The sequence below is a fragment of the Hevea brasiliensis genome, chromosome 12 (genome assembly GCF_030052815.1).
Source record: "Hevea brasiliensis isolate MT/VB/25A 57/8 chromosome 12, ASM3005281v1, whole genome shotgun sequence".
NCBI classification, from domain to species: Eukaryota; Viridiplantae; Streptophyta; class Magnoliopsida; order Malpighiales; family Euphorbiaceae; genus Hevea; species Hevea brasiliensis.
Window position 1 is genome coordinate 6,234,666 of NC_079504.1, and position 144,179 is coordinate 6,378,844.

At 31.9% G+C, this 144,179-nt stretch overlaps 8 protein-coding genes and 2 non-coding genes across 19 annotated transcripts; 4 read left to right on the forward strand and 6 right to left on the reverse strand.

Annotated features, from left to right (window-relative positions):
• Positions 1-10,343: 10,343 nt before the first annotated feature.
• LOC131171562 (small nucleolar RNA R71) lies at positions 10,344-10,450 on the reverse strand. The gene has a single exon (XR_009142222.1). It is a non-coding gene; the product is annotated as a small nucleolar RNA R71 (small nucleolar RNA).
• Positions 10,451-19,837: 9,387 nt separating this feature from the next.
• Positions 19,838-19,944, forward strand: LOC131171678 (small nucleolar RNA R71). The gene has a single exon (XR_009142336.1). It is a non-coding gene; the product is annotated as a small nucleolar RNA R71 (small nucleolar RNA).
• An 8,743-nt stretch (positions 19,945-28,687) lies between these two features.
• LOC110669775 (1-aminocyclopropane-1-carboxylate synthase 3-like) lies at positions 28,688-31,194 on the forward strand. Its single transcript, XM_021789188.2, has 4 exons — positions 28,688-28,962; positions 29,473-29,604; positions 29,697-29,857; positions 29,964-31,194. The coding sequence occupies exons 1-4, from the start codon at positions 28,822-28,824 to the stop codon at positions 30,931-30,933; spliced, it is 1,404 nt and encodes a 467-aa protein (XP_021644880.2). The 5' UTR covers positions 28,688-28,821; the 3' UTR covers positions 30,934-31,194.
• Positions 31,195-33,941: 2,747 nt separating this feature from the next.
• On the forward strand, positions 33,942-42,391 carry LOC110669833 (CSC1-like protein RXW8). Of its 2 annotated transcripts, none has more exons than XM_021831657.2 (12): positions 33,942-34,476; positions 35,041-35,336; positions 35,980-36,126; positions 36,599-36,662; positions 36,793-37,002; positions 37,438-37,614; positions 38,322-38,620; positions 39,492-39,768; positions 40,255-40,533; positions 41,427-41,660; positions 41,761-41,929; positions 42,022-42,391. In XM_021831657.2, the coding sequence occupies exons 2-12, from the start codon at positions 35,056-35,058 to the stop codon at positions 42,096-42,098; spliced, it is 2,214 nt and encodes a 737-aa protein (XP_021687349.1). In that variant the 5' UTR covers positions 33,942-34,476; positions 35,041-35,055; the 3' UTR covers positions 42,099-42,391. The 2 variants fall into 2 exon arrangements, with proteins under 2 accessions (XP_021687349.1, XP_021687350.1); XM_021831658.2 differs by having other exon boundaries at positions 33,943-34,476; positions 35,099-35,336.
• A 1,095-nt stretch (positions 42,392-43,486) lies between these two features.
• Positions 43,487-45,183, reverse strand: LOC110669773 (uncharacterized). The gene is made up of 3 exons (XM_021831541.2): positions 45,056-45,183; positions 43,946-44,362; positions 43,487-43,831 (listed from the first exon to the last, which is right to left on the reverse strand). Exons 1-3 carry the CDS (start codon positions 45,092-45,094, stop codon positions 43,595-43,597), a joined length of 693 nt encoding a protein of 230 aa, XP_021687233.2. The 5' UTR covers positions 45,095-45,183; the 3' UTR covers positions 43,487-43,594.
• A 4,684-nt stretch (positions 45,184-49,867) lies between these two features.
• Positions 49,868-51,887, reverse strand: LOC110669778 (transcription factor RAX3). The gene is made up of 3 exons (XM_021831550.2): positions 51,417-51,887; positions 51,132-51,261; positions 49,868-50,918 (listed from the first exon to the last, which is right to left on the reverse strand). The coding sequence occupies exons 1-3, from the start codon at positions 51,550-51,552 to the stop codon at positions 50,144-50,146; spliced, it is 1,041 nt and encodes a 346-aa protein (XP_021687242.2). The 5' UTR covers positions 51,553-51,887; the 3' UTR covers positions 49,868-50,143.
• Positions 51,888-58,104: 6,217 nt separating this feature from the next.
• Positions 58,105-61,104, reverse strand: LOC110669764 (branched-chain-amino-acid aminotransferase 2, chloroplastic). Of its 3 annotated transcripts, none has more exons than XM_058130925.1 (10): positions 60,780-61,095; positions 60,352-60,416; positions 60,038-60,218; positions 59,713-59,889; positions 59,471-59,602; positions 59,284-59,382; positions 58,938-59,054; positions 58,760-58,855; positions 58,525-58,637; positions 58,105-58,437 (listed from the first exon to the last, which is right to left on the reverse strand). In XM_058130925.1, exons 1-10 carry the CDS (start codon positions 60,843-60,845, stop codon positions 58,326-58,328), a joined length of 1,158 nt encoding a protein of 385 aa, XP_057986908.1. In that variant the 5' UTR covers positions 60,846-61,095; the 3' UTR covers positions 58,105-58,325. The 3 variants fall into 3 exon arrangements, 2 of the variants coding, with proteins under 2 accessions (XP_057986908.1, XP_057986909.1); XM_058130926.1 differs by having other exon boundaries at positions 60,352-60,529; positions 60,780-61,093; XR_009141940.1 differs by having other exon boundaries at positions 58,393-58,437; positions 58,525-58,676; positions 60,780-61,104.
• Positions 61,105-65,148: 4,044 nt separating this feature from the next.
• Positions 65,149-70,412, reverse strand: LOC110669806 (branched-chain amino acid aminotransferase 2, chloroplastic). Of its 3 annotated transcripts, XM_021831591.2 has the most exons (10): positions 70,097-70,410; positions 69,885-69,985; positions 69,515-69,692; positions 69,246-69,422; positions 69,009-69,140; positions 68,680-68,778; positions 68,271-68,387; positions 66,654-66,749; positions 65,752-65,864; positions 65,149-65,383 (listed from the first exon to the last, which is right to left on the reverse strand). In XM_021831591.2, exons 1-10 carry the CDS (start codon positions 70,187-70,189, stop codon positions 65,254-65,256), a joined length of 1,236 nt encoding a protein of 411 aa, XP_021687283.2. In that variant the 5' UTR covers positions 70,190-70,410; the 3' UTR covers positions 65,149-65,253. The 3 variants fall into 3 exon arrangements, with proteins under 3 accessions (XP_021687283.2, XP_021687282.2, XP_021687285.2); XM_021831590.2 differs by having other exon boundaries at positions 69,009-69,422; positions 70,097-70,412; XM_021831593.2 differs by lacking the exon at positions 69,009-69,140 and having other exon boundaries at positions 70,097-70,411.
• Positions 70,413-78,380: 7,968 nt separating this feature from the next.
• On the forward strand, positions 78,381-79,924 carry LOC110669845 (homeobox-leucine zipper protein HAT22). The gene is made up of 3 exons (XM_021831676.2): positions 78,381-79,012; positions 79,140-79,219; positions 79,384-79,924. Exons 1-3 carry the CDS (start codon positions 78,578-78,580, stop codon positions 79,661-79,663), a joined length of 795 nt encoding a protein of 264 aa, XP_021687368.1. The 5' UTR covers positions 78,381-78,577; the 3' UTR covers positions 79,664-79,924.
• Positions 79,925-89,623: 9,699 nt separating this feature from the next.
• On the reverse strand, positions 89,624-96,612 carry LOC110669798 (homeobox protein knotted-1-like 2). Of its 5 annotated transcripts, none has more exons than XM_021831575.2 (7): positions 96,477-96,612; positions 96,187-96,325; positions 95,666-96,052; positions 95,434-95,556; positions 95,160-95,295; positions 90,873-91,126; positions 89,624-90,281 (listed from the first exon to the last, which is right to left on the reverse strand). In XM_021831575.2, the coding sequence occupies exons 2-7, from the start codon at positions 96,199-96,201 to the stop codon at positions 90,078-90,080; spliced, it is 1,119 nt and encodes a 372-aa protein (XP_021687267.2). In that variant the 5' UTR covers positions 96,202-96,325; positions 96,477-96,612; the 3' UTR covers positions 89,624-90,077. The 5 variants fall into 5 exon arrangements, with proteins under 5 accessions (XP_021687267.2, XP_021687269.2, XP_021687266.2 ...); XM_021831577.2 differs by having other exon boundaries at positions 96,220-96,325; positions 96,477-96,611; XM_021831574.2 differs by having other exon boundaries at positions 96,187-96,584.
• Between the last annotated feature and the right edge of the window lie 47,567 nt (positions 96,613-144,179).

Genomic DNA, 144,179 nt, shown 5'->3' on the forward strand with positions numbered 1-144,179 from the left:
TTAACAAAATTAGGATTGAAGAAAAAGATAAAGTGCAAAAAGAAATAAAATCTAACAGTTAAATCTAAAATTAAACCAAAAAGCATTCATAGAGTAACTATGTCCATAGCAGAAAATAAAATAAAATAAAATAAAGTGAACTAAAGGAAAGAAGTGCAAGTATAATCACAAAAACTAATTACCAAAGTATTACAACTATTACTAAGGTTTGAAAATTAAAATAATCAGATTACAAAATAAACCTAAAACAGAAATTAAAACTGTTTCTACTGATCAAGCTCTGCTGTCAAGGCTTTGCTGCTGCACCAGGGTCTGCTTCGGGTTCTGCAGTAGGTTCATTGTCATCCGAAGCTTCAGAAGCAGTTTCCAAATTTTCTGTGAGGTCTTTCATTTCTTGAAACATGTCTTGGCCCCAATGATATAAATTGTTATAAGATTGGGCCAGTTTGTTGTAAAGTTCCAACATTTGGAGTTGATCTTTATACATTTCTTTTTAAGAGATAAAAATCTCTTTTTAAGTTTCTTTTCTAGCTTCTTCTTTTGGTTAACCTGCTGCTGACCCATGGTGTCAATTTTGACTTCTAAGCTTTTCAAGGTGGCAAGGATTTCTGTGGTGTCAGGTGAGGGAACAGATGGCTGGACAGTTAAACTTGCTATTTTGGATTCCAAGGATCTTAAGAGGGACAAAATGTCTGCTGAAAATTGTGGTGTAGTGGTTGGTTGGGGTTCTACTGGTGCAAAGGTAGTGGGGTCTGCTGTACCAGTGGCTTCAGGATGCTGCTGTAACAGAGTATAAGTATGGCCTACTTTCTCACAAACATCCATGTGCAGCAACATTGTGCTGTCTATATATGATTCACCAGAAACTGGCAGCAGCTTATATAGACTAGCATCAAAGCTAAATGAGTTTGCTATAGTAGTTATATACCCCCCAAAAACTATACTCCCTTTAGTATGCTTCGTGACAATTTGGTGCCAATGAGTAGCTATGAAATGGGCTGTGCTTACTTGTTTTCTCTCTTTCATGTACCACAAGAAAAATAAGTCTCCAGCACCCACAATACTGTTACTGTGTCCCCTTCCTAAAACAGTGTAAGAAATGAACCTATGGAGGTATTTCAACACATGATCGACTATCCTAGAGGCTTTTGCAGTCCTCTGTATATAATAACCCCCAAAAGGTGCAATATCTTTCCAGAATTAAACAGGGTCATAAACAGTTTGCTGCCACTCAATATTTTTATACCCCGAATCCTGAAAACCAAAAATTGCATTCATAGCATCCATGTCTAACTCCCTACCAATTCCAGCACATCGAAAATATATTACATCTTTATGCACAGGCACTGTTGGTTTGAAATTCAGCCTTAAGGAACTCAAAAATTCTAGGGTCAAATCCTTGTACATTGGTTCCCTAATCTTAGCAAAATTAGTCCAGCTGATAGCATCTAAATAGGCAAAAACAGAGTCATAAATGCCTAATTCTTTCAAAATCTACTCATCCATATACTTGTTTGCCAAAATAGGTTTAGAAACTAATTTCTCATAGGCATTTTTCATATCCATATCCTTAAAAGCCCAAGGTAATGGAGAAATTACCTCCTCTAGGTCATTAGCAGATGACGCAGGTGCTGCTGGAGAGTGAAAGGGTGACTGAGATATAGGTGTTTGGACCGCTGGTGCTGGAGTTTGCGAGGAGGACCTAGTCCTTTTGCTGACTGGTTCAGAGGAAGGTTGGGGTGGAGAATTTAGGTCGAAAGGAACAGAGGGTACTCGTTTCCGTTTTCCGACAGGGGTTTTCTTGGGTCTACCTGCAGCTTTTTGATTTTTGCCTTTGGTTTTCGTTTGAGTAGGTGCAGGCTCAGGCATTGTTTCTGGGGAATGAGTGTCGAGAATTGGTGTTTCAGTTTGCGGTGAGAGGGGAGTTAGCGGAATGAGGGTTGGTGTTTGGTCTAGGGGTAGTGGTGGTGACTGAGGTGGTGGCGATTGAGGCAATGGCGGCGTTTGCGGTGGGGCGACTGAGGTAACGGCGGACTTGGACTGGGGTTAGGGTTTATGGGTATGGAGGATGGGGTACCCATTTTCGATTGGACAGAGTATCGAGATTTATGGGGTTTGGGTTTGTGGGTAGACCACATTTTAGTTCTCACCATTTATTGAAAAGAAAGAAACCTTTCAGCTTCCTGTAAGAATTTGCCGGAAAAAATGGTGTGGGAAGGGAGTCGACAAGGTTTATCGGGAGTTTGAGCGAGGCTTTTGTAAAAATGGCGAAAATTTTTGGGTTTTTTAAAATGTGGAGTAGACATGTGGTAATATGGGTCATGCTTGGGGTTAAGCATGAGGTTCAGCAGAATTTGCTTAAGACTCTGATTGACAAGCAACATCATCAGCAAGTTTCGGCAGGTTTTGGGAAAAATTTTAGTTTTACTTACCAAAAGCAGTCCAAATGCTATGGAATGCTGTCATGACCCTCAGCAATTACCATATACACACAAACACCATAGAATTTAGGGATTTAAGCTCATCATCTCGTAGAACTCATCAAACACTATATATTTTCATTTAGCTCATGCAAACATTTTTCAATTTAGGCACCAATTGTGACTACCCTTTTGCACACTTAATGAAATGATCTCCTTTCTGAACTTATACCAAAAGTACATTTTCAGCAGCATTTGAGAACAAGTTTCAAACATTCAAGAATTGCAGAAAGGACATAGAAATTTACCTTTTTAGCAGCATGAACAGTAGCAAAAATCTGCAGACTGTAAAAAACTAACAGCAATTCAAACAAAAACATGTAAATTCCTATCAGACTACAAAATTATATATACACTAAAAGGTAAAACTTAACAAACACTATTTTTGCACTTCAATAAAGCTCACATCAATCCTAAATATCAAATTTGATTCTCATTCAAGTTGCATTTTCACATAATTTACACAAGACACAAAATTAAACATGTGCTATCAAGTAGATTGCAATATCAGTAATTTAGCACAAGTTTAAAGGTGTTACTGTTCACAGGTACTGCATAAAGTGCAGTATTTTGCTTTATACTTGCTCTCTTTCAATTCTTTGTTTTTGCTACAAGTGTCAATTTGCCCAATCTTCATGAATGACCTACAAAAGAATAATAAATGTCACTTTTGAGTTTAATGAGGGTAAAAACTGAAAATGAAATGAAATGGAAAATTAACAAACTATAAAAGGATACGCTTGGGTTGCCTCCCAAGAAGCACTTGTTTAAGGTCTTAAGCTTGACCTTCCACTCCAAATCACCTAAGTATCCCTGATTGGAGAACCAAGCCATGAAACCTCTACAACCTTTTGTGTGGGTTCTCCAACAATATAATGCTTTAATCTCTGCCCATTAACTTTGAAAGTCCCTGAGGTTTCATTTCCTATCTCAACAGCTCCATAGGGATATACCCTTATAACAGTGTAGGGCCCTGACCATCTTGACTTTAATTTTCCGGGAAATAACCTTAACCTAGAGTTGTATAGAAGAACAACATCCCCTTCTTGAAATTCTTTCCTCCTAATATGCTTATCATGCCATCTCTTAGTTCTTTCCTTGTAAAGCTTGGCATTTTCATAAGCATCCAATCTAAGTTCCTCAAGTTCATTTAGTTGCAGCATTCTTTTTTCTCCTGTAGTTTTTAAGTCAAAATTCAGTGTCCTTATGGCCCAATATGCTCTATGCTCTAACTCCAAAGGTAAATGACAAGCTTTTCCATAAACCAATCTAAATGGGGTAGTGCCAATAGGAGTTTTAAAAGCTGTTCTATAGGCCCAAAGAGCATCATCTAACTTTAGTGACCAATCTTTCCTTGAACTATTCACTGTTTTCTCAAGAATTCTTTTCAACTCTCTGTTTGAGATCTCCACTTGACCACTAGTTTGTGGATGGTAGGGTGTCGCAACCTTATGCTTCACTCCATATTTTTGTAATAATCTTTCAAATTGATGGTTGCAAAAATGAGAACCTCCATCACTTATAATGGCACGGGGAGTTCCAAATCTTGTGAAAATGAACTTTTTAAGGAATTTAATCACAACTCTAACATCATTAGTTGGAGATGGTATAGCTTCAACCCATTTGCTCACATAATCTACTCCAACTAAAATGTACTTGTGTCCAAAGGATGATGGAAAAGGTCCCATGAAATCAATGCCCCACACATCAAATAGCTCCACTTCCAATATATTTTGGAGCGGCATTTCATCTCTCTTCGAGATATTACCCATCCTTTGACACCTATCACATGCATTTACAAACTTCCTCACATCCTTAAACATGTGTGGCCAGAAGAACCCTGCTTAAAGAACTTTTTCTGCAGTATTTGTCACACTCATATGACCCCCATAAAGTGAAGAATGGCAATCTTTAATAACATTCCCTATCTCCTCATCAGCTAAACATCTTCTAATCAGCCCATCTCCACATCTCTTGAATAAAAATGGCTCTTCCCAATCATAATCCTTCACATCAAAAAGAAATTTCTTCTTTTGCTGCCATGTTAGGTCAGGTGGAAGGATTCCACACACTAGATAGTTCACGAAATCTGCATACCAAGGGATTTTTGTATTCATGATTACTAACAGTTGTTCATCAGGGAAATAATCATCTATTGGGGGTTCTTTTCCCAAATTTTCTCCTTGTTCTTGCCTCAATCTAGATAGATGATCTGCTACCACATTTTCTACCCCTTTCTTTTCTTTAATTTCCAAGTCAAACTCTTGAAGAAGTAGCACCCACCTTATCAATCTAGGTTTAGCCTCTTTTTTCTGAAGGAGATACTTGATAGCTGCATGGTCTGTGTACACTATTACCTTTGACCCCACAAGATAGGACCTGAATTTGTCTACTGCAAATACCACTGCCAAAAACTCTTTCTCTGTAGTAGAGTAATTTATTTGAGCATCATCTAAGGTCCTACTTGCATAGTATATTGCATACACCTTCTTATCTTTCCTTTGTCCCAAAACAGCCCCAATAGCATAATCATTAGCATCGCACATTAACTCAAAAGGTAGTGACCAATCGGGTGGCTGCATAATAGGAGCAGATATCAAAGCTTCCTTTATCCTGCAAAAAGCATTCATACAATTAGTATCAAAATGGAATTCCACATCTTTACTCAATAAATTGGTAAGAGGTTTAGAAATCTTAGAGAAATCCTTGATGAATCTCCTGTAAAATCCGGCATGCCCCAAGAAACTCCTTACTCCCTTCACAGATGTTGGGGGTGACATTTTCTCAATAATTTCTACCTTTTCTTTATCCACCTCAATACCCCTGTTTGACACAAGATGTCCCAAAACAATTCCTTCTTGTACCATAAAATGGCACTTTTCCCAATTCAAAACTAAATTGAACTCTTCACATCTCTACAAAACCTTAGACAAGTTAGATAAGCATTCATCAAAAGATTTACCATATACAGAAAAATCATCCATGAACACTTCCATAATATCCTCAATCATGTCAGAAAATATGGACATCATACATCTTTGAAATGTAGCAGGGGCATTACATAGTCCAAATGGCATCCTTCGATATGCAAAGGTACCATAAGGACATGTGAAGGTAGTTTTATCCTGATCATCTGGGTGAATAGGGATCTGAAAGAACCCTGAATAGCCATCCAAATAGTAAAAATAAGAATGATGAGCTAGTCTCTCAAGCATTTGGTCTATAAATGGTAATGGAGAATGGTCCTTTCTAGTTGCATTATTCAATTTCCTATAGTCTATACACATTCTCCATCCAGTTACAGTCATTGTAGGTATTAGTTCATCATTTTCATTTTTCACTACTATGATGCCCCCTTTCTTAGGTACAACATGAACTGGACTTACCCAATTGCTGTCAGAAACAAGGTAAATGATACCTGCATCAAGCAATTTCAAGATCTCCTTTTTCACAACCTCTTTCATATTCGGATTCAATCTCCTTTGTGATTCTCGAGAGGCTTTATGATTATTTTCCAACAAAATTCTATGCATGCACACAGAAGGATGTATTCCTCTAATATCATCAATGGTATAACCAATTATCCTTCTATGCTTTCTAAGAACTCTTAATAATTTTTCAACCTCACAATCATTCAATTTAGCACTAAAAATTACAGGATATGTAGAATTTTGACCTAGAAAAGCATACCTGAGATTTGTAATTCTACCTTAGGTGCTTCACTTTTTTCAAGCTTTGATGATGAAGTTGTATCTTGCTTCAAGTCCCCAATCTTTTCAATATCAGCCATAGGCAATGGTGGATTTCCTTCCAAAATTGTAGCATATTCTGCAGCTTCTTCAATCTCGTCCCCTTTTTTGATGTTATGAACCAAACAAGCTTCTAAGGGATCTTTAGGATGTTGCTTTTTAAGCACTTCTCTAACCTCTTCATCTATCACATCAATTCTCAAGCATGAATTTGAATCATCTTTCTTTTTCATTGCTTAAAACAAATTAAATTCAACTTTCTCTTCCCCAACTTCTAATGTAAGCCTCCCATTTTTTACATCAATCACAGCTCCAGCAGTAGCAAGGAAAGGTCTACCAAGAATAATAGGAATGTGTACATCCTCCTCCATCTCCAATACCACAAAATCCACTGGTATGAAAAATTTTCCAACTTTCAGAGGAACATTCTCAATTACCCCAATTGGAAATTTAATAGACCTATCTGCTAACTGTAGTGATATGGTAGTAAGCTTCATTTCTCCAATCTTCACTTTCTCATAGATAGACAATGGCATCAGACTAACACTGGCTCCAAGATGACATAAAGCCTTATCTATACTGATATCCCCAATGTGACATGGTATGGCGAAACTTCCAGGATCTTTCAGTTTGGGTGGAAGCTTATTTTGCAAGATAGCACTACTTTCTTCCGTGAGAGCTACAGTCTCAAATTCCTCCAATTTCTTCTTGTTAGATAAAATCTCCTTCAAAAATTTAGCATATGAAGGCATTTGTGCTAAAGCATCAGTGAAAGGAATAGTCACATGCAAATACTTCAATACCTCCAAGAACTTCCCAAATTGTTTATCCAATTTCGCTTTCTGGAACCTTTGTGGGAATTGTAAAGGTGGCATGTAGGCTTTAGGTGCAACATATTTTGGTTCTTCTTCTTTGCTCTCCTTCTCCTTACTTCCTTTTTCTTCCACTAAATTTTCTTTCTCAGCTCCAATTCTAACTTCAACTTCAGTTTGTTTATCTCCTTCTCTGTTTTTCTCCTCTTCAATTTTCTCTTCAATCTTTTTATCTCCATTCTCCAATATTTTTCCACTCCTCAATGTAATAGCCTTGCAATGCTCCATTGAATTTTCTGGCTGGCTAGGGAGCTTCCAAATGCTTTGTTACTCGAAGAGCTAGCTTGTTGAGCTATTTGATTCTCTAGCATCTTATTGTGTGTTGCCATTTGATCCACTTTAGATGCTAATTGAGAAATCATTTCTTGTTGACTTTGATGGCTCACAAGTAGAGTTTCAATCATAGCTTCCAACCTAGTTGTCTTGTCTGGTTGTGCTTGTTGTGGTAGAGGTGGAGCATGTGCATTTTGAGGTTTAGAAATTCCAGGAGGAGGACCTCTATTCTGCTGAAAATTCTGATGTTGTTGATATCCAGAAGGTTGCTGAAAATTCTGATTTTGCCCTTGTCTACCTCCCCAAGAGAAATTGGGGTGGTTTCTCCATGCTGGATCATAAGTTGCAGAAAATGAGTTACCACCTGGTCTTTGATTGTAGTTCCCCACATAATCCACTTGCTCACTTGAAAAATCTTGATTGAGTGCAGAAAATTATGCTGCACAATTGACATTTGCAGCCCCAACTTCTACTGAATTACTAGGTGATGCATGCATTTAATATCATCATTTAGGAGTAATTTTTGCACATAATTTACCCTTGTTCATAGCTATTATTATAGATATTAGTATATATTTAGTCAATTTTACAAATTTCACACTTCTTAGTTTAATTTTTGGAATTTATTTGTTTTGTAGGTTAAATTTGGAGAAATTTGATGTATTTTGATCAGAGTAGCCATTTGGAGGAGATTAAAGTCGAATTGCAAAAATTTTGAAGTTGAGTAAAAAAAATGGCCGAGAGCGACACAACCTGCAGCACAACCGAATTAGCTTATGTCGCAGGTTGTGTCGATCGTCAGATATTCACGCTGAGAGCTACACAACCCGCGACACAACCAATGACACAACTGACTCGGCTTATGTCATTTTTACTGGAAATGGTTGACGTGGCATTTCCGTTACTCCAGCTTTTTACCTCACTTTCTCTGGAACCTTCCCCCTTTTACCCATTCTAGGGCAGTCCCCTCACCTATATAAAGTCTCATTTTATCATTTTCTTTCCATAGAGAGCAAGGGAGGCATTTTTGGCAAGATTAGAAAGAGAGAAAGAGGGAGCACGTTCTGCATTTTCCAAAGCAAGGATCACGTTTACGCACTTTTAGGCAGATCCTTCTGCAATTTTCTGGGTTTTTCTACCCTTTAGCTTACATTTCCATTTTTTCTTCATTTATACATTTGGGTTTGTCTTAAAACTATGAATAGTGAGTAGTTGATTGAGATTCTACAGATGGGTTTGTAAATATTAATTTGTATTGTGGTTTTGAACTGATTTAGCCATTTAAATGGGATTTGTTACATTTTGATTTATTGCTTGTGAGCTTGTTGCCTTGCTTGATGAATGGGCCCTCATTAAATTAAGTTTTAATCCTTAATAGATGGACTGAAAAGTGAATATTAGGGATAGATAATCTTGCAATAAACTTGATTTTCTTGGTGTTAGAGATAAGCTAAGAGAATTAAGGGGACTTTCCAAAATCAATTAGAGCATTAATTGGGTTTTTGTTAGGTTTGAAATACCGTGAAAACAGGGTTTGATTTAATGAAAACCAACTTTGAGATGCTTGAAAAAGGTTTCAAAAATTTAAGAATTGATTTCCCTCAAAATTGCAATTCTCATGTGTTTGGCTAAATTAGGGATAAACCACATGCAAACAATATTGAAAAATCCAATCTCTAGAATCACTTTAATTTTTATTGAATTTAGATTTAATTCCTCTCAATTTCATAAATAGAAATTTCAAATTAATTTTTGGTAATCTAGTTTAATTAATTTTAGTTAATTGTTTGATTTAGTTTTAATTCCTCAAACACCAATTTTAATTCCAAATTTCATTTTACATCTTTAATTTTTGTCATTCTAATTAGCTTATACTTTTATTTCTAATTTAAGCACAATTCCCTGTGGGATCGATATCATTTTTTTAAAACTATACTACTGTGACCCGTGCACTTGCGGACACACCGTATCAAGTTTTTGGCGCCGTTGCCGGGGAATTGTTTGTTTTTAAGTTGGATTTTAATTGTTTTAAGCTAATTAGAATTTTTATTTTCTTTTATTTTCACTATTGTTCCTTGTGTTTTTCAGGTACTTTTCTTGATTATGAGACGATCGAAAAGCACAAGTGACACTGAATTGTTGTTCAACCCAGAAATTGAAAAATTCTGCCGAGCTAACAAAAAGGAATACAAGAGAAGAAAGGAAGCAGAAAAAGAAGAACAACAAAGATTTGGGCAAGAGGAGACAATTAAAAATATGGAGAATCAAAATAGAGCTATTGGTGGAAACAATGGAGGAAATGAGCAAAACGGGCAAAATGAAGTGACACTATTGTTCCTTGTGTTTTTCAGGTACTTTTCTTGTTTATGAGACGATTGAAAAGCACAAGTGACACTGAATTGTTGTTCAACCCAGAAATTGAAAAATTCTGCCGAGCTAACAAAAAGGAATACAAGAGAAGAAAGGAAGCAGAAAAAGAAGAACAACAAAGATTTGGGCAAGATGAGACAATTAAAAATATGGAGAATTAAAATAGAGCTATTGGTGGAAACAATGGAGGAAATGAGCAAAACGGGCAAAATGAAGTGGTTAATCAAAATGATCCTCAAAGAATATCCATGTTGGATTATGCTTTTCCTAGATGTGCAGATGTGAGAGATAACAGACCTATTATTGGAGCTAATCAATTTGAGTTAAAGACTGGTCTCATTCAAATGGTTCAGAATTCACAATTTGGAGGTAGTCCACTTGAAAATCCTCATTCTCATTTGAAGAAATTTTTGATGATATGTGGTACACAAAGGCAGCCTGGAGTTTCAGATGAAGTGATTCGGCTTACCTTATTTCCATTCTCTCTTCGGGATTCAGCATTGGAGTGGTATGACTCACTTTCACAAGCTATTATAGCTACTTGGGAGCAGCTATCTCAAGCTTTTCTATCTCAGTTTTTCCCACCTGGGAAGACCACTCATTTGAGGAATTTGATGGTAGCTTTTAAACCAAGGGATGATGAAACTTTGTATGAATCTTGGATGAGATTTAAGGAGCTTGAAAGGCAATGTCCTCATCATGAAATACCAAAATGGATGATTGTTCAGAATTTCTACAGCAGAGTTACTCCAGCCATAAGAAACACAATTGATTCACAAGCAGGAGGAGACTTCATGAGAATGACAAGTGAAGAATGCTATGATCTATTAGAGAAGATTGCTCATAATACCCATTTGTGGGGAAATCCTAGAGCACTTGAGCCAAAGAAGGCCGGGATTTATGAACTTGACTCAGTTAGCTACATGAATGCAAGATTTGATCAATTGACTCAGCTTCTTAGTGATTTTTGCACAAAGGCAACAACCTCAACTCCTACAACTATGCAACAAGTTGCCTTCACAGATGGAACTCAAAGTTGTGGAGTTGATTACTCTTCTTATGGTGATGATTATTTGCAAGAACAAGCTGCTTATGCAGGAGGTTATCAACAGAAACCTATGGGAAATTCATACTCTAATGTGAACAACTCAACATGGAGGCCACAAGCAACTTTTGCTCAACAAAGTCAAAGCTCAAATTATCCTCATAACCAGCAGTATGTGCAGCAGAATAGGCCTCAATTTCAGCCTCAATTTCAGCCCACAAGGCAGCCACAACCTGGATATCAAGCAAGAGCACAACAATCCCTTCCACCTCATGAACCGAAGCCAACCTTGGAAAGCATGATGGAGAAATTTTTTGCTGAACAAAGTAAGATGAATAGCAAATTGGAGAAAGAAATGCAACACATGAGACAAACCATGGATCAATTACAAGTCCACAACCGCATGTTGGAGACTCAATTGGCTCAACAAGCAACCTCATCGGGAAGCAATTCCTATGGCAAACTACCTAGCCAAACACAAAACCCTCATGAACAATGTAAGGTTGTGACCTTGAGAAGTGGTAAGAAAGTTGGTCAAGAGAGTGAAAATAAGAGAGAAGAAAAAGAGAGCACAAAAGAAGAAAATTCAATTGAGAGCAAGAAAAATGAAAAAGAAGAAGAAAGTAAAAGTGAGCAAGATGAGGGAGAGAAACCATACATCCCACCTGAACCTTATAAGCCCACCCTTCCCTACCCTCAAAGATTCATCAAGCATAAGCTAGACAAACAATTTGGCAAATTCCTTGAAGTGCTAAAGAAGTTGTATATCAATGTGCCATTCACTGAGGCACTATCTCAAATGCCAAGTTATGCCAAGTTTTTGAAGGAGATTCTTTCCAACAAGAGAAGATTAGAAGATTATGACACCATCAACTTGGGAGAGCAATGCAGTGCTATAATTCAGAAGAAGTTACCTCCCAAAGTCAAAGATCCGGGTGTGTTTTCCATTCCTTGTCATATAGGTGATAATTGTGTGGCAAATGCCTTATGTAACCTTGGAGCTAGTGTCAGCCTAATGCCTCTTTCAATATATGAGAAGTTGAATATGGGAGATTTGAAGCCCACAAACATGTATCTTTCATTGGCTGACCGTTCAATTAAGTATCCAGAAGGCATTCTTGAAAATGTGCCTATCAAGGTTGGGAAATTCTACATTCCGGTGGACTTTGTCATTTTAGATATGGAAGAAGACACAAAAGTTCCTATCTTATTGGGAAGACCCTTTTTGGCAACAGCTGGTGCATTAATTGATGTGAAGGGTGAGAAATTGACACTTAGAGTGGGAGATGATCAAATGATATTCAACATCAATCCTGCCATGAAAAGGAAACATGAAGAAGTTGAGTCTTGTTTGCAGGTAGACATTATCGATGAGATTGTTCAAGAGCATTTCAGAAAAAGCTATCCACAAGACCCTCTTGAAAATTGCTTAGTCCATGGTGGGAGCATTGATGATGACAATCACAACATAGCTGCTTTTGCACAACACTTGGAGAGTTCTCTACCACATCCTGAAGCCATGATTTTTCAGCTTGAAGAAGTGCAAAATTTGAAGATTAAACCACCATCATTAAAGGTAGAGGATGCCCCAAAGGTAGATCTTAAACCTCTTCCTTCCAACCTCAGGTATGCTTTTCTTGGATCCAATGGAACATATCCTGTTATAATTAATGCATCTTTGACTGATATTGAGAAAGAAAAATTGTTGAGAGTTTTGAGAGAATATAGGAGAGTTTTGGGTTATGCAATTGATGATATAAAGGGAATTAGTCCAACAGTTTGTATGCATAGGATTTTCCTTGAGCCAAATAGTAAACCTTCCATTGAACACCAAAGAAGATTGAATCCTACAATGAAGGATGTTGTGAAAAAGGAAATCCTAAAATTACTAGCTGCTGGAATTATTTACCCTATTTCTGACAGTGAGTGGGTGAGTCCTGTGCATGTTGTACCAAAAAAAGGTGGGGTGACAGTTGTTAAAAATGAGAATAATGAATTGATACCCACTAGAACTGTTACAGGTTGGAGAATGTGCATAGACTATAGGAAGTTGAACAATGCTACAAGAAAAGACCATTTTCCCCTTCCTTTTATGGATCAAATGTTAGAAAGATTAGCCAAGCATTCATTCTTTTGTTACTTAGATGGATATTCTGGTTTCTTTCAAATTCCAATCCATCCTGATGACCAAGAAAAAACTACCTTTACCTGTCCCTATGGCACCTTTGCCTATCGAAGGATGCCATTCGGATTGTGTAATGCACCTGGCACATTTCAAAGGTGCATGATGGCCATTTTTTCTAATTTTATTGAAGAAATTATGGAGGTTTTCATGGATGACTTTTCAGTATATGGCACTAATTTTGATTCATGCTTGACTAATTTGTCTAAAATCTTGCAGAGATGTGCTGATAATGATCTGGTGTTGAATTGGGAGAAATGCCACTTTATGGTCCAAGAGGGGATCGTTTTAGGGCATTTGATCTCAAATAGGGGAATTGAAGTGGATAGAGCTAAAATAGAAATTATTGAAAAAATGCCCCCTCCAACCACTGTCAAAGGAGTGCGGAGTTTTCTTGGACATGCCGGGTTTTACCGGCGATTTATTCAGGATTTTTCTAAACTTGCTAAACCCTTAACAAATCTTTTGAATCATGATGTTAAATTTGATTTTAATCAAGATTGTAAGGTTGATTTTGCGAGTTAAAGACGGCATTAACAACGGCTCTATCATGCAACCCGGATTGGACTTTGCCATTCGAAATTATGTGTGATGCAAGCGAGTTTCTTTGTTGGGTATCCTTGGCAGGAAAAGATAGAAAACCTTATGCCATTTACTATGCAAGCCGAACCCTTGATGAAGCTCAAGTTAATTATGCCACAACTGAAAAGGAGTTCCTTGCGGTGGTATTTGCACTCAATAAATTTCGTTCTTATTTGGTCAACTCAAAGGTAATAGTTTTCACTGATCATGCAGCAATAAGGTATTTAATGAGCAAGAAAGAAGCTAAATCTAGGTTGATTAGATGGATTTTGTTACTTCAAGAATTTGATTTGGAAATAAGAGATAAAAAGGGTGTTGAGAATGTGGTGGCTGATCACCTTTCTAGGATAAAAACTGAAAATAAAGATGATGAAATTGTGCCAATTGATGAGTTTTTCATGAATGAGTAGTTGTATGTGTTGAATTCTGCACTTCCATGGTTTGCTGATATTGTGAATTTCTTGTCTTGTGGTGTCTTGCCACCTGATTTATCTTGGCAGCAAAAGAAAAGATTCTTGCATGATGTTAAATTTTATTCTTGGGAAGAACCTCTTTTGTTTAGGAGATGTAATGATGGAATAATTAAGAGATGTATACCAGAGGAAGAAATACATGATGTTATTTACCATTGTCATTCCTCTGAATATGGTGGTCATTTTAGTGTCTCAAAAACTGTTGAAAAGGTCTTGACATCAGGTTTCTATTGGCCTAAAATGTTTAAACATGTGAGAGATTTTGTAAGCAAGTGTGATAGGTGCCAAAGGGTAGGCAACATTTCCAAAAGAAATGAGATGCCCCAACAATCCATATTAGAAGTTGAATTATTTGATGTGTGGGGAATTGATTTCATGGGGCCATTTCCATCTTCTTATGGGAATAAATATATCTTGGTAGGGGTGGACTATGTATCTAAATGGGTAGAAGCTATTGCTACACCTACCAATGATGCAAAAGTTGTGGTGAAATTTTTGAAAAAATTTGTTTTGACCAGGTTTGGTGCCCCACGTGCCATAATCAGTGATGGTGGTAGCCATTTTTGCAACCACCAATTTGAAAAATTGATGAGAAAATATGGGGTAAAACATAGGATTGCCACACCATATCACCCTCAAACAAATGGCCAAGTAGAAATCACAAATAGAGAAATCAAGCAAATCTTGGAGAAAACTGTCAATAAGTCCAGAAAATATTGGTCCCTTAAATTAGATGACACTCTTTGGGCATATAGAACAGCCTTTAAAACCCCCATAGGAACTACACCTTATAGGTTAGTTTTTGGGAAATCATGCCATTTGCCCGTAGAGTTAGAACATAAAGCTTATTGGGCCATTAGAGCAATCAATTTTGATTTACAAGCTGCTGGACATAAAAGACTTTTGCAACTTGATGAATTAGAAGAATTGAGACTTGATGCTTATGAAAATGCTAGGATCTATAAAGAGAGAACTAAAAAATGGCATGATAAGCATATCAAGAAAAAGGACTTTAAAGAAGGAGATTTGGTTCTCTTATTCAATTCAAGGTTAAAATTTTTTCCAGGAAAATTAAAATCAAGGTGGTCAGGTCCATTCAAAATTGTGAAAGTTTTACCTCATGGTGCTGTGGAAATTTTTGGTGAAAAATCTGGTAATTTCAAGGTAAATGGACAAAGATTGAGGCACTATTCAGTTGGTGAGCCAATTGAGAAGATAGCAACTTGCTATCTCTCTCATTCTCCATAAAATCTTGAGTGAGTATGGTCAAACTAAAGACCTAAACTTAGCATTTTTGGACATAACCCACAATTTTTCATTAATTCTTTATTTCCTTCATATATTTATTTGTTTTAAGTTTTTCTATACTCCTTATTCAGAGTTTAACATTGTTCTAATTTCCTTGTGCAGATGGGATGCAATGCATTGCAAGCAAATGAGCATAAAAATTTTATTTTAGTGTTAGCTTTAAATTTTTAGCTTTAAATTTTAGTTTCAAATTTGTTTACTTATAATTTTTATCTTTCTTTTGTTGAGTATTTGCTGGTGCATATTACTGGATTCATTGCCCTTTTTCTTAATTTTAAGAGAAAATTTTTCCAAACCTTGACATCTTGGTTTAAAAGGAAAATTATTTGAATGTGGATGTGTGAATTGGTGCTTTGAAAAATTATTTTGTGTGAGTATTTGATGAACATAACAAGTTGAACAATTAGAATTCATGTTATAAAGGTTTAATCATTTGAAATCTAATTTGTTTTAATTTTTTTGGGTGCTATGAAATTTGGTCAAATTGGGCAGCAGATTGCACAACCTGCGACATAACCGGGTTTGCTTGTGTCGTCGCTTGTGTCCGCTGGACACACTTTTGGGCAGATTGTTGCACAACTTCTGACACAACCCCCCTATCCTTATGTTCTAACTTGTGTCGCCTGTTTGTTTTGCAGGATAAGAACTCACTTCACCAGAATGGGCCAGCAGCTACCCCAACCAAAGCCCAAAAAAAAAAAAAAAACATTTCATGTCTTTATTTTAGTTGCTTAATTCATTAGTGTTTTTAACTTGTTTAGTTAATATTCTGCTTGTATTGTTTTTCCTTTACTTGAACCATTTACTTATTCAGTTTTTTTTAGTTCCTCATAAAATACATTTTTCTTTTATATCTTTAGTACATTGCTCACTTGCTTTTATGTGCTACTTCAGATTTACACTTGATGGTTATATTTTTGAGCTTAACTTCCCTATTTCAACTTTTTGAGATTAATTGATTTAATGGATTCCATTGCACTATTTCTTTTGCAATGAGTGCAGCAGCTGTCCAACTTTTACTTAATTAAATTGGCTGCACTTCAATGAGGTAACACTTCTTATCTCAGCTTGTGTCACTTTCAACACAAGTTGTGCTATCGCTTATGCAACAGGGTAATAATTCTTTATGCACATATAGCCAAATTATCCCATTTCTTGCACTCTTTTAACATTGAGGACAATGTTCATTCTGAGTATGGGGGAGAGGGTAAATTTTTTGCAAAAATTATTTTTTCCTTTTTCATTTGCATATAGTGACATACTCATTCATTACTTGATACTTGTATATATTCACATACATACACTTGCATATAGCCTCATATACTTAGTTACGCATACTTAGTTGCATATAGGTTGACTTGACATTTACACTCATGCATTTCATTCATTCATTTAAAATTTTTGGATTTTTAAACCAGTCTCTGAATTCCATAAGCCACTTATTCAAGCAATCCAACTTACCTTTAGATGGTTAGTGGAATGAAAGTTCCAGCTGGGTACAAAGTCTTAAGCATTATTCTTTCTCTTACTTAATAGCTGAAAATTAATACATTCATCTAGGTATGCAAATTCTGATTAGTTATTTTGAGTTTTGAGTGTCTGGATAAGCCTTTAAGGAAGAAAATGGTCATTGTCGTCTCACCATTCCTAGAACAAGCATCTTAGATCTTTCAAAGCGAAATTTTTAACTTGCATTTGATAAGAATATGATTTAGGCATTCCTTCATATTTTAAACCTCACATTTAGCCTTAACCTACCTTAATCTCATTTCAACCCTTGCAAACCCCCTTGAACCTTAATTCCCTAATTTCTTTGGAACCCAAATCATTTACCTAGCCATAAAACCTAAACACTACCACCTATTATGAGAATAATATTTTAGCAATTAAGTGCATAAAAAAAATAAAATAAAATAAATAATGATATAAAAATTAAAAAAAAAAACTTGGAGGATTGAAACATCTTGAATAGTGCTAGAGTAATTGTGAAAAGTTGATAAAAAAAAAGTCACAAAAATATCCCAAAGGTAATTTTGGTGTGACGTGAAATAGGGACACATACAAAATAAAAAATATATTATAAAAGTAGTCCCTTTATTGTGTTAGCACTTAAGATTCATTGTGAATTTATTTCCTCTTGATAAAAAAAAAATTACTATTATAAAAAAAAAAGAAAAAAAAAGAAAAAAATGGATGCACTTTGAGTTTCATGATTAATATTATTCTCATATTTTGTTTACCTTATTCCCTTTCTTTGTTAACCACAATTTTACCCTATTATACCCCATTACAACCCTTAAAAAGACCTAATGATTCTTTGAAAACTGCTTGTTACATTAGTAGAGTTAGATCTTTTATGCTTGCATATGGGTTTGGCAATATAATCTTCCATACATTACTCACCATCTATTTGAGACACATTGGCTATCTATTTCATTTAGGTTTGTTTTGGCACAATTGACTCTTGTAGCTGGTTGGTATTTGTTGCTTGGGTTGACTGGTTAATTCTTAGCTATTCTGTAATTGTTGAGAGTACTTGCTTCATTCTTTGTGCTTTTGCTGGTGGAAACTTGGAATGTTGGTGGCTAGAGGTAAGTTGGTGGTTTGGATTAGTGATTTTTGTGTTTTCAAAGACTGATTCTATTCCCTTCCAAATGAGTTTTAATGAAATTTTGCTTGAGGACAAGCAAGAGTTTGAGTATGGGGGAATTTGATGCATGCATTTAATATCATCATTTAGGAGTAATTTTTGCACATAATTTACCCTTGTTCATAGCTATTATTATAGATATTAGTATATATTTAGTCAATTTTACAAATTTCACACTTCTTAGTTTAATTTTTAGAATTTATTTGTTTTGTAGGTTAAATTTGGAGAAATTTGATGTATTTTGATCAGAGTAGCCATTTGGAGGAGATTAAAGTCGAATTGCAAAAATTTTGAAGTTGAGTAAAAAAATGGCCGAGAGCGACACAACCTGCAGCACAACCGAATTAGCTTATGTCGCAGGTTGTGTCGATCGTCAGATATTCACGCCGAGAGCTACACAACCTGCGACACAACCAACGACACAACTGACTCGGCTTATGTCATTTTTACTGGAAATGGTTGACATGGTATTTCCGTTACTCCAGCTTTTTACCTCACTTTCTCTGGAACCTTCCCCCTTTTACCCATTCTAGGGCAGTCCCCTCACCTATATAAAGTCTCATTTTATCATTTTCTTTCCATAGAGAGCAAGGGAAGCATTTTTGGCAAGATTAGAAAGAGAGAAGGAGGGAGCACGTTCTGCATTTTTCCAGCAGCAGCAAGGATCATGTTTCTGCACTTTTCTGCAGCAGATCCTTCTGCAATTTTCTGGGTTTTTCTACCCTTTAGCTTACATTTCCATTATTTCTTCATTTATACATTTGGGTTTGTCTTAAAACTATGAATAGTGAGTAGTTGATTGAGATTCTAGAGATGGGTTTGTAAATATTGATTTGTATTGTGGTTTTGAACTGATTTAGCCATTTAAATGGGATTTGTTATATTTTGATTTATTGCTTGTGAGCTTGTTGCCTTGCTTGATGAATGGGCCCTCATTAAGTTAAGTTTTAATCCTTAATAGATGGACTAAAAAGTGAATATTAGGGATAGATAATCTTGCAATAAACTTGGTTTTCTTGGTATTAGAGATAAGCTAAGAGAATTAAGGGGACTTTCCAAAATCAATTAGAGCATTAACTGGGTTTTTGTTAGGTTTGAAATACCGTGAAAAACAGGGTTTGATTTAATGAAAACCAACTTTGAGATGCTTGAAAAAGGTTTCAAAAATTTAAGAATTGATTTCCCTCAAAATTGCAATTCTCATGTGTTTGGCTAAATTAGGGATAAACCACATGCAAACAATATTGAAAAATCCAATCTCTAGAATCACTTTAATTTTTATTGAATTTAGATTTAATTCCTCTCAATTTCATAAATAGAAATTTCAAATTAATTTTTGGTAATCTAGTTTAATTAATTTTAGTTAATTGTTTGATTTAGTTTTAATTCCTCAAACACCAATTTTAATTCCAAATTTCATTTTACATCTTTAATTTTTGTCATTCTAATTAGCTTATACTTTTATTTCCAATTTAAGCACAATTCCCTGTGGGATCGATATCATTTTTTTAAAACTATACTACTGTGACCCGTGCACTTGCGGACACACCGTATCACTAGGACCTCCGGCTGAAGAATCTACTTTCATGCTTAGTTTGTCCATCTTCCTTGTCAAAGCATCAAACTTAGCATTAATCATATTCATGGCATTAAGCTCAAACATACCAGCTGGTTTCTTGATTTCATTCCTCTCACAACTCCATTGGTAGTTGTTATAAGCAATTTTATCAAGAGCAGAAAAAGCTTCATCTTCAGATTTCTCCATAAGATCACCTCCAGAAGATGCATCAATTGTACTTCTAACAGCTGGTGAAACTCCATTGTAAAAGTGTTGAACAAGCATCCACTTAGGAATCCCATGATGTGGACATCTCCTTTGCAAATCCTTGTACCTCTCCCATGCTTCATACAAGCTCTTGTCATCTCTAGGTTTGAAAGAAGTTAGCTCATTTCTTAGCTTAGCTGTCTTGCTTGGTGGAAAATATTGAGCTAAAAATGCTTGAGAAAGTTCATCCCATGTTGTGATAGAACCCGGTGGCAAAGAATGTAACCACTCTCTAGCTCGATCCTTCAGAGAAAAAGGAAATAATCTGAGTCGAATTGCATCATCAGAAACTCCATTTATCTTCAACATATCACTGATCTCAAGAAAGTGTGCTAGATGCACATGTGGACTTTCACTTGGATTTCCTCCAAATTGTGATTGTTGTACCATTTGACAGAGTGCAGGCTTCAGTTCAAAATTATTAGCTTCTACTCTTGGTCTTGTGATACTTAGCATGAAATCTCCAATGTTAGGATAGGCATGATCCTTCACAGAGTGGTTGTTATTGTTGTTATTGTTGTCGGCCATTTCTTCTTGTAATTCCTCTTGCTCTTGTGCTCTTTCTTGTTGTTGTTGAGCTTTAATTTCAGCTTTTCTCCTCTTAGATTCTGCTCTTAAAGCTTTTGCTGTCTTTTCTATTTCTGGGTCAAAGAATAGATTGATTTCTTCACTTTTTGTCCTTCTCATAAAATAAAGTACCTGAAAAACAAAATAAACAAATTCTCAAAGTAAAATGGTAAAAAGAAAATAAAATAAAATGCCCAAATTAACCAAACAAACAATTGTTCAATATCAAACAAAAATCAAATCCCCGGCAACGGCGCCAAAAACTTGATGTGACTAATCCGCAAGTATGCGGGTCGTCTCAAGTAATAAAGTGATGAATCAAGTATCGTTCCCACAAGGATTTGTTGTTTGATTACCAAACTATGAATGAAGCGATTATTTGAGCTAATGATTAATGAATAAATGGTAAATGTAAATGAGCAAGGTAAATTGCTTAATCTAATTGAAATGGGTAAGGAGCAAACAAATAAATTCTAATTCTAGTTCACAATTAAACTAAATTAACAATGGGTAATTTAAATGAAAGTCTAATTATGGTAAAAGTGATTCCAAAGTTGGGGTTTATGCATAAATTAATTGGGATTTGCTTTGGGCATTCCAATTTAAGGGAAAAATAGAGTTTGAAGGAAATTGATTCTAAATTCCTTTGATATCTTTTTCAAGCAAACCAAAGTGTGTTCTAAAATAACCAAACCTACTTTCGTATGTTATTTGATTACTTTAAAACCCATCAAGTTTTGTAACCAATAATTAATTCCTCTTAAAATCCTAATTTATTTCTAAATCTAGGTTATTTTAAGTTCCAATCCTTGATTATCTATCAATGACTTTCACCTTTTGGTCCTTCAATCAAAGATTAATATAATACCCAATGGGTACCAACATTAGGCAAGTAAATCAAGCACACAAGGAAGGAATCAAAACTCATATTTATGTAAAATAAGGAAATACCCAGTACAAATCCACAAATCAATCTAAAACATATTTCCCAACTCTGAAATCTAAAGAGATTACTCACTCATACTGGTATTTACAAGAAATATTGATGGAAGAGTAAAGAAAAACATGATAAAAGGACTAAAATAGAAAAACCCAGGTAGAAGAACCAAAATCTCTGGTTTCTGGAGCTCCAAAACTGGTGCAGCAGCTCCTCCCCAAGAGAGAATGGCGTCTCCTCTCTCTCTCTATTAAATTTTCTTTCCTTTTTTGTCTTTCCTCCCTTCCCTCTTTTTTTTTTGTGGCAAAAATAAGGAAATGATCAATTTATATCGTCCCAAAAAGTTGCCCTAAAAGTAAATAAGGGCCAAGGAGTGGATAGGAAATGAGGTGTAAAATTATCCAAGTCAGCAGCATCTTTCACGTTCTGGGCAGTCTGCTTAGGGTTCGGCTTAACCCTAAGCAGCTTCTTAGCAAATTTCAGCCTCTAGTTGCACTGTCTGCTTAAGGTTAAGCAGACCTTCAGCAAATCTAGGCAGACTTAGAGTAAAATGGACTTTTCTGCTCCTGCTTGACTTGTGCTGCACCTTAAGCACTGCCGCTTTACTCTAAGCATGATCTTAAGCAAAGCCTCAAGGAAATTTCGGCTGGTTTGCTCTTTCAAGGCTTGATTTCTTTAACTTTCCTCCATGCTTAAAGAACTCCAAATCTCTTCAAATCACTTTCTATTGCACTCATTGATCTTCGATTTGCCACAAAATCCTATCAAAAACAACAAAAATTACAAAAATCAAATATAAAGTATCTAAAGTTAACGAATAAGATAAAATAAAGCTAAAAACATAAAATACACTAAAATATGAGGACAAAATGGATGCAAAACTACCCTAAAATGCCTATATCAAATGAGTGTAACAATAACAATCCCCCACTTAGCTTATATTGTTAGATCTCATTGTTTTATGCATAATGAAAAGTATCTTTCGATTTAAACTTTTCTTTAGTGCAAGTATTTCAAAGTTCTAAAGAAATCATGGTGGCCTTAGCTTAAACCTAGATTGCTATTAAATAGAACCGGAAATTCTACACACACGAATCAATTAGTTCGACTTAAAAAGTTCACCAAAATTTTAGCACGAATATGGCCTTGTGCTACCTCCTGTTTTCATGAACATTTACAAAAGTTATTCTCACTTTTGTTGAAGCGGCACCACTTCCTATGTTCATATAGGTGAAGTTTCTTTTGTATTAATATTAAACTTCATTAAGAGTATAAATATTCATCCTCATTCCATTAATTTAGTACACTAAGTACTTAATTACAACATTTACTAATGACTTGTTGTTACCCTTTAAACTTTATTTAGTAATAATACTATAAAGTAGGGTTCCCATCAGTAATAAATTTAATGGAATATTCTAAATCCTAATCAACACATGTACTTATGATCATAATTCTCGAGAGCCCTTTTATTAAAGGATTCACTAGATTATTATAGGATTTAACATAAACATGGTAATAACACCATTAGAGACTAATTGTCTTACATTTTCATATCTTAAGCTTATATGTATATACGATTGATTTGACTATCACAATATAAAAAAATAGATGGCACAGGTAGTGGCCACAACTTAATATCTAATAACAAGTTTCTCAGTCATTCTGCTTCTTTAGCAACATTCGCCAAAGTTATAAATTCAGATTTCACCGTAGAATGAGTTATATAAGTTTGTTTCTTTGATGCCCAAGAAATAGAACCTTCACCTAAAGTGGACAACCAACTAAATGTTGACTTATTATCCTTAGTACTACTTATCCAATTGGCATTTGTATAACTTTAGGATCTCCACCGTATTTATTTCACTAGTCAACTATATAATCACATGTTTATAATATTAACTATATGAATAATTCACAATCTAGATATGTACTTTGTTTGCAGAAATAAATTACTCTATAACTTGTTTAAAATGAGAGTATCCAAAAATAGAAAACCAAGCTAAACTTGCACACACACACAAATGCATACTCATTTGTCCTTTTGTCATTTCTTACAAATAACTTTGTACGGCTCTTATTTTTACTACTCATAAAGTACCAACCTTTTGGCCAATAAATTCATCTCTTCATGCATGTAATTATTAAGAAAAATAACATTTTTTTAATTTGGTTACATTTTGGGCCAAGGAACACAATTCTTTGCGTGGATACAACTTTTTATATGGTTTTAACAAAATTGAAAATTTATTGCAGAATAATCTATAGTTTATAGTTCCTTTTTTAAATATCCAAAAACCCTTGAAAATATTGAAAAGAAATTTCATCTTAACAATTTACATATTGCAAAAATAATATCAGGAGTAGTGCAATGCATAGCATACATTAAGCTATCAATAGCACTAGCAAACTCAATTTGAGTAATTATTCTATCAAATTTCCAGTCAATTTGTAATAAATATCATATGGAGTATTTACTTTCCTCAATATAATGAAATTGATAAAGAGTAAAACCCCCACTATGTTACAGCTAGATAGTTTTAGGCAGATCCCTCAAGGATAATAATTAAAATATAAATCTAGACAGCAATTTTAAAATTATCTCAATAATAAATTAAAGAATAATAATGTTAATTGTAGGTAAAAATAAAGAGAAGAGACAAAAAAGAAAAGTTAATAGATTTTTGTTCCAAACTGCTATTTATAAAGTATTTGCATCTCTTCAAACATATACAATAATTCATTTTGTATATATTAGAATAATTATATCTGTTTACTTACACCTTTTAGAATAAATGCAATCGTTCACTTTGTATCTCTTAGAACAATTACTTCTGTTCACTTATATTTGTATCTCTTAGAACAATTACATCTGTTCACTTATACCTCTTAGAACATATACAACCGTTCACTTATACCTCTTAGAACAGATACAACCATTTACTTATACCTCTTAGAACATATATAACCATTCACTTTGTATATCTTAGAACAATTATATTTGTTCACTTATACCTTTTACAACAGATACAACCGTTCACTTTGTATCTCTTAGAAAAATTACATCTGTTCACTTATACATCTTAAACATATACAATCGTTCACTTATACCTCTTAGAACATATATAAACATTCACTTTGTATCTCTTAGAACAATTATATTTGTTCATTTACACCTTTTAAAATAGATATAACTACTGGTAATAAATAGTTCATTTTGATGCCTATTAATGAACAGACATAACTTTTTCAAAATTAAACAAATTTTATTATCTCTAATATTTTTAACAATATCCCCACCTAGTTAGTGATAGACACAATCAATATGAATTAGGATTTATGCATATAAAAGTGTTTTTCGACTTATGCACATAAATCTTATTACCTTCTTTAACACATTCATCATGAGCTTTAGCATCATAATATAAGCTTATATTTCTTATAATTATAAGCATGTCATCAACATAAAGACAAATTATCACATAAAAAACTTTTACTGTGTAAGTGTTTCTGAATCTGTTTAAGAGAAAAGTCATATGTGGCATACAGTAATTTCTTCCTATAATCATTCAAACTAGAAGTATGATGTGTTATTATTCCTCCTAATTGTAGTGATTTAGGAACTACCACTTTCAAATCCTTAAACTTTGAAACAAAGATATGCAACTCATGGACTTATCCATAACAGGCATATTATCAAGTATTTAGAATTCAAAATATTTCATAATGAAAAATTTATCTATATCTTTTTTTCTGTATTATATTCGAATTCTAATGAATTCCATATTTCCTTTGGAGACTTGACAGAGGTAAATAAATCTTCTAGCCTATCTGATGAGTTATTGAGAATATGACCTCTGCATGACAATTCATCTTCTTTTCCTAATCTGCTTTCACCTTCTCAGTGAACATAATTTGTTCCTTAAAATGATCAAGTTTTAAGAACTCTTGATTCATCACAGAAACAGCCTTAGACTCTATTGCGATTAATACCTTAAAATTGTTGAGGCAGTGAGTGTAGAATAGGCTTTGAGGCGTGATGAATCACTATCTTTAAGGTATTAATTGCCCTCACTAGATTGCTGCATGGTTATGGCAATATACCTCTAGGATACAACAAAACTTGAAATCTACAGACAGCAATTCCTGAAGATTTTCCTTAAGAACTCTTTATACGAACCGAATTTAGAGAGATTAGAAAAAAAGAAAAAGAAGTAGAAGTAGTATATTACTGGATTGAAAACCTTATCCATATTTATAAAGAATTAAAAATTATGGCACATTTTTTAGATAGACACATCTATCTATCTCCAATTGATACAACTGTTTATGTAAAAGACATATTTGTTTATTAACAGATACCTATACAAATAGTTGTGACTGTTTATATAGAATAGATATATCTATTTATTAACAGACAATTATACAAACAGTTGTGACTGTTTGTATAGAATTGACATATCTGTTTATTAATAGATATATCTACTTATTAATAAACACATATGTTCGTAATTTATTTACGAAAATTACAATAAGATAATTATTTTATTTCATACATATACGTACCAAATGTCATAATAAAATAATATTTATTTATTTATATATATATATATATATAATTCTATACATATTTCACTTTTGTCATTTCTTCACTTTTTTATATTTTAACAATATAAAATTTTTTTCTCTTTATACTATTTAACATACAAGCTATTTATAAGAGATAATGTGCATCACAGGCCTTAAGGGGACTCTTTGCTCGATTTTGGATGCTTAAGCAATGTGAAATAGAAAGGTTGGAGTCGATAGAAAACATGAACACAATTGCAGCACGTGGCAGTAACAACATCAGTAGTTATCCTAAGGTGGAATTACAGCACGTGGATTTCAACCGAGTACTTTTCTTGTGTTTTTGCATTGTAACATTTATGTTGAAGTTTTCTGTGCTAGTGCTTGAAAGGCGAAGAGGGATCATGGCTGTGTTGGAAAATTGAGATATCTGAATCTCATTTGGTTGTCTCAAAAGTGCATGTAATGTGAATAATCTATCAGGTACTGTTCGACAAAATGCTTCACCACTAACAATTTTGAACTTTGTTCAAGTTAAAACAATGGTTGCATTCCCTTTTCTCTTCTCCCTCTTCTGCTCAAACGTCTGCCTCAATCATCCAAAGTATCTCTCAAAGAATTAAACAATTCATTGAAAAGTAATTTTACATAATATGACGCATAAGCTATCGTTAATTTCAATTTTAAATTTGGATAAAATTTATCTTTTAAATAATTAGTTCAAAATTATAAAAATTAAATTAAAACGTTTGGATGTTTTTTTTTTTTTTAGCCATTAGACATTTTTAAAAAATGTGGAGGTCTAGATGAGTAGGGACAGGAAGGATGGCCGACAATTGAAGACAAAGAAACAAGCGGGACCCGGCAGGCAAGCCTGTGACCAAGTCACAGGCTTCTGGGTCCGAAATTGTGCCTTCTTCATTCTGAGGGCTGGGGGTTCTCATGGAACATGCTGAAATGGACCACCGAGTTTCAATGTTGATATCAAGACATGTTCGAAACAGCCGGCATACAGCCTGATTCTTACTATAAGGTAGTAGCTCCATGGATCCCCTGAAGTTAAAGTTTAATTGCTAGAATATCTGTCATGCCTTTGATCAATCTCTCAGCTCAGGGTTTCATTTTTACATGTATAAAAGAAAAAAAAAAAAATCGTACTGTCTTTCCAACAAGGTTTTAGTCCTTGCTTTCATGATTTTGCATAAGAACCATTTCCCATGGAGGCAAGCTCTTTTGATCTCTCTCTCTTTATATATATATTATGTTTTGGTATGCGCTGAAATTTGCGATTTATTAGACCAAATTTAGCTTAATTAGTTAGAATAGACTATATTAATTTTTTTTAATCATTCAATTTTAATTAATTAAATACGTAAAGATTAAAAAAAAAAAAAGAAAAAGAAATTGATATTGTCTGCAATAAAATTAATTAGGTTTCGAAGTCAATCGAGTGAAGGAATTGTCGTGTGCGTTTGGCACGAGGATGTGTTATTTTCCAACAAGAAATCATGGCTGTATTGTGTTGTGTGTGTCGGTAACTCTATCCACTGCAAAATTGGAAAATTAGAAAGGATTAGTGCCTATTGATTCGTGAATGATTTTGGTAGCTTTTTTTTTTTAATTAAAAAAATAATTTAAGAAAATACAAAAAAAAAAAAAAAACAGAGTTTGGTATTTATATTATTATCAATTTTTTAAATAAATAACAATTTATTTTTTAATTTTTGAAAATTTAACTATAATTTAAAAATAGCTTTTATTTTTTTATTATTTTATATATAATAAAAATTATATTTTCTAGAAAAAATGAATTTTTTATAATTAAAATTATTATAAATTTTTCATAACTAAAGTTAAATAATTACTTAGAAAATATTAACCACCAGGGATTTTAGATAAATGAAATTACCAAGGTATAGAAGAACAATGCGGCCTCATCATTAGCTTTCACGTGTTCAATTTTTTTTATTTTTTTTTAATTTTCTTATGCCATGTCGATAAATTCTGCCACTTAATTAACCAGAGAATCATGAAAAAAAAAAAAAAAGAATGATGAAGTGTTATAATTGATATATATTACAAAATTTATTTAAATAATTGGAAAATTAAAAGAATATGTTATATTTTAAAGTTGACTCAATTTTAATTTTTTTTAAATAATTATACCATTATAATACAAGATCATCATTAATTTGCATAAAATTATTAGATGCACTTGTTTAATTACTGTGTTGACTATGCATATTTCAATTATATGTTTATTAACAAGATAAATGATACTAATATAATTTAGTGAATAATCCGTCTATGCGTTAAATTAATAACTGATTCTAATTAATTGCTCATCACTTTTTTTATTAATTGAGCTAATTATAACTCTTCAACTAATTATATTTTCAATGGCATGTATAAATTATATATATATATTTTTTTTTTGACAATAATCTCAATCACAACCATGGAAGGGTGACAAAATTCAATGAAGAAATAATTAACCAGCAGTGCGAATTTACTGAACAAAGCTCAAGTCAAGTAATAGACATCACATTATCATCATGTTAAGCTATGAGGACATTTTTCCATGGGGATATAGAAAGAATTGTGTAAAATTTTAATTCTGTGCAGAGAAAGACTTTGAATACAAAGCAGAGACAATATTTTTCAAAGGGTTCAACAAACAACAGTCTATCTCTGTCAGCACAATCAATATTCACTGATGCGTATTGTCGGGGAACTGTGACCCCTCTGGGCCATTATCTTTCTCCCTCCTTTATAAATATCACTTCACTTCCTCCAAACCCTTGCATCCTATCTCCTATGAGCTTTCTGATCTCTATTACCCTTTCTCTTTCTCTTTAACTATTCTATAAGATTGTTCATCTAAATATCTTTAGGGCTTATATACGTAAGTATATATTTTGTGAGTAGTTGACGTGAAAATGTTGTCTTATAAAGCTAGTTCTGATTCGCATGGGCAAGACTCTTCCTACTTCCTAGGGTGGCAAGAGTACGAGAAGAATCCATACCATCAGCTTCACAATCCAAATGGGATTATTCAGATGGGACTTGCAGAGAATCAGGTGAGCTACAAAAATATGTATGATTTAGGAACCAAAAGCATTGACCGTGTTCTGAACGTTCTCAATCAGTTGCTAAAATTGACTAGAGTTAAAAAAAAAAAAAGGAATTTTCATTTACTGTTTTCTCATTTTAGTTAAGAAATGAAATAATTATTTTATGTTATATTATTTTATGATGAGCCAAACTGCCGAAGGAAGCCAACCACGTATTCACATGTAAGATTAGACTGGATGTACAAAAGATGTGTTGCTAGAAATAGAAAAAGGAAAATGGATGTTATATGGCAGCATTTGCAAACCCAATATGTACTGTCTCCTTTGTTTCAAGATATATATAATATTAGAAAATTTTTGTCCTACACGTATTTATATATTAAATCTATAATAAATAAGGTTTAAATAAATTTTTTCTATGTAAATGATGTGTTACGTAAAGTCAAAAAGGCATCTCTCTTTGTTTTTGTTCATTCATGATATAATAACTCCAGCAGTGACTCTCATCTTTTGCAGCTTTCCTTGGACCTTCTTGAATCTTGGCTAGAAAATAACCCAGACTCCGTGGGTTTTAAGAGAAATGGAGAATCTGTCTTTAGAGAACTAGCTCTCTTCCAAGACTATCATGGCTTGCCTGCTTTCAAGAATGTAAATAATTTCTACTATATATATATTGAGCGGATGCTTAATTTGATGCTCATTTACATATTTATTCTTGACCTGAACTTATAATTTTTTAGGCACTAGCGGAGTACATGGCTGAAATAAGAAGAAACAAAGTAAAATTTGATCCAAACAAGCTTGTGCTTACCGCCGGTTCAACATCTGCTAATGAAACTCTAATGTTTTGCCTTGCTGAACGCGGTGATGCCTTCCTTCTTCCCACGCCATACTACCCTGGGTAAGTTCTCTCTCTCTAATTAGTAAGGGCTAATGAAAATTAAGAGCTTTTTTTTTTGTTTAATTTTATCAACTAAGTTTTGTGGTTATTTTTTAAAATATGGCAGGTTTGACAGAGATCTTAAATGGCGAACCGAGGTTGAAATTGTTCCAATACATTGCTCAAGTTCAAACGGCTTTAGAATTACCATTCCTGCATTAGAAAAAGCCTACCAGAAAGCTATAGAACTCGACTTGAAAGTGAAGGGAATATTGATCGTAAATCCTTCAAACCCTTTAGGCACATCCATGACTCGCTATGAGCTTAACCTACTTATTAGCTTTGCTATGGCCAAACGAGTTCATATAGTAAGCGATGAGATCTTTTCAGGAACTGTTTTTGACTGCCCTCACTTCATAAGCTTAGCAGAAGCCCTAATGGACAGACAGCTAGAGAATACCGATATGTGGAGCCGCATTCACATTGTCTATAGTCTCTCAAAAGATCTAGGGCTACCAGGTTTTCGCGTTGGCATGATCTACTCCAACAATGAAACAGTAGTTTCTGCTGCGACCAAAATGTCAAGTTTTGGCTTAGTTTCATCCCAAACTCAGTACCTACTCTCAAACATGCTCTCTGACAAAAAATTTACTGGAAAATACTTGAAGGAAAATCAGAAGAGATTAAAAAAGAGGAAACAAATGCTCGTTTCCGGGCTTCACAATGCAGGAATCAGATGCTTGAAAAGCAATGCCGGCTTGTTTTGCTGGGTGGACATGAGGCATCTTTTAAGCACGCAAACGTTTGAATCAGAGAAGGAGCTGTGGAAGAAAATTTTAGGTGAAGTTGGATTGAATATTTCTCCTGGATCTTCTTGTCATTGCTCTGAGCCAGGCTGGTTTAGAATTTGCTTTGCAAATATGTCAGAAGAAACACTAGGTGTTGCAATGGAACGCATCAAGGATTTTGCAGAATCTGTCACTTCCAACAGGAACAGAAACATCTCTACATACCACCAAATGATCTGTGATAAAAGATTGCTTTTCAACAAGTGGGTTTTCAAATTGTCAACAAATGATAGCGAATCAGATCGTTAACATCTGTGCGGAGATTCGAATCTGCTAGATAGGGAAAAACGAGACATTTTTACGTATAATTCAGTTGATTAGCTACTATGTCCACAAATAAATTCCAATAGCAATTTTCTTGCTTTCCGCTTAGTGTTGTTTTTGGTCTATTCTTCTTTATATTAAGCGTCTGAAAAAACAAAAGAAGATAAAGAATTGTTGTCAATTTATTCTTCTTTTATTTGTAATAATTATACAATATGATACAAAGATGACGTAGCACTTTCTTCATTCGATTCTTTTATATTTTTTTTTCTTCTTCGAGTTCTAGGTTTTTTTTTTTTTTTTTTTTTAAATGCTACACATATGGAGATACCATTAACGGGAAAAAGCACATATGGCGAAAGCCCATAATAAAAGAAAAGATATAATAGAGCTAATAGACACTTGAGGCCTAGAACCTAATGGAGCCCAACTCATAAAACATCCAACCCATGACTTGAAATAAGGCTCTTCAACTCAGCATACATGCCAAGCCCAATGCAGTCATCGGAGAGTCTCACAGTTATAAACAAAAGGGTCAATCGCAAACCCACAATGTCTCTCCGGAAAGCAGAGGCTAAAATCAAGAGAAGAGACAACTACTAACAACCACCAGACCATGGGGGCGCCGAAGACAATTCTAGGAGGGAGCAAGGCAGAACTCCACGTCAGAGCCACTTCATAGGTGGATAGAGACTTTGGAGGTATGATTCACAGAAGCGGACCTCCCAGAACCCTGCAGTGCTAAAACTTCCCATCAAATACATAAAAACTGGCGTTACAGAGGCAACGCTGTGAGATCTCCAACACAGCAAAAAATGCAGGCGGCGCGATCCCTCTCAGATCAGCCCTCTCCTGCATACAAAGCAAAATCCAACAAAACCTAGCCTGGTTATGGGAGGGATAGACCAGTTCTCCGGGTAAAGAAGGAAGGCATCCCCCAACTTGAACAGGGCAAGGGACGGCCTATTGCTTCGGCAGGGACAAAGGAGTAGCCTCAAAAGAAAAAACAAACAGAAAACTAAAGAAAGAGGGAGAGAGGGAGTCATGGAATCAAGGTTCATGTTGGACAAGGGAAATAAATCTCACTTCATCATTAAATGAGAAATACAAGGCAAATATAAAGTAAATGCCTGAATTATGCACTTTTATCGTAAGAAAGGGAAACAGAAAGGAAGAGGGAGAGAATTTTCTCTTACGATCGGTCTATTTTGCCATTCAATTTTGTAGGTTAAAGTTATTTTTTTAAACAAAAGTATATTTTAAATATAATTAAAAAATTATTTTATTATTTTAATATTTTTAAAATTAAAATTAATTAAATTTAATTTTTAATTATTTTTTAATATTTTATATTTAATATATTTAAAAAATTAATTTTTTTAACAATAATTTCAACATCAATATCAAATGATTTTTATATAATTCATTAAATTAAAAAAAAAAAAGAGGAAAAATGAGCAAGTCATTTTGACGGATATGAACCTGAATTCAAGAACACATATTAAATTTTTTATTAGATAAATTCAATATAAGCCTTATAAACTAAATATATAAGCAATTATACCTACTACAAAATATATATATATATATATATAATTATTTTAACTAAAAAATGCTTTCGAGCCATGAGAAACACAGGCCATTCATGATAATTTTTAGTTATTATTTGACTTTATTATTTTTTTATTAATCTAATCTAATAATCACTAAAAAAATATCATCCGTTTTTTTTAGAAAAAATATGATCCGTTCACATAAAGAAAATTTATAATCCATGTTAATTTATCAACAATAAAAAAAGTATAAATTTAAAAAAATTGAGACCATAAATTTACTCAAAGGTAAATTATACATTAATACATCTGGATATTTTCTTATTCATATAGATATGAGACTCACCTTTTATGATTTATGAAATGAATCATATTTATGTAAATATAATTATTAAAATTTAATAGTCTCAGAATATTTTAATAAATTTTCTTAATTAAAAAGCATAAAATTTAATAAAAAAAAAAAGGGATGAAAGATTATTATTAGCCAGATCTCATTGGTGGAAGTAGGGAGAGGAGAATTTAAAAAATAATAATAATAAAGTTGGAAGATAAGGATTTTTGGAAAGAATTAAGATCCTCGTACAAAGGGTATGAGCAAAGTTTTCAAGGCATTGAATTCAACCATTTAGGCGAGCCGAAGTTCAAATTTAGGCACCTTATATAGTTAATCCGCACAAACACTAAGTCTAATTAGCAAAATTTCCAATTCCATCCGTTAATTTACAAGATTTGAATTGGGTCAAATCAATATTGAAATTTAGGTTGTCGGCACAACTGTATGTCCACATTAATTAATGCTTAATTATACATATGTTAATTATTGTTTCAAGTTGAATTCGTAACTCGAGTAGCTGTTGATTTCAAAATTTCATTTTCCACATTCCAAAAAAGCTATGCAACCCTTCTAAATTGCAAAAATAATTATCTTCCAATTTTTGATTTGTGCAAATATAAATATAAAGAATTTTTTGGTTTATTATTATTTTTATTTAATAGAAATTTAATAGATTGAGCAATAATTAATGTGGTCATAATTAGTAATCTCTATTTAATAACTCACTATGAATATAATAAATTTCAAAATAATAAAAAAGAAACTAATAAAATATAAATTTCTATTTTATGAGAAAAAAAATGCCATATCTAGTAACTTTTAACTTTAATTTTTATCTTATATTTTATGATGCTAATTAAAAAATCGATAATTCTTAATATTTTTTATATTATTTTTTTTAAATAAATTATTTATAAAAAAATAATTCTTCTCATAAATATATATATATATATCAAATAATTCTTTGAATTTACTAGTGCCAGCCCAGGCCCATCTTTTATTAATACATACAGGCCCAGCTAACTAACAACCTACTCGCTCATTATTTGTACACGTGGTTTTCTCCGGATCGAACGCAATGCGGCGTAACATGCACTACCGCTTAAACCGCCATTGCACTGACACTGTCAGTTTCACGACAACACTGTTTGTTGCTTCAGCATACCTGTCCGCCACGTGGCACTGCCATCGCTTTCTCCCCCGAATCTTCAAAACATGGGCCACGTGGCATTCCTCAATCTTCCTCCTCCCTTATTGCTTTACCAAAAATATTCTGCAAACTGTATCCATAATTTTAATTTTGCGTGCAGTAACCAACTTTACCATTTTCCCTTTCCAATTAATTCAAGTTTTCCCCCGATTTATTTTATTTTATTTCATTTTAATTTTAGGGTTTTTGATTTTCTGTCTCGTCCTTTTCTCTTCGACAATTGATGATTTTTTTTTTTTCTTTTTCTCTTTCCCTTTCCGGTTGTTCATGTAAAGGTGAAGCAAACGCGTGTCAGTGGCAGATAAGCTATTGACACGATTTCAATCATTATTTTTGTTTCGCCTTTTAATCCCTCATTTCATTTTGATTGCTTTTGATTTCTTTCTGGTTCCGTGAATTCTTCTTTGCACTGGAAGAGTTTTTAATAGGTAACGTTTCTTAATCTTTTTCATCCCTTCCTTCTGCTATTTTTATTGTTATTTTCATTCCGGGTTTTGTATATGCTGATTGGTTCTTCTTTGCAAATGCATACTTTTTCAAATGTAGAGTGGGGGAGAAGTGAAGAAAGTTATCATTATTTGTTATATAGTTGGTGGTGTTTGCAGAAGAATAAATTTGACTGAAGGCAAATGTGATGTCAGAATTGATGATGGCCGTTTTGAGTATGATTAAGCTTTGTTAGAATTAGGAACAGCTTGGTGTCATTTTAGAATTAGACACGGACTAATGTGGAAATTTTGGGAGTCAATTTTGGAGTTTTATTGGTTCTGCGCTTCTTGGTTTGCATTTAATTTATAAAAGCATTTGCTTCAAAAGTAGAAATCTTTGTTGGGCATCTATTTTGTTCGAGTATATACTTTGACAAGTGTCGGGTTTTCTTTTTTGAGTATACTGCATCAAATAGGTGATTAAATTTTTGTACGTTTATTACCATCAATATAATCTTCTGTGTCTATTATCCGCTTTGTGCATTGAAATTTATATGATTGCAGATACAGTTGAGGCAGATGGACATTGCTGCTTTTTTAACTTCAGCTGGGATTAATATAGGTTTATGCGTGGTACTTTTTTCCTTGTATTCAATACTGAGAAAACAACCGAGCAACAGGGTTGTGTATTTTGGCCGGAGGCTTGCTTCAGTACGCATAAGGAATGATGATTTCTTTTCCATTGAGAGATTTGTGCCCTCTCCAAGTTGGATAGTGAAGGCTTGGGAAACAACTGAAGAAGAAATATTGTCCATTGGCGGCCTTGATGCATTAGCTTTTCAAAGGATGCTCATCTTCAGGTGATTAGTTTCTGTCTTCTTCGTGTCTGGAGTGTAAGTTGTATTTACGACAGCTCTTTTTGATTATTAATCAGAAGATATACAACAATAAATTATTTCTATTGCTTATTTTACCAATACACTTGTTTTTTTTATCTCCCTTATTTTCATGGTGAATACATTTAGAAGCACTGTACATGTGGTGAATACACATGTACATATTGTCTACACTCATAGAAGCATCCCAAGGAGGGGATTATAGAGACTTTTATTTCGGAAAATATCAGACTAAAAAGCTGATTTGGCTAGTGTAATAAACGGCCTTGGAAGCTTCTATGAAGTTGATAAGATAAATTATTCAAATCTTTTGCGTGGATTATTGGGTAATTAGTGGTGGGAAAGTCATAGTATTTTTCTTTCCTTCGAGGAAAGATCATTAGTCATACACTTTCTAATTTCTATAAGTCCGTGAGTTTATAAATTTAAGACATATACTGAAGGTGGTTGAATTTTGGAAATCTTATTCTATCACTTGAAATTTTTGACATTGTTGTGGCTTATGTAGCATGCTCAGATTCACAATTAATGTTATCTACATTGTTAGAATCACTTTTCATGCTAGCATGTCTCTAATTTTGGATGGTTGTGTCTTCTTCCTTTGCAGTATCCGTATCTTTTCCATTGCTGCGATCATTTGCGTTCTTCTAGTGCTTCCAATGAATTATTATGGCAAAGAAATGCAACACAAGCGAATCCCAGCGGAGTCACTGGATGTATTTACAATAGGGAATGTCAAAGAAGGTTCTAGATGGTATGTGCTTTATTTTTCCATTATTTGTCAAACCAACTTGATAATAATTGAATATGAGAAGTTCGACCTGTTTCATCCTCTTATAGGCTTGTACTGTAAGTCTGCCTGATAGTGTACTGGAGCATTTATTTAGCCTCTGCTTATGTAGTTGATGATGACTCAATGAAGATTATTTATTTTCCCTAGTTTTTGTTTGTATGTTTCTTTGTCTTTTTAAATTTTATTTTTTTAAGGTTGTTAGAAGAGGTTCCATTTTAACTTCTAGAAAAATGAACTAGATTTTTTCTAAAGACTTGAAAAGTTTATATTCTGGCTCTAGAGAAATTTGATTTCTACCTTGCTATTTTGTTAACTGTTGTTTCTTTTGATTAATATTTGTGATGTCGATTTAATAAATTTATGTAACTTATGTTTTGCACAATAAAATTTGATTACTCATTCTTTGCTGTGTTTTATTTTCATCATTCTCCAGGCTTTGGGCTCATTGTCTTGCTTTATACGTCATTTCTTTCGGGGCCTGTGTTCTCCTTTACTTTGTAAGGATGTGAAACCATATTTAGCCTCTCCTCTTCTTTTTCCCATTCATGGTAGATACATTTGTTTCTGTCCTTAATGCATGCATTTGTGAATATGTTATGATTGTTTAACCTTTGCCACTTTTTGTAGGAGTATAAAAGCATTACTGAAATGAGACTAGCACATGTAATCAAATCTCCGCTGAATCCAAGTCATTTTACCATTCTGGTCCGTTCAATACCGTGGTCTCCAGGAGAATCATATAGTGATTCAGTGAAGAAATTCTTCACAAATTATTACCCATCAAGCTACTTGTCACACCAAATGGTGTATCAACGTGGCATTATTCAGAAATTAATGGTGCGCTGCTAACACTTTAGTATCTATATCTACATAATTTAGTTGCATTTTAATCTTTTAGATATATTTAGCCATTATTAAATCACTTTTGGTTGAAGTGTTCACAAGCTTCTTAGTTATATTTGGGTTAATGAAAATTGGTTTCGTAGTTGCTTCAAAACAAAAATTGATATTATCAATTTTTTTCCATCAAATTATTTAACATAATCTGAATCAAACACTGTCTAGATGATTGGTTAATTCTGCTAATAGAGATTTATTAGTATCCATTATTATAATATAATTATTCACAATAGTTGTTGTAGATTGAATTTTGAACTTCTTCACCTCTCACCTTGTGCATTTTCTCCACTTGCTCAATTAGTTCTCATCCTTTTTTGGCTTTCTATATTACTTTCTATTTATGACTTTTGGCAATTTTTTTTTAATTTACAGGTGGATGCGGAGAAAATGTGCAAAATGATTATTCCTGTTCATATTGATGGAAGAAGTTTAAGACCGTGTTGTCTTTGTGCAAGAAATACAACTTCTTTTAAGATGCTCTCTAGTGAACCAGAAAGTGTCAAGGATAGCGTCAGCTACGCTGATCTGGATATAGCTACAAGAGAAAATGTGAGAATCCTTAGCAATCAAATTAATAATTCTGACGTGGGGATACCTGTGATCTCTGCATGCATTTAACTGATCCTTATGTGTGGTTTTTTTTTTCCAACCGTCAAGTTTCTGACAGATGTTGCTCTGCATGTTTTTAAGTGGTATTCCCTCCATTTCTGCGGATATATTGTTTGCTGTAAATTCTTTTGTTTAATCTAATCTAGCTCTTACTGGCTTTAAATAAAAAGGTAAATAATTATGTCATTATGAGAGCATCCTGGTAACATGGTGCCTTTTTTCACCAAGTCCATTATGGGTTATTCATTCTCCCCATGCAGTGATGACAAGTAGCCTTAAGGCCTTAATCCATCTTATTTTCTAGGTTAGATTTTTCCTATTATCTTTGAAAAGTATGTTGAATAAATGGATTAAATTGATGCTGAAGTTGAATCAGTGTGACACTTAATATGAAAGATTTGGCATGGAGAAGACATTAAATAATGGTGGGATTTGCAAAAATAAATTTTGCAGAGAATTTACAGTAGGTAAAAGAATAATCAATTTTTCGGCAGGCGGCATTTGATTGTACATTTTTTTTTTTTTGGTTGTTGCATTGTGTCATTTTTGTGAGTATAGAAGTTTGACAGCCAGTACTGTTTCTTAATTTTGCTAATTTGTATGAAAATGGTTGCATAGTAGATAAAGCTTCATTTTGTTTAATACAGGAGTGTTCTGCTGCTTTTGTATTTTTCAAGACTCGCTATGCTGCTGTGGTTGCCACACAGATGCTTCAATCATCAAATCCCATGTTGTGGGTCACAGAATTGGCCCCAGAACCACATGATGTTTTCTGGTCAAACCTCTCTATACCGTATAGACAGCTTTGGCTGCGCAAGATAGCAATACTATTAGCTGCTATAGTCTTCATGTTTTTGTTTCTTATTCCTGTGACATTTGTGCAAGGCTTGACTCAACTAGATAAGCTATCAAAAACATTCCCATTTCTAAGAGGACTTTTAAAAAAGTAAGTTTATATTTTTATGATGAATGATTGTCTGTGCTTGTCAATTTTAACTATGCTACAGTTTACTTTTGATGTGACTTATCTGTTGATTCATTTCATGGTTAATGATAAGTGATCATATTGTGTGTTTAAGAAGTTGGATATGTGAAATTTTAAGCAATAATATATTTTTTAAGTGGCTTATGTTCACATTATTAACTAATTAGAGTATTCAATATCTCTAGATAACGCCATTACATGAACATGCTACTATATGATGACAATGACAGTATGGCACATTGGCTGCAGGTAGTTCGTTTGCTAATTCTAATGGCTGCATTATTTTATTATTATTTGAGTTTATTAGCAATAGAATCTATGCATTGGAAATAACAGATTTGCAAATTTTACATTTTGATACTCCTTGTCCAGTTTATCAGTCCATGTATATTTTGTATAGTCATGAATGAGATTCTGTGTTGTGTTACCAGGTCAAATTTCATTTGCATGGATGAGATGTTAGGAAAAAAAATTCATTTTCTTATATCACTACTAATTCCCAGTTTGCAACTAATTATTTCTTTCTTCCACTTTTTCTAAGTTGTTTGTGTTATTATATGGATTGACATCTTCAGAATGGTGTTTGGTTTTTTAAAATTAAATAATAAATGGAAACATGCGATCAGCAGCTCAAGTTAATGGAATTTTCAAATTTTGGTCAGTTTCAATTCCTAAGACTATCGTTTCTTCTTCTTCTGACATGTCATATTCTTGAAGTTTTCACTTTGTGTAGAAGTGTTAAAGAACAGGAAAAGAAATATGGAAAACTGTATTTAGTTGACAAAGTCTAAAATATAACAATTTTTTGAAAAATGTTTATGTTTTTGTACAGGGACTTCATGAGCCATGTGGTAACAGGTTACTTACCAAGTGTCATCTTAATGTTGTTTCTGTATACTGTTCCACCGATGATGATGTTATTCTCATCAGTGGAGGGGCATGTTTCTCGTAGTGGAAGGAAAAGGAGTGCAGGCTTGAAAATTTTGTACTTCACAATTTGGAATGTTTTTTTTGTTAATGTTCTCTCAGGCTCCATTATTAGTCAATTAAATGTGTTCTCTAGTGTAAGGGACATACCCATGGAACTTGCCAAAGCGATACCTATTCAGGTGACATTTTTGTGATTCTGAACATATTATTTTAATACATTCTTTCCTATCATATGCAACTCTATTGAGATGCAAGATTTGTTACTATTAGTTTTTGTATCTTTTTTGCAATATATTATTATTTTGGTTTTGGCTTGAATGTTTCTGTTCTTATAAGTTTTGGGATTGTAAATCTTTTTACTGTTTGAATTAGGATTCACCATATAATCTAGAATTGTTAACTTCTAATATAATGAAGGTAGGACATGTTAAGACATTCATTATACAAAAATGACAATTTTGATTGAATGTGGGTAATGCAATTATGTTTTCCCTTTTCAACAAAATAGTAATTGGATTCTATAAATGTAAAGCTATTAAAGTATTATAAAATATTTATGCCTTCATAAAGCTTAGGATTAGCTATTAAAGTAACTATAAAATATTCATGCCTCCATAAATCTTAAGATTAATACCTATTATAATTTATTGTTTTCATATTTACAGGCTAGCTTCTTCATGACTTACGTTTTAACATCAGGTTGGGCAAGTTTGGCCTGTGAAGTAATGCAACTGTTTCCTCTTAGCATCAACATGTTCAAAAAGTTCATTCTAAGAAACCAAGAAGATTCGTCTGATGACCTCATATCCTTTCCATACCATACAGAAGTTCCTAGGGTCCTATTGTTTGGTCTAATTGGCTTCACCTGTTCGATCATGGCACCCTTAATATTGCCCTTTCTGCTAATTCACTTTTTCATGGCTTACCTTGTATACCGTAACCAGGTAATTTTCTCTTTTATTTGCTTTCTGTTCTCAGTTATGTTGTGTGCATGGCTTGAATTGAATAAATTTCACACATTGTTCCCCTGTGTAAGCAAGCAATCAAAGACTGTCAAGTTTAATTATGGCTGAGGGGCCAAATTAATGGTCAGGGGGAAAGATTTTTTTTATTGAAATTTTTATTTTTGCCATTAAAGTCCAGCATTTTGAATGTATCATAGCTACCACTATATATTGCTCTTCATTGATATTGCATTAGGAGTTCTCTTTTGTTTTTAGGATTGAAGACACTGTTTGTAGTAGCGTGGAATTTCCTGAAGAAAGGAAATTTTTGTGGTTCATAGTGTAGGATTAAATGCGAGAAATTTCTAATTATTTCATGTGTTCCTTCCATTTAGAGTATATAATCTAGAAGATATCATCTGAAATTTCAACTTTAGTAGATTCCGCTTGTTTTTTATGTTGATTAGTTCAGAGTTATTATTTTAGGGTTGTCTTTCCTTTTTCTTTCTTTTTTTTTTTTCATTTTAATTTAAGTTCTCCAAATTCTTTTCCATTATTTACCTGTGTCATAAATCAAGCTCCTTTGTTACCTTTAGGACTTTCTTTTTATTGATGCTATGCTTCCGTGGTTGACACCCGTTTGAGGATGAAATAGTTTTCTGTTAAGAGGCAATATATTTCATTTCTTTTTCTTCTTTGGGTTTGGGGAAAAGGAGACAAGGATTTGATAATCTGTAATTTATTTAGGTTTTCAATAGCAGGTAGATAGAATTGCAAGTGTGAGAAGAAAGTAGACACCTAAAATGGAAATATTCATTCTGTTATCCTATCTATTAATTCTGGTTTTCCATTTACGAGTTCCTTCAATGTGTGATTCCATTTCTATCTTGTAGATTCTCAATGTATACATACCAAAATACGAAGGTGGAGGGCACTTTTGGCCTATTTTTCACAACACAACAATTTTTTCATTGGTGTTGACGCAAATCATAGCGATTGGAGTCTTTGGAATTAAAGAATCACCAATTGCATCAAGTTTCACCTTTCCACTGGTTATTTGCACTCTTCTATTCAATGAATATTGTAGGCAGCGATTTTCCCCTGTTTTCCAGAAGGACGTTGTAGAGGTAGTCAAGCAAATAGTTTTTTCTTTTTGAGCTCTCTCTCTCTCTCTCTCTCTCTCTCTCTCTCTCTCTCTCTGTTTCCTAAGTTTGTTGAGTTGATTAGGTTCTTATGGACATGGATAGACGTGATGAACAGTCTGGGAGAATGAGTGAGATCTATCAACAATTACATTCGGCATATTGTCAGATCCCGATAACTTCTCATGAATTCTGTGAATCTGCACAGGAGCGACATCGTAATAAGATCCAGGATCCACAGGGCATCAACCCAGGTTTGATTTGAGTATTCATTTAACCCATAGAGGATTTCCTCTTTCTGGAATCATAGAAATAACTGGTTTTCCATGCCTTTTCCCTTTTTTAGGAACGGAACTCAGCGAAGCAAGTGAGACGTGGGCTGTTGTCAATTTTGGAAAAGAATCACCTACTACGAAAAATTAATTAATTCATTTTGTATATAAGCTACACCAAATTCAGTTCATGCAGTAAAACGATCATCTTTTAAATGGGGCTTTGAAGAGCAGTTCTGATAAGGCATGTACATGTTCATGTTTCATACAAAAGATAGTATTGGGACGTATGGCCCTTTATAGGAAAATTCAGTGTTAGATGAATAGGAATAGGATTGAGATTGCCATGTTTATTTAGAGTTTTATTTTCTTTTCTTCAGAGGATGCGGATGCTTGTATTGCATGTTATGTACTTGGAGGAGGAAAAAGTAATTTTGATTTGTATTTTCCGCCTAACAGTTTAACTTGCATGTTCTCGTTACGAGCATCACCACTGATGTGCAAAGGGTTAAATCTTTAATTTTTTTATTGTTCAGGTGGGTAGGTTTTAGTTCCATGTGGATAACCGGATATGTTACTAGATTTTAGCTTGGAACTGACATTTCGATTTATGCCTTGGGGAACTTAAATCGGACCAAAGGGGGCTGGTTCTCTATAATTTCAATTACCGATGTTTTAAGATTTTGTTTAAGGTTTATTTAACGGTGATTTCTGTTTCAATTTTGGTCCGATTCAAGCTGAAGCAATTCAATAAATAAAATAATATTTTTAATTTTTTTATAAAGAATAACGATTTGGATTAGAACGAAATATTGAATAAAATTGCTAAGTTGGGTTCAATTCAAGTTCAATCATGAGAGAGTTGATCCCTTTCACGGTTCTGGAGCAATTTGAGCTCTTGAAGAATTGATCCTTTTCGGCTTTGATTGTGGGCCGGGTTCGTACCAATGTTGTTCCAAACCCAAACATATCAATCACTTGAACTAGAAGGCACCCAGTCCATATAAAAGCCGATACGTGGCTGAATTGAAAAATTATAATAGGCTGCTTCTTTGGTTTCAAATTTCAATTCCCTCACTTTCAATCTTTTTTGTTTTCCTCAGTAAATAGATAACTTGGATGTTAGACACACATCTTCACCTCTCGCAAACAAAAGCAAAAAAGGATGGATCTCCATGGAAAAAGGCCAACAACCTAGAAAAATTAACCCTTGGAAGGGTCGAATTAGGGCTGAAAACAAACAAGAAAAAGACAAAAAAAATCACCCAAGAAGATGGGTTGCTACAGCCAGTGGAAGCCACCAGCGGCAGCCTAGGTGGGGAGAAAAAGGCGAATGTTCTACGAGTTTTGAGAGAAGGAAACGAAACCGATAAAAAGAATAGTTATACCTGTTTTACTTTCGACAAGGCCGTTCAAATATGATGTGGGAAACATTTGTACTACTAAATTGTATAGTTAAAATGGGTTAGAAGATGCTATGCAGATGTTCAACGTACATAAGTTCTCACCAGGTCAGGCCTAAAATGGTATCCTCCTGTATGCAATCCTCTGAATAATTTGGTAAATCTCATTCCATGAACATATGGTTCAACACCGGATACAATTACAGAGATGTTCAATATACAGAAGTAAAGAATAGTATTGGCTTTATTCCTTAGCACCAGCTGCTAATGAGGAATCTTGGTCACCTGTGAAGAAATTCTCTTTGTTTCTATCATCATTTTCTTTCAATAGCTGTCTCCACAACCATAAAACTTGCAGCAACCCGCCATTTGCAACATGCAAAAGAAACACTTGTGTGCGTGCTGCAAAATATGCAGAGATGACCTTAACAAGAACAAAGAAGCAACTGATACTCACAAGGAGTATGTTCAATCCCTTATCCTGTTTAACAACCAAAACAAATTACATCACACAGCAGCACAATTTTTTATATATTATTGTGAAAGAACTACTAAACATATGGCAAGAACATATAAGTAGAACTAGACAACTTGCCTCACTGGCCTGTAACATTTCCTGCAGTATTTCTTTCAAATAATCAGTTATCAAACAGCCAATAAGAAGACCAACAGGAATCATCAACTCCTGGTTTCTAGAGATGGAAAATATGACATCTGATACAGAGCTAAAAATGAAGATTGTTATGAGGGACCATTTCAGTGCTGCCTGTCCAATAAACAGTAATCGCTTTAGCAGCACATCCCCTGCCTTTCTCCAAGGAAACTCTTTTACAGGGTCAGGGGTAGCCACCCACAACCTCTCCTTGGCAATACTAAATTGCAAATTGACCTTGTTGGTTTTGCCAAACTGGGAATTTGTTATTTTCATGAAGGGTGTGGGAGAGCGGTGGGAATGTGCACGTAAAAATTGCCATCTATGGAGTTGACCAGGTTGGTTTTTGAACAGGATAATCTGTATAAAAGGCAAAACATAATTCCATAAACATAATTCTTCTGGAGATTGTGCCATTGGATTCAAGTAATGAATAAGCAATTCAATTCAAGTAACCTCTAGATAATCATTTCAATTTATATTGGACAGATTTTGAGAAAGAAAATTAAGAGGACATATGATTAGCTTTTAGTGTTTGATGCATGAAATTAAGGTGGCAAGTGTTATCTGTGTATCTAATTGATGGGTAAACAAAAAATTAAAGGGCATTGCAGGAATATCTTATGAAATTTCAACAAAACCTACAATTACAAATTATCACCATTTTCATCCAAAAGTTAAAATTCAACAAAAAAAAAAAAAGAGTACAAGAACAACAAAACAACAAAAACCACCTGTAAAACATAACCTAATAGCTCAAAAAGTGATTATACAACCATTAAAAACTAATTCACAATGCCTTGGAGGACTAGCATTCTAAATTATAGAATAATGTATGAACCTACTTCTCCGCTAACCACCAATCAACCATTTTATGTTACAATTTTTACTATGCAGTTTAGAATCTAACCATAAAGCCATGACCTTAATTGATTTCTATACGCCAATACCCCAAGCAGCAAGGTGACTACGGATTAGCTGAGCTAACAAGAAGTGACAACGCGAATTAGTTGAAACCGACAAAGAATCCACCATAAGAGAGGCGAAGCACACCTGAAATTTTGGAGACGAAGTAAATAGAGAAGACGCCATTGAAGGAAACGTTTGATTTTCTGTTATCCACTTGCACTTTCTCCAGGTCGTCTTCTCTTTTTCCTTCTCTTTCCCTCTACCCTCTAGGGTTTAGCCTGCCTGTGGGTATTTTAGTCATTTTCATGAACTATGGATTTGTTTGTGGGCCAGAACTTTGCTGAGAAACCCAACTAGTTTGGGCTTAGTATTGGGCTGGACTGTACTGATAACCCACCATGTTTTTACCCAATATGGTTTTCTTTTTTTCCTTGAAATTATATCGCATTAACAACAAAATATATTTTTAAAGTGAAATAATAATATATAATTTTATTTTCTAATAAAATTGCTAATGGTTATATATATATATATATATATATATATATGTATAATGATCTTATATGTAGATAAAATTATTTAAAGATTATTGTATTATAAATTTGCTAGATTTAATCCTGCTCAAGTTGAAAGATTCATTATGAGGGTAAAAAGCTCCCAACATAAATTTTTTCCATTCACAATAATCAAGTACTCGACTTTACTTAAAAAATATAGAATCTTTTACTACTCATATCAACCTTTATCGGATATTTTGATGATAATCATTGTATTTTTTTTTAAGTTCATTTTGATTGAAATTTAAATTTCAAAATTTTATAAAAATAACTCCAATATTAATTATTGAATTAAATTTCATTAATAATAAAGACTGGGAATACATGTATATTCTGCATAAAGAAAATGGATAATTATAGCACCTATGATAATCTCCTTATCCCACTTTTGAGAATGAAATGAGAATTCCACCGACGGTGGCTATCTTCTTCTGCTTGGAAAAAGCATAAACATTCTTTAATTATTAATTACCTCATACAAATTATTATTATTATTATTATTAAAGGTAATGCAATTTATAATAAGAACAAGACGAACAGGTCTAACAGTAGGACAAATCTACCAGAATTTACCATGTTAGTGAGTGTCATTATCATATCTATAAACAAACATAATGCCCTATTTAATATTGGCAGGTTCAATAAAATTAAAGACAGGTGACGACACTTTCCACTGTCGTTTGGCTGTTGTCACAGCTATCTAGGGTTGCTTCTGGCCATTACCCTTAATCAGAGGATACTTTTGGCGTTAATTATCGTCACTAAATCAAATTTGAAAAATCTTGGTGTTTTGTTGAGGGCTTTTTCTGCTGTGTATCTTCTTGGCGAGGGATATTCCTTTTAACTTTACAGGGAGAAAATTCACAGACTTTTTCTGTGACACAGTTTACATTGAGCTGTACAAAAATGATCTGCCATTAAATATATACTAGCTAGCAAGCTGCAGGACAATGTAAGGGCATGCTGGGATTAATTAAATGCAAAAACACAGACTCGGCAGCTATCATGGAAACAAAGTTATGTGGCAGTATGTGTAAATAGGCATTGGTATTTGGTACTGTGATGGCTGAACAAACTGGTTGCTTATGGCTGCAAATCAGTGACCCATATGGATTCTGGTCTGGGATTCTTGTGTGAAGCACCTACAGCTTCTCTTTATATAAAAGAACAGAAAAAAGCCAAATTGCTGACTTTAAGAGACACTGTATTTTAAGACATTGAATTAAAGTTTCATAGCTCCCTAACCTATGCATTGAAATGCCCATTCTTGCAAGAATAATAATACACCATAACCTAAGGTCTAAAACTCAAAAACCTCATTTCAACAGACTTTTCATCTAGTTGAAAAGTATACAAATATACCTGATACGTGGGTCTCTTCCATTCCATAATTATGAAATTAAGTATATGATTAGACGTAAGTGAACAAATTAAAAGTCATATGATATGCAAGTCAACTTAATGATATTGCTGTATGCTCTTCTCCCATAAGTTTAATAGCTCTAATTAAGAATCGATTGCTGCTAACGGAGTAGTGGTGGGGGGGGGCAGCGTTTTGAATAGCTTGACAAAAACAGCTACTTAGCTATCCAGTTTCAAATTTTGTCAACTAATTCTAACAAATCATGACCATATGTCTTACCAAACAACATGATTTGTCAACAATGCTTTGTTAATTTTGATATAAGAAAGTGAAAAGTCTCACAACTGTAAACAACTATATGCTACTTGTAGTCGGCCAAGAGATCATATAAAAAAACTTCTTCGACCTTCCCAAAACCACACGCTAATACTAATAAAGAACGTATATAATGGTGCACTCCTAGGTTTAATTACAATATAGTAAATACAATTTTTAATTTAAGTTCATGTTTCTTACCATTTGAGGTACGTAATAGCCCAGTGATAAAAATGTGTCATTTCACCTACTTGATTTAGGTTTAGTTCTCTTCATTCAATTCTTATTACCGTTGATTTCGAAATAATGACATCATTTTTGGAGTCAGATTTCGTAAATTGAGATCAAGAATTGATAATCATTGGCTGTATGGCCTTTGCAGTGGCGGTTCTTTTTAGTTTATGTTTATATGTCCTTTGCTCTGTTCTTGGTTTCCTTGTAAGGGAGTTTTGCCTCTACTTTCTAGCCTTTTGCTTATAAAAAAAAAAAAAAAAAAAAAAAAAAGAAAGAAGAAGAAGAAGGTGGTGTTCACGTCGCCTAATAGTACTTAGTAGGTAATGTACCTTATGAAAATAGCTTAAATTGGATATGACATGCATGGTGCGGCGTGATCCAAAATCAACAGTTCTTGGGAGTATATCATGTGAAACCTACAAAATTTAGAAATGCGTTGCCGTCAAATTCTAATGTTCACAACTTGGATTCATGTCTTATCTTTCCCTTCCACCTGGGAATAACAGTAATATTATATATTCTAGAGCTTAGGAATGTCAATAGGATAAGTCAAGAGCCAAGATCACTCCATATTGAGTAATTTTTCTCTACATCCAAGTGAATACATTCGTTCAATAATCCATAATTATTTTAATTAAAATCATGAAAGTCTCTTATAAAAATATATATATATAATTTTTTATTGGTGGAGGATTTGTACAACTTAGCGTAAATAAGAAATTTCCTTATTCTCATCCCATAGAAAATTAGAATCAAATTAGGAATTTTTCCAGCGAAGTAAGTCTTCCTAAGATTTTTTTTTTTTAATATTATATAATATAAATTTATTTATTAAAAAATAATTTTTAAATATAATTGTAATATATATATTTCTTATTATAATTATAATAATTAAATACATAAAAATAAATTTTTTTTAATAAAATAATAAAATATTATTTAAAATCAAAGTAAAATAAAAAAAAATTGATAAGATGTGTAATGGATGAAATCAAATTGACATGAATTTAATTCACAGTTTTTTTTTAATTATTAATCAATTTTCTCGTTTGGTGTATATATATATATATATAGAGGAGATCAAATTTTTGCATATATAATTATAGGAAAAATAAAAACAGCCAAGAGAATGGATGAAACACGCGAATGGGAGCATCCATATCGGGAAGCACGAAACACGTAAATGAAAAGTAGAGTTAAAGTCAAAGAATTACCTTGACGTAAATTAATTTCTGATATCGATTGAAACCAAATATGACTAAGATTTATCTACCATGGCTTGCAAGCACAAGCGACTAGCTAGCACCTTCACCCATGACATTCAAAACAACCTCTCTAATTAATTAATTTATTTATTTATCACTACATAATAATGAGAAATTTAAACCCCACTTTTGCATATAGATTCCAAATTTAATCATAATGTTTCCTCATCACTATCAAAGTTAACTATGAAAATTTATGTTCTTCATTGCTTTGTCAACAAATCAGCAGCTGGACTTTGAAAATTCATTTGAGTCCATTATGAATTGTGATCATTTATGTCCTACAAAGGAACTCACAAAAAAAAAAGTGAAAAAAATTTAAATTATATAGGAGACGTGAATCATGGATGAAAACTTTATTCTACACGTGGATCATTGATGAAAACTTTATTCTACAGTGATGAGTATATAAAGAAGCAGGCGCATGGACAGTTGGGTTGATTAAGTTACAGATAATTAATTTGTTTTCAAGGTTAAGATCGCTAGCCGCCATATACTTTTGAGCAGCTGACTATAATTGAATTAATTAATTAAGATTTACGGACTCTCGTCTATGATATTGATCGAATATTATTACAGCAGGGAGAACAATGACTTCCTATATAGACTGAATAATATCTTCATCCAAGTTAATGTAACAATGAAATATAGTATTTGAACGATTAGAAATGATCTTGGCTTAGAAAAGTTGATAGTAATGCAGTAAAATGCTCATATAGATGTGTATAAGACATCTAATATTATTCATGTGCACATCCTCCTAATCATTTTCACCTAATACTATACCTTTATTTATTTAAGGACAAGAATTGAAATAAGAATCCTTTTTTCTAGATTTTTTTTTACTTAGCATGTCATGTCTTTGGTTTGCCAATATTGAAAACATTTATTGACCTGGATTTAGAATGAACATATACAGGTTAAGTTTTTCCTAATTATTTCAATAAAATAATTTTACTTATAAAAAAAATGAAATAAGAACTACGTGTATTCTACTGTTTGAGACAATCTATACACTAGAAAACTATTAGTCCTATAATCAAAATATTCAAGCTTAATTAATTAAAACAATCATAGACAATGATGAAACCTATCATCCTATTGGGATTTTCAAGGCATGGCAAGACGCTTGCAAAAATACACACGCTTGTAAGAAATATAAACATAAACATACCTCATATCAGTGAAATTTTCAAGAAATGCTGATCATCACCAAAGCAAATCAGGGAAATTACACATTCAAATTAACATTTCCTCAGTCTAGAAGCTCCGAATTGATTGATGAAATTTGCGCCTAAAATAACTCAAGTCTGAAATACATTAAAAGAGAGCTCATGACACCCAACAATAAACTTATATATTATACTTTCTGTCAATAGGGATAGCAAACATATCACACGATGAGCTTATTAATTAGGGTTTCCTCTGAGATTCCAACATCAGCTTCCCTATGGCTACGAATCTATGTATATTATATATACCATCAACATACAACACATTATAGAGGTCCAGGGTACCTCAACTCCTCAAGAGGACATTCTTGCAGCAACCCTTGCTGTATGCCTTCACAGTGTGGAGCCATAGGAGGACACATCAGAGAGCTTATCTCACCCAAGGAGCCAACTATGCTTTCACCAGAAGTAGTCCCAGTTCTACCATTTAACATATCTTCGCTGAGCAGAAACTCTAGCCCATCCAATCTTTGTTGATTGTTGCATGCCATTTCCTCAATCCCCACAGGGAAATTTCTTTCTCCTTGAATCATCTGCAGTCCAGTCCCATCCATGTTGTACTGTGCTTGAGCAAATTGAACAGCAGTGTCATTTGAGATATATACTGAAGCAGAAGAGGATACATTATTGATAGGCTGATCATAAAGTTGCTGAGTGTAGGATATGTCATTTGGGAATTGATTATTAGGACTCGTTGCATTGCGGATGAGTTGATCATCTTCAGAAAATCTTCCTCCAAGCTTGATAAGCAGTTTCCTAATAGAAGCATGGTCATTAAAGCGTGGTTCTTGGTTGGAGAAGGGTGTGGGAGCCAGTAAAGGCAGCCCAGGCCAGTAAGTGTTTTGATTATTGTTATAATCATCTGAAACAATAGGATTAGCATTTCCTCTCTTCAGCGCTTGCTTTAGGCCGCCACTACCCCTCCGAGCCTGTTGCTCTTTTCTTTGCTTACCAAGAAGCTTCTTTTTCAGTCTGGTGTTCCAGTAGTTCTTTATGTCATTATCTGTTCTCCCTGGCAATTGTGCTGCAATTATAGACCACCTGCCCATGCAAACAAAGTGATTATATGAACCTAGGTCAAACAAAGCCATTATAGACCATCTGCTCATGGAAATGAAGTGATATTGTGGAAGAAAGAGCTTAGCTAGAAGATAATAATCTTAATCTCAGGTCAAAATTGAGCATATATTTGTTAAATGGATAAAGATAGCTATGATGGATAAAATTATTCATTTGAAGAGAAACATTACATACCTGCTCCCAATACTAATATAGAGGCTGCAAATTATGTCATCTTCTTCCTCAGAGAAGCCTCCATGCTTAATATTTGGGCGAAGATAGTTTAACCATCTAAGACGGCAGCTCTTGCCACATCTTTTAAGGCCTGATTCAGAAACAAACCCTCATGTATTGTATGAGATCAAAGAATATAATTATAAACCCACTTCAAAAGACTTCAGTTCTCGATTATATCTTATAATTAAACCATGAGGAATGAAGCAAAGGCTATAATTAATTAAAAAGTTCGAAAAAACATACCAATTTTCTGAGGTAAAGCAATCCAGTTACCACCAGTGCCATGTTTCTCTATGTACGCCTTGAGCTTTGCATCTTCTTCAGGTGACCATGGGCCTTTCTTCACGTTGGCTTTGTCGCAGCAAGGAGCCCTCCCCATACCTTCTCTTCCCTTCCCTTTTCCTTAATGTTTCTTAATTTTGAGCTTAGAAGTTTGATGTGTAGCTTCTCTTTCTATGTCAAAAAGATAGCAATTATGAGAGATAAGAGGATAGTCTATTATAAAAGGTGGACAAGGATAAACAGGGTTCCAAGAAGAGCCATAAGACTTTTAAAGTAGGGCATGGAATAAAGGCGGTGTTGTTGGAATATAAAAATGGAGAAATTAAAGAAGAAAATGGTTTATGTTCTTGTCTTTCTTTGTCCAGAATCAGTATAATCTATGCAGGCCGTTGATTTTCTTGGGACTCCTATTTCTAATAATCCTCGAAATTCAGTGGGACTTGTATTTGAAAATTTTACCCGTGATTGGAATTACAATTTATAGTCTGTAGATATATTCATAATTATTTTTTAATAATCATATAAAACTTCTAGAAAACATATATACAGATATTACTTTCATCTCGTAATTATATACCCTTTTTTTATTTAATTCGTGTGAAAAGCCTATGAAATCAAAAACAAAAACAAACACATACACAGAAAATGAAGATTTCTAATTTGAAATCGAGCTTGTGCTGCAAACGTAATAAAGATAGGTGGAAATGAAAAGGAAACATGTAAGAAAAGGTCAAGGTGCATCGCACTTGAGGCAAAGTGTCACATCCTAAGGTCTATTTACTTGACCTCTCCATGTTTACCTACCTTCCCTCCCGTTAGTGCAAAACAGTCCTCTCTGTTTTCCATGTTGCAGGCTATAGCCAAAATAGAGCAAAGCACAATTAGCGCTGTGTATATATTAGTGATACTTGATTGATTGAGCCTTATATTTGAATTATCAAATTATTTAATTATCGATAAAATAAAATAACCATAAAATGTAGACTATTCATATTAAAATTAAGAAATCAATCAAAGAGCAATGATGAAGAATGCAAACCCAGAATTTAGTGAGTTGGGTTTGAAAACGCTCGACTTTGTTGATGGAGCAGTCCCAGAATTGTAAATATATTTGAGTTTGGTGAAGATATAAATATATATATATATATATATACGTATCATGTGTTAATTATTTAAAGGGTACTATCAATGAAATGAATTGCTGAAAAGGTATGGATATTTGTGGGACCGAAATTAGCTAGTGCATTCTTAGCATCGATCATATATACACAAGGCAGGTTCTAATAATTATTTGTGATGAAAATGCAAGTGCAAAAAGAAGGTACTTAGGGACACAGGATTATTTGATACTTGATAATTAGTATGGATTAGACCTCTTGAAAGATTGGGTTCCCTTTTATCTTATTCATCATGTCGCGCGTGTATATATAACTCTTGTTTTGTTCTAGACTTCTAGTCTTTTTTTTTTCTTTTTTTTACACAATTTCAGTTTGTAACAAGAAAAATATAACTTAATGTTCAATTTTACTTATGTACTTATTGGAATGTTTAATTTAATTTATTTTAATTTTTTATTTAAATTAGTCCAGTCATTTTAATTTCATCTCAATTTACAAAAAAAAAAAAAAAAGAACTTCTTGATTTTAAGTTAAATAGACAAAAAATAAAAATGACTAAATTGAACATCTTAACAAATACATAGGTACCTGAGAAAATATTATCAATTTTACTGAAAGAAAAGGTATACAAAACCTTTCTTTCTTTTTTATTTCTATTTTTTATTATGTCTAAGTAAATTATGATCTTTAGAGGTGAGCGAACGAATGAACGAATGAATGGCTGGTGCTGAATTGAAGCGAACAATTGACAAGAAAATCACAGGCACAAGAATTTGCGGGTCACAACCATCATTTAACCCTCTTTGTCTATATAAAATGTGGATTTCTTGTTGTTCACCATCTCATATTATTCATTTTATGATTTTGCTTATAAAAAAAAATCTTGGCTGATGGACCTACAAGTTTGAAAATGGTTCTCTTTATATATATTTATATATATATCCAGGACAGTTCGAATCAATTTTCATCCAGTTTCTATTATCTTTCAATTCTTTTTTGATGATGTGAAAGAAATCAAATTTTTATTATTTTTATTGCATGTATAATTTTATAAACAAGATGTATAATAGAAACTTAAAAATGTATAATATTCCTGTAAAATTACACTCCATAGTTACACCTTATGAGGTTAATAGTTAGTTCAGATGTCTGTCTTACATCAATGGAGATTAGAAATTTAATTTCTCATAATTATATATATTTGAAGTGATTTAAACCATGTGTGACAGCCATGCCAAGTGACCTACCAATTTTTGGTGAAAGTTGGTGCAGTGAAGGGACTGCTTGGCCAGATTTTGTACAGCTGAAAATGGCACAATCAGTGGGTTTTTTTACTAAAAAGGTGTAATCAAGAATAAAATTATACAAAAAAATGTGAATTTAAAATTAATTACTAAAAAGAGGTGAATTATATTGAGTTGGACGAACTGAGTGTAGGAAGTTTTTAAAATTTGTACGCTATTTATAATAGCGTCCGCATTAAAAATTTTAAAGAAAAGTTGGACGCTATTCAAAATATTGTTCAGCTTTCTCTTAAATAATAAAAAATTAATTAAAAAAATTTTAAAGATTAAACGCTACTTATAGTAGGTTTAACTTTTTTTTTTAATTTTTAATTATTTTATATTTTAAATAAAATATAAATATTATTTTAATAAATAAAATTATAATATTTAATATTATAATATTTTTATTATAAATATTATTTTTAATTTAAAATTAAATTAAAATTTAATAAAATAAAAAATTAAAATTAAAAAAATAAATAATTAAAAAATTTTAAGAAAAGTTGGACAACGTCCAACTTTTCTTTAAATTTTAAAGGATTTTATTTTATATTTTAAATAAATTAAAAATATTATTTTAATAAATAAAATTATAATATTTAATATTATATATTTTAAATTTTTATTATAAATATTATTTTTAATTTAAAATTAAATTAAAATTTAATAAAATAAAAAAATTAAAATTAAAAAAATAATTAATTAAAAAAATTTAAAAAAAGTTTAACGCTACTTAGCGTTTAACTTTTTTTTAAATTTTTAATTATTTTATTTTATATTTTAAATAAATTAAAAATATTATTTTAATAAATAAAATTATAATATTTAGTATTATATATTATAATATTTTTATAATAATTTTATACTTTTTTAATTATTTATTTTTTTTAATTTTAATTTTTTATTTTATTAAATTTTAATTTAATTTTAAATTAAAAAATAATATTTATAATAAAAATATTATAATATTAAATATTATAATTTTATTTATTAAAATAATATTTATATTTTATTTAAAATATAAAATAATTAAAAATTAAAAATTTTTAAAAAAATTAGATGCTATTTAAATTTTTTTTAATTAATTTTTTATTATTTAAAAGAAAGTTAAATGCTATTTTGAATAGCGTTCAACTTTCCTTTAAAATTTTTTGATGCGAATATATAGCGTCCAAACTAACGTCTCGGCGTTCAAATTAGCGTCCCATACTCAACTCGTTCAATTTAATATAATTCATTTATTTTTAATAATTAATTTTAAACTCATTTTTTTTTAATATAATTTTATTTTTTATTACAACTTTTTGATAAAAAACCCCAAGCAGTAGGGAGTTTGGCAACGATCGACATGGATTAAGAAGGGTCTGGAGGGTAAAGCACAGTAAAAAAAATAGAAAATATACCTGAAAAATCACACCAATTCGTGGCTAACAATCCATGAAAGAAAGAAAAATTATTGCCCCTGAAAAAAATCTAGACAAGGCAAGACCCATAAATGGCTTTGACGTACGTGTCGACATTCAACAATCAATCAAGAAAGAAACAAAAAATAATGAGTAGGGTTACGTGCAATGAAGAATAAAAATTTGGTTGTTAAACTAGTTCTTCCCCCTTGAAATTTTTGTAGCCATTTGGGGTCAACACTCACCATTCATACATAGCTGTAGGCCTGTAATGGCTGATTTTGTGACCATTTTCTTTTGCCAACTCAGTTTATATTTAATGTATGGTTAGAGAGTGTATATATATATATATATGAAATAACGGTCTAGTAAAATGACTAATGAAAATGGTATTTTATTATACAAATCCCACCGTACAATTTGAGTACCCATGTTTTTCAATATGGTTGGTGCATGGTTGTTTGATAGAGAAAATTGGGAAACCCTGAGTCCTCGCCAATTGATATGGACAGGATGAGAATCCAATGGAGTTGCAAGACTCCAACTTCTTCCAAGAAATATTACTCCCCAATCCCAAGTGATATAAGTTAATTATTCCTTACATTCATGATTACATATAATTTATTCATGGTATGACAAATAATCAAAATTTAATTCTCATATTCCTTTTCTAACAAATCTCACCAAATACAATATGCTGATCCTAGAAACTAAAAATATTTCATAATCCTCATGACCTGCTTCCACGCCAATGCCAGGCTGATAATAAGATCACTCCTATAAGGTTTACACCATCAAACAAATTTTAACTCAACAACGACAATTTAGCAGAAAAAGTTTAAGATTAGAAGAAATATTTCCATTTCAAGATTAGGAGAATATAAATCACCACTGAAAATTTATAATAGGGCTTACGTATCAATCACCTATTAAGAATTCTAATAATAGTCAATGAAATTTGAATTCAATATAAGTACATTAAAAATTGAATCCTTAAAGGTATACATCAGGAAACGAGTTTTAACTCAATAATAATGATAATTATTTTTGATAAAAAAAAAAACTAGAAGTAGGAGGAATATCCCCATTCCAGGGTTAGAAAGAGCCTACAAACCACTGAAGATTTATAGTAGAGCTTAATTGTCACTCACGAGAAACACGAACAATAGTTAATGGAATTTAAACTTAATCCTTAACAACTGAATTCATTATTTTGAGCATAATGAAATTGTTTTAAAAAATATGAAATTTTAAAATTAAATTATAAATTAAACTAAGTAAATTAAAATATACGTTTGTATTGGTTGATGCTATTTCTCTGTCTTCTTTACTTTTTAATAATATTAAAGAAATTTTAGATTTAATTTTTTTTTTAGAGTGATTGAGAGAGTGAGAAGTAAAATCTAAATGTTGCAATGAGTGATATGCTTTTAACTATTAAATTAAGTTAGGTTAAGTTTTAAAAGTTAGTAATTCATTAGACCAATAACAGGATAATTTGAGCTCATGTTTTCCTCTTGCGTCCTTAAAAAGAAAATTAATCCTGTTAGGGTCTGAAATTATAAAATATCAAATGAAAAATATAATTGAAGATTTGACAAAACTTTATTATTATAAATAATAATTTGAGGAATGATAATTGAGGTTTGTTTATCCATTATAGTGGTTTATTCTCTAACTCACTGCGTACTGCCATGGACTTCCCAGACAACAATATCTTGCTGATACTTGATTACGGGATCTGCTCAACTCTATTCCTCATTACCATTATATAGCCAACTATGTGCTACTTCCAAAGTCAATGACTCCAAAACCTTCCCAATTTAATTATAGATTGTGTTATATACTACTTAATTTCAAAAATTTTCTTGTTTAATCAACTTAGCTTATCATATGGTCTCTGACTAGCAAATTTAGATTGATGAGAAGATAATATTTTCCCCAAGGTCTGAAAAAACTCACCAAGTTTAATTAGATTTTTCTCATTGGATAGCCCATGTATATCAACCCATTGAGGAAGTCAACACTTGAAGCCCAACCCACTTTTGAGTTATTTTTTTTTTAAAGTAAATTCATTGATGATCAAGATTTCATACAACGCCCAAGCTCTGAATACAAGATGGATCCTCCCCAACCAAATCCAAGCCCCCAAGCCCAAACCAAAAATGGAAAACAATCAGAACTTCAGAAGTGGGTAAGACCTCCATATGGGCCATGGTGATATATTGGATACTGTAGTGTCCATTCTGAATTAGCATATTCTTACCAACTCACCCTGAAACATACGGAAAGGGGAGGGTTTCTTTACATGCACAAAATACTACAAGAAGGTTGGGAGCCTTCCCACAATAACAATTCCGTTCTGCTAAACAATTCCCACATAGTGCTGGTCCTAGCAACATGAACAGATCAAGTTCTGCTAAAGCAATTGGACTGCTCAGTAGGCTCGAGCACAACTTAGGACTGATCTTTTATCACCACCTCCAAGAAACTGACAATGACGATGATGTTAGTCATAGCAATCTCTCAAGGTCAATGTGGAAGCACCTACACAATATATTTCGCTACAAATGTAGGGTTTGTGAGAAACAAGCCATTGGGAAATTGAGAAACAGTAAGAATGACGTTGGACAATTTCAGGCACTTGTGCGAGGGATGATGAGGCATGTTAAGCATTCAAAGAAATCAAAGCTGTTTGGGAGTTGAAGCATATATAAATGCAGCAAGAAGATAAAATAAAATATTTTAATTCTTAGAGGATTACGTTTAAACGAATATGATGAAAATACGTATATTATATATTTAAGTCTAATTTGAAAGGTTTTGAGATATTGGAGTTAAATAAGGCCATATAGTCACATTGGCAAATTATTTGGCATTTGGAATTGGTTACATTTCCATCATTATAGAAGGAAGCTATGAACACTGTTCCAAAATCCATTTTTTTTTTTTAATCATTGCCTTTTTTGATGAAATATACAGCTATGAACAATGTTCTAAAAGTTCATATGGCTCTTGTTCTTTGTATTCGCTCAATGCATTTGAGGATGGAAAGAGGCCCTATTAGATCTCAATGATCCAGCCTTTCTTATCTTCAATAAGACCCGTTTTAATTCCTTCAAGAGTTGAGTACAGCTCCTGAGTCAAGGATTCAGCTCTGATTTTGTATTCAACTCTGCATTACTAACTCAAGTTAGCGATTGACATTTGACAATTCTACCTTTAATGAAATTACAATGACAAAGCAGCACAATCAATTCACCTTCTATTCTGATATGTGATACTGCCTACTGGAGCAACACCAACTGCAGTTCCAGTGCAAAAGACTTCATCAGCATCCACCAATTCGTCTACTGCAATTGCACGTTCCTCAACCTGATTCAGTTTCGTGGCATGAATCCAAGGTCAACGAGTCTTCAATCATGTACAGAACAAAGGACAAACAGAAATTATTGGGTCGACTTATTTTGGCTTTCAAAGAAACAAAAACTAATTACCTGATAACCATGATCACGAGCAATTTCAATCACGCTTCTTCTAGTGACACCTTGTAGGATAGTCCCATTAGCAGCTGGAGTGGAAATTACATTGCCCTGGAAAGATTGAAGGAACATCCAATAGTAAAGTTCCAGAAATCCAAATGAATATTTCACATCAGACAATTTATCAGAATACCTTCACAAGGAAAATGTTGCAAGAAGAGACTTCTTCCAGATAATTTTTATTCACTGAGTCCAGGTACAGAACATCAGAAAATCCTCTGCTTTTAGCTCTGGCTATTGCTTTCAGAACCTGCGTATAAGGGGAAAAATTATGAGCTACTGCAATAGTAGTCAACGAAAACTTGGGTCCGTAAAAGTTGCATTTGCTACCAATAAGCTTTAGCTCCATAATCGTCTCTAGAGCTATAAGCTCTTGTTAGCTTCAGTAGAGCCAAATGAACCAAAAATTGCATTTCTGACCATTAACCAACGCATAGTTTAGCTAGTCTACAACCAGTTGTGTTAGAAACATTCCTTACAGGTGCATAATTCGTGATGGACTTAACACCACCAGCTCCACCGCGAGAGGCACGATGAAATTCCTCTTCAATATATACGCTCAAGGGTGCCAAGCCCTCCTGTATCCAGCACGAGGAAAATGTTAACCATTCCACTGAAAAATCAAATAGCCAGGAATCAAGGTTCAATAGCAAAGGAAAGCCCGACCTTGAAATAGTTGCCCACAGGAGAAGCATATACGAGGAACGTGTATTCAGGTGCAGGTGCCAAACCCAAGACAGGACCACTACCCATTAGCAAAGGTCTAATATACAAAGTTCCTTTCCCTGGAGGAGGAACCTTTACATACATAAATTTTACATAAACTTGTCAAAAAAAAAAAATGAACAATGAGACTAATAAACTATGCTGGAAAACAAGTATCACAAGAAGGCAGAAACTTTTTTTACCCAACGCTTGTTGGCTAGAGCAACTCCTTTCACTGCATCAACGAATTGATCAATGGAGGGACAAGGCATGCACAGTCTATCAGCACCCATCCTCATGCGGATGGCATTTTGATCTGGACGAAAAAGAAGTAAACGACCATCTTCTTTTCTATATGCTTTCGTGCCTTCATACAATCCCTGAGGACATTTTTTGCATAATCCAGTTTTTAAATTAGTTGAAGGGTGAAACAACAAATCTATCATGTTTAATAAAAATTACTTTCAAGATCATCAATAGTTTCAATTTTGAAATGGAATCAAATGCACTCGCAGGGTTGCTGCTTGCCTGCCCGTAATTCAGGACTCCTGCAGATGGGCTTAATTCAACATTTCCATAGCGACTAAGTCGTCCTTGTTCAAAACTTCCATCTTTAGAACATTTCGTTGTGTACATGTAATCCGCTGGCATGATACCAAATCCAAGATTATCCCAATCCAAATTAGCGTACTCATTCTCACCATCAGCACTACCACACCCAAAAACAAAAGCAGAAACCAAAAAACATAAGAAAACAGCACAGGGGAAAAAAAAGGAATATTGCACAAGACCGAAACAAGAACATGTGAACCACAATGGAATGATGCAAGTAAGTAAGTTACCAGGCTTTGCTCACTTGTTGTAGAGAAGATGCAGCTTGTGACGAGTAGCAAATATAAGATCCAAGCTGTAACCATGCAGGGAAAAACTAGATGAGATGATAGCCTAAGGCCCTAAACAGAGCTACATTCTTTAAGTCGCTGCAGGATGAAATGGATTGCTCCTTCCCCTCCATTACAACTAACAGGTACTTAAGATATTAATACATAATCTGAACAACTGAAACACAATGACATAAACATGTATCACCTGCAAATTTTACAACCGCAAACTACAAAGCGCCTAACCCATCAAAATAACACGGAGGGTTACCGGGCAAAGAAGTATATATGGTCAATTTGAGTCTAATAGCACCAGAAACAATCCCTTTTTCCATAACTACATAAAAAAAAAAAAAAAAAGAACGTGTATAAAGATTCAGAAAACCAACCTGAGATAAAGAACCAAGACGTAAAGATTGAACCAAATTGTGTAAGCATGAAACCCTCTGAATCATGGTTTCAGCTATTAATATATTATATAACAAACAAGAGAAATTTAATGCGCTCAAAGTGAGAAATAATAAAGAGAAAACGATAAGTAGAAATCTTCTGCAGAAACAGAGGAGCAGAAAACTAGTAAGGAGAATGAACGATTGAGGGAGAGCGACGCTTTTGGACGCGAAAAATAAGAGGAGCAAGCGCCAAAATATAGACAATCTCACACGCAACTATTCATCATTTTTCTTCTTCTGATTTGGACGACGCAGTTTCACCCACCTGAAAGGCAAAGTTTGCAGACAAACTTTTCAAATAAAAAAAAAAAAGACAATTTCGATGAAGAATTTTTGTTGTGATCAACGTTTATTTATTAAATATATAAATTTTGTATATTAAATATATAATAAATTCGATTTAACTAATATTTTTCTAATAGGGAATTTGTGATTCTCGCGTGAATTTGGATTTGTGTTACCTAACCAACAGTCGATCAAATGCCATGTCACGTTGTAGTGAACTAATAAGAGTGTGCCACATGTTAATAATATATAATAAATGATTATATATATGTTGATGGATAAACATTACGCGTGTTGAACAGGTGTATTGACGTAAATAAAATCTTAAATTACACGTGAACGGAAAATTTCATACTGCATTTAATGCAATTTAACTTTTTATAATAAATTGAGTAATTATTAAAATATTTATTTAAAAAAATAATTATTAAATTAAATATTTATATTAAAATCTATATGCATTTTATGATTATAAAATTAAATTTAAAATAACTGTATTTCTCAAAAATTTATCTTAAAAGAATGTAAAGTTAAAATTCATTTTTGGCTAATTAGTAATTAATGCTTCGTTTAAATAAAAAAAAATAGTTGTGAAAAGTTTAATTCTCATGTAATTATATAATTTTTTTAAATTAAAAAAATTAAAAATTAAATTCTTTGTCTCGTAAGTTTTTGGAACATAAAATTTAATAAAAAAAATAATTGAATTAATTTTTTTTTATAAAATTATAATTTTAAACAGGATAAAAGAAATAATAAAGAGAAAGTGGAATATTTAATTTTATTTGAAAGAGAGCGATTCCTTAATCACGCAACTTACAAATGTTGAAGTGCTAAACTTTAGAGGTGAAAATGATATTTTTAGAATCTGAAACCTGAAAGCAACCTTACCCAGTGATGAAGGCCACTGATAAATTGGTTGGAGGAAATCAGGAAAATAAATTGAAAGGAAGTTGCATGGCGAAAGCAACTAACGAACCTGATAAGCATGGGAAAGAATTAAATTCCCGATTAGACCTGTGGGAAACGACACATGCGTTTCACCGCAGATGCCTTGCCAAGCCTATTCCAAGGAAAAAAAAAAAAAATATATATATATATATATATATAGTAATATAATTCTAGGAAATTAATGTATTTATAGTCCTATTTAGCATTAAGTTGAAAAAAATTAAATTATTTTTTTAGATAAAGATATAAATTTAAATATTATTAAAAGAAATAATTTTAAAAATTTATTTTTTTATTTTGATATTTATATAATTAAATATTTTTTAAAATTTTTAATTAATATATTTAAAAAAATTAATTTTGACAATAATAATTTCAATAATAATCAGTAAACAAGTCATGGTGGAGGAATTGGAACTTCCACTACAATATTAAAATTTATATTTTCCAAAATGACTTTGATGTGAACATCCATTATTATCCTGGTCAAATCTTTGCGTCTTTTTTGGCATCTTTTTTGATCTGGTGACTCCCCACAGGATAAGGTAGATGTGTTTGAACTTGTTCTAACGTTCAACTAATTTTTGCTAGAGATTTAATTAATTGACTTGCATTTATACAATAGAAAAATAATAATTAATATTTCTCTTAATTATACCTCATCTACTGCTCCTCTTTTATTTATATATATGTATATATATTCAAGAGTTACTACTTTTTTTTATAAAAATAAATAAATAAATAAATTTAGTAGTATAATTTTTCAAGGGGGATTTTTTGGATGAATTAATATTAAAAAGTTAATTTATATATTCTTAAAATTAATTTTGTAATTAATTTTGTAAATTGATTTGGTTAATATATCTATAGATGTAACGGCCGTTTTTTATCCACTGGATAGTAATGTTTGGTTTGATTCATTGGGTCTTACGACTTTGTTCTTTGAATCCCTTTTTTGAGGTTCAAAAATATGTTATTCAGATTAGAAGGCTTGTATTTATACAGTCCATCACTTTTCCTTCCCTTTCCAGTGTGAGACTAGATTCATTCCTACTCTATCTTCTTTATCGTAACATTCTCTATGTGGCTACTGTCATCTCAAAAAGACGGGTTTACGATAGAAATTTGAAGACCAATGAATAAACTAAATTTTTTATTATTATTATTATTATTGATAAAAACACATGAGACAAACATGATATATATATATATATATAAAACATTTCCGAAAACCAACCTTAGCTAAAGAGTAAAGACCAAAACAAGCTCCTTTGAATGACAATTTCTGCATTTAATTTAATTTCTCAATAAATGATCATAATATATTGGCAGGCACGTTGTCTGAAAGAATTTATAGATAATTCCATATTTTGGATCATCGATCCAGCACCTGATAATGACAAATATATATATATATATATAAGAGTTGAGTACAGCTTCCAGGCTACAAGAGTGAGCGCCTGTTCTGTATTCAATTCTGCATATGTAGTGGAGCATTTTTAATTATTAAACTAAAAAAACTACAACAATAAATTTGCATGGTTTATCTCTCAACATAGGGACTATGTCCATGACATGCCATCTTCAGTCTCTACACTTGTTTGAATCATGGTCGTTTATTTTTCTCTCACACCTTAAATTCCATGTATTGAATATATTACAGCAACAATTTCGGTGGCAAAAAGTGTGTAGATGCCAATAAAGGACAGAGGCTGAACCAGAGTATTAGACGTCAAATGAGTTAATCTTTCATGTTTGAGTGGGTAGAAAAGATTTGCTAGAACTATTTCCCTATCAGCAATAAAGTTTCTTGATGGTTGCATTATCAACAAGAAAGTATTAGTCTTTTGATTCGTGGAAGATTATTCAATTTAATCTATATATATATATATATACTTTTTCTGTCCAATAATTGCAACCTCAACTCCCAGAATGAGCTTCCTGTCCTGTTGAGGCAATAATTAGGGTTAACCTGTGGCATCGAACTAACAGTAACAGGGTTAAAATCCAGTGGCAGGCCACCCAAAACTAGTCCTTCTCACTCTAACATAGATTTTTTATGCATCTTTTTCATGAGTTTCAAATAAAATTCAACTAGGAATGAAGACTGGGGAGACTTCTGAAAGCTTGGAGATAGGGACATCCCAATCCTTGGGAAATTGATACAGGCTTAATCCTGTTAAACATGTAAAGTGAAGCTTTTCCCATATTGTTAATTCTACGAATCAAACAAATTTGACCAATCCATATGAGGTATAGCTCATATAGTGCATGTTCGTTCCCTATAACAACACGCCTGCTTGAACGTTTAAAATTATTTTTTTATACTTCTTAGTTAACATCTTTAAAATAAAATTTTAAAATATCCTTTCTTAATTTAAAGGTTGTTTTCTTTTTTAAGATGATAGTTAATGTATTTATGTAGGAATACATAATAATCTGTGGCATTTCAGCACTATTCTTTTACAATCAATGAATAGTTCTTAACTATAAATTGTCTTTGCTCGTGTTGTCCCAAGGCCTTCTCAGTTCTCATGACAACGATTCTTTGGGATAGTCTATAGAATTTTGGCCGGCAAGTCCCGTTCTTTTCCACAGTTATTTATCAGACTCTTTATTCATTCATTATGCCCTTTTTGATTCACTCAGTCACCTAAAGATAAGCCTAATTACTTGATATTAATCATATTTTATTTGCTTCATTGGATATATAATTACAGAAAATCAAAACTGTCTTTTTTGTTTCAGAAGATTCATTTGAAATAAATTATTTATAAAAAAAAATTAAAAGAATTTTATGTAATCATAAAAAAAATTATATTTCTTTTAAAATAAAAATTTTTTAAATTAATAAAAAAAATCAACTGAATTGACCCCTTATAAAATTTTATATTCCAAACAAGGAGAATTGTTCATAACACCGATCAATATTTTAATAATTGTTAAGTTTTTTATAACAAGTGATAACTAAACGGTAAAGTTGAAGCAGGATTAAAGTGCAACATAACAATACTATTATAAATAAAAATAAAAATAAATACTATCTAGCCAACATAAAAAACGGGTGATATTTATGAAATCAAGTTGAACTGACAATTAAATTTTTTTTTTTTTTTGAAAAAATTGAACTACAATTTTTTTTATTAGTTATGTTTACAGAAATTAAATTCTTTCGTCACTTGTCTTCCAACTTCCAGACCACAGTCCAACCCATTTTATCATCTGCAAGGCCCATCTGTATATTAGCAAGGGCAGAGGAGAGCTGCCTGCACACAGTACCAAGTCCGCCTTCCTTGTAGGACAACCTGAAGCCAAACCCCAAAACAAAAGAAATGGCAGCATTAATATATAAGCAATAATGCATCTCAGAAACTACCAGGTAAAATTCAACACTATATCACATTGAATTGTCACTTGATAGGTGTTCATGCTAGAACACTGATGTTCATGATCCCATCCATAAGAATGTGATGATCTAAATCTGGAACTTCTCTCAAGCTGCTTTTTAAGGTATCAGAATATCTTTCAAATTTTTAGGAACATATCTTAGGTAAGGGTTAAATTTTCAACTCATGGTAAACTTTCTCGATAGATTGGCCTTTTAAGCTTGGTAGCATTTCCGGATAAATAATGCACAGTGTTCAAATGCAGGAAACAAATATAAGAACTTTACCTTTTACCCTGGTAAGTAACGCTACCCACAGGCAATAAACCAACAGCATTTCCCGTACAAAAAACTTCATCAGCACTAAATAATTCCTCAACTGAAACAGGTCTCTCCTCAACCTGTTCATAAGTAAAAATGTCATGTATTATAAACTCTAATTATCTGGACTCCTAAAAACCTGTTCAAATCAGGATCCCAAAGAACACAGACTCTTCAAGTCAGATTAAATGCACACTTTAACAACAGTTTCCAATGCAAAAGAAAAAGGGCCCATTGGATGAATAAGATTGGAAATTGGTGAGAAAAGAGACGGCTATAATATTCTGACCACCTAACCTGCAGCACTCTTGCAGCAAAACATTGTTTTACCCAGAAGTATCGGTGCTATCATTGCCTACGATAGTAAAGCATTTCTCTAAAAAATGTAAACACTTGGAAACTAGATTAAGAGAGTGAAGTCCCAGACATTGGAAGTAACATAACAATTCTGCCTTACCATATAATATGGGACAGCAAGCATAAATACATCAAGACAAATGAACAAGAAAAGTTTGAAGAATGTAAAGGAAAGCCAAAATTTAGCATATGAGATGGACAAATGTATGAGAACATGATTCACGATCTCTCAAATCCCCTCTTTAAAGAACATAGCAATGCAGAGTAAACAACTGGAACATTCAGCTGAGAGTCATAATCCTACTGAGAATGGATTCTAGCTGGGTGATGTGTCAGCTATCCTTTGCACCATAAACACGCGTTGCCCCTCTGAACTACTTTTGTTAAGAGGAAGAACTATTTTGCATATTCACCTTGTTCTGAATAAATGTCAAGATGCCTTATGGCATGAAGATCAGAAAGTTTAGATACCTTCACCTATTTACCACAGATTTTTGGCTCAAAAGACATACCTGAAACCTTTGTCTGCGAGCAATATCAATAACACTTTCTCGTGTAATGCCTGGCAGAATTGTCCCTCTCAATGCTGGAGTACATATTGTTTTATCCTAGGAGTTCACAATCAATGAAACAGACTAAAGTAAAGATTTTTTGACAATGAAAATCACCAAATTTCAGTATACCATTATTTTACACTAGGAAATTTGCCTTGTTCAAGATCCACTGTCAAATGATAGAAAACAAAAACACAAAAAATACAAAAATATGTAGGAAGAGAAAAAGGGGAAAGCCGTGGCCAATAGGAAGATCTATGACAACTGGATTCCAGATTTCAAATCAACATCAGAACACAATGCTGCAAGTTATTCTGCTTGCAAAATGAATAATAGGCAGATTATGAAGTGTTATTTTTGTGATATAGATGCATGAGATGTTATCATATACTTCATCTCCACCTTTTCATTAACATTCACTTGATGCTTGATAAAATATTTCTAAACCAAGCATCCCTTCTGCAGATTCTAATTGGATGTTTATTGACTGAAGGAATGACACTCCAAGAATTTAGCTTTTCACAAAAATTCCAAAACTCCCTATAAAGAAAATTTTATTGCCCAACAAAAAACCCCACTGAGATTCAACCTTCAAAGGTACAAAACAATTGCAAAACAGAGAGCATGACAAGTGATAACAAGGACAGAAAATTCAAAAGCTAACAAACATATGATTTAAAAATACAATTGGACATGTGTTAGCATAGTAGTCAAACAGAACATAAAACTTCATATGAAGCATTGAACAGAGGCAATAGAATCTAAAGTGAATTTGTGAAGATGTGTCAGAACAAGGCGATTGATCTTTATCATGCTTAAGTGAAATTGCTCAGCTAAAACAATTTTTCAGAAAATTCTCAAAGTTGCAAATGCCAACATCATAGAATTCTTAATTTTTTTATTCAAACTCATTAGACTGCAAATATTTCCTTTGCGAACATAAAATGTGACAAGGCATGTTGAATAATATAACGGAGGACATAGATGACAAGGAAAAGTTATTATGGAAATCAGCTTAATGACAAGGCCTTAATAGGCTACTTTTTTCTTTAACTAGGAAAAAAGTTAATAATGTTGAGCTATGGCTTATATTTGTTATAGGGAAATTTACTATTTTCTAAGGACCATGCCAAAAGGGAGGAGATCCATGATAAGGGCTGATGTTTTTTTATTGGGGATGATTATGTAAATCTTATTTGTATTAGGAAATTTTTTTTAAGGATTTTTTTCAATATAAATAGGGACTTAATATTCTCATTCTCACATAGTCAAAAAACAGGTGCCTGTCCGTAGATGCACACACACTTACCAAACCATGTAAAATTCTTATATTTGTTTCTCTCCCCTTTTTCTAGTCAGTATGTGCGTGTGTTCAAGGTTTATTTTCTGCTAAAAATAAGGAGAGAGAATCTTGCTATATGTACCCATGGCAGCTTAAGCCTTCCATGCCAAACAAAGAAAGAAAAGAAAAGACTTGGTGTCTCAATATAATTTTTAATCATGGTACTGCATCTGAAATGAAAGCAATGATCCCACAGCTGTGTTACGTCATGATAAGCCAATATAAAGATATACCTTCACTACAAAAATGTTAGCAGCAGAAATTTCTTCAAGATATTTGTTGTGAACAGCATCAAGATACAAAGCATCATGAAAACCACCTGCTTTAGCTGCAACTTGTCCCTTCATAACCTACAAACAAAAATTTATAACTTCTAACATTTGAGGCCACAACAAAAAGGTACTAAACACTTCTGAATAAAGTTCTTAAGAATGGAGTTCTTGAACCATATGAGATCATGTTATAAAAAGTTAAAAGGCATTTCGATATAAAAAATGTTAGAAATGGGAAATTAAAAAGTGGAAAAGGAAATGATATGAACCTCAGCAAATCAAAAAGGCCTTCCATTAATTAGAGTGAAAAGATGGAAAGACTGATTACCAAGTATTCTGCCACTGAGTGACAAGTGCATAATTAGCTTACCGTGGCATAATTTCCTATAGCATTTATGCTTCCAACTCCACCAGAAACTGCACGATGAATATCATTCTCAATGACCAGATTAATTGGTTCTGCACCATGCTGTCATCATCAAATGAAATTAAGTGAGTAAACTACTAAAAATATTAAAGTTGGAATTACCTGCAAAAGAAAATCCATTACCCATCTATAGGAAAAGAAAGGTAAAGGGTATGGGAAAAAAATTTTAAACAGCAATTTCAGAATACAATGATTATACCCTGCAAGTTACAAATGTTTGAAACCATAGTCTCAATGGTGAGAATACAAAGCAAAGAAATTAGACAACATACCTCAAAATAATTCCTCACTGGAGTAACATAAATCAGAAAGATGAATTCAGGAGAGGGCGTAAGACTAAGAACAGCTCCGCTGCCTATAAGTAGGGGTCGGATGTATAAAAAGCCTTTACTTGGAGGGGGAACCTGCATCATGTCATGGAGCCCTATGGCTATTTGATAGTAACAACATAACACTAAAATGCATATACTGCACATAAACATTTTACATTGCTTAAGAACCATCATTACCCATCGTCTATTTGCTGAAACAGTAGCTTTGACAGCTCGCACAAACTGATCAATGGTTGGCGCAGGCATGCAGATCCTGTCTGCTCCCACTCTCATTCGCAGCCCATTTGCCTCAGGACGAAATAACAAAACCGAGTCATCTTCTTTCTTGAATGCTCTCAAACCTTCAATAATTCCCTATAACAAAAGCACGCACTACAGAGTAGTTAATGGGGTGGTGAGTAGAGACTATATGTAGTGCACGAAGTGCAAGAATTTAAAACTCATACCTGGCCATAGTTCAAGACAGAAGAGAATGGATTCAATTCAATGTTCCCAAAAGGCTGCAACTCACCATCTGAAAACTTGTCGGTTCCAGAACATTTCATTACATACATATAGTCAGTGAGCACAGGATTGAGTCCAAGGTTGTCCCAGTTAATATCATTAGCCAATTCAGATGTTTTGCTATTGTTTTCAAGAAAAGTTTGTCGTCAGTACTTTAGTGGTTGACTAAAAAAACTTTAAAGAAAGAAAACCAAAACAGAAATAACGCATTTGATGCGAGAATCGACATTACTTAAAAGAAACATTAAAAACAATAATAAAAAAAAGGTAACAAAACAAATAATTAAAAATTCGATGGTCAAATAAATTCACCTATCAGTGTCAGATGGAATCGCTTTGAGCCTGGTACAGAAAGTAGTTTTACAAGCGGCCATCCCAGGCCAAGACTGCAAGAAACGGTGCTGATCGTATAGCTGCAAAATGACATTCAATTGAAAAAAAAGGGTCTTACTTAATGATGTGATTTATTTATTTAAAAAGGCAATAGAAGTAACAAATTTAAGTTGGAGAGCAAGAAAAGATGCCTTGAGAGCCGAAGAATAGTGAAGAAGGGTAGGATTTCTGGTAGAGAAGAAATGATTGGGATGAATACTAGGAGAGAATTGAGCGTTGGGCATCTCTGCGTGTTTCAACTTTGAATCGGGGAGAAGAAGAAAGGTAGGTATGGTTTTTAATTTGTTTAGAGGGGGATTCGGACTCTGGCTCCACTTGGACAGTGGCTAACTCTCTGCAGTTGTAGGCAGAGTCGAGTCGGAGACGTGATGTGAAGTGAGACGGTAGCACGATTCTTTCATCTGGATGGTTTTACTCCGCACCGGGTTAGACAAGGGTATTTTTTCTTTTAATCTTATTATGATAATATATTAATATTCATTAATTATATTAACAGATTTTTTTTTTCAAAAAATAACTTACGTAATTTTTTAAAAAAATATTTTTTAAAAAAATATTTTTTATAAAAATATTATTATTATTTAATTATAATATTAAATTAATAATATATATTTATATTATATATAAATATTTTTATATTTTAATAAAATTAGAAAAATTTAAAAAATATAAATTATTTTTCTTAAAAATAATTTATTTTTTTATTAAAAATATTTTTATTAAATTTGTTAAATGTATTAAATATTAAAAAATATAAAAATTATTTTTAATAAAATAAATGAATATCAATTTTTTAAGTTAAAAAATGTTTTAAAAATCAATTTTTTCTATCTAATTGTTTGGAAATTAATTTTAAAATAATAGTAGACGTGTCGTCGTCTTCTTTCTTTTTTTATTATTTTTTTTAACCAAGTAGACCTGTCTTTCACTCGAATAAATTTGTTTCTCTGTAACTACAGAATTAATTAATCTCAATTCTTTATATCTAGATGGTTGAATGATCTAAAATTTGAGGTTAATTTTATAATTAAATCTTATTATTGTTATTTAGCTCTTCGGAACCACATAAAAAAGGAACAGATCCAGAAATTTGCAGAAGTTCAATTCAATTCTCCGAAACCATCATCATCTTGCTTATTACATGGGTACAAAGTAGAAACATGAAAGAGCAATCAAGAAAGAAAAGTCGAAAAGAAGAAAAACAGAAATCAAAGGATAGTACAAGAAGATGAAGAGGACTGAGCAGCATCATTAGGATTATTGGGATCGACGCCAGGCCATCCATTGCAAAGACAGTGTTGGCCCTGAGGGATTCGCTTATAAACAGATCGGACATGCCTCCCACAACCGCCCCAAGTCGTTTTGCCGCAACTCGAGCATGTCACCTCGTAGCACATCTTTCTTTGGGCGTCAGTTGCTTCTTCTTCTCTTCTTCTGAAGTGAAATTTTCAGTTGTAAATTTATAGAGGCCGCAGACGATATAAACTAGGGGAACGCAGCAGTGTACGCGCTCTCGACAACGCCAGTCGCCAGCCAATCTCCAGTGGTTGGTTGATAGCGAAGAAATCAATAAATTCAGATTCTTAGTAGCATTTCCAAGCTCAATTTTATTCGCTGAGTTGTGGGCTAAAACAAAAGGCCCATAAATGAACCTTTGCCTGGTTGTTTAAAAGTTGGCCCGTTGGGCTCCACAATTTTCTTTTGCATGCATAAGCTTAGGGATGAGAGATGACTACACACAACATATTACACTAGAGGTGTGTGCTAAGAATTAAAATGGGAATCAAAATCAAACTTCCATTTCAATTTTAGTTTGGTTTCAAGTAATTTTGGTACAATTCTGTTTCTAATTTTTATTTTATTTTTTTATTTCAACTTTAGTTGTAATTTCATTTCAAATCTTGATTTTTATGCTAAAAATTGTTACATTCTTGTATCAATTCTAAAATAGAAAATATAATTTTAAAATTTTAATATGAAAACAATAATAAAAATAATAATAATACAAACATTAAAATAATAATAATACTAATGTAAAAAATATGTATCTTAATAGGAATTTTAAATTATCTTTTACATATTTATTAATTATATAATAATATATATAATTAATTAAGAATTAAAAAGTATATTATATGACAAATCGTGTGTTTTAGTCATATAATTAAGGATTATAAAATAATTTATTATTAAAATTATTTTAAAAAATTAAAAAAAATAAAAAATATTTTATATATACATTGAAATTATAAAATATATCGAAAAAATTAAAAAAAACATTGCATAAAATTGGTTATTTTATTCAATTTTAGTACGATTTTGATTTAATTCTTGATAAAAAAATTAAAATTAAATCAAAATAATAAGTATAAATTCCTTTTGATATGATTAAATTCTTACAATGACGATTCTTTTTCGATTTCAATATAATTTGATACAGTTCGATTCAGCTCGAAATTTCAACAACCATGCACATTTCTACATTACATACCCTTATAGCTTATGCCTGGTGAGTGCAGCTGGAATGGAATATATAATTTAATGTTTTTACATTTTTATATATATGTGAATTATTTTATAAATAATATGAAGTAAATTTTATATTTTTCAGAAAAGCAAATAAGAGACATTATTCAGTAAAAAATGAGAGACATATTGGAGTTTACTTAATTAGTTATTTTAAATAATATAAATATAAATATTGCTTTATTAAATTTTCTAATTTCAAGGCACATAATCTACCTTTAATAAAATATGACAAAAAAATTAATAATATAAGAAAATTGATTGATTGATTGGTGATATTAATTCATGTTTGGTTGAGTAGTTGGGAGATACTTTTTAATTTTTAAACTTTCAACGATTACTTATAGATACTTGATAAACATAATTTTTGAATTAATTATAAATTTTCATAAATCAATAATTAATGATTCAAAATTGTAATTATATCATTTTTGATCTTATCAATTATTGGTATTATTAAAATGTAAATAATTAATCATTAACACTAAATCATATAAACCTAAATAAAAAAATAGAAATTTTAGAAAATTAGTATATCTCTGGTGCATATACATCATCATTCACATTGATATGAATTTTACTCTTCATAATTCACAGAGAAACTGAATTTATATGAGTATTAATATATTATCTTTTTTTTTTAATACACTGTGTATATCTTGAAATTTGTCAAAACTTTCAAGTGAATGGTGAAAACACATCCTAATTAATCATTTTCATTTTGGTAAATTCAAACGTGTAACAAATCAAATTATGAGATCTCCATATCCTAATGGCTTTATTTTCTTGTTTAAGTTACTTAGGCAACCTAGCCTGATAACGTTCCACCAGTCCACCACACACCAGTCCACCACACACTAGCCAATAGCCGTGTCGTAGTAAGAAAGGATCCATCATCCATCATCCATCCAATAAATCCGAAAAATTCCCATGCAATAAAGAGTATCTCCAAGCAAGCAGCATATTAGACTTGATTAAAAATTGGTCCAGTCTTGTATTGAAAAGCCAAATATACACATTTGCATGTGTCCACACTCTAATAACTTAGGGCATGTTTTGCATCGAACACCCCACATATAATATCCAGTTGCTCTCCCACTGATCTAGAATTCAATCTAACATTTACTGAAATTGGACCCTCAACCATATCTACAACTTTAACCTTGTGACGTGGGTCTTTAAGACTCGGTAGATCGAAGCATGATGCATAGGTAGGGAACCAGCAGTGGGGGTTGTGAGGAGATTGAGATCGATTGGTGGCTCACTCTATTAAAGGGCAAGCATGATGATCCCATTTGAAAGCAAAGTCTAACAGAAAATAGTATTGGGTCGAAGACAATCTAGAGTGGGCTATGCTAAGGGTTTTGCTTTTGGAAAAGTCGGTGCAATGCTGATGCTTTCACCTCTTGGAAATCAAGAACGATTATGTTACTCTGACTAGACTTTTCTTGTCCCGCTTTCAAGCTTATTCTATACCATATCCTCAAAGTCTTCCAACATGACATGTCCTATTATTACACCTTTGGCTAGATGACTCAATTCCATCTATAATAGATATATTCTAAAGCACGACTCATCATAAAGATTATGGGTATATTTGGAGCTGATGAAATATTTTTAAAAATATTAATTAAAGGTTGTTAAAAACTAATTTAAAATATTTTATCATATCTAAAATGAATAAACAGTTCTTAATAACATTTAAATTTATATTTTTCAAAAAAATTACTTTTTCAATTTCACAATCTCAGTCCCAAAACTCCAAACATGGCCTATTTCAGGTTTAAGGAATCGTTAAAATAAAGGGATAGTCAATACCCTTTTGTTTTTCTTGTTTTTTTAAGTAATCAGGATTAGCTGATGGTCCATGTTTTAGAAGTAGACTAATTGGGACATGTTCCGTAACCATATCGCAAGTCCTTTTGATTGCACTACTTTCCAATATCTATCTAATTTTAATTTTGTCAATCTTTTCACTATATCCCATATTTTTTCATATAAATTAAACAACTAATCAGAAATAGCAATGCTCTAATTTACACGTTTAAATTACCAATTAAATGAAATAACATTGTCTTTTTTTTCAAGAAAAAATTTACTTATACTTAATATATAATGAGTTCAAGATATAAATATGTAAATCCTATAAATTTCATTAATGGGTTGTGAAGATAATAATCACTTTTTTCATAACAATATTGATTTTTTTTATATTATTATTTGATTTCGATTTAAATTTCATTCGATCTTAAAGCATTATGGAACAATATGAGTAGGGTTGAAATTGAATTATCTACTTTTTCAATAAATATTTCTTCATGTTATATACATTAAACTTAATTATATCATGTATAGTAATGTGCAAAGTAATCTCTCTCTCTCTCTATAGGTTTATATCCCATTTATAATGTTTGATTAAGGTGGAGTTGGTGATAACGTAGATTAGAATCAAGAAACTAAGTTATAGGAGACAAAAGTGATGGCTTCCTTGAAATGGACGGTTGGCAGGGGAGAGATAAAAATTATAAAATATATAAGGAGAAGATGTAGAGAAAGCCAAACAAAGAGCACAATCCCACACTCCCACTGGTGGCTTAGCCTTAAAGGCCGGAAGGAACACATCTGAAACCTTATCTCCAACACCACCACCCCCCCCTCTATCATTGCCCAACTATGTCTAAAATCCACAATCATCATCGCACATATCCTTTAGAATCGAATGTCCCATCATGCCAAATCATTTGTAGGCTCCACCTGTCTATCCCTTGCTGCCATTACCACTTTTCAATACCATAATTTTAATTTAGTGTATTAAAATCACCTTTAAAATTATAAGATTTGAAGTTTAAATAACAATTGAAATTATTTATTTAACATGTTGAGAATTAGATTGAGAATATATATATATAAAGACAAGAGAACCAGCACTAGTGGTGCGACTAGGCATCCTTGTTTTATAAGCTTTTCCATTTTGCTACGCTTGTCGTTTAGGTTAATGTTTGATTTAATTAGGAGAATATTTGTTTATTGCTAGCGCAATTATTCTTCCTTTTGGACTCAATAAATACTTTATAATATATATATATTCTTTTGAATATATTCTTTTTAACAAAAAATATATATCAACGGTGTGTTTAAATGAAATGAAAAAAATTTTTATAAAATTAAGCAATAAAAGAAAGTCTCCTCAATCTACCAATTTAATGGATTGAAAAAGTGAAAGTTTTAAAGATTTTAAAATATTCAAAAACTTTATTTTATTTAAAAAAAAATCTTTTAAATAAATATAATGTTTTAAAAATCTATCTCTTACATTCAAAAACCATCTCAAGCAAGCTAAAAAGAAATTAAAAAAAAAATAAATTTACTTTTAATATCCGTTGGTTAAATGTCTCATCAATATAATATATATAATTATATTCTTATTAATGAAGACCCCCACACAAGGAAACCATTGAACTTGCAGATTCGTCGGTGGATTACTCGTACCATTTCAGGTATGATTTCCCATCACTTGATTTCACAGGAAAAAGATGCTATATAGCTTTCCGAATTCAAGCTTGAAGTCCAGTGGTGGAGATGGATACCCATAAGAATATATAAAACACCATACAAGATATATATAAGTGACAAAAAATTATTTATTATTAGTATTATTATTAACTGCATTTGTAAGGATGATTAATTAGTTCAAAACTCGACATCAACTAATTAATTACTAATTAAATTTTATTCCATGGATACAATTATAACTGGGTTGAAATTTGAATGATGCTATTAGGGTTATTACAGGCCAGGTCTATAATGATTGGATGTTAAGGTCTTCGGGCAATCTAGAATTCCATATGATGTAGTGCACATCTCTTTCTCTTTATCACCAAAATGGTAGAGGTTAGGTCATATATGATATACCCTGATCCTCTAAGCCAAAGAAATATTCTCACTGCAATTAGCACTTTAAGAACAAACACAATCGATAATGGCTGTTGAATTGTTTCCCATCACATCTTAAATATTGAAGCATATGGAAAATGCCTTAATACTCCTCTTCTTAGCTGTTTCCCTTCAGGAGGGCACCTTCAATTTATCATCAACGAACTAGCCACATTAGTCAATCCACTAACAACTTGGATATGCCCCATTACGCATTACACTCACTATATAGTGCTACAATAATGGCTCACCTACAAAATTTTTTTGCCAGAGTCCAAATTTTACTTCAATATAACTTGTAGTTAGCTTATAAAATATGATTGTTGTTGACTTTATTAATTTTCTATATTACTAATCTTAGCATGTCACTGTGCATGCTTGAGATTTTTTTTTTTATAAGAAATTAAGAAAGTGGGAACTCAAATCTAGTACCTGTTAGGGGAGTGATATATCTTTAACTACATCGGCCAAATCAGGCTGGACATATTTAGAAATTTTTTATACTATTAAAATGGGGTGAAAGGTATGCGTATAAGCTCCACCCTTTTGAATAAGAATAGATTTTTTTTTTTTTTAAGTTATTAATTTGCAACATATGAATTATAGGTTGATTATTTTGTTTAGTTAGTGTAGAAAAAAAAAAAAAAAGAAAATAGATTACTTTAGTCTTTATATATGTTTCACACTCGGAAGTGGGTCAAAAATTATATAATCAAAGCTATTAAACATTTCAAAGTTGGTGTCCTAAGGATGCAGTGGTGTGAATTATGTATATGGGATAAGAAAACAAGCTTACAAGGTTTCATATCTTACGAGTGAAGGCATGTAGTGGGGGGGACATTTGGGTGGTCTGCGATTAGTAGTACACAAAAGCACAGAGTTGATGGGTCTCCATCTAACGCTTGTTAATGTTGTCTCTTTCTATATTCAAGTTCACTCAATACTAAATTTCTATCATAATCAAGAATCGATCACAACTATCTTGTTTATCCCTTTAATCATCACCGTACAAATAGCACCATTATTAATTGATTTGGCCACTTGGCCAACTAGTTTAGCAAGTATATATGTATAGATCCAATTAATTTATAAATATCACATTATATAAAATCATAATGAATACTATCTAAAATTATGATAAGACATATTTAAATTAAATTTATATTAGTTGAATGTACATACATCTGGTACTTTAAATATATCATATGTTAAATTTCATTAAAACTATAATAAATTTAATTATATAATAAATGTGTTAAATGATATATCTTTATCTTTATTTATAAAATTATTTATAAAATATAATTTCAAAGTCTTTAATGTTATAAAAGTAAATTATATAATATATATATTGAGAGTATAGAAAAAATTTACCTAAACTTAATTTATCATAAATTTAAAATATAGATACATAAGTCTCAAATATTTAATATGTAGATTTTATCAAACATAATATCTATAATATATAATAGACCAATCTAAATAGAAATTTTCCTAATAATATATACTTCTTTTTTTAATACAGATACGAGACCACTTTAAATAATTTATAGAAGAATATATATTATATTTATGTGAGTGTGTAAAAAAAAAAGTTACAATTTAGTATTTCGAAAGCACAGAATAATTTTTCAATAAATAGTTATGTTGTTTTGCCACGTATGAAATAATGTAACTCCTTTTTATTTTTATAAACAATTAAAAGAAAATAATTATAAAAGTAAAAGATGAGGAGGAGTGGGAAAAAGAAGGGGTGTGGAATAATTGTCTTTATGTGCTCTATTGTAAACTCTCTCCCCATCATTCCATGTGATTCCACGTATGCTATCTATATGCATACCACATATGCATTGTAGAGAGAGAGAGAGAGAGAGAGAGAGAGAGAGAGGTGCATCTTTCTCGTGGTCAACCTATGAGGGCAAAGAGACATTAGAATTTTTCATATCCCACAAACCAGATTCGTTACAATACTCATTTCCTTTCTTTCATTAATAACGAGTCCCCACCTAACCTATTTCCCACACTTTCCTCAACCTTTACATTTCTTTCAAGAAGGGTCCTCTACCTCTCTACAAGCTCTCCATAGTTTCAAGATAATTTTATGCTCAAGCTACTTCAACAACACTAGGTGGTGGTCTTGCAATTTTGATATTATGAGTTTTGGAATTTCTGATGGAGTTTGTAACACCGGCCTTGGTCTAGGATTAAGCTGCCATGACAAGCAACAAAACTGTTCTCAATCCGATCATCATCTTCAACAAAAGAAGAAGAGACTTTCCTTGAAATATGATCACATGTTCCCCTCTCTTACGTTAGGCCTTCCACAAGAGCCATATCCATCGGCTGCTAAGGTGGAAGCAGATTTGCAGCCACAGGTATCGTCTCCTAGTGCAGTTTCTTCATTTTCTAATAACTCAAGTATAAAGAAAGAGAGAGAGTTTGGCGGAGAAGAAGTAGAAGTGGAGAGAGTTTCTTCCAGGGTTAGTGATGAAGATGAAGAAGGAAGTCCCAGAAAGAAACTCAGACTTACCAAACAACAGTCGGCTACTTTGGAAGACAGCTTCAAAGAACACAGCACTCTCAATCCTGTATATATACCATTTTTTCATCATCTTTATATTCTCTCTAGTATTATTGTATCTATGATTTTATAAGGGACAATATTTTTATATGTTCTTGACTTTGGTATTTCTTTTCTTCAATTATATATATTAGAAGCAAAAGCAAGCCTTGGCAGAACAGCTGAATCTCAGGCCGCGTCAAGTAGAAGTGTGGTTCCAGAACAGAAGAGCCAGGTAAGATATATAGCCAACCAAACTTTCTTAGTGGTTCTTGTGTTGTCCTTGTTTGATAGCTATTAATAAACTTGAGTATTTTCTTTAATTAATAATCTTGAAAAATTTTCTACTAAGTGTTTGATCTATATGCACGAAATATTCTGTCCTCTTTATTTGGGCAGGACTAAGCTGAAGCAAACTGAGGTAGATTGTGAGGTACTAAAGAAATGTTGCGAAACACTAACAGAAGAGAACAAGAGGCTGCAAAAGGAGCTACAAGAGCTTAAATCGTTGAAACTGGCTGCACCACTATATATGCAGCTGCCTGCAGCCACCCTCACTATGTGCCCTTCTTGTGAGAGGATTAACAGTGGCGGGGACGCCTCTTCTACTAGCACTTTAACGGTTGGACCAAAGCCTCATTTCTACAGTCCCTTCACCCACCCATCTGCAGCTTGCTAGGCCAACCTATATATATGAGCCCTGAACACCAGTATTATTTTTATTGATGGCTTCATGTGTCATATAATGATCAAGGACTAGATACTTAAACTAATTTTGTAGAGTCTCCTCCTTCCGTCCCTTTTCTCTCTATCTCTCTAGCTCTTTTATCTGTATACATGCTTGTAAAGTCTTAACAAATTTCTGTTAAGGAATTTATTACTTAGTTATTTGTATGGGAACTTGTTCTTTATCCTCTAAATGAATTACTTAATTATACTATATTCTTGTGTACAAATGGAGAATGCTGCTTTTCTTGACCAGTTTGTACGGAAGGCTGTACTTATAATATAAGATAAAGTAAGTCGCATGATATGAAATGGGTTTATGGAAGAAATTAACAAGAAAGTGTCCACTGTCCACCCACCTAAGTTCAGTTTGCATCAAGCTTTAGCCTTTCGGGCAAGTTGAAAGAAAGAATATTATTCTTGGAAGGTGGTTTTCTTGAGCAAGGATAGCTACTTTTTTCTGTTGACACATTTGATGATGTCAGTCTCTGTCGAAGAAGAACTTCCGGTTCTTATAGCAAATGCAAATTAATTTAGAGAACTAAAAGACTCATTAGTATACTTAGGGGAGTGTAATGATATTTATTGATTTTTTTTAAGAGGTTGTTAGCTAAAATTTAAAAAAAAAATTATATAAAATAAATTTAAAATAAACTTCATATTAAAAGCTTTATATATATATATATATATATATATATATATATATATATATATAGGCGTACTTAATCTGATTTATTTGCATTAATTTCATTATACATTATCTTTTCTTGATTAATCTATAATAAAAATAACGGTGACAAGTGCAACATTGCATTGTTAAGGTTAATTAAAATATACTTATTTATTATTAATTTTGCATCAGTAATTATATTTTATATTTTTTTTATAAGCAAAGGAATTTTATTGATAAAAGTTAAGAAAAACTTAGTTCACACCAACTAACTATATCCAAGTCAACAGACCTTCCCGATATACCCAACTTACAATGTTGCAAGCTTAGTGAAAAAAAATCCGAAGAAGACACGGTACATCACAAAACAAAGCTAAATAAACCAACAACTAGAGAAAAATGCAAGATCAAGCCCTAACCAAAGAAAGATAAACAAAATAGAAAACATAACAGCTAATAGCTACTCCTTCAAAATAAGCCCCGAAACAAGCCAGAAGAATAAGATCTTCTGCATGTTTGAAGAGCTAAGCTGCAAAAGAGGACCACCAACACAAACTTAGCCGAAGCACTGAGCAAATCAAATGGCAGCTCTTCTCTTACAGCCATGCAAAAAACTCATTAGACCTTGATATACGTTGCTTGGCCAACGAATTAGCTACGGAGTTTGCTTATGCAAAATGTGGGAAAAGTTGAGCCGAGGCAAAGAGAGAAGGTAATTAGTAATAAAGTTGATAATATTATTAACTCTCTAAGGAGCATTGTCAGGACAAGATACCCATGATAACGCATTCCTGGAATCTGATTCCACAAAAATAACATCAACACCCAAGCAAATATCAGGAAAGGAGACTAGCAACTCAAGAGCTTTGTAGATGGCTTTTAATTCTGCAATATTAGAATCAAAAATTCCATTAGGGCGTGAGAATAAGCCAATAAAGTCACCATTAGAGTCCCTCAAGATACCTCCAATTCCACATCTACCAGGCTTCCCAATAGACGATCTGTCAACATTCCATTTGAGGCAATGCAAGGGAGGGGGTTGCCATTTTATCTGCAATCGATGAGAAACAGGACTTGTCCAGATTTTAATAGCTTCCACAGAGGATAAGAGATCAAGACCAGAGTAGGGAAAGTCAGCATGTAGAGCTTGGAACCAAATTGAGACTCTAAAAGAATGAGGGAACAGATGGCTAGAATAGAAAACTCAGAGTCTCTAAACACCTTGTTGTTGCGAGCACACCAAATAGACCAAGTTATAGCGTAGAAGAGAGTAAGCCAAAAGACCAGTAAAAGAGTTTGGGATACACAGCTGCAAACCCACCAGTTGAGGAACCAATTCCACACCAACCAAGCACAACGACACTCCAAAAAGATGTGATTAATAGTTTTATCGACATTGTCATAAAAGGGACAGAAGTTGTTAGCAAAAGGGATTAATCCTAAACGATTCAGCCAGTCTCTTGTATTGAGCCTTCCATGACAAATCAATCATACTAGAATCTCCTTTTTTGGCGGAGCTAAACCAAGCCATATGCAGGGAAAATTAACAAAGCCTTGGTGGGAAGCTTCAAGGAGGCCATTGTAAAGTGAGTGAACCAAAAATTCTCCTTTCATAGTGAATTTCCAAACCAGCTTATCACACTTCGAAGGACAAACGGGAACTAAATTAACCACATCCAACAAATCATTCAAGACATCCAACTCCCAAGAAAACAACCTCCTCCTCCTCCAGGGAAAGTCCCAAACCCAAGAATTATTAGACCAGGAGCCCAACTCACAAACAAGAGCATCCAGAAAGGAAGACAGAATATATTCTATACTCCTATCATCCATTTTTATTTGTCATAATATTTATATTTTTCTTTTATCTAATATTATATTTTACTTTTAAAAAACCAATGAATATTAATTTTTTTTTCAATTTTACTCTTATCTTTACTACATACAATAAATATTTATATAAAGAGTAATTAAATGAGACAAAAAATAATTTAGTTAATTTTTAATTTATTTTTATGAAAATTAAATTATCCAATCATTTTCTTAATTATCATGCAAAATTCAAATGCAATAAATAAAAATAGACGGATGGAGTATAATATTATATAAAAAATGGTGCAATATCACATAAAAAAATATAATTTCTTATATTATTGATACAATATTAATAATAAATAAATATATTTAATGAACTTTAATAAGTGCCATGTTGCCTTCATTCGAAAAATCATAAAATTAAAAATTTTGTGCCATTTATGTACTATGCATATTATTAATTCAAGATATGATTAATTGGTGGAGAGGTCAAAGAATTATGTGGTCATTCATGACTCTTAGGTTACGTTAGCTTTAATTAACAATTTTAATTTATTATGTGGTGTCTATATATGAAATTATTTTTTTTTTTTCAGAACGTTTACGTGATTAGGCAAACTACATAAAAAAATTCAAAACTAGATGACAAGAATAAATAAAACAAGTATAATGTAGGCATCAAAGTAGATAAAGTCTACTGGAAAAATTAATTCACTGATAATCAGATCTAGAAAAATAATGATTTGATGAATGAGCGGATGATAACCTGACGTCCTGAAATTGGCCACATATACATGTAGTATTAATCCAGTTCTTGTTCTTTCTTATGATTTCGTTTCTGGGTCTTCTGTTTATCGTTAACCTTAGTACTGCTTTCTAATTTCTAATCAACACCTCATCGATTCTTGCTGGAGCTAAACTACATAATTATAATTAGGGAACATTGATGTTATATTAATACCAACTTCATTGTCATCATCGATGTCAACACTTTGTTTGTAATGATCAATATTTGCACGCGTGTTGAAGCTTGATTATATGATAAATTACTACGCTTTCTAATTCTTGTATGTTTGTGATAAATTTTCTAACTATAACAGTTTTAAATGTGTCTTACTTTCGTTTGAGATAAAAGCAACACATCTATATTTCATTATTTCAATCTTGAAATTATCTTTAATTAGTTTTAATATGATAATTCGAGGGGTAAATATATAAAATGTTTTCTAAAAGTATATGAATATAATATTTACTATTACACACCAAAAAGAAAAAGACACAGGGATATGTATTATGCATATCATTATCATGGCTATAAAGATCCTTTTTTTAAATTAATTTTCTTAAGAAAATGGCTTGAGTGTTGGCTCGTCACGAATAAAATTAATATTGACACTACCTATGCAAGGTAGATAAGAGTTTTAGACTTTAGTAGATGCAATTATAAACAAATGGTCACTGGGTTGTCTCACTGTTAAGGCTGTTATAAGGGGGGACTAATAATGCAGATTGTGACTCCAGCAAAAATGGATTTTTCCAGCACAAGAAAGTGAACAAATCCAGCAACAAGAAGAAAAGAAAGATATCTGTCACCATTTATCTCCTTAATGTTCACATTAGACATGGGGAAGAGGGGCAGAGCATTAATGCTAGTCACTTTTGTGAAATGCAAAGTGGACAGCGATGGTGATCTTGATTGGCGAAAAAAATGCTAAACATCTTAGATATTAATATTACAGTTGAAGCTGCAAGATCATTTCAAGAAAACTCTGATTAAAAACCAGTTCTTGAATCTGTCGAAAAGTTCGAAGAATAAAGAACTAGTACATGTCATCATCTCTATTTTGCTTGGGATGATTAATGATTTGGCACGAAACAAGAAATCCCAGAAGCGCCATGGTTGGGTGTGAACCCAAATCTATATTTTAAAAATATTAGATTCAAAATGATGTATGAAAAAGAACAAAAACTCTCAATAACACCATTATTTGTGACTTCAAGCAAAAAAAAAAAAAAATTCCTGTGCGAAATTATAAAAGAATTGGCCTATTTTTAGACCTTCCACCTTCCAATCATTCTTAATATGACATATAAACAGTAAAAAGTTGATGGATTCTGGATTGCAAAATTATGATTTGCAATGGAGGAAAGTTGAGGATCAGAGAAATTGCGCTGTTTCTTCAGAATACGAATTAAGGTGGTTTTTGTTTTTACATTTTATTTATTTTCTAGTTAAAGTTAGGCTGTGCCTGTTATTGTTGCAAGTAGGGGTGTGCAAACGGTCGGTTCGGTTCGGAACCGAACCGAACCGATAAAATCGAAAATCAAAAATTAAAAATTTTAAAAATCAAACCGAATCGATTGATAAGAGAAAATCGAATCGAATCAAACCGATAAATATTGGTTCGGTTTTAAACCGATCAAACCAAAATTTATAAAATTTTATATTTTTAACATTAAATCTAAATAATAAAAACATAAAAACAAAAAAATTAGAAATTAAAACTCAAAAATCTTAAGGTTCGGTTCAGTTTTATTTGATTTCGATTCGGTTCGATTCGGTTTGATTCAATTTTTTTATTTCCTATATATATTAATAATTTCGGTTCGGTTCGGTTTTTTTAATTTTTTTTATGAAAATAACCGAACCGAAATGATTAACCGAAATTATTAAAATTATAAACCGAATCAAACCGATTAAATTTTAAAACCGAACCAATTGAACTGAATTCAATCGGTTCGGTTCGGTTTTTCGGTTTAAACCGAAAACTGCTCTCCCCTAGTTGCGAGTAGACATGGCTCGGTCTGGATTTAGATCAAAACTGAACTAAAACGGTTAAATTTAGATTTGTTCATAATTATTTTGAATTAGACTAAAATCAAATTCAATTGACTTTTATCAATTTAATTTGATTTTGAGTTTAGATTAGATTTTTATTTTTTAAAAAATAAGAAAAAAAAATTTTTAATTTTGACCATCAAATTTTATTGAATCAATAAACAAAATAAAAATTGAATTAAACTAAATTGAAATCGGTGAATATCTTTCAATGTGATCTCAAAATCTTAACCCTTTGATTAAAAATCACTGATTCAATTCCATTCTAGCTCATAACCAGATGGAATCCATGCCTAGCTACAAAGATATATGATCAATTTAATTTATAGGTGTAAAAACATAAATCAGACTATCCCAATTGGCCTATCATTAACCATTATATATCATATTATTTAATTAATTGTCTTTAATTTTTTACTTTGCATATATAAACATACTTTAATTTTAATCAATTTGGTTTACAATATTAATATGATTATAATGCATTTTGTGCTTTTTTTGGGTAAATTAATAAAATTAATATTTTTAATTATTTATTTTTTGAAATTTATTTAAATACATTTAAAGCCAATGCCAAATTGAACAGTCTTGGAGCAGTGTAATGCAATTGAATTGAGGGAGTTTATTTTCCTCTAATGCCATCTAATTTTCTTCTTACTAGAAATACAATCACATAACTTTTCAACTGATTTTTATTTCTTTTAAATTAATTTTTTTAAAATTATAAAAATTAAATACTTTCAGTTTCTTTGTTTTAAATGTGAAAATTGATAAAGAAAAAATCAATTAAATTAAATTTTTATAAATTTTTAATTTCTGAACAAGAGTATTTTAACTTATAGAATAATTATTATGCACATTTAAAGTCATTTTCACGGTTAAAATATGGTTTGCATCGTTAAATCTTATTTAGCATAATGACTAAACGTCAATCTATAATATAAAATATTAATTAAATTGTTTAATTTTAATATAATATTATTATATTTTTTTATTAACAAATAAAATTATTTCACGAATGTTAGCCAAAATTGGGCCAAACTTAAATAGGTACATTTGCTTGGACTTTAATCCACATGTTGGTTAAATATCGTTAGCCAGAGCCCTGCCCATTCGGCAAAGGTTAAGGCTTTGAACGCCATTGATTAATGGCTTCTTAGGCCTACAGCAACTTTTAATCACCTGCTAAAACCCAAGTCGACATATCTTCAGAATATTTAAATAGTTTTAGAATCAAAACATTCAGGTTACATTTATTTATTTATTTTTAATAATATTTTTAAATTTTCAATATTTATAAATAATACACGAAATAAAAATATTTTTTTTTTATAAATGATTAGCTACCTTCTTAATATTTACAAAACATTAATTATATATTAATAAAATAAAATTCATATCATTTTATAAAATTTATTGTGTTATGGTAAAAAAAAATAGCTAAAAAACATCTAATTTATTAACTCAATGTGAATTTGAATTCTTAAAAATTGAAATGCATGTTGACATTTTTATAATTTTTAATTTAAAAATTATAGTTCCAACATCCTTAAAGAAAAAAAAAAGATAATAATATAGTACATGATATTTTTGAAAACACCAAAACACTTGGGTGGCATCTCATGTGAATCATCTCAAAGATAGCACTTAAAGTAAGAAAGAATTCTTATTAGAATTCAGATGAAAATTGTCATAATCAGAGCATTCAAATTCAATGTTTTCATAAAGACTTTCGTATCATGGCTCACTCTCCACATTAGTAATGATTATTCTTTGTCCTTCAATGGTTGTATTTTCTGTCTCAGTGAGGTCTTGTGAGTCCTACCAAACTAGATGAGTATAGTAAAAAATCTCTTTGGACTTGGTTCTTAAGTCGGGAGAAGTGGACTCATGCATTTGATTCTTTGGCTAAAAATTGAGTTCACATAGAAAAGAGTTCAGGTTTTTTCTTAAACTTTTATCTTTCTTTATACATGATGGACTGAAAATAAGTTTTTTATTCATATGCTATATTCATGGTTCACAACAGGTCTTCTCAACTTTTGGAGAAAGGCGAATAAAAAATGAATAGAGAACACACATCCTTAGCTTTTGGGGCAAGTTTTATCTAAAGATTGTGATTTTCAATAATCTTTCTAATTTCAATAATTTTTCTAAGTTCAGATCTTCATCACGATAATGGAGAATACCATTATAGAAAATGCTATAAAAGATATCTTTGTTTCTTCCATTATTAAAAAAAGTTATAAAGGGTTAAAGTAGAAATTTCAATAACCATATCATAAAGAGTGGTCACGCAAAAAAAAAATCACTTTCTTCGTTAACGAAGTCTTCAAAAGACTGATACAAAATATCATAAGAAATGAAATTTTCTTAGCGGAGTTTGCTTTCAATATCCCTGACATTTATGAGAATATTAATCACATGGAACATCAGTTAAATCTTCTAATCACTCAATTTTTTTCATGTCTAATTGGTCCATATTTATATCTTATTAACTTTGGAGAAATTATATTATGAAACTGTAATTCCATGTAAACATATTATATGAAATTGCAAATCAATAGAAACTAATCATGTAAGTAATTCAATTATTAAATTGTGAAAAAAAAAACTATTTGATAATTATAATTTTACAAGACCTACTTATTTGTATATGTTTATCTTTTATTACTTTGTTATTCTACGTAGGATATCTTCTATAGAATCTCTATAATACTATATAATTGCTCGTTAACTTGTCATAGAATCAACCCAACTAGGCCAATCAGATTTTTATACTCAATTCAACATTTGAAAATTATGCTGAATTGGCAATGAGCAGTAAAAAAAGAAAAATATTGTATTTTCATTAAAAATTTTCAAATTATTCATGAGGCTCGAGATATTCTTAGAAAATATTATGTTTTGCCTAGATTCTTACCATCATCGTTGAAGTATTTGTCTTTAAAATTAATGAGAGTAAAATTTAAGATATCATTTTATCAAAATTTAAATCACTTGTCTCCAAGTGTCAAAATGAGAAAAAAAAAATGGATTCATGTAAATCCTCACACGTGATTTCTTTTGTACATATAATTTTTTTTTTTCATTTTACTATTTACAAAAAAAACTAATTTTCTTAACAATTTTTTTTCTAAAATTTAAATCTAAATTCTTCTTATAATAAGTTTTGCCACAGTATGACTAATAGAGAAAAACAATGTGAAGCCACATGAAATGCATCTCACTTGTATTCTCATCAAATTATGTAAATTTATAAACAATTTGCAGAAGTAAGTCCCGTATGAATATAAGAAAATGCCCTCTCTTTTTTTTTTTTTTTTTTTTTTTTTTTTTTTTTACACAATGTAAGATAGCTCTTTTAGTCTTATAGATCCTCTTTTATTTGTTCAAATATGTTGTTTTTTCTCCTCTCAATTGGGTTGCAGCCATTGCTTTCATGGTAGATATTCGACTCAATATATCTGTTGTTTAAGGAGATCAGTTTCTCATGAATTGATATGTGCCAACCACGACTAAATTTTAGTTTGATTTTGAGTTAAAATAATTAAGACAATCTAGGGATTAAAAATTTTCTTAAATATTTCTTTAAATAAAAAATGATTTGACTACTATGCTGAACCTCATGTTTTGGTTCGATTCAAAGTTTAAGAGGATGAGGGACCGATGCCAACCTTCCCTCAAGACAATTTTAATTAGTTCAAATCAGTGTTTTTTTTTTCATAAGGAGCACGATTTTGTTAATGAAAAGAATCAAGAAAAATTTAGGACTAATACTCAGTCATCAAACCTCCTTAATACACTTAAATTAGAATCGAGTATGTTAAGTGAAAAAGAAAACTGTATAGGTAAAAAAGTGATTAATCATTCCAATGTCAAACTAAATCTGAACCATGGTCTGGTATACTTATGAATGGCTATTTCTTTCATGCAAAAGTAGGCATATAGACAGACACTGCAATTACTTGCCCCAAAACAATTCGTTATGCACATTGGTAGCGTTACATAGGTTAGAATTAGGAGCGTAAACGAGTCAGGTCATTTATTAACTACTCGAATTTAGTTTAAAAAATATTTGAAATCAACTCAATTTAAATCAAAATTTAGGTTAAACCCAAGTAATTCAAGTAACTTGTGAGTTGAGTCCAGGTAACATAATATCCAACTCAAGGTACTCACGAGCCTAACCGAGTTCTCTAAAACACTTACAAAAGAAATATTAATCAATTCCTAATTCAAGCTCAATTTGTTTGAGTTTATATTTGAGATTCTAAACTTTTAATTATAGTTGCCGAGTTGAGTTGAGGCCACGTATTTTTACCATCTCAATAAGCCGGGTTTAAAAAAATCTAAAAGATTAAGCTCGATCAAGTCGGGTCAATTATTGAGTCTTATAATCAAGTCTTGCTCGAATTTGACAGTGTTGACTCCCGTTTGATTACACACCTAGTTAGAGCCATGCTTCAGCTTTTTCTTTCTCTATCATACAACTGAAGCAATTCTTCGGTATTCAAGCAAACTGCATATCATATAATACGTACGAGCAAAATTTTTTTTTCAGTTGCTATATAATAACGCACTCATAATTATATTTAACTTCTTCTCACGTTATATACACTTAGGAGCACGTAATAGTCGTTACATAAACCCAAACACAGTCCACATTCTCAAAAAAAATTACAAACCTCATGCCCTAATTGCATCCTCTTTACACACACTTCTACACAAGACAAGGCTGCATATACAAGAACTTCGATCGATGTCTCCCACGATATGTAACGGGGTAGATGTCCCAAACCAACGCAAAGGTCGCAGTGACGACGACCACCATTCCATCTTCAATAATCACGATAAAATCACATAAAGGCAATGACGCACAAGATTATAGTGATGACATTTCTTGTAAAGAAAAAAGAAAAGAACTGTCGTTTTATGTTATAGAGCATTACCTAAGCTACTCAATGAAAATATAACATTGGCATGAATAATAGTTTTCATGCTAGGCTTGAGAATGAAAACTAACACTACACTCTAGCATGCTCATGGCCCTAGACGATAAGGACCATCACCAATGTAGTGACCCTCCATATAGAGAGCTGCATTCTGTGGATGTAAGCCATCCATCACCATGAATTGCATATCTTCGGATGGCTTCCAATGACGTTTCCTTTGATTTATGAACCAATTATTTATTTGCTTCTGGTCCAAACCCGTTGATTCAGCTAAGGCCACCTTCTCTGTCTCCTGTTAGTCATCACAAAGAAACATATTAATTAATAACACTAAATGTTTATTTGCCAATGCTTAAATAGCGTATAATGTAAAAAGCTGTGCTTATCTTTGGAAGAAATCATTTATCCAGGATATGAAAATTTCTTTTGGGATCTAGTTTTAGGGAGAGCTGTAGGTGGTGTGTTTCAGAGTCTTAGCAAGTTTCTCTAGCTGAATTTGCCTCGTCTGATTTGAAGTTTTGTTGGGTGGCCAGTTCTTGAGTTGGGGTATTTTTCATTCTATGTGGTTTCGTTGGTTTCATAGCGTTTGAGTGCCTTGGTAGTGCTTGTTGCCAAGAGAGGCTTCCTCCTATCTGTTTTCTGTTTTATTTTTGGGTTCTTTGTAATTTTCTTGTTTGGGGGTCTTTTTTCTGTTTGGTTTTTAGTTTGTAGTGGGTGTTTTGCTTTGGATCTTCTTGTTCTGGGCTCTTCTCCTGTATTTTTTCATCTTTTCAATAATAAAACTCATCCTAGCTTGTCAAAAAAAAATAAACAAATGAAGTTATTTTGGAGAGTTTCCAGCTGATTAATTGTGCAGCTCAAGAAGAAAATTGTATGCACTTACTGAAGGATATGGCCATTTGTAGTGTAACTCCCACCAGCTAAGTAGCTTCTGCCTGGCTTCTTTGGGTAGTTTTCCTTTCTTCTTCTTCTTAGAAAGTTCCTGCTTAAGACTGCTTAAATAACCACTATATTTCCTCAATAAGTGGTTCTTTAGTTCTCGGTCCTCAGCCCTGGGATCAATCTCTGGTAGTTCTGTTTCTCCACCACTGTTTTCCTGATCTTCCTCAGACGACCCAACACCCTCAGACTTCTCATCTGTGTATCAGATGAATATAAAAACGAATTGCAACGTAAGCACTTGAGCATAAAATTTAAATGTCTATATCATCAAAAGTTAACAGGTCCAATTATTCCAGTGTTGAAAGTAAAAAAGAAAGAAAATGATTTATGGTTTGGAATTTGGAAAACTTTTGATAGATGCATCAAACTATATTTCAATCTTGCTGTTGCACCTAGTTCATCCTCAAAAGTACACATACATTATCGTATTATATTTGAAATTTTATATTTACATTATATGTGCTTGTGAATTTTTTGTCACAAACAAGCTTACCATTGCTCACCCTCAAATGCACATTAATACAATTTCTTCATCACGAGTACATATGAATCCGATATGAATTCCTTTCCTGATCACTACAGCATGGTATATCTGGTCCTCAGATTTTCTCTACCATACGCCAAAATTCTCTTGCTTTTATTTCAACATATAACTATCATCCCATATATATATTACAAGCCATAGTTCTTTTAATAATAAAAGCCAAGAAAAACTTTACAAAACAAGCCAAAACTAAATCAAGATCAATAGACCTATTTCCAAATACTCAACCTGTGGCCTGCAATGTTAAGTGAAAGAACAACCAACAAACATAAATACCAGAAGATAGGAGATAAAACTGGAAAATTCTTGCACACACCTGGGTGTATATACACCCAACCAATCGAAAATTAGTAAACCATTGTAGATCCTACTATATATTTAGATAAAACCACCATAATGTTATACAATGTGTCATGTTTAAATTGATTGAGTGTATACACCGAGTGCAGGTAAGACTCACTCGATAAAACTCAAATAAGATCAACATTCTGGATTATCATCAAATTTCTACAGCATCCACCAAGACAGTATCTCCCGCGGAATTGTTTCCTTCAATTAATCTCAAAGTTTACTACGTATTCAGAATTGTACCTGATGCAACAAATTTAAACTAGAGGAAAGATGATCGAATGTGAGTAGTCTATAGACTCTGGACTGTGGTGCTTCAAAAACATGACATATATATATATATAATTTTATGTGGAAAATTTCTGTTAGTTCAGTTCAATCAGATATATTGCCTATCTGTGGTAATTAAGCTGTGACAGAGGTGCTCGTCAACTATTCACTTTTCAGCCAAATACTTCATTAACACCTAAACAGCTAGCTAGCAAAAAAGGATCAAAGACTCAAGTTTTGCACTAATCCTATGTCAAATTGTTAACAGACCGAATTTCTGACATGATTTCTTTCCCCCCACAAATTAGCTTCAACATAAAGCCGTGAACAGAATTTACACCAATAATACTACTCTACAATAGATAAATGGAGGGGCAGATTAAAATATATCGGAACAGGAAATAGAGTAGATAAATAAAACGGGCTAAAAACAAATTTGCAATGATCAAAATCAAGACAAATCACCCCTTGAAATTATTAAATTAACCATGATAACATTGTTGAAAATGTTCAGCAATCATGAGGCCAATGCTGGAAGCTACCATTTCGGCTAAAGAATTGCCTTCCAAAATGTGTTCACAAGAAAAGCTAAAGCCCCCTTTTCTCAATTTTCTCTCATCCTTTTCATAGACACTGTGGTTCACTTACTTCAACAGACGTCAATGCACAGATAGTAACCAGGGAATGCATGTTAATGAACACTAATTCATCTCCCACAAAAGAAGTATTTAACTGGAAAACTAAAGGATTTTTTCTATAAGCAGTAAATTTTATTAAATAAAAATAAATGTCAGGAAAAACTTGATAATACCATTATATAATTAAACCCAGCCATTAGACTCCCCAATCCGCTCAACCTAACAGAGGCATGCTAAGTAAAAAAACTGACAAAACAAAAAAAGTCCGAGAGCAGATAGACATTCAAAAACCAACAGATAGAGCACAGAAAAAAGAAGAAAACCATTCTATATAAGAGATACTAAACCTCCAGCTGAAACAAAAGAAAGATAAGCACCGAAGGTGCATCAAAATGCAACAAGTAAAGGATTGGAGCAAAAGAATACACAAAGAAGCTAAAGGGTCACGAGGGAAACAAGTAAGAAAGAGATTAATGAAGCAACAATGCTTTCTTCTATTCAACACTTAGAAGTAAATACTTCTTTCTCTTCTAAGAGAATGTTCAGAGATCATAATTAGAAGAGAGAGCTCTTTCTAGTAACATGAAGTAGTGGGTATCATGATAATTCTGTAATATAGATAATAACTACACAGATGACATCTGATTTCCAGTTTCAACAACAAAGAATCTGTGCTCCTTTCCTTTTATCTTTGTGGCCATTGAATAAGAACTTTGCTCAATTTTTTCCCTTAGTTTATGGCCCTAGACAATTGAACTTCAACACAGCCTTGTTTTTAGAACAGATTCTCCAATAATCCATAATGAACCCAAAAAGAAATTAGAAAATAGCATGCATAAAACAACCGAACACAATCAGAAAACTCGATCGCTTATTAGAAGATTCACGTAGAAAAGGAAGGAGAAGGAAGAATTAATTACAAAAGGGACTTTAATTAGTATTCCACTTTTCATTCCGACACCCAACATTGAAAGGGATCTACTCATTACAGTACCCATAACTTAAGAATTCAATAAGCATCTTCCCCCTCTATCATGATTCATGGTATGCTAGCTGAATATACTTTCATAAACATGAACAAATTTCAAGAGATTCAGTGTTCGAGCAATTAGGAAACAGTACACAAATTTGAAAACCACATGAAACAAATCCATGATTAAGCTTAAAGCCAAATAGGCAGTACGAAGTATAACAATTTGGTTACCTGAAAAACTTGATTGGCTTCAATTCATGTAAAACTAATAAATTATTCAGCATAAATTCCTGCTTAAATTGCAAGTATTCCATCGCTTAAATTAACCCCAAAAAAACACATAAATGAAACAACGTTTCCAGCTTCCAACTAGCGTTTTCTTCCTCGCCAACAGAAATCCTGCTCTAATCATAATTCCCGGGTAAAGTTTTCATCCAGGCCTCCCCTTGTGCTTGTGTTTGTGAATGCGTGCACCGTGCGTTCTTACATGAGGCTAAATCTGACCAGACGTGCTAACACAGTAATGTAAATAGTACTAACAAATAACAAAAACAAAAGCAATTGGCAAATTAATGGCTAAAAATAAAGATTCTTTTAAAAACTAAAATGAAAAGGGAAAAAAATATATAAAGAAAGAAGTATTCTGAATAATTCTGATAACCGTACAGGCTACTGGGGGTAGAGCACTGATTTCAACAGCATCCTAGGTTGTTTACAAACCTAAATCTAAATCTGAATCTGAATCTAAATAAAAAAAAAAAAATCACATAACAGCAATGCAAACAACAGCTTGGAACTTGGACAATAATAATGCCATCCATCTCGAGGTATATTATGTTATAGTATATACCACAAACCTACAGAATCAAGATTTATTCCAAAGTACATAGATTTTAGCAAGCAAAACCCTAATAACAATACTTTTTGTTAGATCAATAATAAAAAACAAACCCATTAGTTTAGTGAACGTGTAATATCATGATTGTTTATGGCATGTAAGTGCGTTTTGTGTTGGTTCCCTCCCATGTAGATTTAGCAAATATATATATATATATATATATATATATATATAACAAAATCCAAATTCTTGTACTATCGACTCGTGATTACTGATTAGGGTTAGCTAATCTACGACTCGTGACTGTTGGGTCAATCTTCGCTCTCTTCTCCCTTCTGCCTCGCACAGTGGCTAATCTCCTTATTATTGGTAGGCGTAATTTCGGTCAAAGATGGATGTAGATTTATGGAGTAATCTCCACTACTTGCTCCTGAACTGTACCAGTCAGGTCAATTTAAACCCATCTCCGCAACAGCCGGAATTTATTGGATTCTTCTGTTCCTTTACATGATAGGCAAAGCTAAGTTAAATCTTAATTCGCTTGTGTCTTTACTGATAAGTTCTTTGGTTGAGAAGATAAATATCTAAGATACGTGAAGACGGAAGGGAGAAAGTACCAGAGTTGAAGATTCGCAAGGGGCCATTGCAGATCATATTTAGTTGAGTCTCGATTCTTCGCATGAAATCCATGGCTTCTTGAATGGGTCTTGTGAGCTCTTCCCGGTACTTCACCAGCATGTCGCAATACGCCTCCTGTTTATCGAATCCAAAAGCCAAATGCACTAAGATCTCGTATGGCCTTTAAAGTCAAATCAAATAAAAAGAGGGGGACAAAACACTTCGATTAGGTAATAATAATAATATAGGTTAATTAAGAGCTTCAACAATCACCATAAACTGATCTAGTTCTGGGTCCTTCAAGGTGTCCCTAGAAGTGACCGAAGATCGTTGCTTTGATTGGAACTCCTGGCGAGCAGCTGCAAGCCGAGCTGCTACTTCAGGTGGAGCTCCCACCTAGACATTCAGGTTGGCAGCGAAAGAAAGCGAGAGTTATTAAAATGAATTATGAAGGAAAGAATTCTTTTGCAATTAATTAACTTTTGTCTTCTTCGCTTATGCCTACCTTTTGGCAATCCATGTAGGCTTCCAAAAGGTTAGAGTACTGAGGGTGGGCTATGATCTTGGCTTTGATAGCTTCCACTTCACCGGAGCTTTCATTCCCTTGATGTTGATTAAGTGTTTGATGGCCTCTCAACAAAGGATAGTGAAATTTTGGAGCATGCTGGGAAGTGCTGGCTTCTGTCTTCACTATAGGATGTCCTTCAGATTGGAAACATTCACTTGATTGAAGATGGAAAGGACTTAAAGGCGTCTGGGTCTGCTGATTGCTCACGTTAGAGCCACTACTTGTTCTCGCATAGGGAGAAGAATTGGGTGCAAGAACTGGTGAAGCATACAAGAAATTCCCCCTTGGAGTTGTGTTCTCATTCATTTGATTATAGTCCTCCATCTATCAACAAATCCAGGTAAGGCAAACAACCAATAAAAAGGCCAGAAAATAATTGAAGAAAATCCCAAAAACCCTAAAGCTAAGAGCTACAAAGACGCAAAAACCCTAGAAAGTCTGGAGTTCAAGTGACCTACAGTCAGAGAAACCATGACTTTGATCTTTTTTACCTTTGGTATCTGATTATATGAGATAAAGAGTCATGACCGATGGGAATTGGGAATGAAAATTCACTTTGGAGTGCTAGGGAGGTCTTGAAGTGAAGTTGCACCAAGACTTAGACATGTTAAGACAAGAGGGCAAGAAAAATACCAAATCAGAAAGGGGAAAAAATAACAGAAAGGAACAATCTTACATGATGGTGAAGAGAAAGGCGAAGTCAAGAAGTGTAGCTTAGCCGGAACAGGCAGAGGGCTGCGTTACTTACTTGGGTGGGTGACAAGACTTTGTTTGTTGATAGAAAAAGAAATATTTGAAAATTATAAAGGCAACGGAGGCCAAGAGATAAGGCAAGTAGGCAACTCGATTTGTAGATTTTTTTTTTCTTCTCTCTCTCTCTCTCCTCTTTATTTATTAATTATTATGGCCCTTTCTTTCACGGACTTTCCAAATTTCCACCCTATTTCAGTTTGCTTTTTTTGGATTTTGCACTTGATATTCTATTCCTTTTACTCGCTTCACTGTTAGCCATAGATGCCTAATTTCATTCTAGCTTATTCACCATCTGATTTGCCACTCACTTAATCCACAGCTTTTTGTAGCATGAAATTTATCGCTATACTCAGCAATCTACTGCCCAAAAATATGCATTAATGAATGCAAAAACTAGGTAATTGCCTGAAATTTTAATCGGAATGTCAAATCCTTAAGCCTTGTCAATGTTATAATAGACATTAACCCATCAGCTTATAATTATTTCAAATTTATGCTTCGCTTCTTTATAATGAAATTGAAGTGCATGTTCTCCTTTTCTTTTTCTCCTTTGTTCTTTCTTTCTTTAGGAGACTCGCTCCTTTCATTACCTTTGTGTGGCTATATCCTACTGCATCCAAGCGGGAGATGGCAATCGTTCTCACTCGAAAGTGGGTTTCCTTCCCTCCAATTTTGGGTAGGGTTATAAATAGTAGGGCCTTTTTTGTTTGAGTTTCTAGTTTTGGTGCTTTTCACTAAAGAGGGAGGCCGATAAAAGACGCTTTTGTAACAACTTAATTTTTTATATATAAAATATTTTTAATTAGATTATTAATTTATTATTATTATATTCATGATATTAAATTAGTATTTTTTATAATAATAATATTTTTTTGAATATTATTTTATATATATTATTATTACTATTACTACTAAAGTTATAATTAATTTAAATATAATAAAAGAATTTTGAACTTTTTAAATATACCTAAAAAATTTAAGGACTGAAAGAATAATTAAAAGTTAAAAAAAATCAGAATTTTCAAAATAGCAAACAGACCCCCCCCCACCCAAATCTCTCTCTTCCTCCCGTATCTCTCCCTCTCTCTCTCCGCGTTTACCATCGGATCGGAGCCAAACCACCAGCGTTCAACTCATTTTCCTTTGGGCTACTAGATCCAACCAACCCCGCTACCTATCATTATCGGAATCCGATGAATCGAGGAAGAGAAATATAAATTTTTGGGGCCAATTTCGCCCAATCCCACTGCCGGATCGGCGTTCCAATACTACTATTGGATTTAGTGCGATAAAAAGTTTTGAGATGGGACCGATCCCGCTCCGATCGGAAACCATTTGGAAAAGGTAATCATTGAATGGTCTATATCACTTGGTGAGATTTTTTAGTTTTTCAATGCCCGTAAATTAAATATATTTATATGATAATTATTAACAATTTATGAGTTTTCTGCCCGGTCTGGCCGTCCGGCAAGCTGTCCCAAAAAAATGTCGTGTTTACAATCATTTCTAGTATTTTCAAATGTTTCGAACGCGTTCCAGGTTATAGAATTTACAAAAGTAGTCCCTAACTCAAGTTATGTGATTTTCACCTAAGATTAAGTTAGCTAATTAATCTGTAAAATATTCATAACTTAGTAAAATTAAGTAAAGTAACTCTAATTAATACAAGAACGATGTAAAGGACCTCTAAGAATATTTTTATAATTTTTTTAAAGTGTTGAAAATAATTATTTTGGACTGTAGATGAGTTAGAGACATGAGCTAGAGTTTAAGGCTCTGTTTGGATGGGGTGAGGGAAAGGTAATTAATGGAATGATAAGGGAGGGGAAGGAAGGGGAAGGGCGAAGAGGATTACAATAAAAAAAAATCTCATGTTTGGAAATAGGTGAATTAATGGAAAGGTAAGAAAAGGTAATGTATATTCTTCATATTTGGAAAGAGGTGAAATAATGATAAATAATTATTAGAAATGCAAAAATACCTTTTTTTATTAGATAATTTATTAAATGGTAAACTCATTATGATAAATCTTAAATTTGCAAATAATAATGATCTACTATAAATAAATCATAAAATTAATAGATCAAAACAATAATGCGCAAATCTAACAAATATTGAATAAAAAATGGATTATTTAGAAAAAAAAAAGATAATTGAAGTATAATAATTGAAGCAAACTATTGAAAGAACAAATAAAAATAATAATAATTGAAGTACAATAATTGCAGCAAACTATTTAAAAACAAATGATTGAAAGCAGATAAACTATGTATGGCCACTTGAGAGAGAAAACATTTATTTGTAGTGGTACGCTAGGTTTATTTTTAATGGGTATAATTGGATTTTTAATAAAAAAATTAAGGATATAGTAGAAAAATAAAAAATAAAGTAATTTTCAGCTCTCACCTCCCTCTGCTTACACCCCAATTTGGGGTGTAAGAAAAATTGGGATTTGAGGGGTAAGGGAGGGTAAGCCTTACCCTTACTTACCCTTATCCTTTACTAACTCACATCTTCCCAAACAGAAGTATAATAGTTATTTACCCATCTTTACCCTTATTTACCCTTTCCTCACCCCCACCCAAACAGAGCATAAATGATTAGACTTAGATTAGATTTTTTGTAGGCTCCGGATGAGCATTATACTTGTTGTGGTGGGCCTGAGGCCCTGTGTGTTGCATTTTCTTGCAAAGGGGCTAGGTTTAGTTATAGGGGAGGCTTTGCCAAAATTTTGACAAGACTTTAGGATTTATTCTTGCTTCTTTAATTAAATTAATTGGTTAATTCTTTCAATAAATTGATAGAGGTCAATGTGTCTGCATAGGTGATTGGTGTCGACAAGCATTTCTTCTCTTTAGTTAAACCATCTGCAATCGGGTCAACTAGCTGTGAGTTGGATATTTGTTATTTTTGTAATTTTAATATTAATTATATATCTGGCATGTTCATGCATTTTATAAATATTAAATTATTTATATAAACAGTTAATATATTAGGGGTATTTTGATTATTGCATATTTAATTATTGTTATTTGCTTGTGATTGCCACCCTAAGAATAATTTGGAGTATGGTATATATGGATATACGGGTAGTCGCAGCTTAAGCTAGTCTTGCTAGAACTCGGTCCTTGTAGATATGAAAAGACGGGGTGAGGCACAGCTTCAAGTTAATCTTGCTGGCCCTCGTACTTGGATTTAATCGAAAGTCCGACTTGAGTTGAGTTCACTAGCAGGATTTGGATTGAGAGAACTATATAGGGAATCAACTCCCAGATTTATGTATTAATGTGGTACATTGAGTGCATGAATAGCTCTAAATTATCTTCTTGTGTGAATACTAGGTTAATTGTTTGTTATGTGCTGTATATGCATTTCATGGTAGAATTGCACTAGTTTTTAGGTAGTTATAGAAATTGTACATATAATCAATATCTAAACTCTCTAGATCCAATGCTCATTCCTGTTTAAATATTTTTTTCAAGTTACAAGAGAAACAAGTTTATTTTTTGGGTCTAACATGCATTTTTCTCTGCAGGCTATGATGCTTCTTAGTTAGTAGTTTTTATTGTCTTTATTTATTTATCTATCTATTTAACTATTAGAACTCCACTGTGACATCAATGTATTTATGTATTATATCAATTAAAAGAGATTAAGTGGTTTGTGTATAATGGGTATCAGAGTTGAGTTAGGCTCCCATAGTTTTGATTTTTCTGATAGTTATAGGGTTGAGTTGATCCAAATAAATTTATAATATTTTATCTTATTTTGTTTGCATATTGAGCTTTAATTTTGGTCCTGGTTAAAGGTTTGGGAATAGTGAGGCTTATTATGGGCTTCGGAGGCTTTATGTCAACTTAGGTCCTAATGTCAGTCTGGCCCGTAAAATCGAGTCATGATAGCTTCTTTATGGGTTGTGACTACATGCAGGGGTCTCTCAGCGAGGATTTAGAGCAACCATGGGTTGTCTATGCCATCTTTGTTGTGATTATGGTAACTCTGCTCTAGGGGTTTATTTTTATGGGTATAGTACCCCTGGGAACATTCCTTGTGCTTACTAAAAGCCTTGGTTTCTGAATGGCCATAGTATGCCAAAGGGCTACGCCATACCACCCCAAATAGATGTTGTTTAGGCCCCTGATTAAAGTACTAAATGTCTGCACTTTTAATGCTAGTTGGGAACACTTTTGGCCTCATTTGAGCTTCGGTCTACTAGAAATCAATTGCTTTGAGGCCTTCATACCTTTGGCTTTCATGGTTACTAGCATTGATTGGTGGTCGTTTCAGTTGGAAGTTGCAGCAAATGCTAGGTTCAATTAGAAGTTACAAAGGCGGCTAGGGTTCTTTCGTGTTTTGAAAGAGATAGTGTCCAGGTTTTAGAATTTGGGTCGAGTCTTGAGTTGAATCCTCCAGCTATTAGGGTTATAATTGGACTTGGGCCTAAGTCTGTAACTATAACTTTTATTTAATTAGAGACTTTTTTAGTAGTTGAATTTGGGCATGAGTTTCTGTGGAAATCCAATATTTTATCTATTTATTTATTTATTTTAATTAGCTAACAATAATTTAATATTTAAAAAAAAAGAAAATATTTTATTAGATGGCCTACTTATATATATATATATATTATTTTTGAAACTAAATATATATCTGTAATCTGAACAATCCAGTTTAATAATAACTTTTATCCCATTCTACACTTAATGGAACTCTTGAAATATATATACCCTAATAATCTTTTTCTGCTAAATTTGCTCTCAAAGTCTGTTTATCACCTCCTTTTACATCAAATACTTTCAATAGGTATTTTCATCATCTTTTATTTATTGTTTTATATATATATAAATTTACGATTTATAATCTGATATGCGCAGAGAATCCCTAATTTTTTACTTCTTTATTTATCACATTCGATTCTATTTTCAAAGTAAAAATTTCCTTTCTTTATTAAATAACGGGTGAATTTGATTTTATTTTCTTTCATTGAATTGTTACAATTACTTTAGAAATTCATTTTTTTCTTTGACCTTTGGCATTGAATTGGGTTAATAATAATTACTGTGGAACAAAAACCTTGAATTTAGATTTTATATATATATATATATATAAAGTAAAAAAAGTAATATAATAATAACTTTTACAATACACACACACACACACACACGCATATATATAAGAACAATGAATGACGAATGGACGATCTAGGAACGTGATGGATGAGACGATGAATCGCCGAAACTTTGTTATTATCATTATTATTATTATTATTATTATTATTATTATTATTATTATTATTATTATTATTATTATTATTATTATTATTAACTTTGATTTTAAAATAAAATTTTTACATTCAATGGGTCTATCATATTAGTTTAATTGATTAAGTTTTTGCTATATTTTGGGTATGCAGAAGATTTGAATATTTAATCTGTCAGTTGAAATTGTCTCTCTTCCATTGAGTATAACTATTATTTTGGAGGTTCCAGGTGAGTGGTAATTATAGTACATGGCACCATTTTAGTCCATTTTAAAATTTCTTAACATTAAAATTGTTATTAAATAAAATTTTAAATCAAAATTTTAACAATTATTTTAGATGTGATTTTCTAGAATTTTATTTTATTATTGAATTTTATTCCGATTTTGATTAAATAATTGATTTTATCAATTATCTCTGCATTAGAGCTATTAGGATTCTGGGAATAAGCCTTTAATGTCTTTTATATTAATTGATATCTAATTGTGGAATTTATAGATGTGTTACGCGGAATTGATTTGAGATTGATTTGATCTTGTTGACTATCTGAAATTATTGAAATAAATTGTTGGAATTACACTTTCAGTTATTGTTCATTATCTGAAATCTTTGGGTTGATTTTGATTGATTTTTGGAAATTGATTTTCTGTTTTGAATTAGTACCTATATCCAGTATCTGTATCTGTTATCTGGCTCCGCCTTGTGAACTATCACAGTATTAGGTTGCATTATTGAGTCATACATCATTGCAATTTATGGTTTGCATTAATATCATATGCATTGATATCTGTGAAGGAGGAGAAATGTATCTAATATATGGTAGCGCGCTTACCATTTGGCCTTTGGTGATGTGGGGTATCATCATCTTGGTGTACTATACCATAAAATTTTATTAAATGAACTTCTTTTATATATATGTTTTATGAAATTATTTTATTAATGATTTTGATAGCATGAGCATGATTTTATTGAATGAAAAATTTATTATGAAATTAATCAAGCGTCTGTTTGTTCCTATTCTTTTGTGTGCTATAATTATCATTCACTGAGCATTAGCTCAAACCACATTTTCTCTGTCTGTTATCCATTTCAGATCAGTAGAATTCTGCAGCTGATTCAAATATTTAGTTCATTTTATGGAGAAGGACAATCTTTAATTTATTCTCATGATATGCCCGAATTCATGTTTCATCGAGCTAATAATTAGTTTAGTTTATTGAACAGTTTATGTTTTCATTTAAAATCTGTAGAGACTCCGCAATTTACTTAGGGGATATTTATGATGTTTATTTAGTATTTTGTTTATTTGGATTTTGTCTTTTTTTTTTATTAGTAAGTGACAATATATTTATTCAAGGTACTCTTATAAAGTTTGCATAATTTAAGAATACTTAAATTATGCGCCGGTCACGGCTCAGAATTCTGGGTCGTGACAAAGTTGGTATCAGAGCCCGGTTGAAGTATAGTAAACTTGCGGAGCATAGGATCCTTAGCGTCTTTTCAGTTTATCATTGCTTTAGATATCTGCATCCTTCATACCTTTTCACATGTCTTAATTTGGCTCACATTTTCATATTTATTGCTTGTTTATTAAAATGAATAGTTGCCTGGATCTATTAGACGTAAGAGAAGAACTAGGGCCAAGGGTCTTAATAGTATAAACCTTGATCTAACAAGGGAGGTACTACCTCAAATTATTAATCAGACATCTGAATAGACGCCTATGGCTAAGACTAGGGTATAACCATTTCAATTAGCTACTGCAGCTCAAGCTCCTAGAGTTGGTCAGGTTACTGTGACATATTTGGTAGCGGGATTGCATGCAGTAAATCGTGTTGTTAATACTATAACTGAGTACCTTTCAACTCAACAACAGCAACCAGTGGTTAGCCCTATTTCAGCACCATCTTAGGATAGGGCTTGATTTCTTGACTCTGTAGACTTTCTCAAGCTAAAACCAAAGGATTTCACTGGAGAGGATGTATTAGCTGATCCCTTAGATTTTCTAGATGACATTGAGAAGTGTTATGACACTATCGGTTATAGTAGTGCTTGGATGGTGTATAGAGGATGTATAATTCACATTGGAGATAGGAAATTAGCTGCAGATCTTGTTTCTTTGAATATGTTTGAGTTTGATGTGATTTTAGGCATGGATTGATTAGCCACTTATCACATTTCATTGGATTGCCATAATAAAGTAGTATTCTTTAAAATTCCTGAGGAGGCAAAATTTGAATTTCAGGAAGATCGCAGTATAGCCTCTAGTAATCTTATCTCAGTAGTGAGTGCTAGCCGATTATTGCGAAAGAGGTGTAAGGGGTATCTAGCTTATGTTAGAGACGTTCAGGTAGAAGGTGCAGGTTTCGAGAATGTTGCAGTGGTTAAAGAGTTTCCTGATATGTTTCCAGAAGATTTTTCAGGTTTACCCCCGAAGCGAGAGGTAGAGTTTGGTATAGACTTAGTTCGTGGAACTGAGCCCATATCTATGCCACCTTATCGTATGGCACCCATAGAACTTAAGGAGTTAAAGGAGCAGCTACAAGACCTACTAGATAAGGGGTTTATTCGCCCTAGTGTTTCTCTATGGGGTGCTCCTGTGTTATTTGTGCGGAAGAATGATGGGTCTTTGAGAATGTGCATTAATTATAGGCAATTAAATAAGGTGATTGTGTGTGATAAGTATCATCTTCCACTCATAGATAACCTGTTTGACCCACTTCAAGGTGCAAAGTATTTTTCCAAGATTGATCTTTGATCTGGGTATCATCAACTGAGGGTCAAGAAAGAAGACATACTTAGGACTAGGTATAGACACTATGAATTTCTTGTAATGTCTTTTGGTCTTACCAATGCTCCAGCTGCTTTTATGGATCTCATGAATAGAGTTTTCAAACCTTTATTAGATCAATTTGTTATAGTGTTCATCGATGACATTCTAGTATACTCAAAGAGTAAAGAGGGACATGAGTAGCATTTGAGAATTATCCTTCAGATCTTACAGGAACACAAGCTATATGCCAAGTTCTCAAAATGTGAGTTTTGGTTAGATAGTGTGGCTTTCCTAAGTCATACAGTGTCTAAGGATGGGGTGTGTGTTGATAAAAAAAAAGTTGAGGCAGTGCTTCATTGGCCTAGACCAACAACTATGTCAGATATTCGTAGTTTCTTGGGTTTAGCAGGGTATTATAGACGGTTTATTCAAGACTTCTCTTGTATTGTAGCACCTTTAACTAAGTTGACATAGAAGAATGTGAAATTTCAATGGTCTGAGGCTTGTGAAAAAAGTTTTCAGGAGCTTAAGACTCGTTTAACTACAACACCAGTGTTAGCCCTTCCGTTTGGATCAGGAGGTTATGCAGTGTATTGTGATGCTTATAGTATTGGTTTAGAATGTGTTTTGATGCAGCATGGATGGGTTATTGCATATGCTTCTCGTTAGTTGAAAAGGCACGAGCAGAATTATCCAACTCATGATTTGGAAATGGCTGCAGTAATTTTTGCTTTGAAAATCTAGAGGCGCTATCTGTATGGTGAGACTTGTGAAAACTTTACTGACTACAAAAGTCTCAAATACATCTTTGACCAGCGTGATCTTAATCTTAGGCAAAGGAGATGGGTAGAATTGCTGAAAGATTATGATTGCACCATACAGTATCACTCTGGAAAAGCTAATGTGGTGGTTAATGCTCTAAGCAGGAAGTTTTCTGATAGTTTAGCCCATATATCTACCAAGAGGAGGCCTCTGATTAGTGAATTACATGAATTGCTAGATTAGGGAGTAGAGTTTGAAATCGTATCTAGATTATTCGTGGCACATTTTCGAGTTAGGCCTATCTTGATTGATCGAATTAAGGCTACTCAGAAGAGAGATTCTCAGTTGCGTGAGATTATAGATAGTATTCATCAAGGCCAAGCTCAAGGGTTCATGTTAAATGATGATGGAGTTCTTCGTTATGGCACTAGACTTTGTGTCCCAATGTTGAAGAGTTGAGAAGAAAAATCATGGAGGAGGTACACCATTTTACTTACACAGTATACCCAGGTTCAACTAAGATGTACTGTGATTTAAGGGAGCATTATTGGTGGGGTGGCATGAAGAGGGATGTTGCAAACTTTGTTGCTGAATGTTTGACTTGTCAACAGGTTAAGACAGAACATCAGAGATCATCTGGGTTACTTCAACCGTTGCCTATTCCCGAGTAGAAGTGGGAGCATATTACTATGGACTTTATTGTGGGTTTACCTAGTACACGAGGTGGTTACAATGCAATCTGGGTGATAATGGACAGATTGACAAAATCTGCTCATTTCTTTCCTGTGAAGAATACATATGACTTTGCTGAACTTGCACAATTTTATACAGACAAGATCGTTAGTCTTCATGGTGTTCCAATTTCCATTATCTCTGATCGTGGTACTCAGTTTACTTCTCGATTTTGGAAGAAATTCCAAGAAGCTTTAGGAACCCGAGTAGAATTTAGTATTACTTTTCACCCTTAGACGAATGGACAGTCAAAAAGGACCATACAGACATTGGAGGACATGCTTCGTGCATGTGTTATGGATTTTGATGGCTATTGGGATCATCATTTGCCTTTAGTGGAGTTTGCTTATAATAACAATTATCAGGTAAGTGTAGAGATGGCTCCATATGAGGCATTATATTATCGAAAGTGTAGGTTACCGATTTGTTGGGATGAAGTTGGAGAAAGAAGGCTTACTAGACCAAAGTCGATACAGTTAACTTCAGAGAAGGTTCGGCTAATTCGTGATAGACTTTTGATTGCTCAGAGTAAATAAATAAGTTATGCTGACCCTAAGCGTAAAGATGTAGAGTTTATGGTTGGTGATCATGTATTTTTTAGAGTTTCACCTGTGAAAGAAATCATGAGGTTTGGGAAGAAAGGGAAGCTCAGTCCTCGTTTTATTGGTCCATTTGAAAATTTGGAGAGAATTGGAGCAGTTGCTTACCGTTTAGCCCTTCCACCTGGTTTTGCACATGTACATCCAGTTTTTCATATTTCTATGCTTAAAAAGTATGTACCAGATCCATTTCATATTTTGCAACCTCAAACCATACAATTTAGAGATGATATGTCATATGAGGAGCAACCAGTAAATATTTTATATCAACAAATTAGGAAACTCCAGTCTAAGGAAGTGGCTTTGGTCAAAGTCTTATGGCATAATCACTCAAGTAGTGAGACCATATGGGAGGTAGAATATAAAATGCGAGCCAAACATCTTCACTTATTTAATTCTTTAGATTAGGATTTTGTCTGTTTAAATTCGGGGATCGAATTTCTTTTAAGGGGGAAAGTATGTGGAAACCCAATATTTTATCTATTTATTTATTTATTTTAATTAGCTAACAATAATCTAATATTTATAAAAAAAAAAGAAATATTTTATTAGATTGTCTGCTTATATATATATATATATATATATATATTAAATATATATCTGTAATCTGAACAACCCAGTTCAATAATAACTCTTATCCCATTATACACCTAATGGAACTCTTGAAATATATATACCATAATAATTTCTTTCTGCTAAACTTTGCTCTCAAAGTCTGTTTATCACCTCCTTTTATATCAAATACTCTCAATAGGTATTTTCATAATCTTTTATTTATTGATATATATATATGCGCAGAGAATCCATAAATTTTTACTTCTCTATTCATTACCTTCGATTATATTTTCAAGGTAAAAATTCTCTTTCTTTATTCAATAATGGGTGAATTTGATTTTATTTTCTTTCCTTAAATTGTTACAACAACTTTAGAAACTCATTTTTTTTCTTTGACTATTGGTATTGAATTGGGTTGATAATGATTACTGTGGAACAAAAACCTTGAATTTAGATTATATATATATATATATATATATATATATATATATATATATATATATATATTAAATTAATATATTTTTATTAATTTCATTATTATTATTATTAACTTTGATTTTAAAATAAAATTTTTACATTCAATGGGTCTATTATATTAGTTTAATTGATTAAGTTTTTGCTATACTTTGGGTATGTAAGAGATTCGAATATTCAATCTGTCAGTTAAAATTGTTTCTCTTCTATTGAGTATAACTATTATTTTGGAGGTTCCAGGTGAGTGGTAATTATAGTATATGACACCCTTTTAGTCCATTTTAAAATTTCTTAATATTAAAATTGTTATTAAATGAAAATTTAAATCAAAATTTTAACAATTATTTTACATGTGTTTTTCTAGAATTTTATTTTATTATTGAATTTTATTTCGATTTTAATTAAATAATTAATTTTGTCAATTATCTCTGCATTAGAGCTATTAGGATTCCGAAAATAGGCCTTTAATGTATTTTATATTGATTGATATTTAATTGTGGAATTTATAGATGTGTTACGCGGAATTGATTTAAGATTGATTTGATTTTGTTGATTCTCTGAAATTGTTGAAATAAACTATTGAAATTACACTGTCAGTTAATGTTCATTATCTGGAATCTTTGGGTTGATTTTGATTGATTTTTAGATATTGATTTTCTGTTTGAATTGGTACCTGCACCCTATATCTGTATCTGTTATCTGGCTCCTCCGTGTGGACTATCACGGTATTAGGTTGTATTATTGAGTCATACATCATTACAATTTATTGTTTGCATTAGTATCATATGCATTGATATCTGTGGAGGAGGAGGAAGGTATCTAATATCCGGCAGCGTGCTTACCATCTGGCATTTGGTGATATGGGGTATCATCACCCTGGTATACTGTACCATAAAATTTTATTAAATGAACTTCTTATATATATATATATATATATATATATATATATATAAGAAGTTCATTTAATAAAATTTTATGGTACAAAGATACTAAGTGATGATACCCCATATCACCAAATGCCAGATGGTAAGCACGCTACCGGATATTAGATAATATATATATATATATATAAGAAGTTCATTTAATAAAATTTTATGGTACAGTATACCAGGGTGATGATACCCCATATCACCAATTGCCAGATATATATATAAGAAGTTCATTTAATAAAATTTTATGGTACAGTATACCAGGGTGATGATACCCCATATCACCAAATGCCAGATGGTAAGTACGCTACCGGATATTAGATAATATATATATATATATATATATATAAGAAGTTCATTTAATAAAATTTTATGGTACAGTATACCAGGGTGATGATACCCCATATCACCAATTGCCAGATGGTAAGCACGCTACCAGATATTAGATACCTTCCTCCTCCTCCACAGATATATATATATATATATATATATATATATTATGAAATTATTTTATTAATGATTTTGATAGCATGAGTATGATTTTATTGAATAGAAAATTTATTGTGAAATTCATCAAGCGTCTGCTTATTCTTATTCCGTTGTGTGCTATAATTATCATTCACTGAGCATTAGCTCAAACCACGTTTTCTCTGTCTGTTATCTGCTTCAGGTTAGTAGAATTATACAGCTGATTCAAATATTCAGTCCATTTTCTGGAGAAGGACAATTTTTGATTTGTTCTAATGATATGCACGAATTCATGTTTTATCAGACTAATAATTAGTTTAGTTTATTGAATAATTTAAGTTTTTATTTGAAATTTGTAGAGACTCCGCAGTCTAGTTATGGGATATTTATGATGTTTATTTAGTATTTTATTTATTTAGATTTGATCTATTTTTTTTTGAATTAGTAAGTGACAATATATTTATTCAAGATATTCTGATAAGGCTTATATGATTTAAGAATACTTAAATTATACACCGATTACGGTTCAAAATTATGGGTCGTGACAGTTTCGTTTGTCTTTCTTCAATTATGACCCCTTTATAATGAATTTTATTGATCAATGAATCTACTACCTAACTTTCGAAGAAAAAAAAAAGTTACCTAAGCTTAGAATCACAATCCTCGAACACATTCAAAGGTAAATTCCTGGCCAAAATTTATTGCATTTTGCAGGAATAACTAATCACTTGATTTGATAATTTAGTCCAAGAAGTGGTAATTAAATGCCTACCTAATTGAGGAAGATTGTTAATGTCCACTTAAATGCTCCAACAATCTTTGAGAATCTTGAAGCTTGCCACCCATATCACGCGCTAATAAATGCATATCTACGAGACAAATGCCATGGGAAAGAAATTAAATCAATGTCTACACCACCCTTAGAAACAACATTTTATGTTTAGAAATTAAATCATTGTTTTATTATGATTTTGTACTCTATTCGATCGCAGTATTTTAATATTTTTTTTTCTTTTGCTCTTAAAATAATTTTAATTAATTTTCAATATTTTAATTTGATATTAAAATTTAAATTCTCAATTTATTATATGTTATGAGACATATATTTAATTATTAAATTACTGATTCAATGACAAAAGAAATATATGAATTGAGATTATTTAATATTTTAATTCTATTATGCAGTTAAATTGGATATTTAAATATATTTTGCTTGAATGTTTTCTATCCCTAATAAAATACATAAGGCTAAAAAACATATGTGCAACCTCCTCATTCCAAGAAAGCATATATATATATGCCAATTGAATTTCAAATTTGACTCTGATAAATCTTAAATTTTTGAATGTCTATATTCACTAATTTAATAATAAAGTCAAATATTTAAATTAAATATTTATATAAAAATTTATACATGATCAATTAAAATATGCACATAAATGAAATAATCATAATGTTAACTCTATATAAAATTTGATGCAATGATTAAATCAGAAGTTTAGAGGGCTCATTTTATATAAATTCAAGTTTATTACGGCTATATTCTAAAAAAATTACAAATTTAAAATTATAATAATTTTTGAAAAAGTTTAAGAATAAGAAAAATTAAAACAAAAAAAGTTTGGATTGCACATATCATTTAGCCAAAAACGTACATAATGTAATAAAACTTTGATAAAAAGTAACAAACACATCTTTTAATACTCAAATCTGCATTCTTTACGACCACTAACAAAAATCATTTATTATTTAAAAGAAAAAGAATGACCTCATGTATGTGTGTACTGGTAGGCAATAGAATAGAGATAATAAAAGAAGGATCCGCATATGAGTTAAAGAGTACGAAATTTCAACGGTAAACAGTGAAATGCGTTCTCTGTCAGACAAATTAATGTACTGTTTGTGGAGACCTGTTGCTGGAAAACCACGTGTGGTGTACACGTAGACACCGGAGAAGAGACTTGAGAGAGACACAAATGAGCTCTGGCGTTGCCTCTGCAAAGTGCAACGAAGTACTGCAGGCTGCAATGTCCTCCATCTCTTCCCCTTATACATCCCCACCTCCACTCCCACGAAACAAATGGGCATAAACCCACCGACCCCCGAGAGTCGCGCGCTATAAAGAGCTGTAGGTGGGGGTCCAAAGGTGTTTCTTTTTTTCTTTTTTATTTTCTTTCTTCTCTTCTCTGCCTAGGATTGGACATTTCCAACTCACAGTCTACAGAGAGTCAGATCACCCTACAGTCACTTGTCACTCAGATTCAGTCAAGCACTGCTCTTCTTCGCCACTTCCCTATGCATTTTAGTATAGTATATTCACTATGTCCATCACTGGCATCATGCTCCAGTTCTTGACTTGATTAAATTCTGCCACTTGCCTGTGTAGGGTTATTAGCTTAAATAATGTTATATTTGATTGCTTGTGTTTGAACCTAGAGATCTGAAATTGAACAGTTATTAAATTTAATTTATATTATAAATTCTTTAACACTAATTTAATAAATATAAAATTCTTTTAACTTATGTCAGTTAGTTTTTCAATTTTAACATGATAAAATGATTTAAATTAAATAATCCTCCTCTCTCCTTTTATCATTATAATATTATAATAAATAAAATATATTAAATTTAATTTTAAGTAATTTTTAAATATTTTTAAATATATTTTAAAAAATATTTTTATCCATAATAATTTAACAATAATATTAAACAACTCCTCTCTCTATATATAGATTCTCAATTTAATTATCTTGATAACAATATATCACAAATAAAAACAATCTAAATTAGTTCAAAATAATACGAATAATTAACAAGGACAAATTCAAATTTATTTTATAGACAATCTGATTCAAATGTATGATCTCTTTTTTTTTATTATTAATAAATATATGATCTCATAACTCATATAATTTTACAATCAAATCTAAGTACAAATTTAAATTTGTTAAAAAAATAGATCAATTTACTCAATCTCAAAAATTCACACTAGAATCAAAGGAATGGGTGAAAATTTGACAATTTGGATATTATAATTCAAAATCCAAAAGAAAATAGCACAGTATGAGAAAATAATAACGCAGATTGAAGATTTTCTTAATCGAAGCAGTGAGAGCAACCTAATGAGCTTGTTAACACTCTTTAGCCCTGAAGCAGGCTTCTGGACTGCATTCTCTTCCAATCACGCTGTCGACCTCATCGTCGTGGGAACCCAACTAAAACCTCAGTTTTGGGACAGTTAGGTCGCGAGTCCACACCAAAGTGACCCTAGCCCCATTGCTGTAGCAATACTGTCGCCATTTGAAGGCCTGAAGTAGCCTCTTACTCATTACGATTCACCAATTCGATGCCAATTATTTTTGAAGTTTTAAAGCTGAATTGAAATGCTAAAAAATAATTATAAAAAATTATGTAATTACCTTAATTGTCATATAAAACATTCTTAGCGTTTGATATTCTCCTCTCTTCATATGTCTATTATTGGTGCCTCCCTTTTTTCCAGTCAAATCATCATCTTCAATCATCACTTGAATGAGCTGTTCCTGTCATGTCACCCCAGAAGCAAGTGAAGAATTTTAAAAAGAGGAGAGATTGATTACCATTTAGAATAACGTGTTTGATGTTTATATAACATTATTAACAGTAAATATTGAAACTCAACTTAATACTCCTGAATTAAAATTAGTTGATATTGAAATGCTAAAATAAACATTACTATTAATCTTCACATGCATAGGTCTGGGAAATCATTGGTCGCTGAAAAGAAAAAATTATTGGCATTAATTTCGCATTTTTCCCAACATTCAGTGCGAGGAAACAGTCTTAGTTAGGTCAAAAATTGGCTTGACATCCTCTGCCTACTTCTATTTTGTAACAAAGTCTATGAAGCCAAACAACAGCAACATGATAGCAAATTACTCTTTTTGATATTATTGATGAAATTGTTATTAAAAATATATATATATTAAAATATTTATCATATTTTAGTTACAATAACCTTTAAAATAATTAAATAATATTTTAAAAATAATTTGCTAATATTTTTTAAAATTATGCTTTCTTGAAGTCTCGATCTAAATGCCACCGCCTATTTTAGTTGATATTTGTAGCTATACAATGTAGGTACTTAATATAATAAGTTATTTTAATAGTTATTAGTGATTAATTATTTATTTATTGATTTAAAATAGAAGTGTTTAGTAAAAATTATTGTTGAATTAACTATTAAATAAAAAATTAATAATATTATTTTTTTAACTCTAATCAAAATATTTTTTCAAACTCTAAATACTATTATAAATACTATGTAATCGAATAATATAAATAAGAGAAATAATATTTTAATTTTTTAAATATTATCTTAAAAGTTTGACAAATTATATAATATATAAAGTGCACTAAATATAAAATAAGCTTACTTATTTTTAATGAATTATACACTCACATAAAAATAATTATTTAAAAATAAAAAAATATACTCACTATTTTATGAGTGAAGATATATATATATCAAAAATACTTAATAATTAGCCTAAAAATTATTGCCAAACAAACCTACCCACTAATAATAAATACAGCATAATCTTCAACATTACAACTTTGGCATGTGGGACTAAGACAAAGTAGATCACAGTTTAGGATTCTAATAATATTTTTAAACACTTAATTAAGAAAACCAATAAAAAGATAACTAAGTATGAACAAAATAAAATCAAAAGATAATTAAGGAGAATCCAAAGGGATAATGATGGCGTACGTGTGACAAAGACATAAACATTAAACAGGGTTTTAGATACGTGTAATCTCATTTTCCAAGAGTCTTGTGAGTTTGCCAAAACCAATAATAACAAGAACAAGAATAAGAAGATGTATAATCTTTAAGTCCTGCATCCAGCTGCTAAGCATTTTTTTAAATAATGTAACATAAAAGCAAAGCTAAAACAACTGTCATTTGCTTTATTAGGTTAAATATTCCTCTTTTATGTAGTAATTGCTAATGAATGGAAAAGAGGTTAAGGTGTCATAAGCATTTCAGTCAATAAAGAGTCTTTTTTAAAAGGAAAAGAGATTAAAGATTGATGGCTTTATTAGTCTCACTTACAAATAGGGGAAAACTATTTCTACCACTAAGTATTTGAATAAAGATTAGCAGAAGATTTGGACTCTAATTGAAGCTTTTTAATAAAGATTTCTTTTTCATCTTATTTTTAGCATTATTCTTTTGCCAGCTACACATAGCAGTAGCTCATAGGACTCAACTAGTTTGATGATTTGATAGAGATAAAAGAAAACTGAATAAATTTGTAGGCGTCGTGTTGCAGCTGCAGTGCCACTAGTGCCATAGTATGGTATGGAATGTCGTGTGCCTCATTCCATTCAAAAAGCTGCCTTTGTAGCTGTAGGAAAATGGGATGCACATTGTTTTTTTCTTTCGTGATTTCGGTGCAGAAACTCACAAAGAGCGGTGTCTTTTTCTACGGGCAATATGAGCCTGTTTAGGTTTTGTTTTATTTTTTTACTCTTTTTTATGTCAAAAGATGAAGAACAAGGGAAAAAAAAATTAAGGGACTGTTTGTTTTAATTGTTGAATATAGCTAATAATTGTTAATTGATAGTTGTTACCGTTACCTGATAGTTGATAGTTGGTAGCTGATGATAGCTAATTTATGTTAAGTGTTTGATAAAATTATGTTTAGCTATTACTGTTGATATCTTAAATGACCAATAAGGGTATGTATTATATAATTTATTTTATTATTTAAATAAATATAAAATTATAAATTTATTATATTATATTATTTATTTTATTATTAAATTAAATATATAATTATCAAATTAATATATTATATCATTTATTATATTATTAAAATAAAAATATAATTATTAATTTATTATATTATATTATTTATTTTATTATTAAAATAAGAAAATAATTAAATTTTTTAAAAAATAATTAAATAATTTAAAAAATATAGATAAAATAATAAATTAATTATTATTATTATTAAAAACTTATAATTAATTTTAAGTTTTTAGATATAAATAAATATTTTATATTTTATATTATTAATAATAAATATGTTAACAAAATTGAAATGTGTTAATTAAAATGTTAAAATTATAAATGAAAAATATAAAAATATTAATAAAATTAATTTTCGAGTTAAATAAAAAAAAATAATATGATCAAAAAAAAAAATATGATCAAAATAAAAAAGAATAATATGATCAAAATAAAAAATAAAATTAAATCAATTATCAGCTGATGTGAAATAACTCTAAAAATAGAGCTGATATAAACTGCAGCTGATAGATATCATATCAGCTACCCATCAGTTATTAATTTTATTTTTTAAAATTTATCAAACACTCAATTTTATTTATTTAAGTGTCTATTAACTATCAACTATATCTAACAAATAAATCAAATACCTCTAAGTCGATAGAATAGCAAAAACAAAGAATACTTGCTTTAACAAATTCCATTGAAAATTGCGTAGACCGAGTAATAACTTCGGATAGTTTTTTTTTTTTTAAATTTTTTTAATTATTTTGATTTTAATATTTTATTGTTATTTTACTTGTACGCCCATATGTCCAAATAATTTAATCAACTGCTTTAATGACAAGTTGTGAGTTTCAATGGATTTGCTCCAATTGTTCCAGCATAGTTATTGACCAAATTAATAGTTTATGTCGTTAAAAATAAAATTATCATAATTTTTTTTATAATTAACTCTAATTAAAATTTAAATTTAATATTTTATATTATTAAAAATAACTCTATTACGATGATAAATTATCACAACAAATTTCAAACTTATCATTTTTTTTGAAATTATATTGTAAAATAGGTATTTTCTTTTTCTTTTTATTTTAGTCTCAACATAAAAATATAAATGGTTAAGGTATCCTTATTTCCATTTACAGTTAACAGAAAATTAATCTTTTCAGATTTAGAATGCAAAATGAAGCCCTCTCTAAATTGTTGATTTCATGGGAACATTAAATAAATTTATGTGATGTGGTGCATGTTCACCTTTTTTTTTTTATCTATATAATATATAAATGTGTGAAGGGAGAAAGGAATATTGACTTTACCCAAATTACCTTTCATTGTTTATGATATTTATAATTATATTTTTTATTATTTAATTTAATTTTACAATTTATATAAATTTAAAATTTTTATAACTTAATTATATATATAATTTTAGAGTTTATATTAATTTAAAATTCTTAATGCTACTTATATTTAAATTCTACTTAATTAAATTTTTATTATAATATAATTTAAAATAAAATTTTATAAAAATATCTTCATAATTTATATTATTTACAAAAATAAGAAGGTATTTTATTTATACAAATCACTTTTTTAAAAAATTTTAATATATTTTTATCTCTATCTTATAAACATTTATGTAAAAATATTTTATTACAATTATATTTAAATTTACGTAAATAAATAAGAAAATAAATTAATTTTTGCTAGCTAAATATATGAATTCTTTTATTAATGTTTTTAAGTTTTCTTTTAATTTAATTTTTTATTAGTTGATTTCAAAAATATTTCATATAAAATAAAATTATATTTTTTAATTACAAATATATTTCTAAAATTCTTAATAATTGCATTAATATAAGTTAGTTCTAATTAAAATTGAATTTATAAATCCTATACTACATTTATTGATAAGCTTTAAATATATATAAAACAAAAAGAAAATAGTATAAAAAATTATGTAATATATAATAAAATTATATGAATATAAAATTTTTAAATAATATATAATTACATACAAAGCATATAAAATAAATTATATATATGAGAAAAAAATAAATAAATATATTAATTAAAAAATTAATACTTAACATAATATGTTAAGCTTTAGTTTAATTATAAAATTAATATAATTAATCGAATGATTGAAATTTATAATACTGATTTTTTTTTAAATGGTATACTGTTAAAAGTTTAAAAATGCTAATGTGTATACATATATAAAAAAATAATGATTTTTTAATCTTTTAATACTATAATCTTATTTTAGAATAGCAAATAGTGGATATGTATTAAAAAAAATTAGAAATCATTATTTGAATATAGAATTTTTATTTGAATTAAACAAACTTATATTTAAATACAAACTTAAATTAATATTTTGATTTGAAAATAGTCTAATTTTTATATGAATATAAGAATTACATCATTTAATAGAATTTTTATTTATTTGGATTCAATAACTTTTCATTTAATACAATTTTTATTTATTTGAATTCAACAACTTTGTTAAAATTTGACGTTTACCTTTAAAAAAATAATTATAAAAAAAATTGATTTAAAATATGTTAGAAACTAATTTGAAAAAGTGTTTTATTGTAAATCAAATAATTATCTATACAGTTTTTAATATAACCATTCCAATTAAAATTAATAATATATTAACGTCATTGTTTTTTCATTCTATTAACATTGGTTTTTTATTTTTTATATAAAAAGAAAATTTCATTTATTAATTTATTTTTTATAAATAATTTATTAATATTATTATATTTATCAATCTTGTTTTTAAAGTTTTTCTACATATCACAAGAAAATGTAAAACTATGTAAAATTTATATATCAAATAAAAATCAATAATATTAATACTTATTGATATAAGTATTCATAGATAATTTTATCAAATAAAATTAAAAAGTTGAATAAAAAAAAGTTAAAAATTTAACATTATATGAAATTATATTAAATTGAATTTATTTTACTATTATATGTATAAACTTTTAAATGGTATTAAAAAAAATTTAGATTTTTCACGCTAATTATATATATTTTATAAAAAATTATATAATACTAAAAGCTAATTAATCTTAATAAACCTATGCATTTTATTATTGAAGAAATTGACACGAAAAATATATGAACCAATAAAAGAACAAATAATTTAATTTATATATTTATAAAATGCTTATAATTATAAAATTATATCATGATAATAAATTTCATCAAAATAATTTCTTATTTTCATTTATATATTTTTGTTTTTATTAACTTAATCTAAAAATAATAAGTATACATATAACATGTATGTCATAAAAAATAAAAATTTATTATATTATCATAACAATAATTATTGTAACACCCCTACATGCATAGTCCTATACATCCACTGTTCCGGTGACCGATGTCGATCCGGACAGTTAAGGGGTTTAGAACCAGAATTAAGTCATCTAGAAAGCCATAAATGAAAATAAATAGCCAATACATGAAGATGAAATGAAAATTAAGAAAACAAGACATAATAGGTTAAATGAGCCGAGGCCACAACGATGAGTGACCGAACTGGAAAGTGACTGCGAGGTCAATCGCTACCCTATTTTCGAGTGGGACCCTATAGCACCCCAGGCCTAAAAATTATTGCGAAGCTAAGGGTAATATGAAAATTACAGAAAAGAATTGAGAACAAGCTCAAATAATTGAATCAGGGTTCCGGAAGTAATTTAGCACTATTGGAGAAACGGATCAAATCGGTGAGGGGCAAATTGGTCAATTCATCCTTAGAGGTGACTTTTGACCTAAATATCCATTAAAATATAGGAAATCAAAATTGTGACAAAATGATTAAAAACATGAAGAGTTGTGGACGAAAAGGAAAAAAAAAAGAAAAGAAAAAAGGTGAAGTATGATATCACCATTAGATAAGCATGATATAATAAAAAATTTATTAATTTATATTTTGGAAATTAGGGGATAATTACTATATAAAGTGACCAATAAAGAAATAAATAAATAAATTCATTCCATCTTCTTCTTGCTTGCCGTCCCACTCCCTCTCTCTTTCACTCTCTCACTTAAACCTCCATTGATGAGTTTTGGGAGCTCTTAAAACCCTAAAAATTCTCCATAAATTTACTAAGTCCCAATATTAAAATCTATCCCTAGACCTTGCGAAGCTATTTGGGAACAAGAAGAAAGAAGAAAGAAGAAATTGGAGAAATTAGAGCTTTGGAAATTCAAGAGAAAGGTGAGTTAATTCAATCTTCTTTTTTTAGTGCAATTGAGTGAATTGATATAGAAATTGATGAAATTATATTGAGAAACTTGAAATTTTTACATGATTGGGAGAGAGAGAATTCAGATAGCCTTGCAAGTGAGGGGAATTGAAGTGTTCTAATGTCACACCTTACCCCTCTGTAAGGCATAACATGATCCCGTAGAATACTTAATGAACTACCGAACTTCACCTACCGATAACTCATTAAGTACCCTACAAAGGATTTTAAAACAATTTTCTTACATTTTGGAAGTGGTGAGCATTTTGATAAGAATTTAAAATCATTTATTCAAGTTTAATACTAGTAAAATTTTTTGTCCATTTTACTTTTGCCGCAATTTTTATAAAAATTTTGACAGAGTTCCCTCTTTATTTTGAGAAACCAGTTCTTCAAATACCTGAGAAAAACACTCCCAAAAATGTTTCACAACTCCCAACCTCCAATAATTCACAATTCAACTCAAATCAATTCATTCCAAAATAGTTCCACAATCCAAATCAAATTTGTCAACTCAGAATATTTAATGATTCCATTCACAAAACATAAAGCAGGAAATTCATATGTACAAATATTAAATTTACAGAAGAAAATCCAAAATAATATTATTACAATTTATTTACAATTGCTCGACTTTATATTGATACATACAACACTTCCATATTTACATCAAAATTTATCTACAAGGGTATAAAATAATACCCGTACAAAAGATCAATGTAATCCTCGATTTAATCGCAGCTCACTCTGCTGCTTTTTCCTTGCTCTTATCTGCGACAGCAAAATAAGCCATCGCTGAGTATAAAAATACTCAGTGGTGCACAATAAAAATTTAAAATGTAATAAATAAATCATAAATTGCCAAACACAATTGATGTGTCCCAACCGCAAGTGCACGGGTCGTTCAAGTAGTATAGAAAAAGATATCGTTTCCACGAGGAGTTGTGTTAATGATTGAATTTTTGATGTAAAATAAAATATGTTAAAATGGTATTTTAATCAAATTAATAAAAGAAATTTAGGAAATTGAAGCATAAGGTATGAAAATGCAAAACTAAATTCAAACAATGACTAATTTAATAATTTGCAAAATAAAGAAATTGATAATAATGAAAATTAATAAAATGAGATTAAACTAAACACTCAAAAGTAAAATTCCAAGCAATAATTGATGAAAGACGATTCTGGAGTTAAGGGTTCATATTTAAGTCATTTTGGGATTTTCCCTAGCTAGCCCAATCCATGAAATTTATGGGTTTAAAGGAGATTAATTCTAAAATCCTTTGAAAACTCTTTCGAGTGAGACAAAGAGTGCCTTAATTAACTTAATCCTACTTTCGTGGAATTAAAATTAACCAAGACCCATTAGGTTCTTTAATCAATCTATTAAAACCCTCTTAACCCTTAGTCTATTTCTAGATCTAAGTTAATTAAGTCCAATTTCTTGATTAACTATCACTTGGTTTTCTCCTTTCGGTGCTTCAACCAAGGATTAAGAACATAACTTAATGGGGCCCTTCATTAAGCATGTGAATAAGCACACAAGAAATGGATTAAACCTCATAAATTCATTAAATTGGGACTAACCCAGTTCAAATCCACAAAAATAACTAAATATTACATCCCTTACTCCAGAATCAAAGTAAATCTACTCACTATCCATAATGTTTACAAGAAATTCTGAGTTTATAAGGAAATAAAGCTTTAATCTAAACTAAGAAACAAGAAACTAAACACTAGAAATGTAGGAAAAATGTAAGAAAAGAAAGAAATCTCCAAATCTGGTTGGAAATGGAGTGGGAGATGATTGTGACTCTTCAGCTGCTGCCTCCCCTATTCCTTTTCTTCCTCTACTTGCTTCCCCCCTTTCTAAAATGGGAAATGGGGCTATTTATAGCATTTTCTGGCATGGAGCCCTAAAATGGTGTGTTTTAGGAGGGATTTTCTGAGGGAATCTTCTGCCAGCTCATTAATGAAATCTTTGTGGGACTGCATAAGTGGACTGCATAAGTTATGCAGTCCCTTATGCAGTTTTCGGCTGTTTCTGGTTCACTTATGCAAAACTGCTTGACTTGGCGCATAGGTTATGCACATTTCCGTGAGATTGCATAAGGGAGGCGTGAATCTGCATAAGCTATGCACTCTCTTTATGCACAATTCGGTAGGTGTTGGAATAGTGTTTCTTCTCCTCATGCGGATCTGCATAGCTTATGCGGCAAGTTATGCGCAATTTTGTCAATGCATATTTCCACTTGAAAACTTGTTTTTGACATCTTTGGCTGTAGAAGTCACTCCTCAATGGCAAAATTTCTTTTCAGTTCTTCAAAAACACCATTTTTCCTACAAAACAAAGTAAAAATTACAAATTAATCCAAAATTGACAATTATGAAAAACTAACTAAATAACTAATGAAATTAGCTAAAAGTGACTAATAATCAAATAAAATGGCTATGAAATTAAACCTAAATGATAATGCAAAATGTATGCATCAAATACCCCCAAACTCAAGCTTTTGCTTGTCCTCAAGCAAACTTTAAAGTGTGATGCAATTTTTAGGGGTGCCTTATCCAAAGAGCTATGAAAATCACCTATTAAAGTAACTTAACACACCTTTAGCCATACCAGCAATCCATATACCCATCCTTCAAAATGCAAAGAATCTAATGCTTATCCAAGCTTTCACCGCTTAGCCATCAAGTCAATTATCATTCAAAATCCCCAAACCAACCAATCAAAAGAGAGAGTCATGCTCAAAAGGAATTCTAGGACAATCAATAGTCAAAGTGTCTCTATATGGAATGATGGAATTGAATGAATGAATGAATAGTTTTCCAATCCCATAGGCAAATTCCCTACTCCCATCTCCACTAATGTAGCAAATACTATCAAGAGATCAAAAGTCTTTTTAGGGATGTAATGGGGCCATGGGATTCAAAATGAGGCTAAGAAGAAAGATGGGTAAAAAGGATTCAAAGCATGAGAATATTTTCAATCTTGACAACATAAGGTACACTTCTTATTTTATTATTTTTTTTCTTTTTCTCTTTTTTTTTATATATGAAGGAGAGAAATACACAATGAGAATTGTCAAGTGCTAGCATAGTTTACAAAACACATAAAAATGGAGGGACATTTTGATACTTTAAACTTGTATCTTGCATTTTCTTTTGATGATTGTCCCTAAAAATGCCACCCCCAAACTCATTTCTTTTAATACTTTGGGTGGATTTCTTTCATTTTGAATGACAATAGTGAAAAGCACATATACTAACACTTTTACAAGATGACAAGCACTTCTTCTCCCTTTTATTGAATTTTTTTTCTTTTCTTTTCTTTTCTTTTTTTTTTTTTATGTACCTAATGTTATAAATAATTATTCTCATGAAAAATGTTGGAGTGTTTGGTTCATTGGCTAGGTAACAATAAGGATTTCAAGAAAAATTAGGGGTAAAAAGGCTCAAAGGGGTTTGCAAGGGTCAATTTTAATTAGGAAAAGGGCCAAAGGTTTAAAATGAGAAGGTTTAAATCAAAGAATGCCTAATCATCTCTCTTTTCAAGTACAAGCTGGTATTTCGCCTTGAAAGGTTTAGAAAATTTGTTCTAGGATTGGTGAGACATCATTTGACTACCTTATATCCAATAACTCCCTCTAAACACTCCAATCTCTAAAGGACTAGTTGGGTGGCTTTTTGGCTAAGAAGATATAGGCAAGGGATAGACACTTCAAAACCTTGCACCTCTTAGGAGACTTTCAATCCACAAGCCCAACTAAAGGTAAGTCAAATCACTCTCATAGGTAGCTTTTCAATACTCAAGGGATTTGGCAAAAGATTTTAATGCATGATGCATGATTCCTAAAAATGAGTAATGCATTAACTAAATGGAGGAAGTCTATTTGTGTGCAATGTGTACAATTTCTAAGTGATGTATAATGTGTGTGTAAATGTGTTATGTATATGTATGTAAGGATGTATATGTAAAATATTTACAATATATGTAAATGGAATGGGATGAGATGCTCCTATACTCAAAATGTGAAAATGAAGCAAAAATCAAAATGTGCACCCCCAAACTCAAAATTAGACATTGTCCTCAATGTCTCAAGTAGTGCATTATCAAAACTCAAAGTAAACAGGAATTACCAGGAATTGTGAGATTTAAGAGCAAAAAGAAAGAGTTACCTGGTATGGAGCAGATGAGAATTCAAGATATAATGGGGATGCATAAGAAGCTGCACAGGTTATGCAGAGTAAAGTGTTGTCCAGAACAGGTGCATAAGCTGTGCGGTTCTGCATGAGTGGCATAGAGGACTGCACAGGCTATGCAAAATATTTGCATAAGGGTATTCATAGCCTATGCAGTATATTCAAAAGCTGCTGCATGATGATGAGCAAGGGAAAATGTGCAACCACCAGTAGAGGCATGCAAATATATACAGAGTATGGACAAATATGTGCAAAGTGAAAGATGCAGAGAAAAGTTAGGGCAAATGCGGCGAAAATAGGAGTGGAGAAGAAGAGGAGAGGTAATGCCGGAATAAATGGACGTGGGGGAAAAAAGGAGTGAACAGGAATATCGGGAGGTGGACGTGGGAAAAATGGTGCCGAAAACAAATTTGATTTGAACAGGGTTTGTGTAAAAACTGCATAAGTGAAAAGTAAGTTGTGCATAACTTATGCACTCTCTTATGCATATTTCGATGGGTAATAAAAAGATGTGAAAAACTGATTATGCAGGAGTGCATAGCTTATGCACTAACTTATGCAAGTTTCGGCTTGCTTTGGACTTCAGAGAAATAGCTCATGCAAAAGTGCATAAGTCATGCAATCGCCCTTATGCAATCGCTCGCAAGTTTTGACTTTCAGGGAGAGTGGTCATGCGGAAGTGCATAAGCTATGCACTCTGCTTATGCACCTGTCGGCATGTTTTGGTTTTTGGAAAATGTGGTCATGCAGTTGTGCATAAGCTATGCACTCTGCTTATGCACCTCTCGGCAAGTTTTGAGATTTTGGGTTGGTGGTCATGCAGTTGTGCATAAGCTATGCACTCTGCTTATGCACTCCTAGGTGGGTTTTGGAATTTTGGGTTTGTGGTTATGCAGAAGTGCATAAGTCATGCACTCTCCTTATGCAGGTCTCGGCAGAGAGAGAAAATCAGAGTTTTTTGTCATGCGGAAGTGCATAAGTTATGCACTCTGCTTATGCACCCTCGCAGTTTTGATTTTTGAGTTTCGTTATGCGTATGCATAAGTCATGCACCCTCCTTATGCATTTACAGAGAGAGAAAATGAAGAATTTGAAGTTATGCAAATGTGCATAAGTCATGCACTCGCTTATGTGTTTCAAAAATATGAAATTTGACAAAATTAGGCTATGCAGAGTTGCATAAGCTATGCACTCTTCTCATGCACTTTGCAATATGAATGAAAATGGCAAGAATTGTGGTTATGCAGATTGCATAAGCTATGCGATTGCTTATGCACAATTCAACAAGATTAAGATTGCAATGGAACATGATTTGCAAGTGTGAAAAATACCTAGAATGAAGAAATATAATTCCATGAAGCATAAACCATGAGAAATTTTCACCAAAAACACATCAATATATACAAAGTTCATCAAAATGCATCACACAAGCTTGTAGAAGATGGATCTCGCATAAAAGGCATTTGTAACCCATGCCATTTTAACTCAAATTCTGCAAATCAACATTTAGCACATTAAAACTCAATAAAATCTGCATAAAGTTGTATCTATTCACAAATGATGAACTCCCAAGTCATGCCAAGAAAAATGCAGATTTCCACCTTAAATCCCACAACCCAAATAAGCTCATAATCGCAAAAATGGCTCACTTACCACCATATTAACATTAAAAGCACATTTACTTAAAAGTTACACACCCAACCTCACCAAGAACGTAAGCCATCTACTGCACCCTCTTTCTGCAGAATGTCATTTTTGCTCTGCATAAACCGTAGCAACCCAAGGACATAATTCATCTGCTGCAGACCTTTCCTTGCCGCAGATTTCATTTTCCTCTCTGCATAAAACTGTAGCGGACCAGACCTGGTTATGCAAAGAAAAATCAATCAATTTGTAGGAGATTTAAAGAACATAATTTCAGGTTAAGGGTCACTCCCCAACAATTCACCAACCTTCCTCCATTGAAATACATCTACAAGGGACAAAATTCAACAAATGTCAAAAATTGAATTTGGGGAGATTCAAGATAAAAACAAAAGTAATGAAAGTAAAAGTAAATCAGCAAAATAAAAATAAAAGGACTTGGGATGCCTCCCAAGAGGGCTAATTTATAGTCCTTAGCTGGACTTTTGTCATTTTTCATGGTGGCTGGAATTGGAATTTATTGCCTCTGTTTCCAATAGGTGCTTCAATGAATCTATACTTCATTTTCTTTCCATCACATGAGAAGATCCTTGTTGCTTTGTCTAAAAATCCGACCATTTCTTTCTTGACAACTTTTGGTGTATCTTTTTCTTTGAAAGATGGTTGCTTGACCTCACTTTTCTCCACTTGCTCAAATTGAAAGATTGATGCCATATGACAAGGTGGATTACCCTTTAAATGTTGTGCAAATGCAACCTCTTTTGGATTTTCATCATTGATACTCCCTTCATGGATAAGACAACTTTCAAGAGAAGCCTTCAGATAGCTCTTTCTAAAGTGCTCTTTTACTAACTCATCAACTATATCAATTCTCAAACAAGAGTCTACATCTTCATGTTGCTTCTTCTTATCATTGCCAATGTTGAAGACTAAATGATCCTCTCCGACTCTGAGAGTAAGCTTCTCACCTTTCACGTCAATCAAAGCACCAGCTGTAGCTAGGAAAGGCCTCCCCAAAATGATTGGGATATTAGAATCCTCTTCCATGTCCAAGATGACAAAGTCAACAGGTATATAGAATTTCCTAACCTTCAGAGGTACATTCTCTAAAATCCCTTCAGGATACTTGATTGATCTATCAGCTAACTGAAGAGAAATGTGGGTTGGCTTAAGATCTCCCATGTTGAGCTTCTCATAGATGGAGAGGGGCATAAGGCTTACACTAGCCCCTAAATCACATAAAGCTTTTATAAAACATGATTCCCCAATGTGGCATGGAATTGAAAAACTCCCTGGATCCTTGAGCTTTGGAGGAAGTTTCCTTTGGAGGATAGCACTGCATTCCTCAGTTAAGGCTATAGTCTCATAATCTTCAAGTCTTCTTTTGTTTGAGAGAATTTCTTTCAAAAACTTAGCATAAGAAGGCATTTGGGAAAGAGCATCAATAAAAGGCACATCTATATATAGCTTTTTTAAAACCTCTAAGAACTTCCCAAATTGCTTATCAAGCTTGGCTTTTTGAAATCTCTGTGGAAAGGGAAGCTGTGGCTTGTAAGGCTCTGGAGGTATATATTTCTCTTCTTTCTCTCCAACCTCCTCTTTACCTTTTCTTGCACTCCCTTTTTCACTCTTTTGTTTTTCATCTCCCTCAAAATCTTCCTCATTTTCTCTCTTTTCAACTTTTTCACTCTTCTCATTATGCACTATTTTACCACTCCTCAATGTGATGGCATGACATTGCTCCCTTGGATTTTCTGTTTGACTAGGAAGTTTCCCTATAGATTTGGTACTTGATGAGCGTGCTTGTTGTGCAATCTGATTTTCCAGCATCCTATTGTGTGTTTGCATTTGTTCCAGCCTTGCTTTCATCTCTCTCATCTCTTCATCACGCTTAGTTTGATTAGCAAGAATTTGTTGTAATAAAGCTTTGTGGTGGAACTTTGTTCTTCTGCTTTGGTAGAGGTGCAGGATTTGCATTCTTTTGCTGAAAACTAGGTGGTGGTTGCCAAGGTTGTTGGTATTGATGCCCTTGTTGTTATGGTGGAAAGTTCTGAGTTAAAGCTTGAGTTTGCTGATTCCCCCATGAAAAATTTGGATGATTCCTCCAAGCATATGAAGGATAATCTACTCCACAGCTCATTGTTCCTTCTGCATAAGTAACTTGTTGAGAATTCCCAGAGCATGATGATGAACTGACTAGCATACTTAAATCCTCCATTTTCTTAGCAAGGACATTAGTGAGTGCATCAAATTTGGCATTGATCATGTTGAATGGATCAAGCTCATACATTCCAGCAGCTTGCCTCTTTTGAGTTGGAGCTGGTCCTCTTGGACTACTCCAAAGATGAGTATTCTTTGCTATTTTCTCTAACAACTCATAAGCTTCATCTTCATGCTTAATGATGAATTCCCCTCCAGTTTGAGCATCAATGATTCCTCTGATAGCAGGAGTGACATTTGTGTAAAAATTCTGGTTTATCATCCATTTAGGAATGGCATGATATGGACATTGTCTCTCCAACTCCTTCCATCTCATCCATGACTCATAAAGAGTCTCATCTTCTCTTGGTCTAAAAGCAATCATTTGATTCCTCAACTCTTGAGTTTTTCCAGGTGGAAAGTATTGGGCAAGAAATGCATCAGTGAGCTGCTCCTAATTTGTAATTGAGTTGTGAGGTAAAGAATCAAGCCAATCCAATGCTCTATCTTTCAAAGAGAATGGAAACAATTTTAGCCTTGCTGCATCATCAGACACTCCTGGTTGCTTTTGCATGTCACAGATCATAACAAACTTCTTAAGATGAGTATGAGGATTTTCTGAAGGATGACCTCCAAATTGAGAATTCTGAATCATTTGTAGTACTCCAAAATCCATCTTATAACTATTTGCATCAATTCTTGGTCTTGCTATACTCTCTCTTAAATCATTAAAATGAGGAAATGCGTGATCCATCATACTTCCCTTAGGCACATTAGCATTTACAACTTCTTCACCATGAGTTGCATTTTCATTATTTCGATCATTTCCAATATTACCTCCACCAATTCTGATTCTTTCATCAGCCATGTCTGCTTCTAATTCAGTTTCTCTCAATGCTTCTTTTCTTTTTCTGGTTTCTTTCTTGTTGACTTTACAAAACTTCTCAATTTCAGTATTAAATAATATGGATGTATCACTTGTGCTTCTAGCTCTTCTCATAAAAGATTAAGAGTACCTAAAAAAAAAACAAACAAACACAAAATGAAAAGATAACAAAGATAAAACTATAAACAACTAAAATAATCAAGAATTCAATATTAAACAAACAACTCCCCGGCAACGGCGCCAAAAACTTGATGTGTCCCAACCGCAAGTGCACGGGTCGTTCAAGTAGTATAGAAAAAGATATCGTTCCCACGAGGAGTTGTGTTAATGATTAAATTTTTGATGTAAAATAAAATATGTTAAAATGGTATTTTAATCAAATTAATAAAAGAAATTTAGGAAATTGAAGCATAAGGTATGAAAATGCAAAACTAAATTCAAACAATGACTAATTTAATAATTCGCAAAATAAAGAAATTGATAATAATGAAAATTAATAAAATGAGATTAAACTAAACACTCAAAAGTAAAATTCCAAGCAATAATTGATGAAAGACGATTCTGGAGTTAAGGGTTCATATTTAAGTCATTTTGGGATTTTCCCTAGCTAGCCCAATCCATGAAATTTATGGGTTTAAAGGAGATTAATTCTAAATCCTTTGAAAACTCTTTCGAGTGAGACGAAGAGTGCCTTAATTAACTTAATCCTACTTTCGTGGAGTTAAAATTAACCAAGACCCATTAGGTTCTTTAATCAATCTATTAAAACCCTCTTAACCCTTAGTCTATTTCTAGATCTAAGTTAATTAAGTCCAATTTCTTGATTAACTATCACTTGGTTTTCTCCTTTCGGTACTTCAACCAAGGATTGAGAACATAACTTAATGGGGCCCTTCATTAAGCATGTGAATAAGCACACAAGAAATGGATTAAACCTCATAAATTCATTAAATTGGGACTAACCCAGTTCAAATCCACAAAAATAACTAAATATTACATCCCTTACTCCAGAATCAAAGTAAATCTACTCACTATCCATAATGTTTACAAGAAATTCTGAGTTTATAAGGAAATAAAGCTTTAATCTAAGCTAAGAAACAAGAAACTAAACACTAGAAATGTAGGAAAAATATAAGAAAAGAAAGAAATCTCCAAATCTGGTTGGAAATAGAGTGGGAGATGATTGTGACTCTTCAGCTGCTGCCTCCCCTATTCCTTTTCTTCCTCTACTTGCTTCCCCCCTTTCTAAAATGGGAAATGGGGCTATTTATAGCATTTTCTGACATGGAGCCCTAAAATGGTGTGTTTTAGGAGGGATTTTCTGAGGGAATCTTCTGCCAGCTCATTAATGAAATCTTTGTGGGATCAGATAAGTGGACTGCATAAGTTATGCAGTCCCTTATGCAGTTTTCGGCTGTTTCTGGTTCACTTATGCAAAACTGCATGACTTGGCGCATAGGTTATGCACATTTCCGTGAGATTGCATAAGGGAGGCGTGAATCTGCATAAGCTATGCACTCTCCTTATGCACAATTCGGTAGGTGTTGGAACAGTGTTTTTTCTCCTCATGCGGATCTGCATAGCTTATGCGGCAAGTTATGCGCAATTTTGTCAATGCATATTTCCACTTGAAAACTTGTTTTTGACATCTTTGGCTGTAGAAGTCACTCCTTAATGGCAAAATTTCTTTTCAGTCCTTCAAAAACACCATTTTTCCTACAAAACAAAGTAAAAATTACAAATTAATCCAAAATTGACAATTATGAAAAACTAACTAAATAACTAATGAAATTAGCTAAAAGTGACTAATAATCAAATAAAATGGCTATGAAATTAAACCTAAATGATTATGCAAAATGTATGCATCAACAATTCAAATGTTTCTCAATCACATTTCAATAATGATCAAAGTTCATAATAACACCATTTTGTCAAATAATCTATTAAACACAGTTTAGTCAAACAATTTCATAAACACAGTGTTGCCAAAGTCAAACACAACTTAAGCCATGACACAAAATTTCCGATCAATGCCGTGTTGTACACCACGACAAAGCAATCTCAACCCCATTAATCGAAACCAATGAGGGAGGTGGCTAGCTAGCTAATGAGTACTCATCCGATCTACAACCTCAACTGGTAAGCCAGAGAGGGAAGAAAATAAACGATCTCAACCCCATAAATAGAGGAGGAATAATAAGTAATTGTCATGCTAAGTGTGAATCAAAAATCCATTTTAAACATTTCATTCAAATATTGCATACAAAAAATCAAATCAATTTCCAAAGTTACAATTTGGTCACAAGGTGGCAACACAAAAGTTCATAAATTCATAATACGTACTAAATCAATTTTTCAAGGATAAAATGCTTAAATAGGGTTTATTGTGCACAAACCTCAAGCGAGTCGTCCCTTATCCTCGACTCGGTTCCTCGGGTTCCTTCCCGATATTCTTTTCAACTGAAACACACAATTTTACAATGTTTCAGTACTAGAACTTAACATAAATCCAAAATAAATTTAGCTTCATAATTACCTAGCTCTAACGTGCTAAATTCGACGTTTTTTAAATTTTGTGTTTCGGGTTACTATTCACTACACTATTCAAGTCAAATAGTTGACTTTCTAAGGCTTAATAGGTATGGGAATTCCAACTTCACCCACATACCACATTTTGGTCATTAAACTTGTTGGTTTTGGTCATTTTCTCAAAGCTTAGGTCATTTTGGCAAAATTGCCAATTTTCGGTTTTGGTGCTCCGAAGTTGCACTGTTCCATTGGTCAATCTACTGTTGAAATTTGGCAAAACTTCCTTCATAGAAAATGTTACTTATTGTCTTAAGTGTATTCTCTTTTTTGAATCACCCCAATCGGAGTTTTGTAGCTCAAGTTATAGCCAAAATACAATTACTGTTCACGTGCACTGTTCATACTGAGATTTTGGTTCTGGCAGATTTTTGGTCCAAATTTGTTCAGTAATTTAATCAAATTAAGTTCATAATTTGGTCTAACTTTCTTCATATGAAATGTTCTACTATGTCTTAGGTTTCCATCGGTTCAAGAATCGCCTAAATCGGAGTTTTCTAGAGAGAGTTATAGCCATTGGAACTTTACTGCTCAATGGCAATTCTGCAGAATCGCAGGTACAGTAACTCCATTTTGCTCAATAATTTGACTAGGTTAATAACATAATTTGGGATGGTATTCTTTATGAAAGTTTTAGGTCTATATCTTATCTAATTGCTGGTAAAATTTTAGGTCAATTTGACCTTCCTAGCTCGAGTTATGACCAAATGAACAGTTACTGTTCATTTGGTCAGTTTGGTGTAGTGGCAGCCTGCTCTCATTTCACTTTGGTCAATTGGTTCACCAAGTTTTAGTCAGTTTTTGGCCATGGTTCCTTAATGAAAATTGTGCTACTTTATGTCTATTTTCATCTCCAATTGGTGGCATATCAATTGGGCTTGTAAAATTCCAGTTTTGGTCCTTCAAAGTAGGTTTGGTCATTCTACCAGCAGCATGACCAATTGACCTACGAATTTGTCTTCCATTCTAACACTTCCCATACATTTCCTTTGGTCATTATTGACCATTTTTCAGTCCACAATTGGTCAAAGATATCATTTATGTATTTTTCCAAAATTTGGTTCACAAACCCTAGGTCCAAAACCCTAACTCACTTAATTTGTTACATTTTACTAATTCTAAACATCTCAATCTTACTACTTCATTCAAAAAAACTTGCCTAGCATATTGAATTCAATCAAAACTCAAACATATGCATAGTAACCCTAGTTGGTCAAATTTTCAGTTTGGTCCTTCACAAATGTTTTCTTTTCATTTTAAGTATATTTCTAGGTTAATTAAGCTATAAACATAACTAAATCAACTAACAATTCAAGTTTAGTTTACTAACCTTGTGTGCAGAATTTCTTCTCCCTTTTCTTCAAATTTTTCTTCTTTCTTTTCCTTGAATCTTCTTTCCTAGTTGCCCAAACAAAGTCTAGTTATGGTAGGACAATTTTCTATGATTGGATTTTGAGTTCTTTAAGCTCAAAAATGAGCTTTCATGGTGGTTTTGGTGTGGGAGAGAGAGAGTGACGTTTTTTTGAAGAAGACTTGTGTTTTATTTTTTTTTCTTTTCTTTTCTTTTATCTTTATCTTATGGAAGCCCACAAATAAATCAAATTAATTAATTTATTAATTAACACTTATGGCATCATGCATGATATCATGCATGATGTCATCACCTTTTCACTTTTTCTTTTTCCTTTCTTTTTTTTTTTTCTATTTTTCTATTAGTTCTTTAATTTAATTCTCGATTCCGAAGTTTTCTTTTCTCTGATTTTATTTGACAGTTAGGTCAGGAGTCAGCTCTCGGGGTCAATTGACCAAATTGCCCCTTGCCGGTTCATCCCGGTTTGCAAATAATTCCATATTTCTTCCGGCTCCCTGACCTAATTATTTGACTGGCTTAACAGTTCTTTTTCATGATTTTCTCTTTTCCACTATGTTCATAAGGGTCCTAAGGACCGCAGCATCACTTTTTACTGTTCGAAATTTGAGTTTAAAATGACTTCGCAGTCGTTTCCGAGGAGGTCACTCATCGCTGTGACTCTCGGCTCGTTTAACCTCTTATGTTCTGTTTTTCTTATTTATACTTAACTAGTTAAACATTACTAATTATTTGTGTTTATGGCTTCTCAAGTTGTCTTAAGTGTGGCCCTAATCCCATTAATTGTCCGGACCGACACCGGACACCGGAACAGTGAAATATACCAGGCTATACCAATAGGGGTGTTACATCTAATTTAATTAAATGTGTATTAATGCTTAAAGGACTAAGGATAAATGATCTGTATGTTTAAATTTCATGAATTGAAACAATTGGTGAATTAGGGTTCCTGATCAGTGGGAAATTTGGGAAAATTTTGGCAAAATTAGTGAATGGATGCCAATTGACCTAATTGAGGCTTAAATTGTTCAATTGGTGTGAAATGGAGTGTGATTGCATAGTTGAAATTGGAATTGAATGGTGAACGGTAATGGTCTAATCTGGACAGCCTGACCATGGTCAACTTAAATGGCCATAACTGAAATTCTGTTGCTCCAATTAGTGTGAAGCCAATTAGAGATGAAAATTAGGACCCAAAGCTATAATTTTCATGTAGAAATCCAACTCTAAAACTAGCCATAAGTTAGTGAAAAGTTAGGTTGAATCCATATTATGCTCACTGCCACTATGCGGAATTGATCATATAAATAGTACTTATTCAAATGGTCATAACTTAGTGTAGAAAGGTCCAAATGACCTAATTTTTATATTAATGGAAAGCTTAGACATAGTAGAACAACTTTTATAAAGAACACCAACCCAAATTCTGGCCATAACTTAGTCAAATTTTCAACCAAAATTGGTCCCTCAAATCTACAAAAACCAGAATTGTGCCTAGAATTTTTGATTTTATCAATCTGGCCAGCCACATTAGAAATAACATAACTTGAGCTACAAAATTTCAAATGGAGTGATTCAAAAAAAGAATTAAAGTTAAGACATTAAGGAATAACTTTGATAAAGAAAATTTGACCAAAATTTCACTATAGAATGTCCAATAGAATAGTAAAATCAAGTGACCAAAAACTGAAAATTTGTAATTCCTCCTATGAAACTTTGAATTTAATTTGGCAATCAATACCAATAAAAATGTAACCTAAAATGTGATATGTAGGGATGATTAGAATTAGTATACCTATTTAGTATGAGAAAGTCAACATTTTAACCAATTGGTCAAATGAATAGTAACCATAAATATACCACATACCAAGAAATCAACCCTTAAAGGAAACTTATAAGGAAAATTTAGAATGCATAAATTTAATTGTTGAATCAATTATGGGAAATGAGTTGAATGAATATTAAAATGTTTTAAACTATGTATTTCAATAGAAAAAGATACTAGAAATGACAGGGAACAAGTGAGTTAAGGCAGAGAGGTGACTCATTAGACGTTTATGCATAATAACTTTTCACTTTTGGTTTACTATTAGAAAATTATTTGAACACATTTTGAAACAATTAGTGCTAAATAATGCCTTGAGAAATGTTGTGTTGACTGCTTTGTAAATGTGAATTTGAAATAAAAATTTATTAGTATTTTGCATGAAATGTTTGAATAATATGATTTTGAATTTGGTTTTGGATTCACACTTAGCATGACAGTATCATTGTATTCCTCCTCCATTTATGGGGTTGAGATTGGTTATGTTCCTCCTTCTCTGGCTTTTCGGTTTGAGGTTGAAATTGGATGAGTACTCATATAGCTAACTAGCCACCTCCCTCATTGATTTCGATTAGTGGGATTGAGATTACCTTATCGTGGTGTACAACACCGTATCGATTGAAAATTTTGTGTCATGACCTAAGTTGTGTAATGATTGGCAACACTGTAATTTATAAATTATTTTGATAAAATGGTATTGTAAAGGTTGATATCAATTTCATGAAATGTGATTGTGAAAGGATTTATGTAATGCCCTCACTTTAGATAGTCTGTACATTCTACTGTTCTAGTGATCAATGTCTGACTGGACAGCTATAATGTCTAGAACTATAATTAAACTAGAGTGAGGAGTCATAAATAGACCAAATAATGGTAAGAAAAATCAAGGAAAAATTTTATAAATAAAATACAATAAAGTTAAATGAGCTGATACCCCAGTGATGAGTGACCGTAATGGGAAGTTACTGTCTTCACAACTAGTGGCTCTAAACCCGAGGGAAACCCAGTGAAATAATTTCTGGGACGCCAGAGAAGAGTTACGGAGCCCTAGGTAGCATTAGAATGCCAAGAAAAGGTTAGAAAAATTTTTAAGATCGGTACAGATAGTCTTGGCTCCTTAAGCCGAACGGAGGGCATTTTAGTCATTTCATCTTCAAAGATGATTTTTGACCAACTTGTCCAATTGAGTAAATAAATTATATGACATAAAATGTAAATAAATATTAATGAAAAATTAATTAAAAATAAAAAAACAGAGAGAAGAAAGAAAATAAAAAGAAAAGAAAAACAAATTCTAATTATGATGTCATAATTCACTAATTATAAAGTCTAACCAATAGGAAATTGACAAGTCAATTAAAAAGAGATAAACACAATTAAAATAAGAGAAAAATGAAAAGAAAATTATTCATCTTCCTCTCCTAAATCAGCCGACCAACATAGAAAGAGAGAGAGAAGAGAGAAAACCTCCATGGAAGCCTTAATTCCAAGCTTGCTTTCCACCAAAACCACCATAAAACCTCATCCTCCCTTCACAAAAATTTATCTCTACCACTAAAGCAAGATTTTGACAGCAAAAAGAAAGAGAGAAAATAGAGTTGGCAAGCTTGAGAATTTCTTCAATGGAGGTTAATGCATATTAACCTTCAAATCTTGTTTATTTCTTGGAATTTAGCTTAAATATAAGTAAATAATTAAGAAATTAGAAGAAATCATGTATAAAAGTGAGAAGTAAAATTTGGGCAGCAACCATAAGAGGAGGAATTGATGGGTTTGTTGAATTAAAACTTGAATACAAGTTTAGATAAGGGTATATGTGTGATTGATAACCTTAGTTGGTGTGAAATTGCATGGAAGTTGATTATGGAAGTTAGGGTTTGGAGCAAACTTAGGATTTTGCTGATGTGTTGGCGAATGAAAGTCCTAATGGTAAATTAGTGACCATTTGGCTATGTTTGATTAGGAATTGAAGTGAATTGTGGCTTTAGATTTGAGATTGGGTATGCTGCCTCATAGGACCTACAAGGCTAGATATGAGTCCAGTAAGTTTGGGCAGCTGTAACTTGAGAGGTATAGGTTCAATTAGTGCAAAGCCAATTGAACATGAAACTAGATACATAATGGCACAACTTTGATGGAGAGACCTTACCCAGAAAACAAACTTAGAATACCCTAAAAATTGACTAAATCTGGGTAACCGATTTTGGACCTGGTAAAAGTGACCAAATGAACAGGCCATATCTCAGTGTAGAAATATCCAATTGACCTGAATTTTATATCAATGGAAAGTTTAGACAATTTAGGACAACTTTCATGAAGACCATAGCTCTAAATTCTGAGCAGAACTAAATGAAATTGTTTATCAAAGTCAGGAAACCAAAATTACCAGAATTGATTCTGCCCAGAAATTCTAAAAAAATTACAATCCGGCCAGTTATGGTAAATTGACCATAACTTGAGCTACAAAACTTCAAATGGAGTGATTCGAAAAGAAAATTAAAGATGGCACATAAAGGAACAACTTTCATGAAGAGAATTTTGTCAAATTCCTACTATACAAATGATCAATGGAATAATAACCTTAGTGCTTGAAATCTGAAAATTGTAAATAACCAATACTAAGCTTTGAAATAGTATTGGCAATCAATACCGATAAAAATAAAATGCAAAATATGGTACCTTGGTGAACTTAGGCTTAACAAATCCATTATGAATTAAAAAGTCAACCTTTCAAGGAAAATTGTAAAGTGAATAGTAACCCCAATGATATAGAAAATGGCATAATAAATTAAAAAAACTAGTAGGATGGTTAATATAGATAATGTGATTAATGAAATAATTGTTATAAATTATGATCAACACAAATGATATAGTGAATAAATATATGAATTATGATGAAGGCAAAATTTATGTAGAAATGTATTTTAAAAATTTATATTTCTGTTAGGAATAGAATTGAAATGTTATAAATTATAATTGGAATTTGTCATGAAATAATGAAGTCATAAAACAAATATATTAACATTTAATGGTACTATGTACCCATGTATTGTCTAGACATGTGTGTCAGATTGGATAGATTAGCATACCAATAAGGTATTATTTTAGTAGTACTGCGTAAGGCTTTATGCCTGTACTCATGGCTTTATGTCTGCACTCATGGCTTTATGCTCGCACTCATGGCTTTTATGTCCGATTATGTATTATCATAGCTTTTTAGCCATGTTGACTGCATACGTGGTTGACGTTCTGCGTCCCATGGTATGACGGCCTGAGACACCGCGGTGTCCAGTGCCAACGACCCGTTATTCAGTTTAGTCAGCCTATCATAGGTTACTTGGGCAGTGAAATTTATTAAGAATAATGTGAATTAAATGAATGAATAAGAAAGAAACTATAATCAATTTTAAAATTTTATTTACTATGCAATGATTCAAAACACCTATAAATAAATTTGTGAAATGATAAGAAGTTTTGCAAAAGAAGTAGAACGTAAATAAATAATACAAATGGATCTCTCATAATAAATTAAAACTAAATTTAATATTGTTAAATAATTGAATGTTGTATATATTATTTTCTTGTTATATTATTGCACCACTGAGCAGCAATACTTAACGCGATGGATTTGTTTCATCGCACAGATAATGAAGGTAAAGCCCAGCAAATATTAAATAGGGATTTTGGAGTTCTGATCTGCAGAGTGTTCAAGGTTGTCACCTCCTTAGTAATGCATGTAGATAAAGCCCATATAGGTCATAATTTGTATGTTGTATAAAATGCTTAGTTATAGTATTATAATGCATATTATGAAAATATAATTAATAGATATGTGATGTAAGTTAATAAATCAGTTAGTTCATATGTGATTAAATTGTATATCATGTAAATTAATAAAGATTAAAAATTTTCATATATGAGATGAGTATGAATGAGAATATATGGAAATGGATATGAATGAAATTGTATGGATTTGAAAACAGAAATTGAAATATATAGATGATACATGAAATGATGAGATTTTATTTTAGAATATTATTGAAAATTTCAAGCAGGTGAATAGTGAAAATACACTAAATGGTAATAGCAACAGGGAAAACTTCGTCGGTTTCTCCTTAGAAAAATAATTGATATTAAAATATAACAAGAACAAATTATTAAAAGAATAAAGTAAGATAAGATAGGGTGCTCAGGCACCGAGTGTGACATACCTTACTTGGCTACATTGTAGTCAGGTGAGGGGTGTTACATTTATTGGTATCAGAGCACGGTTTAGGCGTTCCTAGGCATCGATAGATAAAATAAGATTGTGTGCATAACATGCATTGCATTCATATGAGCCGAAGTGACACTAATGTGGATCTTCGACTACGTACATCAGGTAAATTTCGAGGACAAAATTTTTGTTAGAGGGGAAGAATTGTAACGCCCTCACTTTAGATAGTCCGTACATTCTACTTTCCCGGTAACCAATGTCTGACCGGACAACTAAAATGTCTAGAACTATAATTAAACTAGAGTGAGGAGTCATAAATAGAACAAAAAATGATAAGAAAAATCAAGGAAAAATTTTAGAAATGAAATACAATAAAGTTAAATGAGCCGGTGCCCCGGTGATGGGTGACCCCAATAAAAAGTTATTGTCTTCACAACTAGTGGCTCTAAACTCAAGGAAAACCCAGTGAAATAATTTCTGGGACGCCAGATAAGAGTTATGGAGCCCTAGGTAGCATTAGAATGCCAAGAAAAGGTTAGGAGAATTTTTAAAATCGGTACAGACAGTCTTAGCTCCTTAAGCCAAACGGAGGGCATTTTGGTCATTTCGTCTTCAGAGATGATTTTTGACCAACTTGTCCAATTGAGTAAATAAATTATATGACATAAAATGTAACTAAATATTGATGAAAAATTAATTAAAAATAAAAAAACAGAGAGAAGAAAGAAAATAAAAAGAAAATAAAAACAAATTCTAATTATGATGTCATAATTCAATAATTATAAAGTCTAACCAATGGAAAATTGACAAGTCAATTAAAAAGAGATAAAAACAATTAAAATAAGAGAAAAATGAAAAGAAAATCATCCATCTTCCTCTCCTAAATCAGCCGACCAACATAGAAAGAGAGAGAGAAGAGAGAAAACCTCCATGGAAGCCTTAATTCCAAGCTTGCTTTCCACCAAAACCACCATAAAACCTCATCCTCCCTTCACAAAAATTTATCCTTACCACTAGAGCAAGATTTGGATAGCAAAAAGAAAGAGAGAAAATGGAGTTGGCAATCTTGAGAATTTCTTCAATGGACGTTAGTGCATATTAACCTTCAAATCTTGTTTATTTCTTGGAATTTAGCTTAAATATGAGTAAATAATTAATAAATTAGAAGAAATCATGTATAAAAGTGAGAAGTAAAATTTGGGCAGCAACCATAAGAGGAGGAATTGATGGGTTTGTTGAATTAAAACTTGAATTCAGGCTTAGATAAGGGTATATGTGTGATTGATAACCTTAGTTGGTGTGAAATTGCGTGGAAGTTGATTATGGAAGTTAGGGTTTGGAGCAAACTTAGGGTTTTGCTCATGTGTTGGTGAATGGAAGTCCTAATGGTTAATTAGTGACCATTTAGCTATGTTTGATGAGAAATTAAAGTGAATTGTGGCTTTGGATTTGAGGTTGGGTATGCTGCCTCATAGGACCTACAGGGCTAGATGTGAGTCCAGCAAGTTTGGGCAGCTGTAACTTGAGAGGTGTAGGTTCAATTGGTACAAGGCCAATTGGACATGAAACTAGACACATAATGGCACAACTTTGATGGAGAGACCTTACCTAGAAAACAAACTTAGAATACCCTAAAAATTGACCAATATTGGATAACTAATTCTGGACCTGGTAAAAGTGACCAAATGAATAGTATTTGTCTATTTGGCCATATCTCAGTGTAAAAATATCCAATTGACCTAAATTTTATATCAATGAAAAGTTTAGACAATTTAGGATAGCTTTCATGAAGACCATAACTGTAAATTCTGAGCAGAACTAAATGAAATTGTCCATCAAAGTCAGGATGCCAAAACTGTCAAAATTGATTCTGCCCAGAAATTTCGAAAAAATTATAATCTGGCTAGTTATGGTAAATTGACCATAACTTGAGTTACAAAACTCCAAATGGAGTGATTCAAAAAGAAAATTAAAGATGACACATAAAGGAATAACTTTCATGTAGAGAATTTTATCAAATTCCTACTGTACAATGACCAATGGAACAATAACCTTAGTGTTTGAAATCTGAAAATTGTAAATAACTAACACTAAGCTTTGAAAAGGTATTGGCAATCAATGCCAATAAAAATAAAATGCAAAATGTGGTACCTTGGTGAATTTAGGCTTAACAAATCCATTGTGAATTAAAAAGTCAACCTTTGAAGGAAAATGGTCAAGTGAATAGTAACCCCAATGATATAGAAAATGGCATAATAAATTAGAAAAACAAGTAGGATGGTTAATATAGATAATGTAATTAATGAAATAATTGTTATAAATTATGATCAACACAAATGATAAAATGAATAAATATATGAATTATGATGAATGAAAAATTTATGTAGAAATGTATTTTAAAAATTTATACTTCTGTTAGGAATAGAATTGAAATGTTATAAATTATAATTGAAATTTGTCATGAAATAATAAAGTCATAAAACACAATATATTAATATTTAATGGTGCTATGTGCCCATCTATTGTCTAGACATGTGTGTCAGATTGGATAAATTGGCATGCCAATAGGGTATTGTTTTAGTAGTACTGTGTAAGGCTTTATGCTTGTATTCATAGCTTTATGCCCGCACTCATGGTTTTCATGCCCGATTATGTATTATCATGGCTTTTTAGCCATATTGACTGCATACGTGGTTGACGTTCCGCGTCCCATGGTATGACGGCCCGAGGCACCGCGATCTCCAGTGCAAACGACTCGTTATCCAATTTAGTCAGCCTGTGATAGGTTACTTGGACAATGAAATTTGTTAGGAATAATGTGAATTAAATGAATGAATAAGAAAGAAACTAGAATGATTTTTAAAATTTTATTTACTATGCAATGATTTAAAATATCTAGAAACAAAATCTTGAAATGATAAGAAGATTTGCAAATGAAGTAGAACGTAAATAAATAATACAAATGCGTATCTCATAATAAATTAAAACTAAATTTAATATTGTTAAATAATTGAATGTTATATATATTATTTTCTTGTTACATTATTGCACCACTAAGCAGCAATGCTCAGCGCGATGGATTTGTTTCCTCGTGCAGGTACTGAAGGTAAAGCCCAGTGAATATTAAACAGGGATTTTGGAGTTCTGATTTGCAGAGTGTTCAAAGTTATCACCTCCTCAGCAATGCATATAAATAGAGTCCATATAGGTCATAATTTGTATGTTGTATAAAATGCTTAGTTATAGTATTGTAATGTAGATTATGAAAATGTAATTAATAGATATGTGATGTAAGTTAATAAATCGGTTAGTTCATATGTAATTAAATTGTATATCATGTAAATTAATGAAGATTAAAAATTTTCATATATGAGATAAGCATGAATGAGAATGTATGGAAATGGATATGAATGAAATTGTATGGATTTGAATACGAAAATTGAAATATATGGATGATACATGAAATGATGAGATTTTATTTTAAAATATTATTGAAAATTTCAAGCAGGTAAATAGTGAAAATACGCCAAATGGTAATAGAAACAGGGGAAACTCCACCGGTTTCTCCTTAGAAAAATAATTGATATTAAAATATAACGAGAACAAATTATTAAAAGAATAAAGTAAGATAAGATAGGGTGCTCGGGTACCGAGTGTGACATGCCTTGCTCGACTACACTGTAGTTGGGTGAGGGGTGTTACAATTTAAATATGTGTTATCAATGTATACTTTTATGTTCAATAACTTTAAATTTTTATTGTGCACCACTGAGTAAAAGTTACTCAGCCATAGCTCTTATTTGCTGTCGCAGATAAGAGAAATGACAAAGTAGCAGAGTGAGCTGCTACGGTGACAGGAGCACAGTTTGAGGATTTTTGTATGGGTATATTAATTATACCTCTTATCATTTAGTTTGGATTAAATATTTTTGTTCATATGTATATTTTGTATTAGTTGAGCAGTTGTACAGTAAAATTTATAATGATATTATTTTTGTTCTCTTTTTTTGAAAAATTAAGATTTTTGTGTTTATATTGAATAGGTTAAATAAAATTGATGTTTATTTTAAATTGTGTTGAATTGAGAATTGATGGACATTGAAATTGCTTTGAGTTTGTGTTGAATTGAGGATTTTTGGAGTTGGGATTGGGAAAAATATATTGGAAGTGCTTTCTTTTCGATTTTGAAGAACTGTTTTCTCAAATTATAGTCGGTACTCTGCCGAAATTTTTATAAAATTTGTTGAAGGTTGGATTTATCAAAAAGTTGACTTATGATATAAATTGAATTTAAAGGCTTTTTAGTAATGATTTAACATCACTTTTTACTTTAAAATGAGTTGAATTCAGTTTAAAATCTCTTGTAATATATTTAATGAGTTATCGATAGACGAAGTTCGATAATTCATTAGGTATACTACAGGAATATGTTATACTTTACGGAGGGATAATGTGTGACAATTATAACACATACAACGAGTACAAAAGTAATGCAACGCATATTTAAAAAATAATTAGTTAAGATAAAAATACACACAAATTCTAGGAAGGGACACGTTACTTAGTAGAATTATAGTAATTTTACCAAAGGGCGTTAACCTTATAAAGTCACACACACCCATCCACAATTAATATAATCAATGTGGAATTTCAAAGTGTCAATTATCTTGAATGTTCTATATTATTAAAAAATAATTATTATGTATGATGGGTGTTAAATAATTATTAATATATTCACTTATTAATTTGATGCAGTATTTTTAATATAAATAAGAATTTATTGTTCAAACTTTAGTCTTTAATAAATTCGACTATGATAACTGGATTTAACAAAAAAAAAAAAAAGAAAAGAAAAAAGAGATCACTCAATCAATATAAACTTTTCAAATGTGAGCATTTTTCAGCCTCATGAACTAATTATGAGCGATAATTAGACTTCTTTGAAGCTAATCCAGCTTCATACACAGTTATGTAAAAGATAAAACTCCATTTACATAGTTGTGTATTTAAAATATGTGTGAATTTAAGTTCATGTTTCGTATAATTATAATTTTAATATGATATTAAATTTAAATGCTTTATTATTTTTATATTAGGACAAAATTCACATGATCATCACCCATATAAAATTGTGTAACTAAATAAATAAAATATAATACAATATTTATAAAATTCACCCTTTCATTATAGTTATATTAACGAGCATATAATCTTTTATTATTAAAAATCATACAAAATTGATACAGTAAAGTTATCCTCTCCTCCACTCCAAGTCACAAAAGCAATCATATATCCCATAAAAGCATTCAAAAGTAGTCATATCTGCTGTGAAAATACTTAGAGTTTTCTTATCCCTTTAAATAGTACTTAATTGACCTATTCTTTATTTGGACATCCCTAATATCACTAATCAACAAAAATAAACCAATAAACTTAAATATTGTCTCACAACTCATTAACTCAATACATTACGAAACTGTGTTCTTTAACATTAAAATACACCATAAAAAGTGCATTGACAATGACCCTTTTAACAATAAACAATAATTTTTTTATTTTTTACTCTGCATATTTTCTTCATTCATTGACTGCAATGGATTTCCTCTTAAATTCTATACATTTTCTCTATAAAAACTAAAGCCAAATAATATATTTTTACAATAATTCTATTTATAATATTAGTTTATTCGATCCTCATTTCAATAGAATTTTTTTTAAATAAAAATCACTAACAAATATTTTTTATATATAAAATAATTCTCCATTCAATTATAAAATATTTTTTTATGCTCGAAGATTTTTTTTTTTTTTCAAATCCCACTATAATTTTAATCATACCTCAACATTTAAAATTTACATTTATCCAAATTGAACATTTTTTTTTCTAAGCATAAACCCATGTGATTTGTTTCCACCCAAAAAAAAATGTATATTAACTTTCTTGATTAGACCGAGCTTCGTGTGATTGAATTAAGGAACATAATTTTTATGATTCTGTAAAGAATTTATGTATTTTAATATTATTTAATGATCAATATATTTTATGTATATAATTATTTAAAATTAAAGATGATAATGTCTAATTGGTGACTTTAAAAACCAAACAAATTAATAATTAATTCATTTATTAACCATTTCGTTCTGTTAATTAAACAAATCATA

Excerpts from the sequence above, each read along its gene's own strand:
- LOC110669775 (XM_021789188.2), top strand. The coding sequence starts at position 28,822 with ATGTTGTCTTATAAAGCTAGTTCTGATTCGCATGGGCAAGACTCTTCC. Across the intron at positions 29,605-29,696 it reads GCTTGCCTGCTTTCAAGAAT|GCACTAGCGGAGTACATGGC; the intron begins GTAAATAATTTC and ends ATAATTTTTTAG. Across the intron at positions 29,858-29,963 it reads CCCACGCCATACTACCCTGG|GTTTGACAGAGATCTTAAAT; the intron begins GTAAGTTCTCTC and ends AAAATATGGCAG.
- LOC110669764 (XM_058130925.1), bottom strand. The coding sequence starts at position 60,845 with ATGATTCAGAGGGTTTCATGCTTACACAATTTGGTTCAATCTTTACGT. Across the intron at positions 60,219-60,351 it reads CAACAAGTGAGCAAAGCCTG|TGCTGATGGTGAGAATGAGT; the intron begins GTAACTTACTTA and ends TGGGTGTGGTAG. Across the intron at positions 58,638-58,759 it reads CTCGTGATCATGGTTATCAG|GTTGAGGAACGTGCAATTGC; the intron begins GTAATTAGTTTT and ends AAACTGAATCAG.
- LOC110669833 (XM_021831657.2), top strand. The coding sequence starts at position 35,056 with ATGGACATTGCTGCTTTTTTAACTTCAGCTGGGATTAATATAGGTTTA. Across the intron at positions 37,615-38,321 it reads ATATAGCTACAAGAGAAAAT|GAGTGTTCTGCTGCTTTTGT; the intron begins GTGAGAATCCTT and ends TGTTTAATACAG. Across the intron at positions 41,661-41,760 it reads TCCAGAAGGACGTTGTAGAG|GTTCTTATGGACATGGATAG; the intron begins GTAGTCAAGCAA and ends TGAGTTGATTAG.
- LOC110669773 (XM_021831541.2), bottom strand. The coding sequence starts at position 45,094 with ATGGCGTCTTCTCTATTTACTTCGTCTCCAAAATTTCAG. Across the intron at positions 44,363-45,055 it reads CTTCGTCTCCAAAATTTCAG|ATTATCCTGTTCAAAAACCA; the intron begins GTGTGCTTCGCC and ends CCTTTTATACAG. Across the intron at positions 43,832-43,945 it reads AAATGTTACAGGCCAGTGAG|GATAAGGGATTGAACATACT; the intron begins GCAAGTTGTCTA and ends GTTGTTAAACAG.
- LOC110669806 (XM_021831590.2), bottom strand. The coding sequence starts at position 70,189 with ATGCCCAACGCTCAATTCTCTCCTAGTATTCATCCCAATCATTTCTTC. Across the intron at positions 69,423-69,514 it reads CTGTCTTGAACTATGGCCAG|GGAATTATTGAAGGTTTGAG; the intron begins GTATGAGTTTTA and ends CTTTTGTTATAG. Across the intron at positions 68,388-68,679 it reads CTATAGGAAATTATGCCACG|GTTATGAAGGGACAAGTTGC; the intron begins GTAAGCTAATTA and ends TTTTGTTTGTAG.
- LOC110669798 (XM_021831575.2), bottom strand. Across the intron at positions 95,557-95,665 it reads CCTACATGGATTGCCAAAAG|GTGGGAGCTCCACCTGAAGT; the intron begins GTAGGCATAAGC and ends CTGAATGTCTAG. Across the intron at positions 91,127-95,159 it reads CTTGCGAATCTTCAACTCTG|ATGAGAAGTCTGAGGGTGTT; the intron begins GTACTTTCTCCC and ends TCTGATACACAG.
- LOC110669845 (XM_021831676.2), top strand. The coding sequence starts at position 78,578 with ATGAGTTTTGGAATTTCTGATGGAGTTTGTAACACCGGCCTTGGTCTA. Across the intron at positions 79,013-79,139 it reads AACACAGCACTCTCAATCCT|AAGCAAAAGCAAGCCTTGGC; the intron begins GTATATATACCA and ends TATATATATTAG. Across the intron at positions 79,220-79,383 it reads TTCCAGAACAGAAGAGCCAG|GACTAAGCTGAAGCAAACTG; the intron begins GTAAGATATATA and ends TTATTTGGGCAG.
- LOC110669778 (XM_021831550.2), bottom strand. The coding sequence starts at position 51,552 with ATGGGGAGGGCTCCTTGCTGCGACAAAGCCAACGTGAAGAAAGGCCCA. Across the intron at positions 51,262-51,416 it reads TGCTTTACCTCAGAAAATTG|GCCTTAAAAGATGTGGCAAG; the intron begins GTATGTTTTTTC and ends TTTCTGAATCAG. Across the intron at positions 50,919-51,131 it reads TATATTAGTATTGGGAGCAG|GTGGTCTATAATTGCAGCAC; the intron begins GTATGTAATGTT and ends TTGCATGGGCAG.